The following is a 144,179-nucleotide window of genomic DNA, read 5'->3' on the forward strand; positions in this document are numbered from 1 at the left end:
ATGTAAATGCAGTCTGGCTGAATGCATGACTTTCAGCATAATTTTGTGCAAGAGGATTGTGTAAGGTTGAAGCATCTTAGTCAACTTAGCGCTGCAGTCGAGTTGCTCTCATTTTGATACTTTTCAAGATCAATTTTTAATATGTTTGATGAGTCTTCAAATGAATGTTTGATGAAGATGCATATGTACATATTTGTTGTTTTGTTTTGTTTTGTTTTGCTTTTACCAGGATGCTTAATTTTTACATTATAGAAAGCTAATCCACCAGTAGTTTCATTCAATTAGTTTGTATAGTATATCTCTTAGTTGGAATTGCCCTATTGTTGTTGTTCATCTCCATCCTGTTGCTATGGCAATGAGAGTCACTGCCTGAAAGAAAGATGAAATTTGGACTGTTAGCAATGGTCAGGTAGGTACTTGTATCACATTGACCTCCGCCAATCGTTTATGTCAAATTTATTCCTCAGTCGGAGACGGGCGGCAGGGTCATGTACCGGGTGCCCCGTATGATGCTATACACGTTGGTGCGGCAGCCCCTACATTACCGAAAGCAGTAAGTCTCACATCTCAGCCGTGTTCATGTGTCTGTTTAAGGGTATGTGTGTGTACATGTATATGTGTACATTGTATATTTATGAATGCATGTGTATATGCATATCGATATGTATGTTTGTATGTTCTATGTATGTAGGTATGTAATTATGATAATGTGTAGGTATGTACGTAAGTTTGCATGTGTGTGTGTGTAAATGCATATGTATGCTTATTTATCATTTTCTCTTTAATGGGGACTGGTAAATACCTTAGATTCTCAAAGAAAACAAAAATCCAGGAAAATGTGATTCCTTATTTTGAAAGTGAGCTAATGATAGATACATTTTTGAAGGTTATCAATTAGTTACCAAATACTATTTAAACAAGAAGCTTTCCATTGTGTGGTTGTCATTGAAGTACTGGATTTTAGTGATTAATTTGGTGTTTCGGGTAGTAAAGCTCATCTAGATGACCTCCAAACTATACCAAAAAAAAAAAAAAAAAAATGCAGTTGGCCTCCTGGTCTGAACACTGAATTTTGTGACATATTTGAAAATGTAAGGTAAGATAAAACTGCCTTCAGCATTTGAATTAAGGTGTCAAAGCATTTGTATAAATTTGAATTTTTTGATTGCTTACAAGTGTTCACACATAATATGTGTGAACGATTGTAAGCAATCAAAAAATTCAAATTCATATGAAATTGGTTAGAACAAAAAGGTGTGTGAACATCACTGTCAGTTTGCATGGTGAATTTTACTCTGCAGTTATATAACAAAATAATCAAGGCTTTGCATTTGAAATAGCATTGATGTACCCATCTTGTGTGCCTGAATTGTCTCTGCAGTTAATAGAGCAGCTGAAACCTGGAGGTCGTCTGATCATCCCAGTGGGGCCTCAAGGGGCCAGCCAAAACCTGGAGCAGTATGACAAGAAAGAGGATGGCCAGATCACCAAGAAGACCCTAATGGGTGTGGTCTACGTCCCCCTCACGAGCAAAGACCAGCAGTGGCCGGGGCGATGGAAGTAAGGAGGAGGTGCGTGGTGTTGCAAAATCAGCTGGACATTGCATTATCAAATTTTTTTTCTTTCCTTTTGGTTCTTTATTTTCTCTTTCACTTTTCTTTGTTGATTTCTCATGCCCTGCTGCTGTATCTGGAGGAAAGTTTTGTTTGTTAAGTGCATGAAGGATTGCAGTGCAAGAGTGTTTAAGGTAATCAACAGGAAATATATCTGCTCCGGAAGATCGGTAGTGTGTACAGCATTGGACTTTGTGCGGATGGAGCAAAGATGGTGATGGCATTGGTGTCCACGCAACTTTGCTCTCGTGATTTATCGACCATGTTGGCTCTGTTTTATTACTGCGATTGAGAAGGGACGAGTTGTGTGGAGTTTTAATACCCTCTGGGTTGTACCAACCATCATGTAGTGATTTGTAAAGTCACTGAAGATTGTACTTCAGGAGGTGGGTAGAGAATGTGTTTCAGGGTTTGGAACTCTGGTGTAAGAATGTCAAAATATGTGTGACTGTGGCATTAGATCTTAATGAACCCACTGGATTTTCAGCCAGCGCCAAGGTGTAAGTTCTGTAGGTACAGATTTATTTGCAGATTGAAGTTAAGAAACAGGAGTTGACGCCCAATGCCAAGATTTCTCTACAGGCAACAAATAAAAGCGAGGTGCGTGGGAATCGCCTAAAGAATGGAATCAATCAAGCATACGATACCAGCCGTCAAGATCAATCAGTCGACATAGACAATGACTGTGTGTCTATTGTGAGTGAACAAGAATGTAGCACTCGTCTTTGTGCTAGTAAACATGAATGTGACTATCCATTAGAAGTAAGTTTACATGGGCGTGGCATGCTAAGAGTTAAAGGGATACACCCCTCAGAGAAAGCTATGTGACCCGAGAAACCGTGCAATGGATATACGCAAAGATTTAGTCAACATCGGACACGTATTAAAAGGGTTCTGTCCATCTTCAGGTCAGCACTGCAAGGTCGTCTACCGCAGCAATCTTATGGAAGGAAATCTATTCATCTGGATGATGGAGAACGCTTGTTTTCATGGATTGCCTCGAGGGTGTGGTCCAGGGGTTCCTCCAAACCACCTCAAGGAGCTGGTCTGTCACCATGATAGACTTGAAAGAGCAATCATACGCTACAAAAAATAGGGAGAAAAGCATTTCTCTTAAACAGTTAGAAATGCAGAGACTCCAACTCTCCCATTTTCGACGGGAGATCTCCCGCTGAAAACCCATTTTGGCAAAATCTCCCGTTCTCCCGTTTGAGATTTGATTTCTCCCGCCCTGGCTCTGTGTCTCCCGGTGGAAAGGATTTCTTACTTATTGCTATCGTATGTTGAAAAAATAAGCCTTAGATAGCACCAGAGAACATCTAGAACCCTAGGAACTTCGCGCCACACATCAACTTGGAGTCTCCCGTTCGCTAGGGGTTTCGGGCGGGAGAATCTCCAGATCAGAAGGTGCTTGGGGTTGGAGTCTCTGGAAATGTGGAGATTGATGTTTCCTGCAATAGGAACAGGCTGGCATGGTCCTCCCTGGATGGAGAAATAAAGAAGTGCACAGAAGATTGGAGTGAGGGCATCATTGGAATAAAGAGTTCTGTTGGACTGCCTTTCGTTTGAAGAGCCGTTCCGATATGTTGGTTGGCAGTAAAAAGCAGTAATATACGGCAATGTGACTGAAAATGAGAGGGGACGATTTTTAAAAACTCTGTGAAGAGATGTGCTGATGGCATCGGTCATTTGCTTTTTATCAAGTGTTCCATTGGCATCTCATTATTTTGTGGACGGATGGGAATTTATAGTGTCAGTGGAGCCAGAGTCTAGCAGACTCGTAAGAAGTGAACTTGGGAGAGGACATGAACACAGAGTTTGTAGTACAGATGTATCTGCTGTATGACGTGTAGATCTTGGGGAGAATAATATGACTTGTTGCAACTGATTGACAAGTTGCCCTACGTCGACGTAAATAAATACAGATTATTCAGTGTTTTAGTACTGTAGTGGCCATGCTAAATCTTATCATGGCTGCTACTAAAACACTGAATAATTTGTGTGTATTTACATTGAAGTAGTGCTGTTAATTTTGTCAGTTGCAATAAAAGCAACTTGGTGCAAAATTCATGAATTTGAATAAATCTGACTTTTTGTTTGCAGAATTACATGTCCGGACATTACTGAATGCAATATAAAACAAAAAACAAAAAACAAAAATTTCCCTGAAATCTTGAGATCACTGTGATTTCACACCTGTAGTATGCCTACATTGTCGCTTTCGACCAATGCATTACATACTGCTAGTAGTTGCAGTCAGCAGTGTTCATACGTACTGAGGGTGTTTGGTGAGTAGATTGATATTGCACAAATTCAACATTTTATGATGATTCTGTGAATCTAAATAGAGTGGTTATAATATCATCAAATCCAGAGCATTTGAGGCAGGCATATGATGTCATGGCCTAAGTGACTGGAGCAGTTATGCATTTCTTTGCTCCTGCAAAGTTGTGTCGAACCCTTTGCAGATGAGAGATATTGAGATTTCATTGGGTAATGGCCTGGCACACACTATTCCAGTAAGCAACTGGTTAAGTAACAAGTGACATCAAAAACATATCAGGCATGATATTCTGTAGATTTTAATCTGATTTCAGATTTTCTTTTCTCAAGTCTGTAACACATTCTGCTATTTTCATGTATCAAAATCACCTGAAAATTTTGATTTCCGATTTTTTCAAAAAACCTCAATATCATCCCTGCATATGCAGCGAAAAGCTGATCTCCCCAAAGTCAAAACATTTTTTCTGATCTGTGCATCAAATAAGAGTTGTTAATAGTCAAATGACTTCCACGTAAAGCATTTGTGTAGAATATTGATAGCGTTTGTGAACTGGGAAGTGTATAAAGAATTTTAAGAATTTGCATGATGCGGTTTTTAAGGCTTGAAGCACCTGGGCTAATTTGAGTACCACAAATTGGGGCTTGTGGCTCCTTCACAATATAATGGTAACTTTATCAAAGGCAGCTGTTATGGTGCATACTACGTATTTTGTCGTTATATTCTGTTTGTTTTGGTTTATAAGAAAATAATGTTCCATCAAGGACCTTATAAGCCCTGCAGTTCAAATTATATGTTCTCAGAATGATTCATAATGCAGTCACACATAGTTAATATAGCTTTAATTAAAAAAGTTAAAGTGACTTGTTTGCAACAGATTTGGCTGGTACCTGTATTTCAATCATCCTTCAAATTAAGACTGTTCATTCTGTTCTCCAATTTCCTATGAGTTTTACTGCCTAATATGGTGTGAAACATATTCAAAGAAGTGTGTAATATACCATCTGTAGCCATCAATAATATAGACTGCCAGTATTTACTGTACTTCACTGTGGAACTATGTGTTGCACATGCAGCCATGGCTTTCAGCCCCCTCCTCCCCCCCCCAAAAAAAAGCCATCAACCAACCAAATAACCAAACAAGAAAACCAACAACAAAGAATAACAAAACAAAACAAACAAACATACAAGCAGGCAATGAGCACCTTACAAAGGGCACTTTCCATGTATAGAATTTGCTGATAAACTTTATGAAAGTTCCTGAATTCCACACTCTTTATCTAATTCCTTAAAAAGCAATACTCCTGCATAGGAACCAATCTATTGTGTATGTAGTAGGTTACCTCGTGATTCATTCTTACTCGGAATGTTCATTTAAGATGTATTCCTCACTCCTTATTTAAACAGCTTGTGAAGGAATTGAAGTGATATCTAATCTATTACTGTGCTATGATGCACAACTGACTGATATATATATATATATGTAGTATCAATATACTTGATTATCTAGCAGGATAACCAGTTGAGTGTCTGTAAAGCATTGAATCATACCACATGACCCATCATCATGTCACCCTGATTAAGTCAAATTTTTTGGAGGAAATGTTAAGAAATTACGATGAAAGATATTGAGGTTGGTATTTGTTCAAGAATCAAAATTCACCTCCATTGGTCAGATTATCATTCTTTTAAAGATGTTTCTAAATGCAAAGTTTTTTTATGCCTCCGCCAACGAAGTGGCGGGAGGCATTATGTTTTCGGGTCGTCCGTCCGTCCGTCCGTACGTATGTCCGTCCCGTTTTGTTTTTGTCGATATCTCAAGAACCGTGAGGTGGTTTTGCATCAAACTTGGTATGAGGGTATATCCTGGGGGATGATACTTTCTTGGATTTTAGGGTCAAAGGTCAAAGGTCACAGGTTATTTTGTGAAAAAAGGTTGAAATTTCATGTTTTTCTCCATATCTCGCAAATGGTTCAAGATATCTTCATGGAACTTAGTATATATGCATGTACCGAAGAGCAGTGATTATCTAGGGAAGTTGGGGGTCATGGGTCAAAGGTCAGGGGGTCAAAGGTCAAGGTCAACTCCTCAAAATATCACTACTTTCCTTATATTTATGAAATGCCTGAAGGATTTTTTAAAAACTTGATGTATGCATGTATAACCCAATATATATTCTGTGGGAAGTTTCTTGCCCAAAGGTAAAAGGTCAAAGGTCGAGTGAAAGTGCTAAATTGCACTTCTTCCTCCATATCTCAAAAGTAACTCAAGGTATTATGAAACTTACGTATTTATGCATGTTCTACTTAACAGTGATTCTCTTTGGAACTGTGAGGTCAAAGGTCAAAGGCCAGGTTTAGATAATACTATTTTACCATTTGATACTGAAATTATACTTTTTCTCAATACCTTGAAAATTACTCAATGCATAAACTTATAAAAGGGTCAAAAGTCAAGTAAAAATTATCAGTTCCCCCAATACCTGCACTCTGATGTTTTAATCATTCATCCAGTTGAACCTAGTTCTAGGAAAGTGAACATTCAGCACATTTGTGGCAAACCTGTCATTTTAATATTTTGCCAATTGTGTGAAACGGTCATCACACATTGTCAAGACATTGTACTGTAGACCTATTAGGAGAACCATGCATTATGGCGGAGGCATACACCAGTCGCCGGAGCGACATTTCTAGTTTGTGATATTTTCTAAAATATGTCCTTTTCCCACTTTGTCACACTAGTAATCCTTAAATCAGAAGCTGGAATAAGATACTGAAAACTGTTAAACACTATCTATAGCCATGGTCACACTGGCAGAAGATCGTGAAGTTTACGATTGTGATCTTTAAGATCTCGAAGTTTGCCAGTATAACCGCAAACTTCTTGCAAAACTTCCTGCAACACGTTCCACTCAAACTGGGGATATTTCCCGCACCCCCGCGAATTTCTTCAATCTTTGGGGGCAGTGTGAATGCTGGCAACTTGAACTTTGTGAAGTTCATCACGTGACCAGATGTTTGCAGGTGGTGCCTCCAAAGCGCGCGGTCATTGTGATGTACGTATGTGCATTGTTACGTCACAAGTACTGGCTGTCAGATGGCACGCTCTTTCTTACGCACTTGCACCAATAACCAAAACTTCGAGAACTTAAAGATCAAGAAGTTTAGCTGCCAGTGTGAACGGATGAGCATCACTTCATGATCTTCAAACTTCACAATCTTTTTCCAGTGTGACCGCAGCTTATGTGTTTGCCTAGTCTTCACCGCATCAAATCTCCAAAGACAAGTTTTTCAAAAATTGCATCTATCTTGAAGCAGGCTTCCTTTATTTACTGTTTTTTCTTTTTCTTTTGAACTAAGATCTTGTGGATAAAGTGTGACAAACGATATTTTCCTGGACTACCTAGAGAATCCAGAATTTAAAAAAAAATATATATAAGCTGTTATTTTCGCAAGGGTTTGATTTTCATGAATTTCGCGAATCACAGTAGGACAGTGAATTTAACAACATACGAAAATGTCGCCATGCCCTAGGGTAATAATGCATTTACATTAGTGTTGGCGTCAAATTCGCTAAAACATCTTGTGAAAATATGTGTGACCTCCTCACTCGCGAAAATATCTGTACGCAAAACGGAACAGCTTATACGGTACTATACCGCCAAAATCAGAATATTTGTAATCTGTAGGTCAATATGATGATGGGTCACATATACTCCCTGCTTTCATGTAACAGTGGAGCCCAAGCGTGAGACCATGGGTTTTCCAAAACAATTCAGTACAGCTTTAATACATGTTGCAATCACAACTGCTATTCAAATGACATTCGTACAGCATAAACAAAAGAAAAATGGTCAATGTTTCATCTGTAGCTAGCTGTATATCCATAGTCTCATATGAATGGGTAAATCAATAAGAAAAAATAGTAGACACTTCTGGGTGGTGTAATCATTATAATCAACAGTCAAGTCTGAGAATGCTCTTACCACAGTGCTGTGAGAATGTGGGTATATTCATTAGATCCATTTATAGCAGAAAAATATGCACACTTACTAGAAATAAATACAGTACATGCATTGCTAATGGGAGTGCATATATTTGCTGGATTAGAAAAAAAGAAGAAGAAATGTCTTGTACATATATACATGTATAATATACAGCCATATGTTCAAAGGGTAATGGCTCACCATCAAGACTGGTTATAAATAGCATTGGTTTTGCGTGTAATAAACAACCAATTTTCAGGATAGAATTGCCATCGACACTGTCATATTGTCCTTTTCATTTCTGACCAACAAATACACAAACTTGTAAAAAGAAAGTTTTTGATTTGTTGAGTGCATTATTTGCTAGCCCATGGTGTCATAAAGGAGTGCATTGCCGCATAAACAACAATCAGAAGTTCATGAAATAAAGTTGAAATAATTGCAAAAGTTATTGTCTGTATATGTGTACTTTGTCTTGCTTGTGTGTGTAAGCCATTTTGTTTGATTCTGGATGGAAGCAAAAGTTAATTTATACGGTATCATTACTGAAATATCAATTACAGCAAAAAAATTGTAATATATTGTCCCACTAATTTACATACTTTGCACATGAAATTGAGACAATAAATTATGGTCTCCAGTTTCAGTAGTTCCCTATTAATGGTGTGTATCTTGTACTGTATGAAGTTATATTTACTGCAAATTAAAGCCACAAGAGCAAATTTCTGTCCATTTCTTGTCAATTATTATTATTACTATTATTATTATTATATATATATATATATATGTGTATATACACCCAAGATCTTTAATTTTAGCTACTGTATACACCGAATAGTTTGCAAGGTTTTTATTTTCGCGAATTTTGCGAGTCAGGTGCTGTTCGCAAAATTAAAGACACGCGAAAATATCGACTCTGATCCCGATGTGAATGTGACGTTCGCGTGTACACTTCTCCGTTCAGTACAGGACTCCATGATCGCGAATTTAACTACTCGCGAAATTGTCGGGAGTTCCCGACTCGCGAAAATTTAGGCTCGCGAAATATATGGGGTATACAGTATATTGTTGCTAATATGTCACTATTTTGCATACTATTTAAAAGGCCATTCCTTTTCCAATTTAATGACACCAAGTTCTTTAATTTTGGTTAATGCGTTATGATTTTAGAACCATTTTTATCAACCCTTGCAATTTTCAAAATGTGATCATTTTGCACTCTCACAGATACCAAAACCAGCAAGAATTCAGCTTGCCATAGAACCAGCAGCGTTCACAATGTGCGGAATGTGGGGCGGATGGTGTTATTGTCGTCAGGTCGTCTCATTCACAATGGTAACGGACAATGACAACCACATTCCACACATTGTGAATGCTACTGGTTCTATGGCAAGCCAAATTCACGCTGGTTTCGGTATCTCGAGAGTGCAAAATGATCACATTTTGAAAATTGCAAGGGTTGACAAAAATGGTCCTAAAATCATAACGCATTCACCAAAATTAAAGAATTTGATGTCATTCTATTGGAAAAAGAATGGCCTTTTCAATAGCATGCAAAATAATCTGCCACAATATTGCTGAAATTAAAGATCTTGGGTGTTCCGTTCTCTTTGGGCCACCCTGTGTGTGTATATATATATATATATATATATATATATTTTTTTTTTTTTTTGGGGGGGGGGGGTTGTTTTTCAAGCTGAAACATTAATCTAGAAATATCTTGCAAAAGAAAGGCAAATAATGAACTACAATGTAATAAATATCTTTTTAAATTGTGTGAACAGCATGGTGAAGCTTCAGCAACACAAGGATTTCTTACTTTTAGACCATCCTTTATTCCTGTGTCTATGAATAAATGTTTATGTTTGTGTATGTGCAGGGCTGCACACTAACCCTTTTTTCTACTGGTGCGACGACAGACAGGATGGACCGGTAGGTTCCCAGTTTTTCCACTTTTTATTGGTCCATTCCTGAAAAAGTTACTGGTCCGACAGTGGTTTGTACTATTCGGGGACCGTCGGACGAGTGCCAGTGTGCAGTGTTGGTGTGTGTATGTGTGTTTCTTTAAGTCTGTGTCTTTCTGGAATTAACACACCACACTGGCCAACAGACGATAAAACTACATTTGCTCAGTACACGTGTACAATAGTTGCAGTACTATCACAACCGAATAAAAGAAATGAAAACACTGATATACAATTATACATTCATATTTCTTCTTCTTGTAAGTACAAAATATGAAAGTCATTTTATTACAAGAGAAATTAAAGCAGCAGAATCAGAACTCAGAACTCTTGGAGTCATAAGTTTGCCAATTTTGGGGAGCACTGATAAATCCCAAGGCATAAAATACCACCAGAAATTACACAGAATATCTGAGTTGAATGGGGAACACCTTACATATAAATAAATAAACATAAAATACCTATTAGTATTAAGGAAGAAAAAGTCTCTGACATTTTTTTTCAGAGGTTTTACTGAATGGGATGGGGGTGGCAGTTTAGAAAGAAAAAAGAAAGAAAGGAAGGAAGGAAGGAAGAAAGAAATCCTACTTTGTGGACGGAATAAGACGATAACCACCTTCATCAAGATAAATGTATGTTGAAACATGAACACTAATATTGAAATCAAGATATATGTCTGTTTAAACATAAATACTAAAATTGAAATCAAGACATACTGGTATGTAATAATACTTATGCCATTGAGTATTGCTAGAAAGTGGCAAGCTGAATATGATGAACAAGAATGAAAAAAAACTAAGATCTGGTTTGGCAATCAAGTGCAAAAAGAATACAAAACATGAAGAAAACATAAATACCTTAACACCTTCAGCCACAATGATGCATGATTAGAATCATTTCAACTGAATGCCAGAATTCCAATGCAACAGTTACTTAACTGTATGATCAAAAGCTCCAATTAGCAGTGTTAAATAATGGAGTTATCAAACTGTAAATAACTGATCTCCCATGAAATACAGGTATACAACAGTAGGATAGAAGCCTCTGAAATAAGTTAAATAGAGCATCTACTATTTCAACACTACGATACTGATCATTACTGTTTTTATGCACAATCCTTTCCCCTCAGTTCCTAATTCTTACAAAGTAATAGTCACATGGGTTATTTCTAAACTGATGTACAAATGCTCACTGATGTCATGTGACTTTAATACATCAAAGTAAAGATCAACTGGTCTAAAAATGCCCCCATAACTACCTTTCCACATTTACGTAGACTCAGGAAAGTCCAGGCATTTGAAAAACATAAAAATAAAAACAAGAATGTCACTTACACTAAATTTGACACAGTATCGAGTAAGAACCTCTCTTCTATTTTTCCTTTTCCCTTTTGAGACAGACATGAATACCATTTTTTTTTTAATATTGAAAAGATTTTCTGGGCAACTTGATAGGGAGATCCCTTTTTCTAGACACAATTTCAGTCACAGGATTGGTTCATTCTGCATGACTGGCGTCACTACTGCAGTTAGTGTTGTCCTACATGGGGGAGGGGGGCGTCGGGGTTGGATGATGGGGAGGAAGGACGGGGGAGGGGCGATGAGGACAAGGATCGGTCATGCTTCGGCTTCCGTCTCTGGTCTCTGCCGACTGCCAGAGCCTGAAGTCGTGAACTGGAGGATGTGTCGATGCCGCAACTTTCCGTCCCACCTAGGAGAGAAGTGTCCTGGGTTTGAGGGCAAGAGAAATAGAACAATTCAAACAAATGATGATGATGATGATGATCCACAGCATTTGTATAGCGCCACATATTTGTTTTAGAAACATTCAAAGGCTGAAATACCAGACATGACAAACAGATAAAAATATCCACAGCATAACAATATATCGTAAGTTTTTGACATGACAGTGTACTACAAGTTAATAAACTCACTGACAACTGTATTCAGCAGGCATCATTTTTATAAAAGGGGTAGAATCTATATACATTTGTGAAGTTCTTCCAGATGTGTTCCTACAAATTTTGCAAGAAAGAAGGCATCAATTATGATTGAAAAAATAATAATAAATGTAATATATATCATGCGCCATTTGGTCTTCATTTTTTGTTCATTTGAAAACACTGATATCAATGGGAAGAATTCCCATAAAGAACACCAAGTTAGATCAACTTTTATGAATATGAAGCCATTTATCACATTCCCTACATCTTAGTGCATTGCAAAATGGTGAGAGCACTTCATTTTTACTATGCTATTAGTTAATATCACCATTTGACATAGACAAAGAATTCTGTTATGAAATACTTTGCTTGGCATGATTATATTTATAAGGAACAATAGCATACATCTCATATCATAAGATTCTACCTAAACTTGGGATCTTTTGAAAATCACAGATTTTTGGGGGGGAAGCTCACTTTTCAGGTCATAGATTTCTTCCTCTTCTTGATTTGCGAAATTATCGTGGAGTTCCCAGGATTTGGGCCAGAGCTTCCGGTTGAGGCTGTCGCCATGGTTACGCCTCATCTGGGCCAGCTGGTGGCTGGTGAGGCTGTGTGATGAGGCGTTGGACTGGCTGCTCGTTCGCCCACTGTCGGCTGACAACCTCCCACCACGTGACTTGCTCTTGCTGGGAGAGATCCCACTCTGTGATGGCTTGGGAGATGATAATGACGATGATGGTGCAGGGTTACCATGGAGGGCATCCCCCCTGTCTATCGGCGTCCTCTTGGGATGTACCCCCATGCGGGGCTGGTCCCATTGGGATGGTTGTCGACTGTGCCTCGGCTGCTTCTCACTGGTTTGTTGGTGGGATGGGTGAGCAGCGCGAGGGGGCGGAGGGGTGCAATGGCTGGGTGGGGAAGGAGATCGTCGCGTGTGGTGGGAGTGGTCGACCTTGGAAGCTACAGGAGAGCGCTGTCGCTTTGGACTGGAGCTGCCTGTTTATACATAAATGTATGATAAGGTGTGGTATAGTCAAATCTTACACTATTTGATGTTGCTGATGCACCAACAGTGGTGTTCTAGACACCACTATTACTACACCATAACACAAAGTCAAACTGACACTGGGGGGTTAATTTACCAATTGCAAGTGGTACTCACTTTAACCCGTTGAGGACGAGTCCCAAGATTACTCGGACAGGTGTCTATCGGAAATGTGTGTTATAGCAAAATCAGTCCGTCCTGAACGGGTTAATACTCAACTCGACATCGTACCCGCCATCTAGATGAGATTACCAGTGCGCTAATTCCCTGACATACAGTGAATATGTGCAATGTACATACTTACGTTTTGCATTTGCACTGAGCGTCACGCTGTCGATTTTGATGACCCCCTGCAGCTTAACGGCATTCTTCTTCTCAAGGTACTCCTTATTCTTGCGCTTCAACCAGTCCACATGCCTCTGGGTTCGCTCATCACTACACAGGGGATAGAGAAACAAAAATTAAGCACTCTTAACTCATCCATCCAGTCCTCCTGCTTTACACTTTGTGATTTCCTGGGACTAAAACATTCCATGAAATAGCCTTGTTGCATCTGATGCTCATTTGCAAGTGAATCCCTATTAAGTCTTATCATTATCTAAATTTTGATGAATGACAAAAAATGTACCATGAATATCTGGATTGCAACTGACTGACAAATTGCCCTTCATCAATGTGAATATGCAGCAATTATTCAATGATTTAGTAGTAGCCATGATAAAAAATCATGGGCATAAACATACAGGTAGGACTCGAAACAAATGATCTCCTGATTACTAGACAGGCGTTGTATCCACTAGACTACTAAGCTTCAGTTTGACGAAGTTCATTTACCTTATCATTCTATAACTTTTGATTCACAAGCTCCTCAAACATGAGCATTCAGAACAGATGACACAGTTTCGAAGTCTACATCTAATGAGTCTGGAAGATGCACTGTCACTAGAAACTCACTCATTAACCATTGAAGACCTGGATGTTGATCGCCGTGACGACAGATCACTCTTCTGCTTCCGGAACCTCTTCTCCATCTTGGCAGACTTCTTGTCAATTGCCTCGGTGGCCTGTTTGTGGACAGTCATCTGATGGGATGCCTTGTTGCCTATTTGCTGCACATAAGAAGAAGGCAAAGAGGATATGGTGACATCATATACATTTTTGGACATTCTTGCAAAGTACTGGACCTGTCTTTGAATAATGTTTCCTCTTTTCTGGAGTAAACAGAATTTGCAATCATATACAAATGTGCACAAACTAACACACACACAAGGAAAGATATAAGACGACAGACAGGTAAAAATTCATAATTTTCTATTCTTATTCATTATTTGAAATAGATGATATGGCAAATGGATTCATAATACATAACAATAACACAAAACTAAATGTCTTGTGTATTAATACAGCTTGACCAAATACATGTGTATGAAAATTCACATAAAATAACTGATGCAACTGAAACATCTCATATTCAACCATTCAACTTGACAAGACATGTACTTACAAGATATGAAAAGAAAATGGAGACAGAAAAAAATAGAATTCATTTATTGGAATTCATCACAAGGACTTGCATGTATCAATGCACTAAAATTAAACAAAACCCATTAAACATGCATACTACATTGCCCTACCCTCCCCCCCCCCCCCCCCCCCCCCCACTCCCAAGTCTGATGTACATCTCTAACACACATAAACATGCTCAAAACTCATCTTTATATCATCAATCTGAGATAAAACTGAGCTACAAAAAGGAGTCTGGCCAAATAACTTTCATGGCTGTTTTTCAAATTGCATATATGGTTCATAACATTCCAAAACTCACCAGATATTGCTCCTGGATTTTCTTCCATCGCTCCTCGAATGCCTTCTTGTCCTCCAGCTGCTGTTTCCTCCTCTCCTCCTGGTCAAAGAGGATTTGGAGAAACACGTCATAAAGTGTTTTCTTGGGTATATGGCACTGAAAAGGTCTATCCACTCTCAATGTTTCAGCAAGCATGTTCTTGCCGTTTTCAAAAGAATGGGGCCACATACATACCCAAGAAAGAATATGTGATGGTACAATTAAACCTTCTACCACCCAACGTTCTTTTGCCACAGAAGCCTTCAGAGATTTCACATCATGAAATATGATAATATCTATATAAAATCGGGAAGATTTCAGATATGCATGCACACGTAGGCAGAATTTCACTGCTCCATATATTCTGTCACAATGATGATTGAATTTCATGTGCAAAGTTAGCCATGATGAACGATGAATTACTTTGTATGTTTTCTCAAATGAATTGTTAATTTGTGCCACGTACAAACAATAAATGAAATGAAATGAAATGTCAGTAACCTCTAAAAATGACAAATACAACAACCCCACAAAATAACTGGCATTGTACAGTGTCACATGACTCTTTACTAATACTGGTTGGCAAACAGTGACCCATTTTCCACTTAAAAGATAAATATTGCAACTCTTTTGACAATGTTAACCCGTTGAGGATGGGCTGATTTTGCTACGACACACATTTTCTGTAGTCACTTGCCCGAGTATACTTGGGATTCGTCCTCAATGGGTTAAGAGTGAAAGGATGATTCAAATACAAATGCCAATTTCTCAGAGAGATTAAACAGGGATGGACAGTGGTTACCCTGAGTTTTTCGGCTTCTGATGACTTCTTCTCCATCCTCTGCTCCATCTCCTTGCGGATGTCCTCCAGTCTCTTGACGAGGTTCTCCTTCTCCTGCATGGCGTGGGACTTGATGGACTCCAGGCGCTCATGGTCCACGCTCAGCAAGTCATCGAGGAACTGGACATGGTCTGTGCATTCCAAAAAATCAAACAGGATATGAACCTCTTTGGATTTTGATATAATGATGCCACATAAGTTTGTCTTATTGCAGAATAACTCTTAAAAGACACTTGGCTTTTTGGCTGAAAGTGGCCTGATGAAATTCCTCATTAAAATAAAAAGACAATTTGGCATGTGTCCAACAACATTACAAGAAAGAATGCATATAATCATACAATTCATATAATGATGCTACAAGAGTTTGTGCTATTGCAGAGTAACTCTAACAAGACACTGGTTAATTGGCTGAAAGTGGTCCGATGAAATTCCTCATGTTAAAAAAAAAGAAAGACAATTTGGCACATGTCCAACATTACAAGAGAGAATGCACATTAAATTTTCACAATAAGATATCGGCAGAATGTTCTTTATGACAGCAATTTTTCAGATGAATTCAGTTTAGAGGGATTTGCTTTTGTGCAACGGATAAACCTGGTATCTTTGCACCACTTCAGATGCACCAGTATGTGCTAATTGGTATGTTATGGGTGGTACTTGGTTTTCATTAACCCCCTCATCACCACTGTCTTAAATGCCATTGACTTTGTACACAAAGAAGTTGCTAACAAGATGGAGAGTTAAAGTAAATTTGCAGTCTCTTGTCATATTCCTCCGCTGACATGGCTCTCACCTACTCCCTTTCTGATCCCTTCCTCATGGAAGACAAACAAAGAAACAAACAAATGGTAGTCTACCTTTGACGTAGCCCTCCCAGTCTCCCAGCTTCTTGTCGATGGACATCGAGCGCAGACTCTTCCTCTCATCCGCCTGCTGCTTCTCGTCTTCATTTCGTTGCTGGGCGTGGTCATAGCTGGGGTGGGGTGCCACTGCATAGGGGCGGCCCTTACCCATCCAGGAGCCATCGCTCTTCTGCGATGCATTGTCATCCATGTTCTTGGCACTCTCTGTGAGTTCATCCCTCGATGTGCGGGGGGAGTTGTCTGCTTGTTTGTCGGTCCCGTCAAGATCTCTTCTCCTCTGGGCTCCGACTGAAGCCAAGAAGTCCATGCAGGCCACGGCACCACTATCCCACGCACAGTCCAGCGGGGTCAACATCAGACCCTGCAGATTTTACGAGAACAAGAGGTAGATTGTCTCAACGACATACCTTAATCTTACCAATGCTAATACTACAATCAACTGCTTCAAATTCTAGGCATATCGCCATTTTTTTTTTACAGGATCAAATAAGACTGCAAAATTGGTCACAAAAGGTGGTGTAACTTCAAGATTTTTTGGAATAGCAATTGTAAATTTTCACAATATATTCTAGATAATTGTAACAGAGGGAAATTATAATTCTTTGTGACACATCTTACTGCTTTGCATTTGGACATATATGACAAAATGTCATAGCTCAGAAACAATTTACTTGTACCTTCTTCAAACAATATACCAAAACTAATACTCTATGTATATCACTATACAGTTCTGTTCTAATAATATCATCATAATTAAAGATACAAGGCTATTTATGCAACAGTACATATGGGGGTGACAATGAAAATTAATCAGCTCTTACGTTTTCATGGTGATAGATGGCATCAAGGTCCACCTTGAGATCTACCAGAAATCGACACGATGTCACCTTGGCATTTTCTGCTGCCACATGCAGCGGGGTTCTACCCTTCTCATCCTTGGAGTCTGGCTTGCAACCACTGGCAATTAGGAATTTAAGGATATCTGCAAACAGACAAATGGATAAATGAATGAATGAATAAGTGAATGTATGAATGAATGAATAAATGAATGAATGAATGAATGAATGAATGAATGAACACACAAATGAATGAACAAATGAATGAATAATTGAATGAATGAATGCATGGATGAATGAATGAATGATTAAATATATAAATAATGGATGGATTAACAAATAGATGAATGCATGCATGAATAGACAGAATGTGAGCAATGTCACATATCTTTTATTGTACAGTGCACTTTGACATTTCTTTCACCTACATTTGAGATTCATTCAAAGGAGCGACAAAGTCTAAGACTCCATGCCATTTTCTTCGGAAAAAAGGACTATTTCATTCTTTGCTGTGAAAATCACTTTCAAGTCAGGGACTAAAACTTTCGCTTCTGTAACTTTCACTTCACTTCTGAGGCTAGTTCCTCCCCTTCTGGAATTACTACCTCCACATCTAGGACTATTACCGTGTCATCTGAGACTATTGCCTTCACTTCAGGGATAACCAAGTTTTAACCTTGATTATGATAATAGTTTTCCAGTCTGCATGCCAAGCAAAAAAAAAAAAAAAGAGGGGAAAAAAGTCTCCTACACACCAGAGGATGTGATGTATTGATATAGGAAGTACATTGACAGCAAATATACAGGGTGGCTAAGAAAGAACGGAACACCTAAGATCTTTAACTTCAGCAATATTGTTGCAAATACATCATTATTTTGCATACTGTTGAAAAGGCCATTCTTTTTCCAATGGAATGACACCAAGTTCTTTAATTTTGGTTAATGCGTGATGATTTTAGGACCATTTTTGTCAACACTTGTAATTTTCAAAATGTGATCATTTTGCACTCTCAGAGATACCGAAACCAGCGGCTTGCCATAGATTCAGTAGCGTTCACAATGTGTGGAATGTGGGGCGGACGGTGTGATTGTCATTGTCCATTATCATTGTGAATGAGACGACCTGTTGGGCTCATTGAGATGCTAAATTTAGCTGGAAAATAGTGAGGTTTATTTAAAGGCATGATTGGCAGTGACGTGAGTTCATGAGTGGTTTAGGAATAAAGCCCGTACTTTTGATTAAGTATACATTGATAAATACAGTGAGAACTGAGAATATTGCTGTGTCGGTTTATGATTAAATTAATTTATGATCTTCATTATGCTTGCTTTTCTTTGTAGTTTTCATCCATCTGAACATAATTATACAGGTCAGACAGCTCAGATAGAGAATTTTAAAAATTGGTCAGCCACATTGTTAAATCGTGTCTTTAAATTTTCTTCCGACTGCTCGGAGACACTGTAATTTCACAATAGACGTCTCAGAGTCGTAGGCTAGCGAAGACATCTCTGCAACTAGCAAAGTTTGCAGTCGCGAACTAGTTTCTAGCCCGGTGAGATACCCGTTAATTCGTTCATAAACCGACACACCAATATTCTCAGTTCTCACTGTATTTATCAATGTATACTTGATTAAAAGTATGGGCTTTATTCCTAAACCACTCATGAACTCACGTCACTGCCAATCATGCCTTTGAATAAACCTCGCTATTTTCCAGCTAAATTTAGCATCTCAATGAGCCCATCAGGTCGTCTCATTCACAATGATAACGGACAATGACAATCACACCGTCCGCCCCACATTCCACACATTGTGAACGCTACTGGTTCTATGGCAAGCCGAATTGTCGCTGGTTTCGGTATCTCTGAGAGTGCAAAATGATCACATTCTGAAATTGGAAGGGTTGACAAATATGGTCCTAAAATCATAACGCATTAACCAAATTAAAGGACTTGGTGTCATTCTATTGGAAAAAGAATGGTCTTTCCAATAGTAAGCAAAATAATGACATATTTGCTACAATATTGCTGAAATTAAAGATCTTAGGTGTTCCATTCTTTCTGGGCCACACTGTATATATAAATATATATATATTTTTTTGATAATTCAGTGCTTATTGCAACTGTCCATGTGGCATGATTTGCAAGACCCATTTAACTTCAAATGGTGGTTTTATCATCTATGAAAGGACTCATAGTTAAGCCTTGCATGATTTACACGCAATGATAAAATCTAAATGTGCCATGCACCAAAGGCAATGACCCCCTTTCATGCATGACAAGCATTTGCACAAATCCTCACCGCTAATAGTGCGTGAACAATTTGAGGTGCTCATTTAATGGAAGTAATTCATTGCTTGCAGAGGTCAAGTCTATGTTTGAGCTTGTTGTTAAATGAATTCAAATTGGCCCACTAACTACAATGTTCAACAGGGGGTGCTCTTATTATCAACTTATACAAGCCTAACCCATTTGAAGGATTTTTTGTGGTTCAGAGCTTCCATGCTAACCGTATTCGCCGGCGTATAGGCCGCAGTATTTTTCAGAAAAATAAAAGTGAAAAGTCGAGGTGCGGCCTATCTGGCGGCAAAACCAAAATTGGTCTCTGCAACCCGGCAAATCGGGAGTAAAAACTAGCACATTTATACATGTATGGGACTACACAATAGGCAACCAAGGAGGCAACCATCCCCCGATGATATGAATACCGGTATACAAATCTTACAAGCAAAGCTGCATTCCGTGTTTGTTTCACAACTTGACTTTCCTCATCAGTATGTCCTCTTTGTCTTTTCTATGAAATTTTAAAGAGGCAAAAATAAAACTTAAGCTCAAAGCGTAGCGCTGTGCTAACTAATAATGAGTAATAAAGTGTTTGTCAGAACCTGTCTATTACATGATTACCTGTCTATTACGTGATTACCTGTCTATTACAATGAACCTGTCTATGACAATGTACCGTAGTACCTGTCTATGCATGATTACCTGTCTATTACATGAATACCTGTCTACTATATTACAAGTTAATGTACCTGTCTATAGACTGTACAGACAACCACCTGTCTATTACATGAATACCTGTCTACTACAGGCCTCGAGTTAACCGACGGCCACCGACGGCCATGGCCGTCGGTGCCCCTCTCGTTGGCCGCAATGCCTTTTGTTTTTTGATCAAAGTTACGGCCAAAAAAAATGTGCCCTTTTTCTTGGGGCCGTGGTGCCCTTTTAGAATGAAAGTTATTATTTATGACGTATGATATGCCCTTTCTGAAAGTCTCTTTAATAAGCTTGAACAACTTTCCTGATCTCAAATATCATACCTTCAGTTCACTCGCGTCCCGATATATCTGATTCAAACTCAAAGTATCTTTCCGAGATACGAGACGACGTGTACGTAAATGTACGCTTTTACCGTCCCGACTGCCTCCGCAGCGCAGCGGCCGCGAGTATGTACTAGCTAGGCAGCGCATATCAGATAGAGTAGTGAAGAGTGAACTCCAAGTTCACCAAGAAAAAAGAAAAATCCCATGATGTCAAGGTGTGCCAGACTGGGGAATGGGGAGGGGTGGGTGGAGAGAGAGAGAGAGAGAGAGACCAATCAACAAAAGAAACCGCGCGTACTGGCGCATTCTTGGAGGTCATGAACTGTCTGTCACACACTAATCATAGCAATCTACACGCGCACGCAAATTCCTTTGCCTTGTGGTTTTGCCAGCCAGCTGTCGGAATGTGCTTTGAAGTTTCATGGCAGCCTGGCTGGCCTGAAAGGGTGTCGAGTTTCAATCAATACCTACTGTTGTTTTATTCCTGTTTTAAAAAATGTTGTTTCACCTGATAGAAACGCGGAGATCGGGAATGTGTTACAGCTGTAGGGAAGAGGTTTTTGTTGTGTGTTGCACTTTGTGTGTGTGTGTGTGTGTGTGTTTGTTTGTTTTTCTCGGTTTGTTTTTCTTCTTTCTTTTTTCATAAACACCAAACATGCCCTTTCCAATGTGGCCTTGGTGCCCCTCTGACTGACTTAAGTGCCCTGGCCTCTTGAAAAAGTGCCCTTTTCTAAATGGCCGTGCCCCTCCAAAATCCTATTTCGAGGCCTGCTACTATATTACAATGTGCCTGTCTATAGACTTGCATGTACAGACAACCACCTGTCTATGCTATTACAATGTGACTCGATCGACTAGCAACTCGCACACCTGTGGTGTATGTTCTCTAGCGTTAGATTTCCTCCTGTCCCTTTCCCTCATTTTCTCTCTTTTGCTTTTGTATCATTACACCTTATTTTCAGAGTACAATCGTACTTCTGAGCGTGTTTTGTTCATTTTTGTTAAGTTATTACCTCACTGGCAAAAATTTGGAGGTGAGTTTTTGTTCGAGTGTTTGTTCGAGTTTTTCGATTGAACGATGTACCGGTATCTACGTGTGTGCGAGAACATCGTATTTTGTATTGTACCCATTCGTTTATTTCCGTGTAAATTTAAGTATTTTTGTACCGTAAAGTGTCTTTATCATTCGTCTTCAAGCATCAGGTTTTCACGTTTCTTTTTAGTATTTTTTTTTAATTTTAAATTTTAAATTTTCTTTTTGCGTTGCACAAATCGGGGGTGCGGCTTATACGGCGCTGCGGCCTTTGCGCCGGCGAATACGGTATGTAAAGTCTAGTCAACAACACGATGTGTTTACAAGGTCTCTACATTCAAGTTTTGGATCCTCATGTGGCTACACTTTCACCAAAATTTTAATAGCTTAATTTCAAGTTGATTTAAAAGTTAGGGCAGCTGACAATGTATCATTAAAGTTCCATAGCTAACTTCAAGTTACATGTAGGGCAGCTGGTTGTGTAAACATGACTATGGCCAGATTCATACCTAAGTCTTCCCTCAGAATGGCCTCATGGAAAGGGGAGTGGCCCAAAGGACCGGTGGACTCCAAGGATCCATTGTGCTCTCGAAGGAGCTTCAGTACATCCAGGGAGGCAGATTCCACTGCACAGTGGACAGGGCTATGTGGAAGAGAGACAGACACACATAGAATAGTTACATATATACAGACACTTGCATACACATGATGGTGTGAGCAAAATATACAAATAAGAAATATATATTAACATATAGCACAACGACTACGCTGGGAGTTGGAATAGTATGAATATATTTACCGGTACATCCTTGCTTGTGAAAATACTTCAATGGGGAAATATTCAAAGTGATTAATTGAAATGCATACATCATTCTTGTCAATACATCTTTTTCCTCTTGCATGAAAACTGAAACATGTATCACTCAGACTCTGTATCAAAATACCTAGTAAGGTTCAAGTGACAAAAATACAAATGCAGTCATGCACTCATCTGTGCCACACCAATGTTGTTTTTAATTCAGGCTAGTTCAGGGATTTAAAAAAGGGCAAGATACATTGTATGACCATGATGCATAGATTTCCAGTGACACTAATTTTTTCATAGTCACAATTCATTCCAAATTTATGCAGAAGTCTTCAATGCAAGAATAATCAAATAAGAAAACACACTGTGGGTGTTTTTCACCTCTTGCCATTGGTGTCGGCGTAGTTTGGCGACGCCCCACTTTCCAGGAGCAACTCAACGTTGTCGGCCTGATCCATGGCCGCTGCATAGTAGAGCGGCGTGCAGCCATTCTTATCAGGAACGTCCACTTTGCATTCACACTCCTTGATGATGGTCTCCACACAGCCAGAGTGATTGCATGTCACAGCACAGTGCAGAGCTGCAGAAAGTCATGGAAGACAAAGGTATACATCTCTGACTGTTATATATTACTCATTCACTACAGCATACTATATCACGTCATAACATCGTCTTTTATTTCAGTATACATCATAGCATACACTATCTTGCATTGCCAAATCATCTTATTAACTTACTGCAACAGTATTTGTTACTCAACTGTTTACAAACACTTGACAAAATTAATCTAAAAACCTGAAAAGCTCGCATGTTCTCAAAAGATTCACAGTTTAATACTAATTTACCTATATGCAAAAACTTGACTGAAACTACACAATAAAACAAACAAACTGACCCATTTAATCTTGAAATTTATGGAGATTTAAATCGTACGCTGACCTGGAGCTGATGGCCTTTTATGGACTTATATTTGTATTTCCTTGTAAGTTGTTTCAAGATGGACAATATATTCTCATTAAATCCACTTAATTTTTAAACTAATGGTGGAATGGAAGCTTAATAGTCACAGCTACTTTGTCTTGTTTGAGCTTGCAGTTTCATTGTTTATTTGCAATTCTGGATGTCCAGTGGAGTGTAAATGATGAGTGTGGCAAGAGTTGGGAAATGAGTCCACGACTGCCAACAAACCTGTCAATCCATCAAGGTCAGCCATGTTTGTGTTAGCCCCAGCTTCCTTGAGCAGTCTGCAGGCCTCGCTGCTCCCTGCACTGGCTGCCCACAGCAGTGGAGTCTTGTGACCAACGTCGATCGCATTCACCTTGGCCCCTTGCTTGATTAAGGCCTAGAAGCCAGACATGCAAAGGAAGAGAGAAAAAGGATGATTATAGAATGAATTTGTTTGCGTTAGCATATCTCATATCTGACTGAAACCTACCATCGATTACCTTTTTTTTCCCTCTCTCCAAGTGACATGAGAGCTTTCTGCACTGACAGTGGCACAAACAATGTGTGCTGTCTGGTCCAGTTTAATTACCCACTTGCTCCAAAATCATATTTAGATGTCTCACATCTCACAGGCTGGGCTATAAATACAATAACAGTTGCGGAAGGAAGCAGCATGCTTCTCCCGAACATAAAAAGCAAAGCGCACTATCAACAATGTATGATGGCAATGCACACAGCTCCTTTTGAGAGTGCAAGTACATGTGTGCTCATACAATACCTGGATTGTGTGTGCATTGTTTTATTAGGTCTGTGTATTGATGGAATTACTGCATGCATCAGACATAGCACGATGGGTAAAAGACACATAGGGTAACGGTTGCGGTTTTTGCCAGGAAGTCTTTGGCATGGGCTAATCAAATTTGTTTGAGCGTTGAGAGTGGAGCCCTCAAATCAATAACTGAGAGCAGTGGTGGAGATATTTACTGGCACACAAATTTTGGAAAAAATTAATGCACTCTTTCATATTATCTCTAAGATGCATTGAAAAAGAAAATATCAAAAAGAACTAGAAATGTCGCTACGGAGACTGATGCCTCCGCCATAATGCATGATTCTCCCAATAGGTGTATGGTACAATGTCTTCACAATGTGTGATGACAGTTTCGCATAATTGGCAAAATATTGAAATGACAGGTTTGTCAGAAATATCTTGAATGTTCACTTTCCTTGAACTAGGTTTGCTATAATTGTCTAAGAGTGCAGGTACATGTATTGGGGAATTGATGATTTTTACTTGACTTCTGACCGACCCTTTTATAAGTTTATGCATTGAGTAATTTTCAAGGTATGAAGAAAGAGTGTAATTACAGTATAGAATAGATTTTTTTTTTTGCATTTAAACCTGGCCATTGACCTTTAACCTTTGACCTTTGACCATCTGGCTGGACATTTCCTAGAGAATCTCCATTAGGTAATACATGTATATGTCAAGTTTTAAAAATAATAATGCAAGCACTGCATATACTAGTATATGAGGGAAATAGTAAAATTTTGAGGAGTTGACCTTGACCTTTGATCCCCTGACTATTGACCCATGACCCCTACATTCCCTAGATAATCCCTGCCAGTCAGTACATGCGTATGTACCAATTTCCATGAAGATACATCAAACCATTTGCGAGAAAAGTGAAATTGTAGCATTTTCACCTAACCTTTGACCTTATGACATGAAACTCTCTCTGGAGACTCTTTATGCAGTAGTGCATGTCTACACTAAATTTCAAGAAAATACCTTCAGGCATTGCATGGATATGGGGGAAATAGCAACATTTTTGACATTTGACCTTGACCTTTTGACCTTGACCTTTTGCCAATGTCACTTAAATCTACTCAACTAATTGCCCCATCATACATCATGCTTGGACCAAGTTTGGTGAAAGCTGCTTCATCCAGTTTGGAGTTATCACGTAAACAGATACATTTTAGGATTTGACCTTGACCTTTGACCTTTGGCCAATTTCACCCAAAATCTAATCAAGTAATTACCCCATCAAACTTTATACTTGGACTAAGTTTGGTAAAATTCCAGTCAATATTACTCAAGTTATCGCGTAAACGAATGCTTACACGGACGGACGGACAACCCGAAAATATAATGCCTCCGGCACCACTTCGTGGCGGAAGCATAAAAATGACAGTCAGGTTAAGGTAAAGCCAAAACCAAAAAACTAAAGCACATTATCACTCATAATTGTGGCACATAATGGCACTCTGGGAAATGAGATGAATCTTTAATATACATTCGCCATGCCCTATTCACTCCCTTCCCACCCCCATCCTCACTTTCAAGGATTTTTCATAATTTCTCTAATGACAGAGATCAAAATACCTAGCCAGGATTGTAAACTGGAAATTTAGGTTTTTCTTTTTGTTTCTTTTCTTCTTTTTTTTAAAGTGGAATGCCATCCAATGTGTAAATTGACTTTAACAAAAAGAGCAAAATCATCCAGGCAGAATGGTTTATGTTTCTTTAAAAATGGCAATCTAAAAAAAGAAAAAAAAAAAAAAAAAAGTAATTTGACTTTTATGGATGATTTTAATGAGACATCCACCATCCTATTTGTTTGAATTTACTCTATTTACTATAGCAAACTTCATTAGGGAGAGGAGTTACACTGTACAGGTCTGACACACCTTTGTGGATGATGACAATGGATTTATGGTCTATGAAACTTTCAAATTACCTGTAAGTCCAGAGCTACATGAGATCCAAAATTTACAGAAATGTCAAAGTTGCAGAGACATCATCATTGTTGTTATATGCATGTATCACAAAGACACAAGAAGTCATGAAATAGCTGTCATCTTATCTCATTCAAGTGCAGTTGATGTTGGCACATTGTGACCTTGATATGTTATAAGCAAGTCAATTTTCTTGTGAGAGTTTGAAGTCTTCAAAATCAACTGTGACAGGTGTATATAGCTATAACATAATGTTCTGAGACGAGAAATTAAATGAATGTGATTACATATCATTGCAAAGTTTTAAAGTCTGAAGAATTGAGTAATAAAAAAAAATAAGAAAATGGGCAATTGCAACTTTATCAGACTTCAATACTAAAAACTGATCAAGAGACAATGCAAGCTCATCCAAGTCAAAGAAGCTTCACCTACCTTCAGGCATAGTATGCCAATTCCAGAAACATTTGGGTCTCCGCACATCTGAGCAGCATAGTGCAAAGGCTGTGCGCCGTGGTCGTCGACTAGGGAGGGGTCGCCACCATGGTCGACCAGTAGGTCAATGAGGTCATGAAAGCCGCAAACTATAGGCGAAGAAATACAACAAATTCATTTCACATCATCTGGTCATATATAGGCAAAGATTAAACGTAACATTTCAATTTGGACAAATTACAACCTAAGGATATACGACACAGTGATATCATATCTCTGGACCGAGGAATCAGGGAGGGGGAGGGGGCTGGTGTGGCTGCAGCATCCCCGCCCCACCCAACTTTGTCTCTTAAACACACACACACACACACACACACATACACAAAACATCTCCCCCGTGGAAACTAACAAACTTTACAAAACAAGTAATTTCCCAAGGGGAGCATTCTGGATTCTTTGGAACATTGTCCCTTGGTGCCACCAGAAGTACTGTACGAGCTGAAATTTTCGCATACAGATATTTTCGTGAATTGCTACATGGAGGACATTTTCGCGCATTGTTAATTTCGCATGTTCAAAGGCGATTCGTGAAATTCGCGAAAATAAAACCACCGCGAAAATTTCAGCTCGTACAGTACTACCCCTCCCACCCTCACCCCCACAGTCTTTGGCAACACTTGTAAAGCAATACCATACAGTAAAACAATTGCATACTAATACGTTATGTTGGGCAGTATGCAAAAAAAAAAAAACACACAAACAAACCCCAACCCCCTCCCAAAAAAAAAGAAGAAAAAAAAACAACTAGCATTTGCTTGTGCTAACCTTTTATTTGAATCCGTATGCATAACATATATTGTATATATTATATCTACTGTATCTTCTGTTCACTTATATGTGCATTTTTATATTTGTTTTGTTTTGTTTTGTTTTGATGTGCATGACCAATGTTACTGTGTGTGTATGGATGTATTGTTTCTTGTTACCATATTTAATTGGCACATACTGCTAAATGGACATTGGATTGCCTGGATATTGCCATAATATTGATATTGATATCGTATTCTAAACACTTTTTTTTAAAATTTAGTAGGCATCATTTACAATATGCTTTTATCATAACAGTTAACAAATACTTTCATTCAACATCTAGATGTATTTTAAGTAGATAGGTTATATGTACAGTGTATATGCATATTGTTTACCAAGGGATGTACATGTGCAAGCTGTGCCTTTTAGTGGATCAATCTTTTCGATCCCTTTGTTTACTTCTTAATGTCATTTATGTAAAGTATGCATTGTTTGGTTTATACTATCATACATTCATTTGCACTTACATTTAGTACAACTCTTTATGGTGTGTATACTTCTTTAATTTTTGCTTGTTATACTTTGTACCATATGTCGCCTTTTGTGCATCATGTTCATGTTCACATGAGAGAAACCAGTTGTACAGGAGCAGAATAAATCAAAAGTAATTTATCATAACAGTTAACAAATACTTTCATTCAACACAGATGTATTTTGGATAGATATGTTATATGTACAGTTCTATGCATATTGTTTACCAAGGGATGCACATGTGCAAGCTGTGCCTTTTTAGTGGATCAATCTTTTCTATCGCTTTGATTACTTCTTAATGTCATTTATGTAAAGTATGCATTGTTTGTTTTATACTATCATACATTCATTTGCACTTTGTCCACATTTAGTACTACTCTTTATGGTGTGTATACTTTTTTAATTTTTGCTTGTTATACTTTGTACCATGTGTCGCCTTTTGTGCATCATGTTCATGTTCACATAGGAGAAACCAGTTGTACAGGAGCAGAATAAATCAAAAAGAAATTGCTCCCAAGACATATTGGAAACTATTTTGTTTCAACAAGGAGCATGTTCAATGGTTGGCGGACAGATTCTTACACTCAATGAATGTGATAAGAAATGGTGAGGCTGACACCAGACCAGTAGAGAGCATGGAGACTTTAATCCACTACTGTATACGCCGAATATTTCGCGAGGTTTTTATTTTCGCGAATTTCGCTAGTCAGGTGCTATCCGTGAAATTAAAGACACATGAAAATATTGACTCTGATCCTGATGTGGTTGTGACGTATACGTGTACATTTCTCCAGTCAGTACGGGACTCCACGATCGCAAATTCAACCACTTGGAAATTGTTGGGATTTCCTGATTCGTGAAAATTTAGACTCGCGAAATATATGGCGTATACAGTATTTGGCAAATCTGGGTTACCAAGCAACAGCGGGGGAAGTGATGGGGATCAGGCAGAGCAATGTATCTCGGCATGTTGCACAAAACATTGACCTCATCGCTGCACAACACCCTACCAGAATCAGGTTCCCTGCTTCAAATGCAGAAGTGGCACATGCAGAGGCATGATACGTGGGCCAACAAACTGGGCTTTCCTTCAACCATTGGGGCGATGGACTGTACCCATGTGCGTATTGAAAACTGCGTGGTCAGTACGAGAATGAATTCATCAGTCACACAAACTACAGGCCTCCCTTCAATGTCAAGGCAACCTGTGATGAGAATCATGTCTGCACCAGTGTTGACACTGGTTGGCACACATCAGTTCATGTCCAAGATTTTTCCAATGTTGGAACTACACTCCATCGTTTCATGAAATATATGTGGCTGCTTGCTAGGGGACTCTTGGTTTATATGGTTATTTAATGAAATTGAATGTATAATTTATCATATTTCATGATACTTTTATCATGTATTTTCTAGAAAATGATTATAATTGTGTAATGTATACTTTTTATTTTCTTATGGGTTTCTGTGAACGAATGGAAATAAATCTCAAATGAAATTGAAAACTGAATTGACTACAATTGTATATAGGATAGGCATTTCACCCTACATGATGACACTGTACACTGATCCAAACACTGCAGTCGAGAGATTCTTTGACTGGACTGGTACGAGGTTTGCCTTTAAAAAGGAGACCTCCGGATGATTTTCAGATTTTCACATATGAAAAACTATAAATTAGTTATACTGAGTGCAGAGTTTCAGGATTTATAATGATTACGATGAAGAATAACAATGTTTTCAAAATTTATGACAAATTGCAATGAACAAGGATGATGACATATGGCAGCCTCACCATAAGAATGCATGTGTTGGGGCTCAAGGAAGCAGAACAAAAGGCAGCATGCATAGATTATACACAGGTTAACTTGCAAGCGAGCAATATAATATTGTAATGGGAATTACACTGCTACAATGTGTACATTGCGGCAATCTATTCATGGAGCTGTCAATTTATGTCTTACTTGATGTGAAATTATGAAAATCGTCTTGAATGCCCCTTTAAAAGCTTGAGAATATCCCCAAGTGCATCTTAGCATCACAATGTGTGGCATGTTGCGTGATACTGATGAAGACATTGCTCATGCTCGCAACAATGGCAATCATCGCAGAATTGTCATGCAAGCGCCTCCCAATCTCCAGCAACAAGAGCAACATAACCATAATGGAATCACCAACCATCTGCATGGAAGATGCCATCAGTGATTCACACTGGAATAAAGTGCAACTGAGAAAAACATAGGAAACAAACAACACTGGAACAGTAACTTGGTCTGGGTGTAAAAAGTTTAAGTTTTATTACAACTTACCATGGATTCAGTGCATTTGATAAATACAATGTACATGTTGACAATCTAACTTAACAAAAATAATTCCCCTCACTCTTTGGCCCGAATTCACGAAGGTGGTTTAAACTTAGACCATGGTGCAAATTTAGACCACGGTCTAAAATACGCGTTAAATAGGCGTACCAATACATGCGCGCATCAACGCATGTTTTTTTACTGGATGCCTGTTAGCGAATGCAATCTGTCAATCATATCTACGCAGAAGAAATACACATAAACCATGGTTTATCTTCTAAACTTCTAAACCACAAAGATGTGCCATGTTTGCACCCCAAATTCAGTTGACGGCGTGCCAACTTCGCATATTCTGCTCATATGCACACACCCATCTGCCCAAGCTGTTTGATAAATCTACAAATGCCACAGTACAATGAAACTCCTTCATTGAAGGTGTTTCTCGCGATTCCATTCCTCTTGCACACAGCTTGCATTTTATGTGGTGATTGACCAGCAAGCTGTGTTCCCGACTGGATTTGCATTTGAATTTTAAGTTTCTGCAGGGAGGTGGTTCTCTTCCCACCTCCCTGGTTTCTGTTACTGTTTTGTGTGCAAAAAGTCATGCCTTTAAAATAATGCATCTATTAGTCATTTGAAAGAAAGACATTCATAGGTTTGTTATACAATACATCAAAGCACAGCTTAGCATTTTCTATACTTTTTTCTACAACTTTGATTACTACAATACATGTCCAACATATTACAAATCTATAAAAGTTACATACAAGAATGTATGTAGATTTGAAAAACAGAATGTGTTCCCAAAACATGACTAAGTTGGTATCTCAGAATAGTGTGCCACACAAGGGTTTCTTCCATGGCACATAAAGAGTTAAAAAGCAAAAAAAAAAAACAACAACAAACCAACAAACAAACAAAACAAACAAAACTCTTTTTGCTTCGAATCATTCCATATTTCTCTTTCACCCAGCTTTTAGCATTGTGCAGTTGCTACAGTTTTACTATTTCAAAGTTCTTCAACATGTTCAGTAGGCTGCTGGCTCTCCTCCAGACGTCTTATTTTCATTCGCGTGTACTTGAGCTGCTCCAGAAGAAGCAGTCTCTGCAACTCTGGTGTCGACAGGTTAATCGTCTCTTCCGTTTCCCCTGGCAACACTTTCCTCTTGGCACCTTTGTTAGGAGCAGGCATGGTTGACAGTGTGTTTGCTTCATAGAATGGACCCCGCTTAGGATTTGTTGCATCCTGTGTTAAACAAAAAGTTAAACAACGGTAGTTTACCTTTGTGTTTGTAACATCATATTTATCTATTCATCGGTCTATTCAGCGCTCATGTAACAGCTCATTGTTTGATTTTCTATTAACTGCCATTTGCGATTTAACAGAGTTTGAATGTATACTTATGATGGGTGTACGAAAATGTAAAGATCAATTTTCAGTGTCAAAATCCGAATAAGATGTATACACAAGGTGTGTGTGTGTTTTTTTTTTTCTTTTAATTTTCAGAATAAGTAATTCATCACCTATGTAGGATAAATCAAATGGTTTAATTCTGCCTACCTGATGAAAATGTGCACTGGATGATGCTTGACAAGAGTAGAGTGATGAAGAACTTTTACTGGTGGAAGAGCCGGCAGAAGTTGAGTAGAGCATTTTCATGACTACTGGATTTTCACACCCCTTCATGATGATGAAGAGCTCTTTCTCCCACGGACACAGGATGATATTTTGATTCCCTGTTTGATAAATGTCAGTCTTCTTCTTGACACTCGTCTTCATGTTGGCAAGCTTTTTCAAGATTTGTTTTTCATCCAGATATTTGCCAGTGCGGGTGATGACCATGGCCTTTGCATGCTGTAAAGCAAGGTATTTCTTTTCCTTGGCTTGTGGCAGCTGACACTTCTCCATCAATATGGGAAATTCTTTGATGATCTCCACCAGCAATGTGCTAAGATCTTGCTCAGTTGTAGTGTATTCCTCACTGTCAGTCATTCTCAAAAGTACTCAGTACTGTTCACATTCAGCTGAAACTAAAACAAGCTTAGTACAATGTGTGCACATTGAACATTAAGCATTCATCTGTTAGAAGATCACTGCAGAAGGCTATGTCAGGAGCCCACACACACACACGTCCCATGAAATTCCTCACACACAAAACCTGCCTCTGTTCTCATGCACACAGCGCTCGCACAGGCATGCCAATGCTATTGTTCAATCCGTAAGCAATTGCTTGGTGAATGCAAGCAAACGGCGTGAGCACAAGCACAAGGGTCATGCATATGGATTGAAGCACCTGCTTGAGCTCGATCTTCTGCTAGACAAGCTTGCATGCTTGAGCAGCTTTTATGCATAGGCCCATTGACTAGGCTGGCACTCCCAATGGCATTGTACTGATTCCTTTCATGACGAAGGTTACTGAGTAACAGGCTAGCACTCAGCATTGTACATGTACTCTTCTTTTTTTTTTTTTCATGATGACTAGTTGTAATTACTTTAAAGAGATTTAACACTTATCTTTCAAAGATATATTCTGAAAGTATACAAGTGCAATTAAAAAGAAATGCTGAAACTTTCCCTTAAAGGGATCATATAGTTTTGGTGGAGACCTAACTTCAGGTTTCTGTCATCTTTCGGTGAGATGATGAGAAACCTCTTAATATGAATATGAAAGAGCATGTAATTTCAAGAGGAATTAAATGTTTATTTGATGAAAATCGATTTTGAAGTGGCCGAGATCATATCCAAAAAGAGTAGTCTTGATAAAAGGTGGAACCCACCTTTTATTATACAATGATTAATTTGTTTTACTTTGTTTTTGGACGTTTAGGCCATTCCAAAACTGATTTAAACTTTGAAGTCCTCTTAGAATGGTATGTTCAATACTGTTTCATACGTGGTTTCTTGGTACCCACAAAAAGTTGAAAGCCAAATCCTCATCTCCACCATTGCTATACCATCCCTTTAAACTCTCGGGGAGCAGCCAATATTACAACTCAAACACCAGATCACCAGGAGCATTTAAGAAAATCTGTTCTATACTGTGAAGAAAGACACTTAAAAAAAAGATAATAATAAAATAAATAAATCATCATGATAATATGTTGATACAAGTGTACACTGTACATTACAGTAAAAACTATACAGTATCTGTCACAATAAAGTTTCACCTAACGTTTCACCTAACGTTGGTGTCGTGAAAATTGTCCTCCCCCGCGCGTTTCCGTTTTACACCTTGGCCTAGGCTTTTCTCCGATATATTGCAGTGAACCTGCTGGATTTAACGTCTAGGAGCTAGCGGCGCGCCCTTTATGAAATCGTGCTGTCGGCGATCGCTTGAAGCTTGGTATCCGTGTCGTCTAGCTGGGTTATACCCACCATAACTGTACCAACAACAATAAGTTCGGTCAAAAGTCATACTATATCCTACCGTGAGCTGAGTGGATCAGTTACCTTATGCATCACAGACTATGGCAGAGTCAGGGGAAGATGCCATTCCTTCACCTTTGTTGGTAGGTGATTTTGAGTTGTGATATCTAATTCTCCTTTTGAGACAACCATCCCATGCAATCACACTAACGACTACGTTAGTATTCTACTGTACTAAATCAGTGCAGATCTATTCTGTACAATACTCAATAGCTATAATGTATACCGGTACTTGAGACATACCCTAAATGGGTCATGGCCTAACCATGTGCATTCCATTTCATTTTTCATCATTACAGTAGGGAGGTGAGAGAGAGAGAGAGAGAGAGAGAGAGAGAAGTCACACCTCCCTAATTTAAATTAATACAGTGACTTTTTACATGAGTTATGTAGCCTACTTTGTCTTTGTGCTGATTCATATAGCATATTCTATATGAATTAATGTATTATAAACAATCTATACAGTGTACCTTTTATGACATGTGTTAACTCAAGGAGGTTTTATAGTATAATATTACTATTTATACATGATTTTTTGTTATGGAGTTCCAACTGGCTGTAATTATTCAAACAGTTGTTAGATTTCTATTGATGTCATAACTCAAAAGAATTTCACAGGTGCTCTTGAGCCTTTCATAATCAATGTTTGATGCCGCCATCTTGCTGAGCAATCTGAATATTTATTTTGAGCATTATATGTTGGCCCTATTTTGCCTATTCATTCATTAAATTGAATGAAATATCACTTAACGTTAAGGATAAAGCTTGTAAGACAAAAGTCAATTCCATCCAGAAATTTTCACAAAAGTGTAAATCAGAGCTGTTTCAGGTGAAAAATCAGGTGAAAAATTGTACCAACATGGCAACACAACAGCAACTGTAGCAAGCCCATCCTGAAAAGCTGGTTTTATCACTTTTCGGCTTAATTTCCCCAAAAGTATTATGGAATAATCTTCAAGTATAATTCTTTATTGATAGACCATCAGATTAGTGCCCGCATATGCCCAGTCGGGTAGTTGTCAGCTTTTATATTTCAGCATTTTTTGCTCAATTTCTGTTCGCGCATCCTCATGTCTGTACCGCCTACCTTTTTATTAAGAAGGGGTAGCGAAAAGTAATTACCATCACGTACAAAGGCACAATTAAAAGGTTATCTTCCTTTGAAAGTGGCTGGTGATTTTGCAATGAGACACTAGATCGTCCTCTTATCTGTGAGGCAGCTCCAGTTTAGCACATACTTAAGATATTTCTTGGTGGTGGCATCAAACATGAGATCAAAGGGAATAAAACTGTTGTTACTCCATGTATGAAACCTCCTTGATGTAACTATACACAGCCCAGTCACTGTACAGCGTATTAACAGTGTCTGGTTGGGCTAGTGTTAATATTGTTTTGATTTGTATGTGTTTTTTTATCCTTGTTGAATGATAAATGAAAGGAAACAATATGAGATATGAAACTTAAGATTAAGAAGGCTTTAAGTTTAAGCCCAAGTGCAAGAGTCTAAAAAGCTTAACTTATTGAATTTTTCTAATTCATTATACATAAATTTAGTTTTAATGAATGTACAGTAGATCCAGATCTTGATCTAGTCTTGTCATTTTAAATTTTCTTATTTTTTTTTTAATTATAATGTGTAAAACTCAGTGTGTCTCTGAATCTTATGAAGAAAATATTACTTGTAATCGAGCTGTATATTGATCCCCTTTGATTGATACCTTAAGGGCCTAAAAACCCCAACCCTAAATTTTCCCCCAATTCTGTACTCGGGGACAGGGCCTAGGGTCAAAACAGACCCTGTTCTATTGTCTACTAGATAATACCAAGGCAAAAGGAAACTACAATAGGTCTAGTACTACTATTACTAAGTCTACTTACTAGTAGAGTAACTAAAGGTTTAGTCTATGACAAGGGGCGCAGAAGAAATGTATTCTGCCACCCTTGGTCTATGATGATGCTAGAGTGATGGCGCAAACTGATACTGTTTAATATAATGCTGTAATAGTCAGACTAGTCAAGTACTGTAGTCAACAACATATTGTACTTGTATACCTAAACAGCAATGGAAAAATTTTGGATTTGGAACAATATAAAAGGTTTTATTTTCTACCTTTTTTCATCTTTTATTTTTCAGGAAATTCTACCTGAGAAGTATACCTACTTTGTGTCGGACTACCAAGCACAAGGAACTGGGTTCACAGCATCTGTGAAAGTAGGTGCACAAGACGAAGATGCTGCAAGGCAGTGGCTGGTTGATTTCCAGCAGTCTTCAAAAACTACATGGCGGGTCATGAGAACGTGCCCAATGGCCGGAAAGTATGTGCTTTCTAAGGTAAGATAAGCAAGTTCTATTAAACGAAATCCACTTGGATATGAGTTGTATTGATCACACATCCAAAAATCTTTCTTTGTTTAGAATTAGAAAATGAAATGTTATTTTTTGATGTAAGCACTGTATGCCACACAACTTTGGACCCATCATCATTCAGTGCGCAAACAAGTCTTAGAAAAACCAAGAAAAATGTAACTGGCATTTCTTTTGATGAGGTTTAATGTTTTTATGTGTTTATATTTTCTACAAATATAGAAAATTTACAGATGTCATCATGGCCAGCAGAGAAAGGCCAAAGAAGGGACAACTCGGCACAGCAAGGACACAGGTTGCTGTGCCAAACTCACCATCTCTGTGAGAAGATCAGTGCCATCAAGTGGGAGGAAAAGCAGGTACATTGTGTATGATTTTTAACTTCCAGCCTTGAGTTTTATTCAGTTTTTTTCAATCTCTTTGTCAACAGTACAATTTATCTGGGCATTTATGTACACTGTACTTGATAATAATATGGAAATGTAGTATACTTGCTTGTATACACCTTACTACCTAGTAATATGCTGTACTCAGTTTTTTTACTGTGCTGTTCCCATAAAGCCAAAAGTGCTTTAATAGAGTGTTAACCTTTTTCAAATCAGTTGACGCAAATTCTAAAAGCCTATAGATATTTTTGTATTCTTAACCAATTGTATATTTTAATATAATGAACTACATTGTATGGAAATTTAAAAATTGTCATATTTTTCTTCTTACCCCACCTCATTCTCTCCTTGCAGAAACTCAGATCCCCATTTGGAGTTGCTCCCAACTCTTGTAACCATCAGTTGGGAGCACAACCATGCCATCTCCATCCCTGCAGCCCTGAAATTCAGGGATGTGAGTGCCGACACCTGCCACAAACTGGAGGATTTGTACAGAAGGGGACATTCTCCAGCCAGTGCCCTAAATGTACTCGAATTGGACCTTCAGGATGAATCTCCAGAGGAGTACATCCTGAATTCAGCCGACAGGGCTCTCTGCCCAGATTTAAAGTTTTGTTATAGGTCAGTGACTTCATTGTTACTTTTATGCCTCTGCCACAAAGTGTCACCGGAGGCATTCTGTTGTTGGGTTGTCCGTCCGTCTGTCCGTCCGTAATCAATTTTGTGGACAGTGTATCTAAAAAGCAGTTATAGGTATCCTAATGAAACTTGGCATGTATATGTATGAGGTGGCAAAGTTGTGCCTATCAACTTTTGGGTGCACATGCTCGAGGTCAAAGGTCAAAAGGTCATGGTCAAATGCTCAAAATTTCACTATTTCCCCTGTATCTCTGCAATGTCTGGAGGTATTTTCTTGAAATTTGGTGTGTACATGAACTATCAAAAATAAGGATTCCCCAAAGAGAGTTTTGGGTCATGAGGTCAAAGTTCAAGGGTCAAAGATCAAGTGAAAATGTTAAATTTTGACTTTTTCTCCATATCTCAATTATTACAAGGTATCTTCATGGAACTTAGTGTAAATGCATGTACTGACTGACAGTGATCATGTAGGAAATTTATTTCTAATGGGTCAAAGGTCAGTGGATCAAAAGTCAAGATCAATGCATTAAAGTTGTCATTATATCCCTCTTATCTATGCACTGCTTGCAGGATTTTTTCATCAAACTTAGTGTATGCATGCATTACCCAATACAGATTCTCTTGGGATTTTCTTGTCAAAAGGGTCAAAGGCAAAAAAGGTCAAAGGTCAAGTGAAAGTGATAAATCTTCACTTCTTCTTTAAACTTATAAAAGGGTCAAAAGTTGGGTACAAATCCCCAAATACCTGCACTATTATTAGACATTATAGCCATTCATCCAAATAAACATAGTTCAAGGAAAGTGAACATTCAATGCATTGTCAAAAGCCTGTCATTTCTAATATTTTGCCAGTTATGTGAAACTGTCATCACACATTGTCAAGACACTGTGCTATAGACCCATTCGGAGAACCATGCATTAGTTTATTCATATGTTTATTTCAGTGTTTTGTCCAGGATTGTGTTCTTAAAATCTGTACTTTTTACTATGCATAATAATGTAATCATGACCAGAATCAGATAACTGATGTTTAGCTTCCATTATCCAAGGCAATTTATATTTCTATGGCTGTTTCTGAATTGCACATAGTTTAATATGAATATGATCAGACATGTTATTTCGTTAATTGAAGAATCATAAGAAAAAATAGGAATTGAGTAATGGATAGATTTCAAATTCCACGAAGCACCTTTGTGCAACCTCTATAAATTACTTCGAACTGGAGATAACTTTGATGTCAGAAGAATACATGAAATGATGCAGATATGAGCTTCACAAAATAAAAACCCAATTATTCAAGGGTCGCATAATTGCAATGAATTCAACAGATTTACATTTGACATTTGCAGGACTCCCCCCCCCCCCCCCCCCCCCCCATGATTGGTGAATCATGAATAAGTAGTACATGTAGATGATGTCCTACGAATAGTAGTAGTAGTAGTACTACTACTACTACTACTACTACTATTTCTACTACTACCACTACTACTAGGACTACTACTGTTACTACTACTACTATGACCACTACTTTTACTACTACTTCTACTACTGCTACTACTACCACCACCACCACTACTACTACCACTTCTACTACTACGCTGCTACTACTGCTACCACTTTACTGCTACTACTACTACTGCTACCACTACTGCTGCTGCTGTTACTACTAGTAATACCACTACTACTATACTACTACTACTACTTTTACTATACTAGTACTACTACTACTTCTACTTTTTAAAGTGCTCAGTCTTAGCAACTTGTAAGCTTTTTGCAAGGTACCATATTCTAGCTTCAGAGCTTCAGGTGAATGAAAATTATGATCAATTTATTCCTGATGCATTTTTCAAATCTTGAATTTGACAGGCTCTACTACAAGATATTTCAGAGAGCTTATGGCTCCACAGATGGGGCAGACATGCTTACCTTCCTGGAGGAGCAGGTCATCAACAACTATAACTCTGAGGCTGGGATGATTTGTGCAAAAATCAAGAAGACCAGCAACCAGGAAGTCATCATCGCTATTTGCACACCAATGATGCAACGTGTCCACTCCATGGTGGGTCACAGCAGTGAGCTGGTCTTCATAGATTCGACAGGTATTTTCATTTCATGATATTTGCATAGTTATGATTTGAAAGAAATTATTGTATTGTAGCATTCAAAACCCATTGGATTATGTGCATACTTTGACAATTTGATATTTCAGGACCGTATAGATATAAAATGCTAGAAGTACAAGTGTGTCTAAAAATATTGTCATCTGGTCATAACATACACGTGCCTGTGCTAGTCATTGTATACTGCGAAACTGGATGTTCCATAAATTCATACATTGTATTAGAACTTGAGATGAAGGATTTTTTTTTCTTTTTGTTTTAATGCCTCTCTCCCCCTGAAGAGTGCCAGAGCCAATATATTATCTGGTTGTCCATCCATTGGTACAACCTAGATTTTGTTAATTAACCCTAAAATAGCCATTTTCTTTTTACCATCTCACCACCGAGGGGGGCAGATTATGCCATTATTGACCCGACCATTAACCAGTCTTTGCCTATTTTTAAAGGTGCATGGTCCCGGTGGTTTAGTCAAATGCATACGCTGGCGCATGGCGCAAGTTTCCTATAGAGACCTACGCTATCGACTCCTCCTTAGCGCTTATGCTGTGGCCCACTTCCCCAAGTCCGAAGAAGTCCGATTCACTGCAGTTAGTGGTCCGATCACAGTTCGGTTCATGATTTGGCTGAGGGGGATGACAGCTTTAGCGAACTTCTTTGTGATGTCATTCTAACAAGCACATATGCACGCACCCTGGCATTCCTACAGACTGCGCGATGCGCAGAGAAGACAAAGAAGACAACGTTACTTAGCAACACCTACGCGCTTTACTCTTGATGACAACTCAACTTTGGTAATCTTCGTATCAGTGCTAGCGGTGATCAGCAGTATCATCACCAGCGCCCTCTACACTATCGGGACTATGCACCTTTAATGTTTTTTATCAGTTTATATTGATTGATTATACCAATGGGCCAAGTGTTTGTATGATATTTATTCCCAGGTAATGTTGACCGCCATGGAAGTAGAATCTTCCTGCTTCTGACTCACAGTTCATCAGGTGGCCTTCCATTAGGGGTTATCATCACCTCAAATGAACAAGAGCAGACAATCACAGAAGGCCTGGAACTCCTGAAGACCATTTTGCCAACTGATGCATTTGGAGGAAATGGTACGGTAATGAGGGTCCAGCAGTATTCATTACAGATGATTGCTTTAATATCAGAGAGGAAGGCTCTTCACACGGTTTTTCCGAAGTCTACCCTGCTTCTTTGTACCTTCCACCTTCTACAATCTGTGTGGCGTTGGCTGTGGGACAGCAAGCATGGTATCAACAAAGATCACCGCCAGAGCTTGTTTCTCTATGTGAAGCAAATGATGTACGCAACGGACCCCCCTGCTGTTGAGGCAGCCTACCAACGTGCAAGGAGTGATCCTACTGTTGTTCGGTGAGCATGCCTGTGTTGTCTCTGTACTAGGCTTTCCATTGGGTGTAACATGTATTGGGGGTAACATGTATGCATTTATGGATTCTCTTTATATTAGGTTATCATATGATAGGAATAACATTAAAGGACAAGTTCACCTTCATAAACATAAGGATTGAGAGAATGTAGCAATATTAGTAGAACACATCATTGAAAGTTTGAGGAAAATCAGACAATCCGTTCAAAAGTTATGAATTTTTGAAGTTTTTGTGCAGTACCTGCTGGATGAGAAGACTACCACTGCAGTGTATGAATAACTTAGATGTCACATGCGTACAACAATATGAGGAAAGTATAAAAAGAATTTCACAAAATTCCATCTTTTGAAAAAAGTACACATTCCCCTGACTCATTGCCGACAAATGTTATGGGTAATATTATTCCCCCTGCCTTTAGAAAGAGGCAAGTCAAGTGCTCTTTTATTATGCGAAAAAAAGTGAAAATATGTTGAATTTTCTTTTACATTTTCTTTATACTGTTGTACGCATATGACTCACAAGCTGTAGTAGTCTCCTCATCCAGCGGTTCCAACACAAAAATTTAAAAAATTCATAACTTTTGCATCGATTGTCCAATTTTCCTCAAACTTTTACTGATGTGTTCTACTAATATTGTTGCATTTTCTCAATCCTTATGTTTATGAAGGTGAACTTGTCCTTTAAGGGAGTTTAAGATGAAAGAATGGTTATACATGTGTATTTACATGAAGTTTCTACAAGTTCTAATCTCATTTTCAAAATTCTTATATCTATCACAGAAGATGAGATGCAATTAGTAATTGCATTCAGAACTGGTGGTCTGAAAGAAAAAAAAATCAGAAAAAAGCTGTAAAACTTACAGTGACAAAAACATATATTTAACCTTGCTATTGTGAATATAATCTTGTGTATAAAGAAGATGTGTGGTAATTCTTGTCATTCTTTTAAATTTAGGTACCATGGTTATGGAGCATACCTCGAGTCCCTATATGAGAGACGTCAAGTTTGGGCTCAGGCATTTAGATTGGGACTTCGGATCCGGGCCAACAATACCAATAATTATGCCGAAGCTGCCATGAGAGTCTTGAAGGATTCCATCCTGCAACGATCCAAAGCCTTCAATGTGCCGCAATTGGTAGACTTTATCCTCTGCAGGCTTGAAAGTTTCTACCAAAGGAGACTTCTGGCAGTTGTCAACCAGCGCCCACTGAAGTGGAAAATCCAACCCCATCGTGGATCGACGATCAGCAAAGATGACATTTTCAAAGTAAATATTTTATAAATGTTATAAATTGTTTAAAAAATAAAATTCTGTGTAATCTTCAAAGTGTGATTCATGTTAATCTACAAATGGGCTATGGTACTAGCCACCATGTTTTTAATGTGTCAATCTAACACCCTCACCCCCCCCCTACTAACGGTAATTCGTTCTTCCGTGGCAGTTTATAGCCGTGCAGGAGCATTCCTAGAACAGTCGCTATTCAATCGTACATAGGCCTGTGTAGCGAGGGTCTATTTACGGTAGCGGTAGAGCTAGGTTTTGTAATAACAGTTGTAAATTATTTGTAAAAGATTGTAACGCTAGAAGACTAACCTATAACGTTAAGGGTCTACAACTAAAGCAAGCTTGTTGAGGTAAGTGTTTGTGGTGATGTATGAGAATGTGAACTTTCTAACAATGTAGGGCCTAATCTCTTCTGTCTGCAGTCACTGGTACGTGAGCTGTAGACTACGGACCTGGCCCTGGTCCAGGTGTAGCACTAGTACAGTAGTAGCATAACCTAGAACTACTGGTGTCAAAGAAACTTGCTCAGTTCAGGCGGTGGTAATACTAGTAAGTAGTATAATGGGAAATCCTTTGCCTTCCGGCCCTGTCACGACTGTCTAACATTAACGGGAGTAGCAGGCTCAGTCTTATAGCTTCCAACACATTCACCAGTTTGTTTCTCTCTCAAGCTGCCATACCAGTTACAACAGTTTGGCAAAAACAAATCTGTTGCAATTTCGCAATTCTCGCTTGTAGCGCGTCATTATGCTGTGCATGAAGTGTGATGATACTGCTTAGTGTGCTCTGTACTGTGGTCACGGCGATTGCATTCGTGTGTGTGCAAAGCGTCTCTGTGTATGTTGCGCGCATCATAACAATTGGTTTTTTGATGACGTCACCCCTCCTGACATAACGCCATTTGTTTAACGTAGTCGCACTTATATTCCATGGTTGTACGTAATTTACGTCATGTTATGAAAATATAACGCTTCTCATCCTTCTGACCATGGTCACGTGACTGCATTCTGACCAATCACACATTGATATCTACATAGGTCATATCATATTATTACTATAGCTATCCTTATGAATAACATTGTTGCTCTGTTTTTTTTTTAATCCTTGAATACCTTTATGTATGAATTTAAAGCAGCTTGCATTCATTTGATACAATTGATCAATGATTTTTAGCGTGAATGAAAGTTGTGAAATGGAATGAACAATTACATGTTAGTTTCAAGCTACTCTTACAAGGTAAAAAGAAACTATGCAAGGACACAAGTTCACTTGAAAAGTATATCAATACTAAGAAGAAAAAAAATAAATCTGTTAAAACAGCCATGATATCAAAGTCTAAAACCCAATTATTGCATGTAATTCCTGTTATTATTGCCAGACAGGGGAGAGTACCTACCAGGTCACCAGCCAGAGTGATCGACTGTGTCGCTACACTGTTGACATGGCTGTTGGTGTGTGTTCCTGCCATGAAGGTGTCACTGGGGGTGCCTGCAAACACCAAGAGGCCATTGTGAGGCACTTTGACGTGGCTTCGAGCAACTTCCTGCCTACATCTGCTACCGAAAGGACATTGCTGCTTCAAATTGCGACTGGGTGTAAGAAAAATTGAGCCCTATGGAATTTTACTGTTGGAATTTTAATACACATTCAACTTGCTGTTTTGTTGTTAAATTGATTTTGACCATTGAAAGGCTGTGACTGACACAGAGTTTGACTAGTTCCAAAGTCAACTGTAATTCAGATATAACTGTCATTGGCCAACATTAATGATTCCAATTGTCTGTAAATGACTTCCTTCTGTCTTTAAAGGGGAAATTCAGACATTTTTGAGCTGTCAGTGAATGGAGCAAAACAAGAAGGACTTAACATTGGAAGTTCGCTCAAAATCTAAGAATTGGTTCAAAAGTTGTGCATTTTTAAAGTTTAAGTAAATCCTTATTATGGGGATTCTTGAATTGGCAACACTGCCAGTATCTGTGATGTAATTGTGGAGAACTCTACATTGGTTTTGTACACAAAATTAGATTTTTTTTCTGTTCACAAAACATTAGGTCAGGAATAAACCTGATACTTTCAAAAATGCTTGCAGATTTCATGTAGCTTTCGTTCAGATTTAACTTTTTCTCGCAGATCTCTCAATGTGTACATGTATGTATAAGTGTATTTTATTACTTTTGTTATTTTGGTCATCAGATGTTTTTAATATATGTATATAATATAATTATATAGTTTTTATATTTTGATTGTAGACTGATTGTATGATTATGTATGTTACTATAAAATGAAATATGATATTGTACAAAATTCTGCAATTCAACCATCTTCATGGCTGCGAATGAATTTTTAAATAAACCATTACCATTACAACACGCCATCTTCATACGTAAGCAGAGCAGGAAGTCATCAAAAGTTATAGACCAATTCGGGTTCGTTTAGGGCAGCAGACAATTTGTGGCACTGGGCACAGCCATTAGCTCATTTTGCGGTGTCCCAGCATACCCCCCTTCCCTCACCCCACGGGCAACGTGTTTATCGCGCACTTGTAACAAAGGTTCGCGCACTAAGCAAGCATTCGCGTAACCAGTATGAGATGCCTATTAGCTAAAGCAACCATGCATCAGTTTTTCATTCCATGCGCATGCTAATGTAGTCTTTCTTATTCCACTTAATTCACTTGAAGAAAATTAATGTCTCCATTTATTTCTACATGTACTTTGATATGGGTATGTATAGCCCATGATCTAACTTCACTGAGTTTGTATATAACTACTGTAAAAGTGGAAATTTTCGCAGTGTTGAAATTTTCGCGCATTTCGCTCAACCAGAAACTAGCGCGAAAATAAAAGCCCGCGAATATTTTTGCTTGCCATATGTTCCTGTGTGTGCCGTCTTGATTCCGCGGAATTAAAAACACGCGAAACTCTTCTGACCCGGCCAATCGCGAAAAAATATCCACTTTTACAGTACTACAGACAAGTCTACAGACAAATCTAAAGATTGAAATGAATGCTTATTCATTTGAATTTAAGGTGATGACAATGTTCCGTCAGGTTGGCTGGACCCTCTTCAGACCTCTGAGTCAATGGCAGAAGACGGGCCAGAACCTGAACAGCATGGCACATTGCCAGCCACAGGCCATAGTGAAATACAAGACCCTCAACTTGTTCGAGTCGAAAGTCTCCGTGCTCAAGGTGATTTGCTCAACGCATTTGACAAACGACTCCATGGAAACGTATCAAGCATCTCTGACTCACGATGTAAGTATAGCTTTCTATTCTTTATTACTTGGTTATAACAGCATGTTTGCATTTGGGACCATGAAAATTATGACCTTGTTAACAGGTCTTTTGCTACATCCGTTTAATGAAAAAATAATGACATTAAAATATTAATAAAAACAAGATTTTAAAGACCTTCCATCACCCAAATTACTGTGTAATGATATGATTTTGTTTTATGTGATCTCTCACTGTAATTACGTTTTACTGCATTAATCTCTTAAACATGAGAAGGAATCATGAACACAGGTCTACATTGAATCTTTGCGTTTGCTGAGAGAAGCATTTGATATTGTCTTCATTCCAAGTAGTAGAAGTATTTTATTCCTCATTTTAGCTAAAAAACAAAAAAATCAGATAAACAAAAGGATTTATTTTTACCAATATTATGTATTACAAAAGCATTTAGTATGGAATGATTACTTCCATCTAAAACCTCAAAAATAGAATCATTTGTGACCTGCTGCAACAAAAGGATCAGAAAGTTGGGGGAGGATGATTTTCTTAAAATGACATGACATTATTCCCTTACTCTTCCACTTTAATGTCATACAGTATACAATGACTCATAAAAGGACTCTGTTGAGGAGATATGAATGATTTTATTAGCACATGTGGAGTGGTTTAGGAAATCAGAGTTTCGAGAAAACCGCCTTCAAAGTTTCTTTCCGAAGCTATCATCGTCAATGGGAAGCAAGACAGTTTTCATCGTTTCACAATAGAAGGTACGCTCCTAGCAACCTCCACGATTATCATTCAAGCTTAGCCCCAGTGGTCTATGCACGACCAATCAGTAACCAGGATGCCACACACTGACCAATGAGGTCACTCCCTCGTTGCTAGGGGCGGGGTCTTACAGCTGCAGCTCTAAATCCAAATCTTCGGACATGCTTCTGTTCTGTTGAAAGTTGGAAAATCATGGCCCAGAAAAATGTTATTTTCTTGCCTTTCCTTTGATCATTTACCTTAGATATTTTGGCACATGATAGAAGATACATTAGACTACAAATTTGTATTAAAAACAGAAATCCGAATGTTCTAACGGATTTTGATGATCTGACTTAAATCTCGATTTTCTCAGTTCACTCGTCAGCGACTTTAGGATCCTTTTGTTGTAGCGTGTCACATTTGGTTCCATTTTGTGCTTAAATTAAAAAGAAAAAGAAAAAAATAGTCAAAGATTGAAAAACATGCTTTGCTTTATATTGCCACACAATAGTTCTGTCCTAAAACGTCAACGATTGTGCGATATCATCCGCAAAAACATTTTTGGAAAAGTCACTAAATTTGAAGGAAATTGGAAAAAACTCAAGGAGTGGCAAAGAAATTTATGTTAGGAGGCACATATGCAAGCATGTTTGATGGTATAGCACCAAATATGCTGGCACAGTAGTCTTTGGAGGTGACATTTTTGGCTTTCACTTTTTTGAAGCACTATATGATAACCATCGTGCATATTTTTTTCACAGGTGCATTTTCACACCACAACAGATATTCTGAGAGCACGTACGACCATGCAGCTCAGATTTTTTAAAACTGGAAACTTGTAAATTTTGCCTGTAAGATTTAATAATAATAATGATAATAATAGTAATGATTATAAAAGTTATGATAATAATGATAATGATTATGATATGATAATACAGTTATTAAGGTGAATTACAAGTAATTTCTCTTGGTAATAAGTTGTAGCATGATATTGTTACACCAACGTCATTGAAAATTTTATAATCATGTTCAATTCATGAAATTCATGTACATGTGATTGCCATTCATTCTAACATGTTATTTATACCAGCATGAATTGTTTTTAACCTAGAGGTTGTTACATATGCACGTATGATTCTTCAAAATGGATTTGCATGATACATGTATTTTGTAGTGTCTCATTCATTTGCATGATCTAACTGTTGCCATTACTTGTTTTCATTCTTTGTTTCAATGTGACAACTTAATTATGAGGGAATGCTTGGATATCTTCTGAGCTCATATAAGTAAGTGCCATTTTGAATTTTGCTTTATTTAATAATGAAATTGTTACATTTGTACTGCTAGATTTATTGTAGTTTGAAATGCAGATTTTGTCACATTTTTGAGGTCTTTTAAAGCAGCATGTTTGTCACAAGTGCATCTGCAGCATGGAGGTTAAACACACAAAAGCCCATGTGATAACTGGGGTAAGCAGCATTTGTGTTCTAGTCTTCCATACTGCAAATAGACTTGTGGTGAAATGTGGCTGTAACCCTGCTTTAACTTTTAAGATATGTTTTTAATTTTTAAAAATGTCAGTAAGGAAATATAAAGGACATACTTTTCTCTATAATGTTCTATATAAAAAAATCATTCAGTGGCTGTCTTTGAAGAATTTACTCATCAAATTGAATGTCTCTTCCAATGAAGTGAAATATTTGTTAGAAAGATAAGAAAGTTCCCAAAATGTTGTCAGGCAGATATCAAATTCAAGATTGGGGGTCAGAGGTCTATGAACTTTATAGTCAAAATACTTGTTTTTGTAGCAAGTTACTGCACTAATGATAATATCAAAGATTTTGCAAGACAGGAGATGTTAAAGATTTAAGGTCAGAGTCCAAGGTTGGGTCTAAGAAGGTCAAGTAATTAAGTTTTTAGCCATGAGCTCATAAAGAGTTAACAAGGGCCATGAAATTTAATGTAAACATTTTGAGATTATATCATTTGCAAAGTATAAGAGGATAAATGTTACTTTTCAAGGTGGTCAAAGGTCATCAATCTCTGAGGAACATGCCGATTCCAGCTAGTTGATGGTGTGTGACAATTTGTATTAAATTTTGAATGCTATTCTCATTGCATTATTTAATAGCTGATTGCGAGAGAATGCAGAGGCCATCTCTCATTCTAAGAGGAATTGCTCTAGATTTTATAATGATGATGGTTTGGATCATATCCCTACATAAATGCAATTTCTGTAATAGCCTACAACTGATTAATATACTGTATCTTTTGTATCTATAGAGTGTAATTTGTCAGGTAAAAACACAATTACTTACTCCAAAAGTTGATACACAATGTAGTTTGATTGAATGCAAGCAATTTGGGTAGAGATATCCTTGATACTCCAAGAGAATATTTGAAATCTGTTTCTCTGTTGTGCATTGCCAGCCCCATACAGTAAATTTAACTTATGAGTAATCTTCTGAATAGATCTCTAGGCTCGTCACATAATCAACATGATTATTCTCTTCCATTTCAGCTCAAGAATATGACAACATTGTTGAAGGAGTCCATGAAATGTTCATGGAGATGGAGGAGCAGCTGAGGCAGGATCGGGAGACATTTGCTGAGCCTTTCAGGGCAATGATAAGGTCCTACAAAAGGCTGAAAACCAAAAGTAACCTGGTGTCAGCTGTAAGAATGTTTGGTAGGTATAGTGGTGTCAACCTAGCCAGACGTAAGGTAACCCACAAGACCACAGGAGCAGGGATTCTGAAAGCATCGGGGGCCAGCATAAGTGTGCAGCCAACGGCCATCTCTCGTAGAAAGGTGAAGATTGGGGGAAGGAAACGGCTGACAGGGGGTCGCCCAACCAAACAGGCAGCAGTTGTCGAGCATGGGTATGCAAAAGGCTGCCAGTCATCTCAGCTTCCCCGCAAAAGGCGTGCAGCTGCTCCACATTGTCTCAGCCATGCTGTGACATTGTGCCAGTCGCTGGGAAAAACCCACAGTTCAAAATGAACTTGCTTGTACCAATAGGATGCCTCTTCCCTGTAGGTTGCTGGGAGGCATTATGTTTTCAGGTCAATGTCAATGCACTTTGCCTAAACTATACATTTCTGCATATAACTTGAGATAGGAATGCTTAGTAGTTTGTTTATGTTTTCTAGGCATTATCAAATTGACAAGGACTTTCGGCTTTTACAGACTTCTTTTTTCATTGTCATCTTTAAATGAGTATGCGATGTCTTTGCTATTTGTATACTTGCACTGTTTTCTTGTTATTTATATTGATGGATTGAAATAGATAAATGAACGAACAAAATGCTGTTACTTGCAAGAAAGATTAGAAATAAAACGACAAATATTTCTATGAAGAGGGGTCAAATATCAAAGGTCAAGGTAAAAGGTCAAATGAATTAGTTGAAAATTCTCATTTTTCTCCACATAGATATTTTGTTACCACAATATCTGGAGAAACCTGCAAGTAGATTAGGATCCTTCTTGCTTGCTCCACATGAACCCCATGATTGATCCATTCATTGAATAGAAATTGGATGGGATAAGTTCAAAGGTCCAAGGTCAATTAAGTTTACTTGACATTGGGCTGCACTTTTGAAGAAGGTTAATTCAGGACTATATTTCCATATGTTTTGCTTTCAAGAGTAGCTTGAAATTTTGAAAACCTAGTGTAGCATCAAACATTTCTGTTTGTACAGTGCGTAGAAAAAAAGGGCAGATATTGTTTTTTGCCTATATGTATATACAAATAGAGTGCTTTGGTTAATAGGAGGTGCATGCGAGAAGGCAGAGGCATTCTAGTCTACAGCGCAGCAGTCAAATTCCTCTATTATTCTAATGATATTTGTAACAGTGATAATAATGATAATGATAATAATTATCATTGTAATAACTGTAGTGAGGACAGTAATAATCTTAACAGTGATAAAAGTAATTATCAACAAGAATCAGGGGTGGATGCAGGAATTCTGTAAAGGGCGCGCGTGACTAATATTTCTGGTGCCACTTCCGAGTTTCATTTCATTTTTTTCATTTTTATTTCTTTTGTTTTTTATCAAAAATAAAGGGGGGGGGAGTACGCCGGTTGCGCGCCCCCCCCCCCCCCCCCCCCCCACCCCCCTCTGGATCCGCCACTGAGAATCATCAAAATAGTGATAATTGTATAGCCCTGCAGGTACACACTGCAAAAGGACATTTTGGATTCAGCAGCTTTACACCTTGTCACATTCTCACATGCACTCTGAAGATTGCATTTGGTGTAGAGCACAGTCCTGGTGTACTTTCCACTTCCACACCTGTAAGTTTATCTTTTGATGATGCTGCCACCATTGTTTTATTTTTGTTTCATTTGAATATTCATAAGTTCTGGTCAAGAGATTTTTTCCGAAAATAGATGAAATTACAAAATGTCATGTCTTCCTTATTTCTCACCCATTTTTCATAAGTTTTGCACCATTCTGTAGGGAATAATTTTCTCTTCAGTTTTAAATCATATTTATTGTGGCTTGGAATTTCCCTTTAAGTGACACTAATTTGTGATAATAAAAGAACAATTGTGTGGAGAGAGAGGGAGAAAACTGAACTGATACTATGTCTGGTCCTGAATGCATCTTGGTATCATCTCTGCAATCTGTTAACTCCATTATGGCGCCTGCACCACCCTTCATAACTTATGATACTTCTCCCCATCCCCCTGTTGTCAGTTTCCCACTCCACAAATTCGCAGAAATTATGGTGAAGTACACTTGAGATTTACTCAGTGATGGGTACTCAATTGGTATCAAATATCATGTACTTTTTCTTTTGTAAATTAACAGAGTTTTCCACACAATGTGAGACTTTCAATTGGTTATTTAGTCAAGTGAAAAAACATATTGTAATAATACAGAATATGTTAATGATCCATCAGGACTACTAGGAAGATGGCTGATGATTGACTCACAACAGTACAGATACAAATAGACTATGCTATACAGTTGAAATGCTCAAGTTTAACATTATTTGAGAATTGATTTGATACACGACATTAAAAAACAAATTTCTTTTGTGGATAATATTGGGTACAATCTACACAGGTAAAGATATACCAAATTACAAGTGTCATAACCCAGTCCAATTTGAGATGGGATAAACACATTAATTAGTACTCTGCATGTATGGTTTACTGTCCTCAATTTAGGGAATACATACTTTGCTTGATAAAGGAATACAATTGCATTATATATATATATATATATATATATATATATGTATTGAATATCCATTGTACATTTTTTTTTAATGTCATCTCCATTCTTTTCCACAATCATGTCATGCACCTTGTCCTGGCTTTTGTTACATTAGAGACAACAGATCTGTTTTTGACATATTTATGTAGATACATGTATACTGTAATTGTCTCTAGACGATTAAAGTCATGGGAATAGAAACATCCAGTGAAGGTGCTGTGTGTGTAACAGTTTCAACGCATTACTCTCTATGGGTTCGAATACCTACTGTAACTGCCAATCATTTTGTACGTGGATCATAAAGACTTTTGTGCTTCAGAATACCTTGGATCACCACAGTGTACAACATTTTCAGGCACCTTGGAAATGGAGTAAAGATTAAGGCATCATTGCACTATAAATGTCTGCAAAAATGTCATGTTATCATAATTAAGCAGCCTTCACACTTTGGCAAGTCAACATAGCGAGATATGGCAAGCTGTTGTGAGTCGCCAAAGGGAGGCACTCGCGAGAACTGGCATTAAGCTCTTCATGTTACTCGGGATGACCACGGATGTGCTAGAGAAGGAGAGACAACTACTGTTCTCCTTTGAAGTCATGCGCGGCACCGCCGAGAAGTTATGCGCTTAACTACAGGTGGAAACCAGGTGATTTGACAAAAGAGAGCATCAATAATTGGGACTAGCGCTCTCACATATAGAAATACTTGCCCCTACTGCAATTCGCTCTCTCTTTCAATTTGATGGCAACAATGAATTTGTGTACCTTGAATTGGAGCAGGGAATTAATATGCAGTGTTACACTGACAATTTTAAAAGCAAATAGTTTACAGCACGCTGGAACGGGCTTTAGCGGAGTACTTTATTTGAAAGATGAAAATATCCCAGATTAAAAGATTAAAAAACTAACCTGCGGAAAAGTGCACATTAAAGAAAAATATAAGGTTTTTAAGGGGGCCTGATTTTCATTTCATCTCCATTTGCACATTACATAGAGACTAGAAATACATGTTTATGATATAGAATTATTTCCTAACTATTCCAGATCAATTGGAGTATTTCATTTAAAATTTTACAGTGAAATAAAGCTTGTAATTCAACGAAAGGTCAAATGTGTTCTTCGTCTCCGAACTTCGTCTTGCAAGTAGAGGGGTGCCGAACATGACTTCAAAGCGAATAGGGGAATGCTAGACATCCGATTGTAACGCCTTGAACCCGAACATGTGTTTGCGTGAATTACGAAGAGTTGCCACTCCATCTGTATATCACCTCCCTGGGATAACTCACGACGACTCGGAATTTCTTTGAGGTCGCGAGTAACTGTCTAAGTTAAGAACATGTTCAACATTTAAATGTATTAACTCGTCAAAGCTCATGCTGAACTTGGGTTTGTTTGTTTGTTTTTTTTTTGGGGGGGGGGAGCAAGAATAATATGTTATTATTCTGATCTAGTCACCTGCATGGGTATTATGTTTGTTAGTGCATCGATACCATGTATCTGTCACGAAATGCACTGCATAATAAAGCGAGCAATTATTGATTTCATTCATAATTATTATGATGGCAGAAATTAAAGACATGAGAACATAAGAATAAAAGTCTATTCTTTGTCAATGAATGATGCTGTTGCGAGTGAAACTAATAAGAGTTGTGTTGTGAACATGTGTCTGCAATCATGTAGTGACTTTCTCCCCTGGTATTTGGGTTTTCTATGTGTGTGTGTCTGTGTGTGTGTGTGTGTCTGTGTCTGTGTGTGTATGTCAGTGACTTGTTTTTACGTGCCTACGGCCACATAGTTCATTCCAGGAAGCCAGAATGTTTACCATTTGATGTGGGGTGTGTGTGTGAGCATGTATTCCACCATGATTATGAGCAGTGTTTATTATAAGTTATTGTTCATCTACTCAGGCATACATTTCTGAACAGCATTCTAATGAAATAAAATCCAATCTTGACAAAAAAAACTTACTTCACTTTAGTGAGGACAAGCTAGTTCACAGATTCAGGGCACCTAAATGTGAACCTTCGTTTAAAAAGGTTTTTATTTTATCTGAGACGTCCTGCATGACTTGTAGGGGGAAAAATAGCTTCCTACAGTATACAAGTCTGTGTCTGTGTCTGTGTCTGTGTGTGTGTGTGTGCGTGTGCCCGTGTGTATGGCATGTGGGCATGAATGCACTCACAAGGGGGGTTAAAATGATGGCATAAATCGACATTTTCTTTACTGTATCAGTACATATGTTTATCAATAATAATAATAAGTTAATAACCTAGTACTCTAGTTATCAGACATACTTGTTATAATAATTATATTACTTTATGATGATAATAATTATTCTTACACTGTATTATTATCATTATTATTACTACTACTACTTTCATCATAACTTATTGTTTTACATAACCATTAATATTATTGTTATGCCCTATATTGCTATTGTAACCATCGCTCTCAAATTTTTGAACTTTGAACAGAAATTTTTGACAATTTTGTTGATAATAAAATAAAAATGCAATCCAACTACAAGTATATTCCTTATTTTCCTTCTCATGAAAATCACCGTAATTAACTATTAGGCCTGCATTACATGTATGCATTACAACCATTTGTATATTCTATAAATTCTTTTCATTTTGTTTTGTTGTAGCATGAATTTTGCACGAGTACATGCGGTTTGCCCATATTGATTCATAATGTCACGTTTATTTTAGTAGGCTGATAACGGAGCCTGAGTTGAAAGAGAGAGAAGTGATAAACCGCGTATGAGTGATTGACTTCGACTGCAAGCTGCATTACCCTCCAAGCAGGATAACGCATACCGCGGTAGTTTTTTTCAGGTATTCATGACAGCACCACAGAACCAGGGGACAAGGATATGTATAGACTACGTTCACCAGTCGGTTTGTTGCTATTATTGGCGAAATTGCCTAGACCAAGGTGTAAAACGGAAATGCGCGTCCTGGCTAACGTTAGCTAACGAAAGCTAACGTTAGCGATCGATACCTAACGTTAGCTATCGATACTGTAGCTAACGTTAGCTGCCAAGCTGGCAGCTAACGTTAGATGCCAGCTAACGTTAGCTAGCTGGCAGCTAACTCGTTTGTGTGTTGGTTCGATGGAAACTCGTGCACCGGACTCGAGTACTAACGTTAGAGTTTTCTCGGTTCCGAAAAGCGAATTCGCGATCGTGATTTTTTCTTCTTTGCTTTCGGAACGGAAAACTCGGAAGCGCGGCGGCGGTGCCGCACGCTTCCACCACCTGCAGGTCGCGTCACAGAGGTAACTTCTTCCAGATACTGCACTAGATCTAGGTCTCGTAAAATCTCAGACCTACGTTGCATCATGCATAACTATAAGAAATACAATTAATCTTCGATAAGCTCACTCGATATCTCGGTCCTGAAGTCATCGGGAATTCGTAGTGCTCGCTCGATTGAGCGTAACTTTGCTAGTGGACAGTTTATCATGTAAATTAACGCTCCTGTGGTGCATGGATCGAGCTGCGAGCATGATCGTGCCTCGTATCATTCCTAACGTTACAGGCAATACAGCGTACACTGTTACAGGCAGTCTGATTGATACCTTCTCATTCACGTTCTTACTGTTACTATGTCACTGCATTCGACTGTGTAGCTGTAACTGTTAGTACATTCGGCCTTCCTAACATTAACGTTAGACTTCTTCGTTGGATAGCTGTGTACCGTGCGTTTTATAAAGCGAGCTCGCGAGTTGAGTATGGACACAATACCACGCCACAGCACATTAATGTCTCTGCATACAATAACTGGTAGCGAACACGTATTGATGTCGATCAGTCTGTGAGCTGAGATTTCATTGCGCAATTGAGTAGCACGCGGCGCATGGCACTGCTGGGCCCGCGTGGCAACCTGTAGTGCAGGTGTGTGTACCTTGACCCAGGGAGGTGAGAGCAATAGAGTAAAAAGATAAATAAAATAATAATTATAATAAATGAAAAAAAATAGAAAGAATTAATGGATAAATATAGAAAAGAAGACTCCGGACAGACGGATCTTTTTATTCCTATGATGCAATTACTTGGGCTGACGTTAGCTTTAGTCCTATTCAACTACAGCTTTACAAACGTTATTTGGGTTTTTTTTTATATACATTACATATTTTAACCACGCTCAAACACACACACACACACACATACACACACACATCCATCCACAAATCTCATTTGGTATGCATTGCAGAGAAATATCTTTCCTTTCTCCCGTCCCTACCTTTTGTCAGATAGCAATGAATATTAAATTACTAGCTAACGGCAGAATTGAGGAGACAGTATTGAACAGGACAGACCAACCCTCTCTTTTCAGTCCAATAATTAGTGTCAGTAAACGCATAAGTGATGAAAGCTAGGCCTATATTCAGTCAAAAATATTTTTTTTTAATGAATTCGCAAAGAATTGTGTCTTGTGTAACTACAATGGAGCGTGAGTCGTAACGTTAGCTAACGTTAGCTATCGTTAGTCTGTATAATTCTTTACAGACACGCTCTCTCTCTCTCTCTCACATTATGTACAGCCACCTAAAGCTCATTAGATGTACACTCTGAGAAATTTCTATCCCTCTCCTGCATCTAACGTTAGCTAACGGAAGTTTGTTGGTTACCCTGTGTCAGATATCAGCGAGCTCGCAGAAACGTTTTTTTTTTTTTTTTTTTTTTTTTTTTTAAATGAGTATATTGGACAAAGCACTTCTTTTTATCATCGTTCATTAAGTATTGTCAATAAAACGCTTTAGCGATGAAGACTAGGCCTATATTTAGTCAAAAAGGGGAACTTCTAATATGCATTCGCAAAGAAAAAAATAAGTAAAAAAAAAGGATTTTCCGATTTCACGTTGAATATTCAAGATCATGAATAATCGGAAAGAAAAAAAATCGGCAATATCTCGCTAAATCAGTTCACGATCCTCGGTGTTACACTATCATAAATACTGTAATTATAAATTCACAAACCTATAAATATAACCCTATTATTATGTAACGTAATAATAGTAGCGTAGTACAATCACTCGGGTTAACGTTAGCTCAGACTAGTCCTCAGAATACGTTTGTGTATACAGTGCATCGTTAGCCCTAACAAAATACTTTGAACGAAGTTTTATCCAGCTTGATCTTTGTAGCGTTTGTGTTGTTGTCGGGAAGGTTCTTGGTACTTTGTTACGTGATTCGTTTGCTTCGGTGTGTTTCTCGAGTGATGATGGTGGTCGTGTTTCTGAATGAAAAAAGGCTAAGGATCGAAGTGATGGTGATGATTGTGATGCTGGTGTACAACATACGTGGCATACTTATTTCATTTCTCCCTCTTTTACTCTTCTTTCCCCTCCCATGAATGATTAAAAGAAAATACAAACAACCCAACAAAAAGAAGCACACAAACACAACACAAAGAACCAAAGAATAAGGGGAAAACGCAAAGAGATTGTATGCGGTCTCTTCAGATAGAAGAAACTTGACACCCCTCCCCCAACCCTTGTGAAAATTTTTTTCACAAAAGCAGGTGCCGGACCATCAGGTGCCAGACGAAAGAATGCACGCACTGGAGTTCTGGTACTAGTAATATACAGCGTGTAATTAGCCTGGAAATGTCGATCCAAGAATTAGCTAAGTGAGTTGAGTTAAAAGAATCATTGCAAAAATCACAATTTTAAGCAACATAATGATTTTACTTTTAGAGCCTTTCTTTTGGCTCATAGTCGAAATATCAGTCGATTATTATAGTGTACTTAATCGAGTATGCCATAACCGTGATCTGCCATAACCATGATCGCTAAATGCCACGTTGTATTTATCGATCAGATTTATGGTAGACTTTCTGATTTCAGTGAGGTGGAGGGCGGGGGAGAGAACTGGAATACTTAAAGAAAACGATGTTTAAAATCCATGAAATTGAAAAATGAACAGCCTGAAAATAACGCATGACTATAGCAAACAATTGAAAACAACCCCGCCCCAAAAAGTTTTGCATTCGCTTACACAAAAGCTCTCGTGAAAGATGAAAGCGTACTTTGGCATAAATTATGTCGTAATGTGTTTAGAGCATCTACGCCTTATACGTGGGTGAGTTTACTTTAAGTTTTGAAATGGTAAATATAAAGAAGATTGAAAGTAAGACAGTTAAAAGTAAGTTTCCGCGTCGACAGTAAACCTTTCTAACTTATACAGAATATACCTCAATGTACATGTTGTATACTTTTTTTAAGTGGAGACGTAGCAAATAATCAGATGGTGAATGGATATTTCGTATCTGTTAAATCACGCGAGCGTTGGTAAACGAATTGCAGTTACTTGAGCTAGTATAATTTCTGTCTCTTCATAATCCAGAAATGAGCTATCAAGTCATGTAACTCATGCCTTACTTTCGAAGCAAAATCTAGTTGTCAAAGACCTGTGTGAGGATGTCTCTTTCACTCCGACTTCTGCTGTTTTTTGTCTACGCTGGACCATTGTCCGATGTTGAAGCCATGCGTGAAAATTCTCCTTTGAAATCGGCAGACCTTTTTTGTGCAAGGGCTTTTGTTTTGTTTCTTTTAACGTCCGAACGTAATTAGCTGGCCCAGTTAATGCAGGTAGTTATGACTCTTTCGACTCTGATATGTCTTTTTGGAGCGCAGAAAATTCTTTTTGTTCAGACAATAACTACTTTTGCGGATGTGCATCATCCGTCGTTCGTACGATGATTATTTTTTTTCCACACGTTGCGCCTGTGTAATACTAGTAAACTCAACGAGAAGTGGCCTATAGGCGGAGGATGCAGCTATTATTTGCTGCTACGCTATGTACATCTAATACGGCGAGACTTATCTTTGCTGAGCCACACGTCTGATGCGGCGAGACTACGAAGTACGAACAGTGAAAGTGGATCAGGATGCTTCGCTCGCGTCTACTGTTCGTAGTCTCGCCGCATCAGAATTATTGCTCTGCAAAGACAGTCTCGCCACATCAGCTGGTCAGAGTTATAAACAGCATAGACAATATAGCAGAGGTGGCCATGTCTTTAAAATGTAAAACGTTATATTTTGGGGTAACGTGTAAACAATGTGGACGTGTGAGTGTGTGCGTGTGGGGGGGGGGTGGGTCAATAAATAACAGTGCAATCTTCTTTCTTCATCATGATAGGTATAACAAAAATATGCAGTGTTATGTACATTATGACTGTGATAACGCATTTCTTCGCTTCATCTCCGCAACGCTTGCAACAACACGAGATTGAACCATCAATGTTGTGCGTGTGATAAACGATGAAACTCTAAATCTTTTCGTGATATTCAAGGGGGGGGACGACGCTTTTAGACATGTTCATCAGCGAGAATATAAGGCGCGCGGAATGTCAAAACAGGGAGGTAGTTTCAATATTAGTTTGGCAAAGTTGTATTGTCTTCATGTCTTTTCTTAAATTCATAAACATTTACATGTAGTTTGTCGTGATGTTCAATTACTTTTTAAATGAACAAGCACAGCAGAAATCAAACTTAAATGTACAATGTATTTCCGTATTGCCTTTCTTGTAATTCATTTAATTACTGCATGTAATGGCATGATTTGGCGAGATTCAAAGGTGTCTTTCCTTGTCAATCAACGCTGATATCGCGTACCAAGATCATCCAAAGTCAAAAATCTTAGTTGCGAGCCGTGATAAAGGCCTACCTCCTTGGATTTCCATTAAAAGAAGACGCTAAATCTTGCACATTGATTAAAGGTCTGCCGATTTCAAAAGAGTCACATATAGCTGGTAACTCCCTGCATCAACTGGGCCAGCTAATTACGTTCGGACTTTAACAGAAACAAAACCAAAGTCCTTGTATACAAGAAACAAAAACAACAACAAAAGCCTGCCGGTTTCAAAGGAGAATTTTCTCGCATCGCCCGATCAACGATAATGGTTTAGCATTTTCGACAAAAACACACGACAAAAGACGGATTGAAAGCACATTCCTCACACAGGTCCTTGACAACTATACGAACTAGATTTTGCTTCGAAAGTACAATTGTATAGGTAAATGGGTTACAGGACTTGATACCTCATTTCTGGAAATGAACTATGGACAGACAGAAATTATACTCGTTGTAAATTGTAATCTGTTCGCTCACGCTCGCGTTATTCAACAGATAAAGATGAAAATCCATCTCAGTATATTTTATTAGGCCTACTGTTATCATTAATTCCCATGAAATATCTTAGACTAATCCAATCAAAATTCTACCTACAAACATTATATAACCCTAACCCAAGTCCAAATCATCATATCAAAATTAAATCTAAAGCCCTACAGTCTTAACATAATCCGGCGCAACTGTTGCAGGAGCAAATGTTGTGTCACCAACATCTAGAATAAGCTGAAAAGGTTTACGTGTCGATGCGCCAACTTACTTATGACTGTCTTAATACATTGTAACTTTCTCTTGGTTTTCTAAACTGAAGAGTATTCATATTAGACCACGCAAGATTGATTATGAATATATATATATATATATAAAACATCCGAGTGAAAATATTTGCTCATTATATATATATATATATATATATATATATATATATATATATACTGTTATATATCAACATGACTGTAGTCTCAATGATGTCTATCATTACCGATTACCGATAAAAACGGTAACGTTTCATTCTCTCTATAATGTGTATCTCACTTTGCTATATACTATAAGCATATATACGTTCTAAAAACTTACATCCCATGTTCATCATCCCTGGATCGTAACAGGTGGCATCCATTGTCACACTCTCTTCCTGCCATTGAGAAGCTCTATAGCAAGTCATTTAGACAATCCTTTGTTCGTTGCCCCTCCCGCTTGCCGAGGTTTTTATTGTTCGTCAACAAACGATCGCCGCGATTCAAATTGTCTTCATCGTGCATCTCGAAGTGGCATCATCATTGCGTGATCGGAGACAATGAGGTCTTAATCTTTTACAGGCGGATGGTTTCAAGGGACGCCTTGAATTCTTTCGTGGATAGGAGATTGGTCCTGAATAGAACCTTCTCTATCTCAACGTTTCGGTAAGCATGTCCTTTATAACCTTCTTTTAAATTTGCCGAAACAACCTGTAACCGGGACAGACACTCAGTTCTGTCTCTCTACTTTAACGTGAGCTACAAACGTTATCTATTGTGGTTTTTGTTTTCCATACATGTCATTATGCTTAAGAAAAAAAAAGGCGTAATGAAATGAAAGTGATGCTAATATATAATTCTGTTAGTGTGAATGAACTTTTGAACGTGTCTAAGTTGTTTTTTTTTTAATATGGTATACTCCAGACCAAAAAACCACAATGTTTACTCTTCATCTTCGTAACCAGCATGATACAGCGTATTCACGAGACCTCGCAAAAATTATAACGGCAACAGACCCCGTATTCTCTCATGTCATATCCCTATAACATTGAAGCGTGTCAACTTCTTCTGAGCATGCACAGTAACAAAATGATTTTTACAAGACCTTAGTATCATCGTTGGCATTTTGCGATTTTGTCTACTTTTATGCCTTAAACCAAAACCTCGTAAAGCGAATGTAATTGCAGAATAAAACCAATATAACAACAAGACTCGCTGTATACCCGGTACAGACAATGCAGTTCTGTCTCTTTAACGTTAGCTAACGTTAGCTAATGTTGTTGTTTTTTTTTTATACATGCCATTAACTATAAAAGGCCAAAGGAAATTAAAGTGATGCTAAACGTGTGTTGGTTACATGTGCATACAAAAATCAGACCAAAGTTCACAATCTTTACGCTTCATCTCGTATTCAACACGATATTCACGAAATCTTGTTTTGTCTACTTTTATGCATGATACCAAAATCTTGTGAAGCGAATGTAGTTACAGAATACAGACCATTGATAACACAGAGAAAATTCGCTGGGTACCCGGTAGACGTGCATGCAGTTCTGTCTCACTAATCTAACGTTTATAGCTATAACGTTAGCTATTGTGGTTTTTGTTTATCATACGTTTTTCTATGTTTAGGAGAAAAGGCAATATGAAATTAAAAGGGATGCTGATTATGTGTGTGCAAATATAAGACCAAAGTTCACAATCTTTACGCTTCATTTTCGTGTCCAACACGATATTCATGGAACCTCGCAAAAATAATGGCAACTCACCTCGTATACTCTCTACTCTCAAGCACTAACGTTAGCTAATGTTAACGCTATACTGATGCGTGTCAACTTGTTCGATAACAGCATGCATAAAAGTAAACAAAAATCGCAAAATGCCAATTTTGGTACTTGTAAAAATATTTCATTTTGCGTGCTCTCATAGAACAAGTTGGCACGCTTCAGTATAACGTTAACATTAGCTAACGTTATATGCTTGAGAGTAGAGAATACGGATTGAGTTGCCATAATTTTTGCGAGGTTCCGTGAATATCGTGTTGGACACGAAGATGAAGCGTAAAGATTGTGAACTTTGGTCTTATATTAATTTTGTACACAAATATAAATTACTCACGTTCAAACGTTCATTAAGAGAATATTACGATCCCTTTAATTTCATTTTGCCTTTTCTCTTAAACATAGTTAATTGCATGTATGAAAAACAAACACCACAATGGCTAACGTTAGTTAGCTAACGTTAGATTAGTGGGACCAGAACTGCACGTCTCTACCGGATACCCAGCGAATTTTCTCTTTGGTATCAATGGTCTGTATTCTGCAATTACATTTGCTTCAAAATGTTTTGGTATCATGCATAGAAGTAGACAAAATCGCAAAATGCGAATGTTGATACTTGTAAGAATATTTCATTATGTATATGCTCTAGAACGAATTGACATGCTTCAGTATCAAAATTAACGTTTGGCCTAACGTTAGTGCAGAACTGCCTGAGAGTAGAGAATAACGTTAGCTAACGTTAGCTAACGTTAGTTTTTGCTTTTCTTACATGGCATTGCCATTAACTGAGTTTAAGAGAAGAAGACAAAATGAAATTAAAGTGATGCTATAATGAATCATTATGTCGATGAAGGTTTGAACGTGTGGAGTTATAAGTAAGTATATACTAAGACCAATGTTCACAATCTTTGCACTTCATCCGCGTATCGAACGCGATGTGCACGGAACTTATAGAATCGAAAATAATGGCAACACAACCGTATTCTCCAGTCTCAAGCACGATGAAGCGTTGTCAATTGCATGTAGCATGCATAATGAAATATTTTACAACTATCAACATTTGAATTTTGTTATTTTTCTACTTTAATGTATGATACCAAAACCTCGTAGCGAATGCAATTGCAGAATAAAACCCACTGAATTCGGCCTATACAGAGAAAAACTCGCTGGCTACCCGGTAGACATGTAGTTTTGTCTCTCTAACGTTAGCTGATTTGGTTTTTGTATTTCATACATGCCGTTTACTGTTTAATAGAAAAAGGAAAATGAAAGTTTTTTTTTCTCGGTATAGGTATAAACATAACTATTTGCAATTAAAAGTGAGTCTTTATAATATTCAGTCATTCTACCGTAGCATATAAATAAACTGCAAGATTAACAGCGTATTGAACATGCTAGGCACGTTTACTGTCAAGTTACACCCGGTACCCGCGCGCATAAATAAATGTCATACTGTTATAATTATATTTCTTCGGAAAACCTGCAAATAATGTCCTGTAAATACTCAGTATAAACACTTTTAATAGCTTGGCGATCGTAAAGAGAGAAAAAAATAAAGTGTTGGTGCACATTGAGAGGTATAGAATTCATTTCAAAATTACGGGACCGACGCTCATCCACGCTTCGATATCTTCTCAGCAGAGAGAGAGAAAAAAAAATGCCTTAGCTAAACATAAATGCTTGCCGATCTCACAATGAAGATCGGAAACGACATCGAAATAAAAAAAAGACAGGGAAATGTCCAAAAAAAAAAATTAAATACTCGGATCACCTAATAAAATGGCGATACACTCGATCGGTCTGCCCGGCGAACCGCCGCTTTTCACCCCAAGTATCGGTTAGGCCTCACATTAGTTCTAACATTAGGCCTAACATTGTACTGTCATGCTGAAAGTACAGTTCGATTTGATTTTAACGAAAGTAAGCAAGCAGCGTATGATGTTTTCTTTCTCTGGTGCATTGTACATTCTTTACGAATGTACTGTTTCTGCTGAAAGTACAGCTTGGTTTGATTTCATTATAATTATGTCATGCTAAATCGTGGATTTTGTAATACATGTGATTTGATTTGTTGTGAAATTGTTTTGAATATGGAATCAACAGATTATGGGAAAAAAATTAGTCCTATACAAACGTTGATAATGTTTTTCAGTACACGGAACGCTACTTTATATCACGGAGGTCGCTGGGCTACCGAAATACATTGACATTGTATCAGTATTATTATCGTTGGGGATATTTTCCGTGGGCATCACTGGTACGTCTGGCTTCACGGAACCCCCTCCAAATTACATAATGATACAAACTGAAGGCTAAGTACATTGTACAACAGGTGGGATGCTCTAGCACGGAAACCGATTCGCCCGTAATCAGTTACTAGTTCAGAAGCGCCGCACGTGCGCGTGACTACACAACACACACATGCTGTTGGCAGAGCTAGTACTTGGTACAGGTAGGTGGAAGTATGTGGGAAGGGGATTTCCTGCACTCAACACGTTATACATTATGAACATTTCACTGTCAAGATAGATCGTTGAGTGTACGATTGATTGTACTGTATCTGTATGCATCGTGAGTTTGCAAAGTGTCGACGAGCGCGAGCTGGTAGCTGTGTTTTCCATGAAAACTACACCCAAATCTTCGCTTTTTCGAACAGTCGGTGAGCGTGATTGCCGATGTGTTTATGAGATAATACATACAATGTAATAAGATTAATTTTGCCGATCTATCACGTCCGTATAGTCAGTGTAGGGACAGTGGTGCATCCCGCTACGCAGCGTTGTAAATTATGTCGGCCTTCCGTGTGTCTCGATCTCCGGAGCTCGGAGGAGGACCGTAATACTGAACAGTAAAATAAAACTCCGAACAGACGAAATTCTCCGTCTAACGTTAGCCCTCACTACTCCTACATTATGAGCAAACGTTAGTTGATATCGATAGCTAACGTTAGCTATCGATAGCTAACGTTAGTCAGCTAACGTTAGTTATCGATAGCTAACGGTAGCTGACTTCCCGGCGGCTCCGTTAGCTAACGTTAGCTAACGATAATCTCCGTTAGCTAACGTTAGAAGTGAAACTTTATTGTGACGGATACTGTAAGCATATCTTATTAAACAAATACCAGTGAACAATAAAGTAGCTAAGCTACTTCAACACCTATTGTTTGAAGACTACCTGCCTGTAATGCGATGGAGGAACAATACGGAAATGATTTTGTAGAAGCTTATCTTATTAGAAGCATCCTAATACAAAATGAGAAATGATCACTATAAACAATTTAAAGCAACAAGCATGATTGGCACAGATAGAAAACAATTACAATTTAGATTTACAATTTTGTTCACTAATGTACAATTTTATGATATCTAATTTGTCTATTTGTTGTCTTCTCCATTATTAAAATTTTGAAATTCTGGTAGCAATTCCATTTATCATAAATATTCAATTTTCTTCCTCTATCAACCGTACTGTCCTGACCTGGATCACACAACCACTATTAATAATTTGGGTAAACATTAGTATCCATCCAAGGTGACCGTCCAAATAGATATTTTGTAGCTGCAGGCACTATTCCTTTTGTGCTTTTTGCTTTGTTCTGTATTGAAGCTTCTTCTTTTTTTTTTTTTTTTCCAGCTCGGTCTACTGAAGCTTGAGAACAGTTGCTAGTGGCAACATCAGGATGGATGAAAAATGCATCACACATTGTACATTGTAAGAAATAGAAATACCCCGTGCATGATACGATGCCAGCTAAAATGGGGTTCATGCAGGCAAACTATTGCCATTTGATAAAACATCCTGCCACCAACTACCAAATAAGGATAGACACGCCCTTGGTGCCTGGTGAAACTTTTCAATGTTTCATCGCTTCATGTCTATGGCTCATTACCTGAAACATGTTTGAAACAAACTGGCATGTGTCTACTGTGGCAGCAGCAATCACTCAAACTAATGGTGAACGCTAGACAATAAAGGTGCATACTTGCCCTAGTGTACTTTTCCACTTCATATCAACTGCAGATCTAGAGCATTGCTTTTAATAGCACTGAGCATCCATCATGATAAAATATGCGATGTGTGCAGAAATGCATCCCATTTTATCGCAGCAAATGTGATTCCTATCAGCACTGTTATCATTGTAATTTGGGGTTCATTTCTCATATCTCATATCCCTTTCTTTCTTTGCTGTCGGAGAACGAAATGTATAAATAAAAAAATCACTCCGTACTGAAGTTGACACTGATGTACAATGTATACAGTAAAAAATAAAACAAACAAACAAACAAACAAAAGAACAGTGAAGGTTCCATCACAGCGGAACCAAGACTTAGAATCTTGAATGCTGATAGTCATATAAACTCATAGAACAGCAACATACATCACAAATTATAAGCAATATTATGGCAATATTATGGTGTTACAACTTCAGAAGTCTCCAATTCATTTGCTAATAGCTGTTCAATAAACCTCGTTCCCCATGGTGTAGGAAAAGGATATAATGGGTGTTGCATTATGTATTGTATCTTGGATACATCCACTATGTACAAGTGGTAGTGGTAGCAGGAAATGTCCTTTGTTGAGATGCATTTCCCAGAAAAGAAATCACATCCTTCAAGTCAAATTGTTGTAGAGTAGTGTTGCAACAATTTATCAATGATAACTGAAAAAAGCAAACTAGAAATTTCTATTGTGGCGCAATGCGACTGTATCCCCCGGCACTATAGAGAGGGCACACAAACCATCCACCAACAATTCATTCATTCATTCATTTATTTTTCATTTCCAACAAAAACATATAAATATATTACAAAAATTGAATACAGTGCATAAATTTCATCATACAAAGTAAAGGATAAATTTACAGAAAACTTGTAGGTATAGGAAAATGTTGGAAATGGGGAGGAATGCTAAAAAGCTGAGCTTGTAGGCTGCATTCCCCCCACACGTAATACAAGAAATTATATGATCGATAGACTGATAAGCATTGAAAATGGATGAAACAAAGAAACTAAGACAAAAAGACCTATAACCTAACTTGTCCGAAACAAAAACCCTGAACAAATCCCTACACTACACTAAGTCGCTGTCATGCCGGAAAAGAGAGGAGAGAAACAAAATAGTATGTGTGTGTGTGTGTGTGTGTGTGTGTGTGTGTGAGTGTGTGTGTGTGTGTATGAGAGAGAGGGGGGAGAAAGCAGCTTAATGCGTGGTGTGAAGATAAGAGACAAAACAAAAAATAGAAGGACACGAGAGGTAGTGGATGGATGGAGCCGCTTAGCTGTAATTCCAATAGAATATAAGGTTGGATTTTACACTTCTTTGCAACCAATAAAGAATCAACAATTCTTATAACTGTTCAAAATATTTTTCTTCAGATTACTCTTAAAGGAACTTAAACTTGGAGATGTCCTCAAACTGTTAGAAAGGTTGTTCCAATATTTAGGTCCAGCAAATGTAAATATAGAATGTGTAAACATTGTTCTAGTTAAAGGCAGACAATGTGACCTTTGACCCTATAAAAGATGGAACACTGGGGGCAGCACTTTCAAATTCAGTAGGCTTGTAGATTATATGATAGTAGAGCTTCGTACCGAATTTGAACAAAATCTGTCAAGAAATATAGCCTATAGAGCGTATAGAGCGCACACAAACCATCCATCAACAATATGACTTTTGACCCTACAAGAGACGGAACACTGGGGGCAGCACATCCAAAATCTATAGACTTGTAGCTCATATCATGGTAGACCTTAATGCCAAATTTAAAGAGACGGCAGAGACGGCGGCAGCATAATGCTGCAGAATCCAAAGTATCCTCCCCCCAAAAAAAAAACAACAACAACAACCCCAAAACCAAAAGACATCATTACCTTCGCCAAGAAAGGATGTCATGTTTTTCATCTGTTTTGCATCTTTCTTTTTTTGTGTGTGCAAAATAACTCAAAAAATTGTGAATGGATATGAATGAAACTTGCAGGAAAAGTAGATGACACCCATGGAACAGATGACTGAATTTTGGTAGTGATCCAAGAATTTTTATGAATTTTTGACAGAATTTTCATCTTTTGGCAGATAGGGTCATAGAACTTGAAGGAAATTTTGATAATGACACAAGGAGCAGATGATACAGTTTTGGTAGTGATCCGGGATTTTTTTATGGATCTTTGAAGTATTTTAAAACCTTTTGGAAGATAGAATCAATGAACTTGAGAGTTCAAGCTGAGCATATTTGAAGTTTGCAGACACGCTCTAAAGCACATATGCTCTGCTTGGACGAGGTGCTGTGTAGCTGGAAGCTGATGACATATACAAAAGGCTTCAATACTGGGAAACTGGACGATTTTCAGCATACATGTCCAGTATGCATCACTGATCTCTTTGGAAGAAGTAGTGGAAATGAGCTGCTTGGCAGAGGTCTGTGCTCTTTGGAAGAGTGCTTTTCTAATTTATTACGGTGGATGAAATAAAACAAAAATTTACGAGGGCAAAGTGTGTGTGGAGCATTTCAACTCACCCACTGCCCAGTGTAGAGGAGTGTGTCCCTGGCCATCCTGGCAGTTCACACTGCCGTGTTTCAGCATCTGTACCACCACCTCCTTCTTGCCCTCGATCACAGCCAGATGGAGTGGGCTGCGGCCCTCGGAGTCCTGGGTCCAGGGCAGGCCTGGATCCCGGGCCAGCAGCAGCTCCACACAAGTGGTGTGGCCCTTCTCTGTGGCATAGTGGAGAGCGGTCTTCCCCACCTGATCTTGTACTGATGTTGGTGAATTCTGGAATTTAATATTTGTAATGATATGAATGTAAGTGAATATTTTGGTGGGTTCATTGAAGCATGTTCACACTGCATACAGTGTATACACAATGTTAACACAATGATTAATTACTACATTGTATGTCAGTAGTGGTACAAGCACTCTCTGGTTTATTGCTTCCAGGTCAAAGAGTACACTGAGCAATTCCTTGGAAACATGATGACGCTTTGTAAATGTTGCAAAGTCAGTGTGAAGGAGCAAGGGGGCATTGAAATGTTGAGTTCACAAAACATGGATTGATATGACTCCTATCATCAGAGACTCCAACTCTCCCGTTTTCGACGGGAGATCTCCCGCTGAAAGCCCATTTTTGCAAAATCTCCCGTTCTCCCGTTTGAGATTTGTTTTCTCCCGCCCTGGCTCTGTGTCTCCCGGTGGAAAGGATTTCTTACTTATTGCTATCATATGTTGAAAAAATAAGCCTTAGATGGCACCAGAGAACATCTAGAACCCTAGGAACTTCGCGCTTCGCACGCATCAAGTTGGAGTCTCCCGTTTGCTAGGGGTTTTGGGCGGGAGAATCTCCAGATCAGAAGGTGCTTTGGGTTGGAGTCTCTGTATCATCACTTCTATGGAGGTTGGCATCAGAAAAAAAAAACAACAACAATCCTTTTCAGTTCACATCAGAAACAGGGCTGGTGTGAAATTAGAGTAATTAATGGCATCAAACACTATCAGTCATGGCATCAGAGTAAAGTAAAACTAGAATGTTGCATTTTTTTTTTTGGATGCATTATTGTCATAGAAACATGTGACAGATAATATTAAAGTCAACATACATTTTATCCTACTATTGGTATTGCGACCCTGAAACCATTCAGCAACAAAACAGCACACTGCTACCACTCGCTATCAGAAATAATCATTTTCTGCCCGGTAGACCTCCTTAAAAGTACACAAGAAACGGTACATCAAATTTCATTTGAAGTGTCCAATGCCTTCTTAATCATCCTGCCTTGTCGGCTTAGCAATTGACATTTGCCTTTTGCCAACAAAGCAATTATCTTCTGACTGATAGCGGCCATTGTGCAGAATATGAGTTCGCTGAGTCAATTAAGCATGATGAGTTGTGCCCATCATTCCTTTGTAGTCTAAAGGGAGGAGAGAAATTATGGGGGGGGGGGCACAATATAAATAAGGCATAATATCCATTATGATGTGCATGGTCTGGCCTGTAAATATTTCATCACTTCGAGTGAATGCTCATCAAAACATCGGATACACCTTGTTAAATTGCCGACACCGGTGGAAACTGTTAGTCTTTGCACAACACTCCCTTCGTCCGCTCCTCTCATTATACACGCACTGCTGAGCCTGTTGACATTGAAAGGGCTGTATATTCTACATTGGTTGTTGGTACCTCAATAACTGCTTCTTTGACACCTGCTAAATTTCAAAATTTGATCAGGAAGCCAAGGACATCAATAACATTCAGGTCGTTAGGACTAGATCTCTTATCAACATGAGATGCCCTGACCCACACTACCGATCAGTGGTCTAAACTGCTAATTGCTATGCAATATGTTTGTACAAAGGCCTCTCCTCATTTTTTGTTTTGTTTTGTTTTATCTTGCTCACTTTACCCCAAACTATTATTTTGGAGGATATTTTGAAAGTTTACTGGATGTATTGCTCTGATCTCAGAATTTATTCAAGCAGTACACATTGCTCTCCTGCATGTTCTGTCTCCTTTTTCAATCTCCTTCCCTCCCTCTGCTCTCTCTCCCAGCTGTACTCACGTGATCTAGGAGGAGCTTGACCACTTTCTCATGACCTTGTTGGCTGGCCACCATGAGCGCAGTCAGTCCAGCCTTGTTCCTGCGCTCCACCAGCTCCTTAGTCCCTTTCTTGCAGGCATCCAGGATGACCTCCGTACACCGTGGGTTGCCATGGACACAGGACATGTGGAGGATGGTGTTCCCCTTTGCGTCCTCGGCCTTCAGGTCGGCATTGTATCTGATAATCGTGACAAACAAGATCGTATTCTCAGATAGAAAGAAATTTTCTTGGAAATCAACCCGACAGGTTCCTAATCTTGATGAATATGGCATGCATCAATTCCAATTCACAGAAATGTGAAAGAATGAGAAGGCTACAATGTACATATCACACATAAGGCATAATTAGTGTCACCATGCAACACTGCCATGGCTATTTGGAAATGACTGCCTTTTTTCACTCAAATGCCACCAATAAAAATGATTGCAACCACTGTAGATACGTGGACATCATACATTGTACTGTCAAATTGTATGTATCTTTGCCTACGTACATTAAAGTTATGATGAAAATATCATTAATTTCTTTCCATGGGAAAAGAGCCCTGCAATTTAATAAAACTCTCACCATATTTTATCACTGACTATGAAAACCATGATCGATGAATTCAAATTGTAAATGACCTTCAGACATTTTACAGTGACAAAATATCGTAACAATTCATCTCAAGTTGGAAAAGAACTGTGTAAAAATTTATGTAGGCATATACGAATGTACATTTAATACATATGGTACATACCTCACCCCCCCCCCCCCCCCCCCCCATCAAATCCTTATCATCGCTTATTGCAGGGAAGGTGGCAGGGTAAACAGCTACATGTGTGTGTATAAGAGTTCATGATATTTGACTTGACTCCGTCATCAATAAAGTGTGAATAACTCATGAGCTTGAAACTGTGAACCCAATTCCATGCTTTATTTGGGTTATGTCAACAGTGCCTAATGTGCAACTGTGTTTGTGTGTGTGTGTGTACAATGGATGTATGTTCAATATACTTGCTACAGCATGAACGAATGATGTATGGGGCTTTCATCTGAGTGAACTGGAGTGAAACTCATAACGTGCAAACAGTTGGGCCTGCTGTAGCACAGTCTACTTGTATTATGTATATTGCATTAAGAAACTCTCTGGCTTCTAGTATCTGAACAAGATGGAAATTTATGTTTCTGATCGTTCCCTCCCATTTAATTTGCATTTACTTAGGAATCTATAAAACAAAAATAACTTTTCCTCCTAATTTCCATGAATATTGTCCATCAGAAGATTATGTTTTGTTGATTTTATTTTCCTTCACTTAATAGAATAATAGTGATATGCGTTTGAGAGTGTTACTTATCTACTTAAAAAGTTTCCATCTAGATGAAATTGAAAGAATATGTAATTTGTTGCAAAATACATCATTCATATCACTTGCAGAACCCTTCCCCAAATCCTAACACCTTCCCTAGGTGAACAGAGTACAGAAAGAACTAACATGCATTACAAAGAGATATACAGTTAAGTTAAATGCAATATTTGTTTTCCACCGTCACATCTTGTAAATTATCTAAAATGTCACATACTGAGCTGTACATCTATTCTCTGATTACGGACATTATTATTGTGCAAGGCTTCCCAAGCCAACTTGCCAAAATACACCACTTGTGCTCAAAATTGTGCCATTGGGATCCTCTGTGGAACATCTCCTTTTCCCGACCTTATCCCAGTTCTTTAAACTTCACTGGCTATGCAGGGGCGGATCCAGGGAGGACCGCAACCGGCGCACGCCCCCCCTTTATTTTTTGTTGAAACAAAAGAAATAAAAAGAAAAAAATGGGGGGAAGGGTGCGTGCGCCTCCCTTTAATTTTGTAAACGCGCCCCCTCTTTACGGAATTCCTGGATCCGCCCCTGCTATCAGTATAAAAAAAAAAGAAAAAAAAGAATTAAAAGAAAAAGAGCCTAAAACTCTGCTGCACATGGAAAGTAGCACATTCTTTTGCTCAACAATACATGTACATTCTCAGAAAGTATTCCTGGCAGAAATCTTCGCTCGTGCAATAGTAACACTCTACAGTCCAAAGAACTATCCCAACTCGTATGAAGGAAACGGCATTTATTTCTGCAGTTTCATCTCTCTGGAATGGTCTTACCCAATCAGCAGACTCCATAGAAACACTTCTAAATTTAAAAAGAATCTGAAGTCATACATGATTACATCCTTGGTTTGGTTGAATATATATAGATTTCCCTTTATACACTGTATATCTATTTCTATGGATCTCTCCCTTGTGCTTTTCACTTTAACCCATTTAGGGTTTGGATTCTGATTTTGACGTAACACACATTTCCCATAGACACTAGTCCGAATAAAATTGGGACTAGTCTTCAATGGGTCTATATGTACACGTACAAATGTATAATTGTGCCTAATTCTCTCTATATACTTTGTATGTCCCTCTGTACCTCGGGATACTGTAGGTCACTAGAGCCGGAGGTTGCTGGAAAAATCTACATATATTCCACTCTCACCTCCTAATTCACTCAGAACTCTCCACCTCCCTCAATACACACTTTACATACACTGTACAGTATTCATTTGTTCCTGTCAAAACTTATTTTCTGAGTGAGAATCTACTCCTTTTCTCAAATTCTCACTGATACATCCTCTTTCAAATCCGAACACTCTTCTCCTTTAATGAGTAATTATATACAAATGTACCACATGGTGTCACTGTAAACTCTAATTCACTGATCATTACTGAAAATTCAATTCGGGTCGGTCGTATTCAGAAATAAGATGCTTCATTTTTGTTTCAAATCAATCCCTGTCATCATAGATGGTCTGAAAGGATACACGTGTATGTTTCAAACACACTGCATGGTGTAACATTCACTTAGTGTCAAGGTCTTCCGGTTAATAAGGAAATAATGGAGAGGATTCCAACGACAACCAGCGTGACATTCAAACAGCATTATCTAATAACTCGCTGTACTGATGCTGAAGGCACTGATTAATCAATCCAATGTCAATCTGCTTTAGGCCTAATGGATTTTGTAAAGAGAGATTGCACGGATTCAGCAATCAGGCCTTATTGAATTTCCCTCTCACATGATTTTCACCTAACAATCAACGAACCTGCACGCCAATTTGAATAAATGTAAGAGCGCGTCATTGTCAGTTTCCATGAAAAAAACAAACAAACGAACAAAACTACCCTGTTAACATTTAAAGGTAGTTTTTTTTCTTTTTTTTTTGGCATTTGTTATTATTGTAAAAGTACACATTAACTCTCCAGAGTATCATGACCTTATGTCTACCTCACGAAATCTGGCTTTTAACACTGTACTTTTATTCAGTTCTCTGCTGTTTTCTATACTTTAAAAAAAAATATTTCCACTGATAAATTATATTACTTTCTGGTCAGTTTTCCTCTGTGTTTGTTATATAAGACACTTTAATTTGCTCCCTTTTTTCCTCAAGTGACAGACTAAGTTTGTCTCAGAGTAGAGAGATGATGTTGGTTGAAAATTTCCAGACAAATATGGCAATAATGCTATCTACAGTACTTAAAGTTTAAAGGCAATATACAAGCAGACTGGCAAATTTCCAAAGTTGTAAAGTCAAAGTAATAATACAGATGTACCTCAGCATGCTCTCTTCATTTAGTCTTTTTGACAATGAAACAAATGGGATGAAATCTTTCATTCAAGGATAGAAAATCAATGGAAATGTAAATGTACCTCTTAAATGGCACTCCCTGCGTTGCAAGTTTCCACAAAATTGATACATGTACATGTACATTCAGAAAAACAGAAAACATTCAAAAAGTGCAATCAAAAGGTTACTTTGGAAAGACTTCCTTAGTCCCTCCCCCCCCCCCCAATAATTTTGAAATATCACTCTACACTTGTACATGTATGTATGTATGTACCACAAAACCCAGGCCTTGCTAGCTTTGGTAGACACTGATGCATGCACACATGCACATTTAGCAAGTGGTAGAGTATTACTGTAAAAGTGGAAATTTTAGCGCATTTCGTGCAACCAGAAACTAGCACGAAAATAAAAGCACGCAAATATTTTTGCTTGCAATATATTCCAGTAGTTGATGTCTTCATTCCGTGTAATTAAAAGCACACAAAACTCTTCTCATCTGGCTTAGCGCGAAAATATCCACTTTTACAGTAGTATCTGTGCATGAAAACTTACAAGGGTGGTGTATGGCAAAATTAGCGGGGGGGGGGGGGGGGGGGGGGGGGCAAGGCATAAGGAAGTCTTTCCATTCCTTTCACCCTGCTCTATCTTATGCAAAATTTCTCACATTTTTTTTTTTCTTTAGAAGGCTTTTGCGCACAGCACTTTTACTCACTTGATCAGCATCTCTACAATGTCTGCGTGGTCAAGCTCGGTGGCAACGTGGAGGCAGGTCTTGTCGAAGTACATCTGGTCCTTGACGTCGATGTTGACCCCGGCCCGCAGGAGGATCTCACAGCACTCCTTGTGGCCGAGCTTGGTGGCATAAATGAGTGGGGTGCCTACTGAGGTACTCGGCTTAGCCAGAATCTGTGTGGAAAGTGAAATGCATTGATGAAACATGATCATAAAGAATTCCATAGACGAGTGTGCACTCTTTATGTACATGTGCTTTCTGAATAACTTGCTTGTATGTCTGCATGTATCTCTATGTACTGACTTGTTATCAGATTAAGTTTAGAATATCACATACCTGAAGCCATGAGGATATTCTTTTTAGTCAATGTCAATACATACAAAATATATGTACTACACTACATGTAGTGTAAAGTAACTGAACACATACAATATGCAAAACAGTACACATATGACATGAAACGTTAAAGTGGATTGTAATTTCATTGGAAAAAAACAGTGTTTCAATGATGTGTGCGCTGTGCACAGATATGTGTGTGTAGTGTATTTTTTCCTTGTCTTATTTGAAATTCACAAATTTAAATCAGCAGGTACATGTAATGATTTCACTTTGCCCCAGCCAGATTCTCTATGTAAATGTGTGAAGATTAATAGTTCACTGTGGGTCCGTCTGTGCATACAGCGTAGCATCACTTCAATTTCACTTTCTGATAAAGACAATGACAACACAACCTAACAAAACATTCCATGCCAAATTCTAAATTCCTTCTGTCATTTTATTCATGAAAAATTTACAATTTGCGAATAGTAAAAAAAGAAATTAAGAATTAAGTGAGATACATTGATGTGCAGAAAATCTGTTAAGTTAGAGAAAGTTCTGTACTATTTTACTATTAGTATTAATATTGCTGTATAGGCTTGGCACCCTCTTTATACCTTCAACACAAATACATAATTTTATGTATATTAATTAGCCCATGGTTTTAACATTTGCTTCTGCTCGAATTTGACGCGATATCATAAGAACCAAAACAAGTACCTGGAGACAAAAACGTTTGTTACCTTTCCATTTGATGACACTGGGTCGGATTCACATAGGAGTTTCAAACATTCGACAGCATTCATTCTAACGGCAAACTGAATGACATTCTGTCCCTTCTTGTCTTCTACGGAGACATCAGCCTTTGACTCCAATAAAACGCGAACAAATTCCGTCTTCTTGTAAAAAACGGCCCAGTGGAGGGCAGTTCTGCCAAGTCTGTCCGCCAAATTGGGCTTTGCACCACACCGTAGGAGCAGTTGGCAGCAGGCGACATGATCCGCACCCGGAGCTGTGGGGTCGACGCGAGCCCCCTGCACGCACTGGATGAGTGCAGTAGCTCCATCTCTCGAAAGTCCGTTGACGTTCAACTTCTTGCCAGTTTTCTGGATGTATCCGCTTAACTTCGTTAAAAATCCAGAATGAGCCAGCTGGAATAGGTCTTGTTCACTGGTTTTTGACGGCATCGCGAAGAAAACCGCCGCTGACCGCAACAGAATGTGATATACGTATATCAAGAATCATCCGCTTGACGTCCAACTTCATGAAGTTTTGGTATATCGCCTGACATCATTGAGCAACTCGCTCATAGCGATCCAGTCCTAGTAGTTTGCCTACGCGGCATGCGATTGGTGCTAAGAGGTAACGTACGAAATACGTGGGTATCAATGTAAACACACACAACCACACAAACAGTGCATTGAGGATTGGTGTGTGTGTGTCAGGGGGGCGTTTCATCAACGAGTTCGTCGGAGGTTTTCACCGACGAATTTGCTATCAGCCAATCAGACGCAAGGATTTACACTGACAACTGTTAAAAGCTAATGAAATCCATGGTCTGATTGGCTGATAGCAAATTTGTCGGTGAAAACTCCGACGAACTCGTTGATGAAACGCCCCCCAGGTGGTAGCGGATTCGCACGCCACGGGACAATAGAGTTGCTATGGAAGAGCCGAGTATTGTTTATCGGTCGCTCCGGCCGGTGGATAGTGGCTTCCGTGTATTGCTCAACACAAGTTCAGCTCCTCGCACAGCCAAACCATTCCTCAAAACTTTTCTACTTAGGATTAATGTTTAGAATTTTGACTTTACAGCGATTAAAAGATTTTGTTCTTTCTTGATTTGTCTAGTACCGGTGTCATAAAGAGAAATATTAATGTCCTGTTATTTTCGTTCAATAATTCAATTATGTAATGCACGTTATAAACTTGTCATAAGACATCACAAACCTACCAACATATTATAACATTGTCACCTTACATTATCATTTGGCACATGGTGGATTAGGTATAAGTTTACATCGGAGGCCGATGCACTAATAGCTGATTATGGGGCAAACTTAATAAAAAAATACACTATAGATACATTTCAGAGCATGTAATTATTACTTCAACCTGTCGATTTTCTTTTACATACGGAAATCGCTCGATTCATCTGCCAAAATTAATAATCATTCTAAAGTCTGTATTATAAATTACACAATTTCCTTTCAAATATAACTATCACATATTTTGTGCATATTAAGGTAATGGCAGAAATGCTGATTTTGATCGACGTTCTTAAATTTACCATCCCTTAAGGTGTGCAAACAATATTTCTAAAAATATATGATTGGCTTAATTCATCTTCAGTGTATACGGACCGTCTTGTCATAATTTATGAGCATTAAGTTTTATGTATTCTATTCACTGTTCATCCTTTCAGGTGTCAGCCTTTCTCAATCTTAGCTTCACGGAGTGTGTGCATAAACATGGAGTGCAAGAGTGTCGGAGAGAGATGTGGCCTGCGGATATTAAAGCGATGTGTGTGTGTTTGTGTGTGTGTGTGTGTGTGTGTGTGTGTGTGTGTTTGTGTGTGTGTGTGTGTGTGTGTGTGTGTGTGTGTGTGTATTTTTTTTGGCTGGATAGCTTATAATGTGTAGTGTCGAATAGCAGCTGGTGGATGGGTAAATCGGTGTACACTATTCAGTTATTCATGTTAACCTTACAGCCCAGAATATTGGATTGAATATTGATCTTAATGTGAAAAAAAACAACAACAAAAATACTAGGCTGACGACTAGTATGATGATATATTCCATTTTTAAAAGTTCGCAAAAGGAAAGCTGACAAAGGCATCTGAAAGCACAAATGTTAATGAGACATACATGTGTGCAGGGTGGGAATATGTGCGTGTGTGTGTGTGTGTGTGTGTGTGTGTGACAATACAAGATTCATCTTTAATTCTAATTTGTGTGTGTGAACTAAACCTCAGTCTCTGCTTTCTTATCAGTTGTAGTGAGAAGCTGTGCCAAGGAGTGATAAACAAGGACACACATTTAACTATTGATTGTTGGGGTCTGGTCTTAGATCCATATTTGACCGCAATCGGGTATACACAAACACCGTGAACCTTGATGCACCCATAACACAGCGTGATTTGGAGTCACCTCCTGGATAGCGCAAATTGTTGTAAGAATAGGGAAAATTACAAAAATGAGTATTGTTTGGATCTGTTTATTTGGAATGCCAGGTCGACTAAATCTATGAAAATCAGCATCGTAGTTGTAACAGAAGTGCGATATAGCAATAGAATCAGCTGAAATAGCTTAAACTATTATAGAGATGGACAGTAAAGGACTGAGTGAATGAATTAATCACTCAACCAATGAAAAAGTCGTCGTAGCGAGATACCACCCATGAATTATTTTAGTACATTGTTGTATCGTTGTATAGTATATTGTTTGAAAAATGATTCCTATAGCCAGGGTACACCTGAAATCGTCCCTCTTGTCTAAAAAAGGCAGCTTATTATAAAGATTTGTCCCAAAGCACTTGTTGAAAAACCTTGGTAATAATGAAGACTGCTCTCTCTCCCCCTCTCTCCATAAATAAATAAATGAATGAATAAATAGATAGATGAATAAATAAATGAATGAATAAAGGAATAAGTATGTATGAGCAAACAAGCAAAGTAAGTATCTCTGCTGGACTCGTAATGTATTCTGCTAAGACCTTTGTCTGAACAAAGTGTCTAAAGAAGCAGAATGTGAGAAAAAAGGCAAAAATGACAAAAGTGAGAGTATTAACTTTAGATTCGATTTAATTTTTACATTTTGTTATTAATTACTTTACTGATCAAAATAAGACAAAAATATTTGTAAAAATGTTAGCATACAATTAGCATTATAACATGCTAAAATACCTAGCAGTTTATACAAGCATGTTTATGGACTTGTATACCGACATCAGATTTGATTTTGGTATTTTGGACTTCTTGATTAGATTTCGAAAACTTGATGATGAAAAGACTTTATTTACAGGCAACATTTCAGAGACAAATCTATGGAGAGATGGTGGACAAGAAACTATCTTAAGCCAGCCGTTTTTGACGTCATTACCTGTCAAATATACCTACACCAACTGAGTTCCTAAGGGAGAACAAAATAGACCAGATTACAAAGTAGGACGCCGTTGGGCTTGATATCAGCTGGCTGGTATGATCAATAACCACACACACACACACACACACACATATATATACATATACATATATACGTATTCATATTTATATATGTACATATCTATAATGTATTCAAACTTTATCTAGTATACAGTTACATCTGTGATTACATTTACACATTTTTATGTATAAGACTGTGCAAAAGCAATCTGTATAGCTAATTCCGGTAGTATAGCCCCGGGAGATTTCCACATTAAGTTTATCAAATGGTTCGCTGCTGCTCACAAAGTTATATCCAGAAACAGCATCGCAAAAGACAAAAAACAAAAAACAAAAACCCACAAAAAACAAACACACACACACACACACACACACACACCAAGCGCTACCTTTTAAAACATCTCAAGAAGCAGAAAGTGGAGGAGTGATCGTGGCTGGAAACCCGTGTGAAGAGCGATACGCCTTACCAGACAGAACAAACAAACAAACAAACAAACAAACAAACAAACAAACAAACAAACAAACAAACAAAACAACAGAACCAGGTTTACTGCACTGTTCTCTGGCAGTTTAAGGATCAAATCCAGCCAGCTCATAAATCACAAGTGCTCTAGTAAGCCTGGTTATTAAACGAGTCATTCAGCCACGCGCACCATCCTCCTGAACTAAGGCCAGGTCCTACCAGGGAGGTGGCTTCCCTTCACACCTCCCTGGTCCTACTGTACATGTAGGCCTATGTTTGACTTCACAATGTGCCATTTCTTTGAAGAAATACTTTAAGTGAATTTACCGATCATTATGTTTGTTTTCTCGCTGTTTGAAAGATTTATCACAGACAAATTCGAAAGAAGAAACTATAGTGTCGTCTACTACAATAACGCACTGTGAAGTAGCATCTTAAAAATAGACATTCACTATTCCGCACTGTTGTTGGAAGAGCATCATAAAATTTGATTCCTTTCTTACTTTTCACTGCCACTACACCACTCTTTAGGGCTGACAAATTAAAGCATGGGTCTCTCCACAATGCTGACGTAACTCATGTCGATAACTTAAGACAAGATAGCTTTCATGGCGCCATGACTTTCGGCAAAAAACTGACTTGTCTCTCAGGACAGGTGGAATGTATTTTAATCTCCTAGCAGCAGAGTACATCAGCCACAACGATAAAACTCAGCATGAAAGTTTTGCAAACATGACATACAGTTACAGCTCCATGAACATTATTAACAGTGACCGAACTCTCAACATTTTATCGCTGCTTTTATTAATACAATCTCGAGGGATTTTCAAGGCGTACATCACAGCTTCTAAGATTTATCACGACTATATAAATCATTTCCGTACAAATGATAACGATGCTTGTAAGAACTGTTTGCAATGATTTCCGTCTATTATGACAGCAAGATATACTAGAAACATCGCTATGACGACTTAGGACTCCTGTGTTGAAAAGGGAGTCAATGTGACTGAAATGGAAAGAAAGTAAACAGAAGATTTATGCTCTTTTCTGTTTACACCTTCTATAATACGCGGAGGTGCGCCGTGGAAACGGGAAATTCACGCCACGCTATGGACTCCAACGATATTTTCAGCAGAATTTCGGGATCGATATTTGCAGCGAAGGTCACTTCAAAGCTGCGAATAACATTTCTTATCTCTGAGTCTCGGGCTCAGTCTACGTCTATGACAACGTCTGGCACAATTCAATCATAGTTCATTTCCAATCAACGAAAATCAAAACAGAGTACAAAGTATACATGTCGTGAAATAATATTGTTCAAACATTTGCAAAAGATTCATGTAGTATACGAGATAATAGCAACATATATTTATATATATCAAATAATTAGGAGGAACAATGCATACATACTTCGTGGGCGTGCAGAAAATAAATTCGATTATGGAAAATAGTGATCCACTGAAAAGCAAACCTTGTGGGACGTGGATAATGAGTAAATAATATATTATACGAAGATTTTTTTTTATAGCTATTATATTTGATATAGATTATTAACGTCATTTGTAAAGATATTATGTAGTTGATATGAGATACGCAGGTCGGGAAAAAAAAATAGAATAGAATATCGATGCTAATGCCCGGACACTGTTCACTGAACCACGTGTACCGGGAAAATATGACAAGTCCTACAAGTAGTCATGGTACAGGACCCAGTACTCCTAAGCTCTGTCGCTTCTAGATTCAGTCCTACAGCTGGACTCTCGTCACCACCTATACCTTTCCTATTAACCTAAGCTTCAGCATAAACACTCATCAACAACTTCTCTTTCATAGGTGGCATGCAAGGTCAAGATTTACTACCGGTATCGGAAGTGATCTAGCCCTAACTGCCCTATATGACTTATTCACTTTTTTTTTATTTTTACTAAAGAACTTCAGTCGATCGGTTTCATCTTCCAATGAAGGTGACTGTTACTCATTTACCTTTCCGAAAAAAAGAACGAAATGGTCGCCATTTCTGTGCAAGGAGACAGGACTTGTAAAACATAAGTGGCACTACTCATCTCAGTTTCTCCTCATTAGGTAGTACGTGTATAAAAAAATATGGGCTGCAGGTGAGAGTGCTTAGGGGAGATTCAGCGCCCTCGACGGTAGGGTGCAATGGTGAAACATGCATGAGAGGCAGCCGAGTGCCCGTTGCACGACGTTATGAATACCTAAGAGTGGACTGAGGAAGTGGAGACTATTTTACCCACCCGCTCATTTTCCATGCTCATTTTACCGTCAAAATGTTTATCATACAGGACCGAGCATGTTGCATTGATGATAGATATATATTAAACACGTGTTGAAATTCATGTCCTCCTATTATAGGATAGCTAATCTGAATCACATTGTAATCTCTTTTCCTAGACGATATATCAAGAATAATAAAGGTCAAGGATCACAAGACCGCATGGTCATATGGACAGGATGAAGTATACGTTATATCGATGTACGTCATAATTATTCTTCCATATAACAAGATATAAAGCCCAGAATTTTCATGTTTGAGCATCCTCCATTTATATGTAAACTATTAAATGATATTAAAACCACCCCCCCAAAAAAAACCTATATCGATGGGAGAATCAAGAAATAAAACAAGTATAAATTCTACGTCACAGGAATTAAAGTTGTTGTTTTTTACAGAGATTTCTCCTCAGAAGCAATGTTATGCAGGAATCGCATAAAGATGGCAGTCGAGTTTCCTATCAATGGGAGTACAGAATACTACTAACACTATACTAGATCTACTCATAGATCACTATTTTGTAAATGTTATTACATTAACTTTTGACTCAATATCGAACTATGATATCGTTATGACTAGGCCCAAGCTAGCATTTGTCATTGTTGTCATTGTTTCATTTATTTGCAAGAAACTTTACAAGCTTTCCAAATGTGATAAAAATCATTTTGTTTGATCACTCTCCATTTAAACGTTAACTTTTTGAAAATGATGAAAAAAAACCAAGGTATACACAGAAATGAAAGGTTTTTATTGAGACTTTTTTTTTCCGACGCAAAGTTATGCAAAAATCATTCAAAGATGACAATCAAGCCTCCTATTACTATAGAATTCTATTAACACTATAAATCTAGATTAATAACTAGTAGGATATTAACGCTAATAGTTAATCTAGTTAGTCTAGATTGCGCATGCCAGTAGGACATTAAAGCCTCACTGTGAAAATTAATTCGCACTGTCATCCCTGAGGAAAGGGGGAGGCCCCCGAAAATTCGGATTTTGAATTGAAATCAAGGCAATTGGGATTTAATGCATTCCTCTATTGTGACATTATTATTGCTTGTAGACCTATAGTGTTACAGTGAGTCTTTGCAGGCATACCTTTCCGCCAAACATGATAATCTATGCAAACAATGATGAAAGGAAATCATACCACTAAATATCTCTTCATCTTAAAAGGTCTTTAGACATATTGTTTCACTTATTTTTCAAGTGTCACCCCCAGGTAGACTGGCTTGGATACATGTTGCAGGCGTTTCCCATACCAACTAATCCGTAGTTGACGGCTGGCTTCCCTATTCTTAAGATGAAACACACTGATTTGTGTTTTGTCTGGGTTAGCTCTTAGATGGTTGTTGGCATAGTAGGGAATGAGTAAGTCCAGTGCACTGGAGAGGGAGTCCTCTACTTCTTCGAAGGTGTCCTTTTGAGATGCAATGCAAAGGTCATCAGCATAGAGGAAGCGTCTAGTGTCTGGTTGAGTAGGTTGATCGTTTGTGTAGATGTTAAACAACAAAGGGGCAAGCACACTCCCTTGAGGAAGTCCGTTCTTCTGTGTCCTCCATCTACTCTTTCTACCACCGAGGTCTACGAAGAATCTGCGGTTTGATAGCATGTTGCAGATCAACTTTGTGAGTCTAACATCTGAGGTCATCTCATACAGTTTCTTGGCAAGGATACGGTGATTGACTGTGTCGTATGCTGCAGAAAGATCGACAAAGGCAGCACCAGTGATTTTTCTGTTCTCAAAACCATCCTCGATGTACTGCGTGAGGTTCAGTAGTTGTCCTGTACATGATTTTCCCGGTCTGAATCCCGCCTGCTCCGGGATAAGGTGATCATCAACGAACAATGCTATGCGGTTCAGGAGGAGGCGTTCAAACAGCTTGTACATGTGGCAGAGTAGGGATATCGGCCTATAGCTCTTAGGGATGGCAGGGTCTTTGCCAGGTTTCAGTAGAGCAATGACTTTTGCTTTCCTCCACATCTTTGGGATCTTGTTGGACTTAACACATTCGTTGACCATATCAACAGGTCCCTCACTTTCAAGGATCACATCATTAAGACCAAGGCAAAGGTGGCATCAAGGAATAGTATCCTCCGAAAGCTCACTTATACGAAGTGGGGTGCTGACGGGAAGACGGTACGTACAACAGCACTGGCTTTATGCTACCCTACAGCTGAGTATGCGTCACCTGTCTGGAGTAGATCAGCTCATGCCACTAAGATTGACACTGTTCTAAACTCTTCATGTCGTGCTATTACTGGTTGCCTAAAGCCCACAAAGGTTGAAGACCTCTACCTACTGAGTGGGATTGCTCCTCCAAGCATCCGTAGGACCGTTGCATCCCAGAAGGAAAAGCTGAAGCAAGAAAATGACCCTCGCCATCCTCTCTTCAATCATGATCATTCAAGAAAGGGGCTAAAATCCAGGCGCAGCTTCATGCATTCTGTAAAGGCCCTGAACAAAAGCCCTGACAAGCAGCGTGTATCCATGTGGATTGAACGTCTTACCCATACACCGCATACAGTGTCTACTACCGGCCCTAAGGAAACTACACCATCAGGTGCCAGTGAGGCATGGCCTTTCTGGTCTTGCTGCAATCGCCTAAGAAGTGCTGTCGGCCGCTGCAAATCTAACCTAGCAAAGTGGGGGTATAGTGAGAATGATGACACCACCTGCCTGTGTGGAGAGGAGCAGACTATGCAACATCTCCTGGTCTGTCCACTTCTACCAGAGCCTTGCACAAAGGAGGATCTGGCAGCTCTAACGCCCTGTGCCAGGCAGTGCATCCAACATTGGACTGGACGAATCTAACGTTCCTTTCTGCGTAGTGACTCGAGAAGAAGAAGAAGACTTATTTTTCAACAAACTTTACAATATTTTCAAACGTGATTTTAAAGAAAAATCCTAAGTCAGACTGCAGATTCATCTAATCACTATGCTTATTAATGTCGAAGACATGTATGGTATTGATATCGTACTTATTTCATAGAATTATTGTTTTTCTATTTCTTTTCAATGTCATTAAAACAAAGAGCTCAACATAACAGAATAAGGAAAGTAACAAGCTTTAAGAGTGAATTGTAAAGACTGTTCCTGTTGTTTTTGAGATGCCCACAATAAAAACATATGTTAATTGCTGTGGTTTGTTTTGATGAACAATTTCTAACATTCAGATTTATCTTCTTTTTTTTTTGTATATCCTATAGTGTATATGTGACCGTGCACCTCAAAACAAACAAAAAGTCGCCAGACATGATTTTTTAGTTAAGACCATATTCTGAAAGAGTAGACTTTAAGCTTTAAAATGATGTATAACTCAAATCAAATGGACTCTCCTAACCTATCTAAATATTGGAAAGAAAGCACAAACTCAGGAAAAGTGTGAACTGAGAAAAGAGGCTCTGAAGTACAGTGTCTATTCAAGCACTTAATCTTTACCAAACCGTGCTGGCTGTGCGATGAATAGGACAAGAAACAGGAAGTAAACCACCAGAGTAACAACAATGAAGGGATTATCAGATTAAACTGAAATTAAGCATACCTCATTAACACATTCTGTCCATAATTAATGCCAACTTTCAAAGCAGTAGCACTATCCTTTCAAAAGTTATTAGAGTTGAAAGTGGAGAGTGTGGACAAGGTTTTTCAGAAATGAAAAAGGGATTCAAAAGACACACCTAATCACATTATTCTACCAAAAATGTTCAAGATAAGCTGCTAAAAAACACACTTTCCTGCGCTTTTTATGATACCAAAATTTAGCATAATGTAAAAGAAGACCCGCTCTTTCAGAAAATATGAAAAAGTCAAGTTCGGCTAGGTTGACCCATTTCACTTATTTTCAGTTTTCACGCAAAATCAGTGTGTGCGACTTTATGTTCGTTTTGAGGTGCACGGTCACATATGTGACTTTAAGATTTGAAGACTATTGCATTACTTGTCTTTTAGTTATTCAAAAATGGACGGACAATGGATCTTCAATATCAATATAAATCTGAAACGTATCGCGATATACTCGTACTTAACATAGAACATCTTTAATAAACCATTTTCATATTCACATTATTAATGCAATATAAGACATGGAGCTTCTATCCGCCAAGAGTTAGGCTACTGATCTTCACACGGCCCAGAGTCAGACAGCTGAGTTTCACACAGCCTAGACTGACTCTTGACATACTTGGAGAGCTTAAAATTACATGGCGGAATGGGAGGAAGCACTTTCAAACTTTCAAACTTCTGCTCCAGAGAGCGAATACCTTTGCTATAACACATGTATACACAAGTTAATACCTTATTTGATGGGATAATTGTCTCTACTACCTTGAGGTGGCTCTAGATCAGCTCTAAAGGCAAATCAACGATGACTCTTGACATACTCGGAGAAGTTACATGACGGAATGGTAAATACCCAACAATGAGGTCTGGGTAAAGATCGGAGGGGATAAGAGAGGATGCACTTTCAAACTTTCAAACTCCTGCTCCAGAGAGCGAATGTCTTTGCTAATACATGTACACAAGTTAATACCTTATTGTCTCTCCTACCTTGAGGTGGCTCCAGATCAGCTCTAAAGGCAAATCAACGATGACTCTTGACATACTTGGAGAAGTTACATGACGGAATGGTAAATACCCAGCAATGAGGTCTGGGTAAAGATCGGAGGGGATAAGGGAGGAAGCACTTTCAAACTTTCAAACTTCTGCTCCAGAGAGCGAATGTCTTTGCTAATACATGTACACTAGTTAATACCTTATTTAATGGGATAGATTGTCTCTACTACCTTGAGGTGGCTCTAGATCAGCTCTAAAGGCAAATCAACGATGACTCTTGACATACTTGGAGAAGTTACATGACGGAATGGTAAATACCCAACAATGAGGTCTGGATAAAGATCGGCGGGGATAAGGGAGGATGCACTTTCAAACTTTCAAACTCCTGCTCCAGGGACCAAATGCCTTTGCTATAATACATGTATACACAAGTTAATACCTTATTTGACGGGACAGACTGTCTCTACAATCTTGAGGTGGCTCTAGATCAGCTCCGAAGGCAAATCAACGATGTCACATCTATGTGACGGTAGGCAGCAACCTGCCACCTACACAGAAATGGAATATTTTCCTTGCAATCTGTCGTAACAATTATTTCACTTTCAAGTTAAATGTATCTATGTATGCTGACAAATCATTACCATTCGTATCAATTACAGTATGCAACTCGATAAAATGCAAACTGGCAGGGCACCACCTTTTGTTGGACTGTGCGCAGCCTCCCTTGTGGTCAATAAACTTTTGTTAACGTCCCTTTTAGAAGAATCGGCAACCGTCTATTTACAGAAAAATGTTTTTCTACTCTTAACCAATAGGTATTGAGTGTGGAAAAACCTTGAGCGACATTGAATCCTGGCGAAAAAGTATATATACAGGGCAACAATGCTGACGTTTCAATTAGAAACCTCTAATCTGATACAATATGCACACATTTCTAGATATATTTATTGCTTGTTATTATTTTTCGTCTCATTCCTAATTATATATAGATTTATGGCGACTTCAGGAAATGTCATGTTCACATAATTCTTTATGCGCTTGTGATCGCAGATCTGAGACTATGAAGAGCATTCATATGGTCCAGACAGTCGTCGGGCACGACTACTTTAAAGGCAACGCTGAACTAAACACTCAACAACGATTGCAATCAAGCTGCGGCAGTTGGTTGAGCGCAATTTTGGTGTGACGCAACTCCGCTGAAAAATGCCTCAACTAGAAGAAAACTAGGCTGGCTAAAGGATGGTACATACGATTATGCCACCTTTCCTTCAGAGAGCTTAGTTGCCACTGCGGCGTTGCTTAAAAATTAATTTGCAAACTGTGTAAATTGTATTACATTGTCGTCTTTGAAGTCTATGTATACACGGACTTGCACGTACAACCGCTAAAATTCGGTGCTGAAATCATGTGAAACTGCCACAACCACATGTGAGTGGCTGTAATTGAAAGTGTCTAGCAAGCTGAGGCTATATACTGCATGATGTAAATTGCAATATGCGGGGTCGCCAAAGACAGAAGTATGTTCTGGCAATATAGGAAGTTCATGAAGGGTGCATTCCACTCCATTGCAATGCACTTTCGTAATACATTGCATTTACTTCCGGGTAAGCCTTTCTGGAAGAATTAAGTTTTGCATCACACAAGACGACGCGACGGTTGTGTAGATATATCCTTATGTTGACGATTATTATTTATGTACTTGAATTATTACAAATTCGATCGTCTAAAGGGAACGAGATATCACGAGTATATCTTAAGATTAACATCTCTAATCTAACAATTAATTAGAACCATTTCGAATCAATTTGGATTATTTTGCAGAAAGCTTAATACAAATTACGCAAAATTGTAACTCCAGGATGGTATCTTGCCACCAGGTCACAAGGCTTTGCACGGAAAGTAATCTGCAATTTCTCGACATGAAAGTCGATCACATACAGCAAACTGGCTGATCAGCTTAACGACGATTTTGGCCTAATGAGAGCGCGGAAAATTCACTTGTAGAACTTTGAATATGGAGGCGTCACAAAGATGGATCACCATAAGAGTATAGGCAGGTTATTAGAGATCTCACAAGTCTTGCATATCCCGAACTTTGAAGTAATGCGGGGGAGACTCGCGAGAGGCCATTTCTCAGAGGCCATACACCGGAAGAAAACAAAATCCGAAGTGGGATTTTTTTTCGAGCTCATGCTATTATCTTGGATGATGCCATTCAAGCTGTACTCGCCATTGAGTCATTCATGAAATCTGAGAAGGCGAGGCGAGGATCAATAGCCAGTATATTACAGCCATGCAGTATAAAACGGTTTTCAATACAAGGCATGCAAGTGAATGCAACAATTAATAAAGGAATTAGATATATCATGTGCGACAGGAGACAGGAGTGGTCATTGACCAAGTCAATTGCCAAATGAAAACATATTCCGATATCTCATTGGCAAGGGCAAGAGCGTGATTCCAATAAGAGTATGCGACATCACGGCTTGCTGCATTCTACACAACATTTCAAAGAGGCTGAGAGAGCTAGCTTGCACATGAGGACGTTGACAATCAGGAACAAGAAGAACCAGAATCAACAGATCATGCTAACGACGACCATTGATCAACCAAATGAAGAGGAAGAACGTTTACGAGGGAAAGTGGCTGGACAGAGAGTCATGAGAGATTTCTTAATTTGAGTAATTGAATTATGAGCCAGGGTATTAGGGTTGTTAATTTACTTTCCAAAAATATGACATGATGCCATACTGCGGAAGATATCACAATACGCCTGTTTGTCAGTATATTGTACCTGTAATTTTATATTTTGATATTTGACAGCCAGTATAAAACCGTTTTCATTACAAGGCATGCAAGTGACGCAACAAAGGAATTATCTATCATGTGCAACAGGAGTGGTCATCGAACAAGTGAACGGGCAGCTTAAAAATAAGTTCAGATGTCTCATTGGCCAGGACAGGAACGTGAATCCAATAAGAGTATGTGATAATATTATCACCGCTGGATGCAGGTTGCACAACATTTCCAAAGAGGCTGAGAGAACTTGTCGATGAGGACGTTGACGATCGGGAACAAGAAGAAGCAGAATCAACAGATCATGCTAACGACGACCATTGATCAACCAAATGAAGAGGAAGAACGTCGGCGAGGGAAGGTGGCTAGACATATAGAGTCATGAGCGATTTCTTCGTTTGAGTAATTGAATTATTAGCCAGGGTGTTTGTTAATTTACCTTGTCAAAATATACATGACATACTGAAGGAAATATCACATAATTTCTAATCAATACTTTCAAATTTCCATTAATAATTTCAAGGCATGCTAGTGACGCCATAAATCTTAAAGGAATAATCTATCGTGTATAATTCATAGTTCAAATGTCTCTAAAGTGAAATGAGTACATGGATTATCATTCAGCATCCATTATTTGGACAAAATAAGCACAAAAAATTGTTTATCGCAGGAACTATTATGCAACAGGAGTTTGGCATCAAGCAAGTCAATGGACAAATTAAGAACAAGTTTCGATATCTCATTGGACAGGACAGGAGTACCGGTATTATTCAAAAAGAGTTGCATGCAGTATGTTGCATAACATTTTAAAGAGGCTGAGAGAGCTATAGACAATTAGGATGTTGAGAATCAGGAACAAGAGAACCTAAAATCTGATCATGTTAACGACAACCATTAACCAAATGAAGAGGAAGAACGTTTACAAGGGAAAGTGGCGTGACAGAGTATTAAGCGATTTCTTCGTTTGAGATGTAGGCCTAATTGAATTATGAGCCAAGGTGTTCAGTTTGTTAAGCTGCTTTATAAAAATTGGACATGATTATCATACGGTGACATGCGGTGGAAGATATCACATTATGACTATTTGTCAGTACCTGTGATTTCAAAGTTCAATATAATACAGCCATCATAAAACAGTTTTCATTACAAGGCATGCAAGTGACGCAAAAAATTATAAATCAATTATCCATCACGTGCGACAGGAGTGGTCATCGAACAAGTCAATGGCCAACTAAAGAATAAGTTCAGGTGATTGGCCAGGACAGGAGCGTGATTCCAATAAGAGTATGTGACATCATTGTAACTTGCTGCATTCTACACAACAGTAATTCAAAGAGGCTGAGAGAGCTTGCCTAGGAGGATATTGAGGATCAGGAACAAGAGGAGCCGGAATCGGCAGATCATGCTATCTAATGACAACCATTTACCCAATGAAGAGGAAGAACGTATATGAGGAAAAGTGGCTAGACTGAGAGTCATGAGCGGTTTCTTCGTTTGAGTACTTGAATTATGAGCCAGGGTATTAGGGTTGTTAATTTACTTTCCAAAAATATGACATGATGCCATACTGCGGAAGATATCACAATACGCCTGTTTGTCAGTATATTGTACCTGTAATTTCATATTTTGATATTTGACAGCCAGTATAAAACCGTTTTCATTACAAGGCATGCAAGTGACGCAACAAAGGAATTATCTATCATGTGCAACAGGAGTGGTCATCGAACAAGTGAACGGGCAGCTTAAAAATAAGTTCAGATGTCTCATTGGCCAGGACAGGAACGTGAATCCAATAAGAGTATGTGATAATATTATCACCGCTGGATGCAGGCTGCGCAACATTTTCAAAGAGGCTGAGAGAACTTGCCGATGAGAAGTTGAGTATTAGGAACAAGAGGGACCAGAATCAGAAGATCATGCTAACGACGACCGTCAACCTAAAGAAGAGGAAGATCGTTTACGAGGAAAGGTGGCTAGACAGAGAGTCATGAGCGATTTCTTCGTTTGAGACGAGTGTTATAATGAACCAGGGTGCTCAGTTAGTTAAGTTACTTTATAAAGATATGACATCATACATATAGGACCTACTACGGAAGATATCACCTTACTATTGTTATCAATGCCTATACAAATGTTTCATGTTGTGAAATGAGTACGGGGATTACCCTTCAGTATGCCTAATTTGGCCGATCGTCACCTAGCAAGCTCGCCAAGAATCGGGCAAGGGCCATAAAGGAAGACATTTTGCCGCAGTACTTTGACGAGTTGCTGGAAATTATTACACAGTACGAGCTTCTCGACAAACCAAGTTTCATATTCAATCCGTCCCCTCATCGGCTGTTGCGAGTTCAAAGACCAACTCGATCACACCGCACAGAATTGCCATATCTTTGCTGCTTGCTGCAGGCCAAGCTATGCCTCCTTACTATACATGTCTTCAAATGGAAACGCAGTATTAAACAATATTGTTTGAAGGGACGCTTCCTGAGTCCAAAATGTCAATAATGTTGAACTCCGGATAGAACAACGCAGAGGTGTTTCAAACCTTCACTGGGGACCATTTCCTGTAAGTGAGAGGATGAGCTGAGCACGTCTTATACTTATAATTATGATGGACATATTTCCAACGTTTCCATCCCCGTAATCGAGTTTGCTCACAAACATCAAATCTTTCTATTTGTACTGGCCGCCCATATCACACATGCTTCAGCCACTGTATATCGCATGCGTTTCATCCATTGAAAGGGCATATTTCACTGAGTGTGGAAAATTCATGCAGCAACATCCTGGGCAACTCATCACCAGGGCCCCGTGTTATAGAGCGACAGCGTCAAGTCCCCTATCCAGCGTCAACTGAGGGTGTTTAGCGATAGACTAAATCCATTAGATTGCTACGATGACATAGACATGTTCAAAAAGTATCGTTTTAACCGTGGGGGAATTATGTACATAATTGACAACCTGGCAGGCCAGCTGGAACACCCTACCAACAGAAATCATGCTGTGCCTGCAAGCCTCCAAGTCTGTATAGCACTGAGGTTTTATGCAACATGGCCCAGGTATGATGTCGGTAGACTATCCTCCGTCGCTTATCTCCATGGCATGAAGACGGAAAACCTGAAGTCGGTATTCTGTAAGACAAGAGTGTATCATTTCAACCGGGATGCAGTTGACGTCCATGAGGCAACAAGACCAAGTGTCTTTGGTCACACAATGCAATAAATCTGCCAACTTCTGCCAACGAAATCAAATAATTAAATGATTTCGGAGCATATACTTAATAACTCATAGGATCTACTTACTGCTTTAAACCCCCTTACTTGTCAAACCCTCACCTTCCACATTGTTTTTTATATCACTATAATATCGTAATATCTGCGTAGAAATTAATATGTAGCTTTAGGAGTGACCACTGTAGGTTAGGCATACTGCTTATGCAATAATTTGTTGTTAGGGATTCAAATATCACATTAGACCTGTACTTTTTCATTAGATCTGATGAGTTTTAAGGTCAACTAAATAATCTACATGTATATATTCATGCAGGATCATTCTAACCAATTTTTGTTAAAGGTTTATGTTCTAAGCGAAGACATAAAATCCGTTTGTTATATGGTTATCATTTTCAATACATATCTAAAATTCATAAATTCCCGATCACCCACAAAAACAAGTTGCTATAATTATTTCAGTCATAATATTTTCAGTGGTAGACATAAATCTTACGATCTATGAAAAACTGACTTGCAAAATGATGTGAAATCTATAGTGCGAGCATCCGTTTCGCATCGCAGTGATGACGAAGCCATGCCAGCTTATGATTTAGATCCTTTGTACGTAAAAGTTACCATAATTTTGACGTTTTTAGTCATTACCAGAGATATTTACCTTGCAATATGTTTCTGGTCATCTGTTAAATGATTGAGATTCAATCACCTTACAGATTTTATACTCCGGAAAGTAATACATTTCAACTTTTACAGGATTAAGACGTCTAATTAGCACGAGGTCTACGGAGAGTACAAGTTCAGCGCTAAGCGCATGTGTAGGCTTGTATACTCGCGTATAAGTGTCCCCCCCCCCCCCCGCCAGGCGTCCCTAATATTGTCTATTAATAAGTATCAGAATTGACATGAGACGACTCTAAGGGTTCTCTCCGACAACAAGCAAACTCCTTCAGCTCACTCCTTAACATACGGCTCTCTATGAGAACTTAACCTCTCCCCATATATCCCCATGTACAGTATATCACCCAATCTTATACTTTTCAACTTTTAGTAAACTTCTACCCTACCAGAATTAAGGAACATGATCTACACAGGCTTCAGGAAACTTAAGTGAATTTGTCGAGATATCATCAGAGTTTTAAGTACAGAGGAACAAACCAGTCATAAGCATGTCTTAGTTTAAGAATTGTATCGTTGTGGTATTTGGAATGTGTATAATAACTGTGAGTATAACGGTGATTGTGGAAGTTTCAAGGTTTTACAGAGAAAAATTTCTAAGGTTCCTATGTGCAATCATGGAATACTATTGTTGATCAGCCTTACACATGAGTAAATAAGCGGTTAGAGGGGGTGGTAAGTCTTACCAGGAGTGCTCTTCTCATACCCCATTTCCCCCCAAATACAGATATCACAGTTTTTCATGGAAATCACATTGCCTTACACCCCGCAACACTCCATTCCTCGTTTTTGTTATTGTTTGTTTTTAGCAGGATACACAGTCAAGATAACCAAGAAGCATTTGAAATGTGAAGAGTGTGTTGCTGCCCTTATAACAGGTGAAGTTACGGAAGGTAGTTTCCTCGAAAAGAAACGAGGAGGGCTAGAAGACCTCAATATGAGATGTTGGTATGGGATGGGCATGGGATGCCTGCAGCGACTTATACAGGCAACTTAATTGCGGTAATCTTCCACAATCACAACACCTACATGTTTTTCTTTGCACTGCAGTTCTTCAAGAAGTCGGTAATGGCTGTATCTTTTATTCATTGTCTGACCACATGTTCAATTCACCAGCAGACTGTAATCGCTTCTTCTCCAGCTGAAGATCTTTAGAAATTAATGTAACAATATGATATTAAGTGATAAGTTTAGGGACAGAGTAGAACTGATATATGAAACAGAGACAACAATGCAAAAACTTTGGATGAGCATGCTTACCTTGCAAGTTGTGTCTAATTATAAAGATAATACCAAGAAGGCCCAATTAAGCTAAACAAGTTGATCAAGAAAGACGAGCAATGCATACCAAAGGAGCAGCTTCTATACTAGTAGGATCCAGTTAGATTTTTTTTTTTTAGATCGTCTTGTTGTAACATTTGGTAGGCACAGAGTCTGCATACACAATACTGTAAACATTTATTGAGATCAATAATTATGTATATCTATTTATGCATATCTATATCACGGCTCTGGGAAAATTAGGTAAGTTTGAAATAGTCTGTACTGTTGAGGAAAGAATGCCTAACTATTGGTTGAAGTCTATATCAAGCATCGTATGTAAAATGATATCAAATTAGCCTATTAACGAGATATAATTATTTTATCGTTCGTTAGGAATGGCCTTGATAATATAGATTCATAGCGGTTTAAGTCTTCGATAAAACTATTTGTCCTTTTACAGAATTTGTAGTCTTATCATAAGAAACGGTGAATGTTGTACCAATTACAGGGTTTTCAAAACGGATTTGTGTTTAGATGCATACTTGTTTAAAATTCCTAGCGTATTCAGACGAACTCTTGCAAAATTGCGTTGTGCCAACTATAGATCACCCATTGTGACTGGCAGATTATCTGCCCGTATCAAAACCAGGGATGACAGGGATGACAGTGCGCACTGTCATCCCTGAAGAAGAGGAAGGATCCTCGAAAATTCGGATTATTCAGTAAATCAAGATTGGCTATTAATGCATTCCCTGCATTCCTCTGTTGTGACTTTATTATTGCTATTTCTAGTACTGCCAATACGCGGAACAACTATATATAAATATATATATATATATATATATATATATATATATATATATATCAAAACGAAACTGCTTAACCATCCGACAGAGTACCTCATGTAACAACGTATCATGCCTTCACAAAAACGTTGATGAATGAAATCAACAAGGAGTGGAAATACCTATCTCTGGACAAATCTCTCCCAGCAACGTTCTCGGACCACCCCATCAACGCTCAAAAACAACCGAAAAACCTACGAGACTTGTTGGGAAAGAGCTCAATCTCAAAGATACAAAAAACAGAAGGCTAACCGCCCATGTGGAAAAAGCCATTGCCAAATCTGTGCCCATATGCTCACATCTGAAAAAGTAGAACGAACTCCTGGCTTCTCTGTCTCTACCCCTCATGCCACATGTGACACCCAAAATGTGGTTTACTGCATATCATGCTCCAAATGCCCTAACGCGAAGTACATCGGGGAAACAGGTACTAAGTCCAGACTTCGTTTCAACAATCACAGAAATTCAATTCAGCACAACTCATCACTACCAACTGCCGAACATTTCAACTCAGGCAATCACTCAATTCGGGATCTGCAATTCTTTATCATCGGCACTAATTTCAAAGACAGAGAAGCCAGAAAATTAGCTGAAATGAAATTCATCATCCAAACCAGGTCTTTTGAAACAGGACTCAAGAAGGACCTTAGATGGCTAAGCAATTTCACTATCTACAAGAAATGAAGCTCTAAGAATCGGAGACTGGGCCTATATATGAATTTTTTTTTTAATTATTTATGATAGATAATGTTAGGATTTCATTATGATTAATTTGCATTGACTACTTACTATTTATGCTAAATATGTCTTGATCACCCGCAAATTTGTCATTTTCTTTATCATAACAAGACAGATGCTCTGATATTTGGTTATATCATTAGCTCATTAATTTTTTTCAATCTTTTCTACGTTTGCAATTAATGCTAGATATGCGTCATTACATGCTTTTCTTCAATGTTTACCTACAAAAAAAAAATGGAGTCGCTAAAGTTTAATATTACATGGACGTATAACAATGTATTTACATATAGTATATATAGCATAATATAATATGCACTTTATACACTTGGAACTTTTAGTTTGAGTTGAGTCTTCATTGAGATTTTAATGGAGTTAATGTTGAGATTTCATTATATTTACATTTACTACTTATTTTTTCATGCTAAATATGATGTCTTGATTATCCGCTAATTTGTCATAACCTTTATCATCACAGTAAACAGATGCTCTGATAATTTGTTGTACTAGCTCATCTCTTCTCCATTTGTTATTAATGCTTGATATGCGTCGTTAAATGCTTTTCTTCGATGTTTATCTTTAAAAAAAATTGGAGTCGCTAAAGTTTAAAATTACATGGATGTATATAGCAATGTACTTATACATGATACATATAGCATATATATAATATACTCATACACTCAGAACTTTTGTTGAGTTTTAGTTGAGTCTTCATTGAGATTCTAATTATTGCACATCACTTTCTACCACACCCCTATTCTCAACAAGTGTTGCTTAAGCTGCATAATATGTATCAGCGCTATCCTTGACAACTACGAGAAGAACAACTAATCCATCGCCTCGGCTGCCTTCAACCCATTAATGGACTGAATGTTGGGTTTTTTTTCCCGTTCTTTCCAAGTTAGGGAATAATCCTTCCTTTTTATCTTCGTTTCCTCCCCCCCCCCCTCTCTCTCTCATCTGCAATTTTCTACCTCCTTGCTCTGTGACGTGTTTTTTCTTTGTTCTTTGTGACGTCCTATTTTGAACGCTTCTTGTATTTTACTTACCTTCCTAGTTTTCTTTGTGACGTCCTACCTTGTGCGCTATTTGTGTATGTGCGCATTTTGTTATGGACGCGCTACCACTGAAAGTGCGAATGATTTACAAGATGCTCTTAGCAGTTCTCTCTTTCTGATTATTGCCAATTGTGGCATTTACTGTTAATACCACAAAGACGAAGGTTATTTTTTCTAGAGGAAAAGTTAGAAATATTCCGAAGTTTTATTTTGCCAATGAACCTTTAAGTGTAATTGATGAGTATGTGTATTTAGATACATACAACTATAACAATAGCTTCAAAAAAGCTATAAATAAACAAGTAACTCAAGCACAAAGAGCTATGTACTCCATGAAGAGCAAAATCGCATCTCTTTGTCTACCTGTTGATATTCAACTTGAGCTATTTAATCAATTGATATTACCAATTCTGTTATATGGATGTGAGGTTTAGGGTTTTGAAAATGTAATTCAAATTGAAACGTTTTATTTGAAGTTCTGTAAAGAATTGCTTGGTCTGAACAAGAGAACTCCCAATTGATGACTTACGGTGAACTTGGGCACTACAAATTAGAAAAAAAAAACTGTCACTAGTCGAATGCTAATGTTCTGGTATCGTCTCGTAAATGGAAAATCAGCTAAATTATCAAGCATCATTTCTAGCTTTGAATTTTTTTCCTTTTTGAAGGGGAAAAATCAGATGGGTTGGATTCTCAAAGTAAAGAATACTCTTGATAGCTTAGGCCTTTCTGACGTGTGGAAGAGTCAAGCAAGTAATCTATCTTTATCTTCAATCAAAAGAATAATAGATACAAAAATTAAAGATATGAGTCAACAGGAGTGGCACAGTGATGTTGAGCTAAACAATCAGTGCACTGTTTATAGAATTTTTAAGCAGCAATTATGCTTTGAAAAGTATCTGATTCGTCTTATTGAAAATAATAGGAAATCTTTAACACGTTTTCGTTGCCTTAATCATAAGCTTCCAATAGTGTCTGGGCGTTACAAAGACATTCCAAGAATTGAACGTTTGGGTACCTATTGTTCTAAAAATGATATTGGTGATGAATTTCATTATTTTTGTTTGTATGTCCCTTCTTTAAGACAGAACGTAAAAGATTTCTCGAAAAATATTATAGGAAGTATCGTAACACATTTCTGATCAATTGTTCAATTCCACTAAGAAAAAGACTTTGTCAAACATTTCGAGGTTTTGTAAGGTAATAATGTCCTTTTTTAGTTAGTTACTACACTTTATTATTTCGTTTGATTTAGTTTATTTTATATACCCTTTGCGTGATTATTTGCATCAGGCAGCGCCTGCATTGTTCGTAATTCATGTGATAGATTTACATTTGTATAGTATAATATCATTTATAACATACTTTTATGCAAATTGTATTTGAAAAGTATGTTGATATCTTGTATATATTTGTATTATACTTTTATATATGTTAATTATTATTTGAAATTTTTCTGATTTTGTGTATTTTCAATTGACATTGTACTCCCATACCCCATGAGGGTCGTTGAGTAATAAATCAAACTTCAAACTTCAATCTGACGACGCATCTTTTATTTTGATTTATATCTGCTTCAAAATAGAGTGACAAATGTATTGACTTGACAAAGCCTTATGGGCAAATATTCGTTAAATTTACGTCTCTAACGGAGTTTTTTATGTTGACGTACTGTTTTGACTATACATATATATAATATATCACGGCTCTGGGAAAATAAGTTAAGTTTGAAATACTAGTAGTCTGTACCGTTAAAGAACGCTTAACTTTTGGTTGAAGTCTATATCAACCATTGTATGTAAAATGATATCAAATCAAGCTAACAAGAAATATTTTACGCTTGTTCATTACATAGGAATGGCTTTGACAAAAAAGAGTCTTAGCGGTTGAAGTCTTCGATAAAACTACTCGTCCTTCTACAGAATCTGCAGTCTTATCATTAGAAGCAGTGGATGTTGTACCAATCACAGGTTTTTCAAAACGGATTTGTGTTAAGATGCATACTTGTTTAAGATTCCTAGCGTATTCAATCATAATTCGGACGAACTCTCGCAAAATTGCGTTGTGCCAACCACAGATTGCCAATTGTGATTGGCAGATAATAGTACCTGGGAATTGAGCATTGTGATCGAGTTTGTAATTTACTGATTTCAATAGACTTGGTGATGAATTGCATTATTTAAGAGCCATGAAAATGATTAAGGCCAGAAATGAATTCATTAAGCCCCTATGATATAATAAGGTCGAACACTTTTAAAGATGTTACATTTATTCAATTCTGGAAATATATAGTCAGTTGATTAAACTAGAACTATCACTCATTGTGATTAATATAACCCCACCCACAACTGAGGAAATTAGCTCAACCAGGATTTTTTTTTTAACTTTTTAATGAAAAAAAAAAATACCATGGCAATGCGCTGTCCAACAGTAAATAAATGTATTGCTCACTGTTAGTCAAATGTCCCACATCTCAAGTCAAGTGCTCAAAAACTGAGTGAGCAAGACAAATTGATGATTTCTATGGTTTTTATTAAAAACCATACATGTCACATGTGCCAAATTTCAAGCCAAATGCTACAAGTAATAGGACGAGGGACTTAGTTGAATTCACAATATTAGTGTATCATTATCATTTAAAATGCACTGTTACCATGGCAACACATTGTTCAACAATGATGAAATACAAAGTTTGCATATCTCTGTACTACAATGGTTGCATACATGTGCCAAATTTCAAGCCAAATGCTCAAAGACTGAGGGAGTTACCTGAATCCGCAATATTTTTATACGATTTTCATTCAAACTATGCTGCTACCATGGCAACACAATGATCAACCATGATGAAAGGTTAAGTTTGCACATCTATGTACCGTTGTGGTCAGGTGTGCCAAATTTCAAGCTAAATGCTCAAAGACTGAGGGAGTTGGCGGAATCCACATGCTTTTTGGTGAAAAAATGTTGTTACCATGGCAACGCATTGTTCAACAATAATGACAGATTAAGTTTGAACATCTATATGCTATAGTGGTCACATGTGCCAAATTTCAAGCCAAATGCTCAAAGACTGGGGGAGTTAACTGAATCCACAATATTTTTGAATGATATTCATTCAAAATATACTGTTACCATGGCAACACATTGATCAACAATGACCAAAGACTATGTATGCTCATCTACATACTATAGTGGTCAGATGTGCCAAGTTTCAAGCTAAATGCTCAAAGACTGAGGTAGTTACCTGGGGCCGTATTCTGAGAGCTAATTAAGTGTCTGATTAGCACTTAATTACCGAATTGGTATTCTGAGAGCATGATTAAGTAGGGGGTATATTAACTACCATAGCAACAAGCGTTTTGGCGGGAAGGACTTACGCGTTTGCGCGTATCAATGCGCGTGCACCTCTGAGAGGACTTAATCACAGAGTTAATTACGAATCGGTATTCTGAGGGTGTAATTAATATGAAAGTTAATGGAAAACTTAATGATACTAAAGAGTGTCATTAACTACTCCGATATCACGCAATACATTGTGTTTTCTCTGCCACAACGATGCTTACCGTCTTCGGTAACCGAGGAGCGGTTGAATGTTGTTATCGTGGTATCCGTAGAATTCAGAGAAAAAAAGAAATATAGCCGATCTTCGAGGAATTTTGTCATTTTATGTGAGCAAAGAGGTTGAGATCTTCGCGTGCGTAGGTGAGGGGTTGTAATCAAATACCGGAGTGTGCGCACGGAGCTCTTGGGTTGTAATTACAGGGGGCGTGGAGGAGCGCGCATTGAGGGCATATTTGCGCGTGTAATCATCATTTTGGCTTCTAACAACGCGTCTGATTGGATGGAATAACAATTAGATGGGAGGGACCTAAGATAATCACAGGGGACTTAATCATACCTTAATTACGTCCTCAGAATACCGATTTTGCCCATGATTAAGGGGTAATTAACTTCACGACTTAATCACGAAGTTAATTACAGACTTAATTACGACCTCAGAATACCACCCCTGAATCCACAATATTTTTGTATGCATTTTAGTGAAAAGCTGCTGTTACCATGGCAACCCATTGTTCACCACTGACGAAAGATTAAGTTTGCACATCTATATGCTATTGTGGTTGCATATCTGCCAAATTTCAAGCCAGATGCTCAAAGACTGAGGGAGCTAACTGAATCCACAATATTTTTGTATGATTTTCATTCAAAATATGCCGTTACCATGGCAACGCATTGATCACCACTGACGAAAGATTACCTCTGCACATCTACGTAACACAGTGGTCATGTGTGCCAAATATCTAGCTAAATGCTCGAAGACTAAAGGAAGTTAGCAGAATCCACAATATTTTTGTATTTTTTTGGTAAACAAAAGCTGTTACCATGGCAACGCATTGCTCACCACTCACGAAAGATTAAGTTTGCACATCTATATACTATAGTGGTCATGTGTGCCAAATTTCAAGTCAAATGCTCTAAGACTGAGGGAGTTAACTGAATCCACAATATTTTCGTATGATTTTCATTCAAACTATGCCGTTACCATGGCAACACATTGATCAACAATGACGAAAGAGTAAGTATGCACATCTACATACAATAGTGGTCACATGTGCCAATTTTTAAGCCAAATGCTTGAAAACTGAAGGCTAATCAACACATTTTTGTATGATTGGTTTAAAAAAAATACTGTTGCCATGGCAACAGATTCATTACCACAGATATCAAATGTGTTTTGCACAAATATACATTACATTGATCACATAACCCAAATTAAAATTGAATTGCTACAAAATTAAGAGAGTAGAACAATCCACAATATTTTGCAAGATTTTTATGAAAATCTTCTGTTGCCATGGCAACGCATTATGAAATATTCATGAAAAAGGTATCTTGCACATCTGCCTGTGATAGCGGTCACACATGCCAAATTTGAAGTTAATTGCTCAAAAAATGACAAAGTTGTTCGATCCACAAGTTTTTATGAAAATATGCCGTTGCCATGGCAACGCATTATGCGATACTAATGAAAAAGGTGTCTTGCACATCTACCTTTGATAGCAGTCACACACGCCAAATTTGGGGTCAATTGCTCAAAAAATGAGAGAGGAGTTCGATCCACAACATTTTGTTAGATTTTTTAAAAATTTGCCGTTGCCACGGCAACTCATTATGCAATACTAACGAAAAAGGTGTCTTGCACATCTCTCTTTGATAGCAGTCACACATGTTTAATTTGGGAATAATTGCTCAAAAAATGAGAGAGTAGTTCGATCCACAAGTTTTTACGAAAATATGCCGTTGCCATGGCAACGCATTATGCAATACTAACGAAAAAGGTGTCTTGCACATCTACCTTTGATAGCGGCCACACATGCCAAATTTGGGGTCAAATGCTCAAAAATTGAGAGAGGAGTTCGACCCACAAGATTTTGCAACGGACCGACCGCCCGACCGCCCGACCGACCGACCGACCGACCGGCCAACCGACCGGCCGCCCGACCTCAGGGTGATTCCTATACCCCCCCCCCTACACACTATGTGTGGGTGGGGGTATAATTAGCCAAATTTTGTGATGAATTGAAGGCTCACAAGAAGTTAGTGCCTACACTATTTGATTTTTTTCTTGATGTTAATGTTATATTTTAAGCATTTTGCTTTACATGATTGAAATCGGTTTTATCTGCGTGATTGTCGACCTGCTATTTTAACACCGTTTTGTTTGCATGATTTTTTTCACTTTCTCTCTCTCTGTTGGCTCTTGCACCATTTTGTATATTTTTGTAAATAATATGAAAGTCTCTGTATAGTATACATTGTATACATAATTCATGACTAATAACTAATTTTGTTTACTTTTAGATGAATTTGGGGTTCGATTTATTATGTGCATATAGAGTTTTGATGATTTTAGACATGTTTGTATCTTTATTTATAACATTAGCAAACTTTTTTTTTGAGAGTTAAGATTTTATGTTTAGGCCTTTATAAAGGAAGAAAGAGGATTCGGCATTTAGTTTACTGTGAATATACTATGATGTATAAGATCTGGTGTTATATTATTTGGTATGGTTAATGGATTGTTATGTTCTATTTAAAAAAATAATAAGGTGATAAATGAATTAAAAATGAAGAAATTTGAGGTAGAGACACCGTCATAATTAACTAGGTTGGAGATTGGGAAGACCGAGAGAGTACATAAGGGGCCTGCTCAGAGCAAGGTTATGGATGTGGATAAGAATGTGACGGAAAGATGGCAAAAAAAAAAAAGAAAAGAAAAGAAAAAAAGGATTGTTAAATCTTGAATACTTGTCTATTAAATGGAAGGATAGTTACTGCTAATAATAGGCCTATAGTTGAATAGCATCATCCACGGTGAGTCGAAAAGTATCGCATATATTCTACGTAAAACATGGTACAAAATCAGATCATGGTTTAAACGTGAATACTCAAAGCATGGGTCTAAAATTGTTCTATGAATTGTACGGTATTTGTACCATGGAGAAAACACTGAAGTAAGCATGCTCAGTACAATTCATCATACTCTCACAAGTGTACTATAAGCAGATATAAAACAAATCACAGATTTAATAACACACATTGCTAGGAATAACAACGTGAATTTAAAAATGGCCGGTGTAAGAGTGAGAGGGAATTCTCAAGCAGTTAAAAGAAACTACATGTATACTTACTCGAGTTGAAAGCGAAAATAATAGACATATTGCAGAACAAAATCAGACGTTTAGAACAATGTCTGAGGAAAAGAAGAAAGAATGGGAAGAAATCTTTGTTTCAAACAATGTTTCGGATGGAGCAAGCTGGAACACCTCCCAAATCTTGGACCGGTGAAAACACCTAAGAATCCACGCGAAAATCAGAAGTAGGCCCTACTCCACATACCAACGAGAGAGAGCAATGGAATTGGAGCGGAGGGGGCCACTTCCACTGCCGCTAAGTCTCATCACTGGCACTGACACAATGATAAGGGACAGGTGATTGTCATTGTGTCCCTAGGACTTTCTCCTGTCGAGAAACTCGCCGAGATGGGTCTTGTAACAATGGCGCCGTAACAGTGCTAGAATTTCTTTTACGAGGCGGTCGCTACTTTCGTCTACTAACTTAAAATTAATCTATAAATTAATCGACCTCTTGTTATCTTCGACATCGTTCTTGTGAAGTGTACCCTGTTGCTCCGCCGCGGCGGAGCAACAGGGTACGCGGAGCAACAGGGTACACTTCACAAGAACGATGTCGAAGATAACAAGAGGGCGATTAATTTATAGATTAATTTTAAGTTAGTAGACGAAAGTAGCGACTAAAGAATGCGCCCAAGTTGCACTCGAAGAAAGTAAGCATTTTTTTAAATAATTTTTTTAATAAAGTGCTGCTCCACGTTGTATCCCTTTCGCACGGAGTGACATCGCATTGCACCTTACGGAAACATACCTGTAGATCTAATCATAAAGCCTGCAATTTTATCGGCAACTAAGTCTAGATTCTACAAACAGCCAAATGCTTTCTTGTCTTAAATGAATTTCGACAATGAATCACAGTATGCAAACTGTACATGTACTACTCGTGCCGGGTGCACAATTAGGCCTACAACGCAAGCACGAACGTGTGCGTCACGTCCATCTGACTAATACATTACAATGTACTAGTACTGTAGTATACAGCCTAGACTTTTAACCAGGTTTAATGGAAACATGTTTGCAAGAAACAAAAACGCAAATAAAATTTTCTGACATCATTTATGTCATTGAATGTCTAGAGTAGATGTGAACTTCATTCTTTGTACGTCTCGATCTCTGGTGGCGTACCGAGGTACCTTAAATTGATAGACAGGGGGGGGGGGGACAATTATTATTTCTTCTTCCCTGCGGTATGTGTCTAGTAGCCCCCCTTTTTTATACAGAAGGAAAAGAAAATGATAGTTTGACCGACGGTGTCCTTGATTGCATTTCAGCTCACTCGAATGAAACAAACGGAAGTTTCTGTCATAGGCTAAATTAATGTTAATTCTACGCTAAATTCTATATCACTGGATCACTTCAAAGCCTCACTAAAAACTCACATTTTTCACCTGACATTCAATTGCTAACTCTCTTGGATATATGGCGCCATTTTAAATGCTGTGGATGACGATGATGATGATCATCATCATCATTTAAATATATAATATAAAGGCCGACGCAATAGAACCCCTCATGACAACAGCGTATACACTTGTACAAATCCTCTGACCCGGCGGTATGATTTCGGGACCAAAGAGGCGATCACAATGTGCTGGCCTCAGGTAACACTACATGTACTATTAAAGTAGATCCTATCCAGTCAGCGAACAGTCGAGTCGGGTCTCCTCCTTGCTGTGTATGCGCGAGTGTCCAAGTGCTTGTGTCCATGTGTGTGTGTGTGTGTGCTTTCTGTAAAACAGTAAGCGAAACAATGCATGATAGATCACGTCTACACTGTATGAACATATCGAACATAAATTTCAGAGATCACAGTAGGTAGAACAAAAATCGGTACAGTTCTCCATTAACAAAAATGTTTGTTTCTTCACCTGAACAAATAATAATTAATACTACTTGTAATAGTATGTAGGACTCTATCATTATACATAAACATGTTGTATCTATATATTCACTAAGCATCATAATAAAATGACAGCTCTGTAATGCCATTACCAATTTAATGTTGTACTGTAATGTCAATTTCTTATTGTAACGTCAGAAAACATTCAAAGTTTATACAGTGGTATTACACTTCCAGGCCGTAAGATAGGCCTAGGCCTATGTGTAGTAAACATACTTACAGACTTGTTCTCTTCCAAGCTTAGAAGCTATACCCTTCTGGCGCATTCAGACGGTAGATCTTGTCCCATGCTGTGAAAATGAAGCAATGATTGAAAAAAAAAAGTTTCTTGGGGAAAATCCAAAGTAAATAAGTTATGCACATAACTTCGTTTCAACAAGGTAAATTGATATTTTCCTTAAAGGGAAGCAGTCCTGAGATTTTCACTGTACTGATAATTAAGAAGAGTAAAAAATATAAACTTTCACCAATTTATACGCTTTGACATCAAAAATTGTCTCCGTACGCGATTTTTGAAAAATAATTCCTGCAAGCGATCGTGAAAGAGCCGGCAAAAAGATGCTACGTAGTGCATGCCCTACTCACCAAGTTGACAGCCGTGCCTCTAAAACCAATTTAAGTGTTCAAATGATTAGTTGCAATTTCATCAAATAATGTGAAAGTTTGTGGTTTTATAATTTCAAACAAAATATTTCAAGCGTAGATATATATAATTTACGAAAAATTAATATTGTAAACATAAATTTATATGTATTTTTAAACCAAATATACCATGAACTTGACATCAAATAGGCACGGTCGTTTTCTAGCTTCCGTCCGTGTTGCATACTTCGTAGCGTAGAAACCACTCTCGCGCGCAAATCCTTACCATACCAATACACAGTAGGCCTACACTCGATCGACTCCGTCCAGTCGATTTTGGCATTCAAACCGAAGATAACCTGTGCATGAGAGAGTCGAATTCTTCAAAGAAAATATTGTTTGTATCTCAATATTTCTGTAAGTAGTCAGATAATCGCCTTTCCTCGAAAAAAAAAAAAATATGACGTGAGCCGGGAAGGGTAAACACAGGGGGTCGTAGGGATATGATTTCGCTCCACTTCTTTGCCGTGCATGTCCAGTCGGCACTGGCAGCAGCTAGCTCAGTGGCACTGTACTGCAGTCCAACCCCGGCTGCAGGCCCACGGTAAATTAAACATAGCTAGCCACTTTCCTTACCTCTCTACGCTTTTTTCCCTCGGTTTTCTTCGAAGTCGATGCTCGAGGTATTTCTGTTTTATAACTCATGTGAGCAAATGGTCAGGATTGCATCTGGTTTCAGGAGTTTTCTCGGTTTATAACCGAGGGCCACAGCCTGCCGGTCCACGTAAAAACATCGCTTCACAAATTGTCCACGCACAGGTAGGTCACAACACGATTTCGAGATTTTGTAGGCCCTAAGTTTCTTATGTTCGGCATCGTTGTACCGATATTTCCCAGCCACACAGCTCACCTTTCACGATACTTTTGTTGGTCTGGGACGGAAAAAAGGATTTTCCTGGGAAATTTTCTGCACGATTCGAGCAAAACTACTGATGTAAGATAGCCTGACCAGACGACGCTGAATGCGGTCGCCCCTGTAGTGTACTAGCAGGCCTGTGTAGAATCGTTTCTACCTACAAATATGTACACTCTGTACGTACTATATATAGAACATGCATGAGCGGCGACAGGTAGGGCTGCAGCTGCGCTTGAGACTGGAAAAGTGCGAAGGGCAAACCGCGTACGGGGTGCGTACGCGTATCTACCGTAGATCTATTAAGTTGTACCGTCCACACGTGCGAATATAATACACAATACATACACACACACACAAACACACACACACACACACAACGTAGAAACAATGTCAAATACGAGTCGGAGTAGCCACCGACGTCTTCATGCATCCGGGTAAACTAGGGAGCGTACGGATAACGAGCAGAACACGGCTGGGAAGAGTTGTGCATCGACGACGTATGACTCTCCGCCAAGACTTGCTCATTAGCATATTCACCATGCAGAGTCACACTTTTTCAACCAAAATGTACGAGCTTATTTGGTGATTTTGAAGTTTGTTTTTGGTGAAAGTAGTTCATTGGAGGTACCAACAACAACATATTTTTTTAAATTTCGTGAGGACTGTGTCCCTTTAAGTAGCGATGCCAAACTGACCGCCCTCTGCGCGTGTCCTATTCCGACACTACACAATGAATGCTTCTTCAAGTCCCTCAATTTACAGTTGATATCTCACGTAACTAATTTAAGGAGAATGTAATAACTCACATTTTTTTCGTCAAAAATATCCATACGCTTATTTTCCTTCGTGGTTATTTTGAGATGAATACAACAAAAAACAAAATATCGTTTTCTGTGTGGCTTATTTGCGTGCCGTACTGGGTTTTGTGCATCATCGCTGATCGCAGGCAGTGGAGCTGAAGACACTTCCGGGTTGCAGGGGTCTCGTGGGTGAAATCACGTGTCCCGCGAGATTTCGAATGTTTCCAGTAGTGCAAGATGGCTTCCACGGAAGGTAAGATTATTCGCTTTCGATTTCTAGCCAAATTACATTTTTCGAACACATTTTGACACAAGTTGAATATCGTTTAAAATGGCGAAAATTGATATTTTGGCCGCGTTTCAAAGGTATTTAGCTAACAAACTACGAGTAGTGACCAAAAAGTACCGGTAAGCGTCTTAATTTGTGTTCAGTGAACTCTTAGCTTCTCAATGCCATTATACAACTTGTGGCCAATTACCACTGCGGTATTTTGAGACCTTGTTATCATATTTGAAACTTTTGCGTGGCCGCTGATGTTCTAGCGCCACCAACGGTGGGAACAACATGAAGTAGTGTAGTCCCATCCATATAAATTGATGTGTTCACTGTAGAGATTTTCCATTTTTGGTCTGGTTTAAACACAGGTGTGTTGGTTGTTGACATACTATATCTAATATATGATGAAAGCTTTTCTAAGCTAAAGAATGATGAGTGTCACAGTCAGTATCATAAGGCAGACGGTGTGACTGATCCATTGGCCTAAAATTTATAAAAATAAATTAAAACTTCGGAAGTTCAGTTTGGCTTTTCTCTAGATTCTCTAGATTAGTCTATACTTTCTAACTTGGTCTCGCTCTCAGAGTTGGCCAACACACAGTCTTGACTTGAATATTATATATATAAATATATATATATATACATACATATATGATTACATTTACAGTAACTTTTCTGTTGGAGTGAGAGAATGAGTATGTATTTTGATGGGTTAAAATGTCTAGTTTAGAGTGGAACGAGCTTGCAGTTAATTTTTTAGTGTTTTTGGGACGAAAGTCGGATGAAAACTCTCCAAATCATTCCATTCAGAGGTTCCAGGTTTAACATCTTGTTTTTCAACGCCGGATTTGTCTATTTCCTGAAAGACCAAATGATCACTTTTCTACAGAAATTTGATGCCACAAAGAAGCATCTGAAATGTGTTCAAGCTGACTTGGAGGAACCATTTTATCTGGCAGGATGCAAGGCCCTTGGTCTGGTGAGCAAGATAATCACATCACCCTTGTGGAATGTCTGGAGGATAAGACCATTCATATCCTCGACCTCTCCGAGGTCTATGACAACATCCAAGTTGCTCTTCAAAGAGGATTCCAGAATCCGCATGAGTTCATGGATGGCACTATCAATCCATTCGATGTAAACTTCCAGGACGATGTCGCCTTCAGAGCACTGACAGAGCCTGCAGACTATGATGGACAAACAGAGGCTGTCTTGCAGAATGTTCTCCCATCACTAGCAAAGGTGATGACCGCTCATTCTCAACACCTCCTCGATACTGCCGAATGTGCACGTGAAACAAGCAAGAGTGTTGCCAAACACAACAAATTCGGTGAAAGGGTGTTCGCCTACATGGATCAATTGATAAAATGCAGGCCCAATTCCACAACTCTTGTTTATGAGGCAACAATCATGTTTTCACTAAACAATACAGATGAGTGGCTTGGGGGAATGTCAGAAGAGCAAACAAGAAACATCCCAGAGGCGAGGAAGAAGGCAAGGATAGTTCACCAGAACTTCAAACAGAGAGCATACCTCATACTGAAACAAAAACAGGAAGCCCTGCGGAAAAAGAAGAAAAAGAAAGAGCAGACAAAAAATTACATGAGTTTGAAAAGTACACTGAAGACATTCACTTCCACGGGCTTTTGCAGAGCATTAGGGAAGTTGATGAGATGCTGACATCAATTCCATCCAGTTCTGGAAAAGTAAACGCTTTAAAAGCTCAACTGAGATTCAGACAGCATGCACTAAGACAGACTCATTCAAATGGTGACATCTATGCCTTCAGTGCAAAGGACTCTCCACATTCATGGGAACATCTCGCAGAAAATGTGAAGTCCCTAATTGCACACTCATTCTCCCTCCCTTTAACCTCAATGCCTGAGTATGCACCTCTTCTGGTTGGCAAAAGGGTGAGACTGGCATATAATTTCTGTGCTGTATTTCAAATGAACAATTGATTTCAAATACATGTATCAGGGTGGTTGAAAAGGATTGTGCAACTACAAGTTTATAAAAGTTAAACTAAAGAAACACTAGATGAAGAATATCAGTTATACATGTATATCTTCTTTGATATATGAACCTTTGTCATGAGTGGACGATCAAAATGTTAGTTAACTACTTTCTGTTCTTTCCATACCTTTAGACTCCAATCATTGTCGATGAAATGTCTCATTTGTACAGTTTTGTTGCACTACAGAGGAATAAATAATCGAGAAGTATATGGATCTGCTTGCTGTTTTTCATTTGTGTTTATCAAGGCTGCCGAGTTTGTTTTTTTTTAAGTTCTGATTTCAGGTATGTAAACTATGATTTTTTAATGTTTTCATATTAATTCCTCTTCACATGCACTGCTGTATTCAGACTATCAAATTCAATTGAGTATAACAGTATTTAGATTTACATTTATCATTTTGTATATTAGTTTTTTTCTATTTGTAAGTTGTATTATTATTTCATTTCTTCACCCGAAATGGTGATATATACATTTTTATAAGTAGCTGTTTTTTACTTATCTATGAGTTAATGCATGGTCTACCATTTTGCCAAGTACTCTAAAGCTTTTTTTGTTTGTTGGTACTTTTCAGGTGTGAAAAATGTATTTGCAAATTATTTTGTATTTCACATTATTTTCATTTCTGCAGCCTTGATAAGGATAAATTTCAATCTTGTACTTGCAGAAACAAGGTGCATTATCGACTGCTCTTAACAGTCTCACTTCTCTATACCCCATCAGATACAGCATCGCTTTGAAGCTGCTGAATTCCACGGCCGTGTTGTATCCCAAGTCCTAGGATACCCAGAATGGTTTGATGTGAAATATGACAATGACCAGGTTAAATATTCGTACAAGCTGCTCGCGGATTATACGCAGGGAGACTTAAAAATTATTTGCTAAGGTGAAACACTAAAAATGCACTAATTCAATGTTTGCTTATTCCGATATCCTTTATCAAGTATATTTTACATGTTATTTTCAAATACTGTAGACTATGACTTTTTTCATTTTGTTTCTTTTTTTAAAAAGAGTTTATAAAGACATTTTCTGTCTTTCAACTTGCAGATCTGTACAGAATCAATCCTGGTGCAAGTCTCAATGCCATAGCTGATTAACAACATCACTTCCCTTTCTTGTTCCGCTACGGTCTTGCTGCTGTTACTTCTACTCCTGTTTATACCAACTTATCATCACTATTGGAAGCCAGCTATGAGAACAAGTTGATAAATGACAATCAGTAACCAAAACAGTGATATCTTATGGATTCTTCATGAAGATTAAAAGCATTCATTGTGTAGTGTTCGTCATCAGGACCCTCTGCTGTCACTGGGACGTCAGTTTAGCATTACCACCTTTTTCACCCGAGGCTGTGGGGGAAAAATATGAAAAGGTAATATATGCATATTCATTAATGCATAAAGCAGGTTTACTACATGCATTACATGCTTTACAATCTGTATAAGTTGGCAGGATTTAGCTCTTAAAAACAGTAGTTTCCAAGTACACAAAAATTTGCAAGTTACATCGTGTACATGTATACTGTATACATTTATTGATGCCGATGTAATATTAATTATGCAAATTTGTTCAGATTTATTATCCAAGTTCTTGGTGTCTAGATATACTTTTTGTAGGCATAGTTGATTCACACAGGTAATAATAATAATAAAAAAAAAAAAACTTTACCGAATTTTTTCCAACATCCTCTTTTCTGGGACAGGCCGGTGGAAAATATGCAAATTTGCATCTCATTAATTATGCGCTAATTTGCATATGGGTCCTCAATGCTAAAAAAATATGAAAAGGTAATAAACAAATATTTATTACTGCATAAAGCAGGTTCATTACATGCATTACATGTTTTACAATCTGTACAAGTTTGCCGAGAATTTAGCTCTTAGAAACAGCAATTTTCAAGTAATGAACAAGCGTTGTGGGACCGAACGCGTATTGTAAGTGCGTCTGTAATGAAAATGAGGCACCCAGGAATAAAACCAACCCTGGGAATGGAATTCTCATGGACAGATCTAAAAGATGCGACGCAAAAATGTAAGTAACTGTCTCATAATTTCATAAAATATGATAATTCTTTCATTTTCTCACCTAAAAAACGTATTTTCTTGCTAATGTATGTAATTTATATCTCCCGCTGGCTGCGATTCGTGTCGTTCTCGCTGAGTGAAAGTCTCAAATGGTGTTACGAGTTGTACACAAATATCATTAGGCCAGTTCGATCGAATGTTCGATAGCGTCGATGGTACAGCGAGAATGAGGCAAGAGAAAACACTAAAGTGATAACTAATTAGATGTGTTCTTGTCATCCTCGTCATCGATCAAATTATAATTTTGTGAGTGTGTGTGTGTGTGTGTGTGTGTCATTATTAGCGTTCCGTTTGTGCATATGTATGAGTTTGTGTTTTTAAGAGTATGTTTGTGTGTGTTCGTGGACCTTTTTTTTTTAATGATTAGTTTTTCCTGGCCGAACAAATCCCTTCTATCTTCAGGCTTATGAATTGAATTGTCTTATTGGTATTTTATGATTGTTCTTTAAGTTCTTTTCATGTAATTCAAAGCACTGCTATCAACCCCCCCCCCCCCAAAAAAAAGACCTAATTATCAATTATTGCACAACCTTATTTACTTTCTCAAAATAGAAAAACCCCACAAAGATTCTTAACGAGCACGTCGAGATACGATGCCGCCCAACACCTGGTCGAACATGATGATTGATTCGGTCCGAAAGGCGGCTCGAAAGTGTGGACTAACCAAGTCAACTCTGCATGACTTCTTGAGAAAGAAGTACAAGAAGGTCGGCAAGGGTCCTACACCTCTCCTTAAGATGAAAGAGGAAGAAGAACTGGTGAAGCACATACTCTTCATGGCTGAGAGGGGATATGGACTCTCACGCCTTGAGGTAAATTCAAGGAACATAAATCCCAGTTCAAAATAATGCGGGCGGGGGGTTTAGGTAATTGTAATATCAACGATAACACAGAACGTGAAGCACAAACACATGATACATGAACCCACATTTTAGATAGGAAGCACTCTCATTCCAAATAAATATTTCATAATAATATATTAAAATCAATAATAACGTTTGTTGATCACTTGAAATAATGAATACATGTATATTGCTGTAAATTTCCTCATTTTTTTAAAACAAAGAACAAGACTAATTTATATAGAATTGATTATATTTTCTTTCTGTACAGGTGATTTCTCTCGTGACTAGCCTTTGTCAGAAGCTGGGACGTCTGGATGACAGGGCACCAGAAAAACAATTCCTGACAGAGAACTGGTTCCGTGGTTTCCTGAGAAGATGGCCCAACATTCGCCTGGTGAAACCAAGGGGGCTGACAATGACGTGGGCACGATCATCGGTGAAAAGCAAAGTCGACTCCTACTTTGATGAGGTCTCAAAGATGATCGAGAAGTATGGGCTGGAAGGCAGAAGCGACCTGATGTACAATGTGGACGAGTCAGGTTTCAACTGTGAGCATCAGCCCATCAAGATAGTGGCAAAAAGACGTCGACATCGTCCACAAGTTATCAAATCGCCAAGATCAGCGACTACCACGTTGATTGCTTGTGGGAATGCCAACGGCGATAGCCTTCCCCTTTCATCGTCTTCAAGGGCAAGCGTTAGAACGCAGATCTGAAAAAGGGGTCGACCTTTGGCACCGTCACTGAAATGTCTGAGACAGGATGGAGCAACTCAGACATATTCTACAAGTTCTCCACTCACTTCATCCCTTTCGTCAATGAGCACAGGAAGAAAGGAGAGCATGTCCTCCTGATATGTGATGAAAACATACCATGTAACAACAGAGGTCATCGACTACGCTTGGGCCAACGACGTAGTCATATTGGTCCTTCCATCACATACGAGTCACATTCTCCAACCTCTGGATATAGGGCTATTTAGCCCAATGAAGTCAGCCTACAACGCGGAATGTAGTCGCTTCTTGAAAGAGCATATTAGGGCCATTCTCCGAAAAGGGGCACCAAAGGGCATTTTTGTGTCTCCAACCTTCTCTAGGCCATAAAACACGATTTTTTCATCAGGAAACCAATTTTTTTACTTTTATTTATACTAGAGAATATAATGAGTAAAATCAAAATCAACTGAGGTCACAGCACCTCATGAAAAAATTATATACGACAACATGAAATATATATTTGTTGATTTTACCCATGTCTCCAGCCTACTCTGTGATTATATTTCACGCTCTCGCTCTTTACCGTAATATCAGAAATCTATGTTTTGTTCACTAATTTATAGTGCCTTCGGTGCCTAAATAAAAAAGCATAATGCTTAGCGAAAAAAGGTTTGTATATTTTTTTCTGCGATCTTAGCGATGGTGTCTCCAAATCTCCATAAGATACGTTACTTTTTGTATGACGCCCTAAAAAATATGAAGACAATAAAGCAGTGATCTGTATGTCGGTCTAGTGAATGAAGTCCATTTCAACATTATATAAATACAAATAGTGTATTCTGAAACTCTATAATGATAAATATATTCAGATATAAAGTTTGCAATTGTGTATGTTACGATAAGCTGAAATAAGATACTTTACTGAAACTTTGCTCTATTACAGAAAAAGTACTTTGTTGATAGAGTTATAATGCATTTTTCTTTAAAGCACTTTACATTGCTTGTATTCATACATGGGAGTTACGAAAGAAAAAGTTGTTATTTTGTGAAAACACAATGTTGAACATTAAGGCCGTCAAATACGTTACCGTCAAATACGTTACCGTCAAATACGTTACCGCATAACGTGCATAAAATAGGCGCATCGCACTTTGCGCTAATTCTCTAATTTTGCATAACCTAATGGTTCTCTGCTCTTCAAAGCATGGCGGCCACTTTGAGCGTGATGTTGCATTGCGTTTAGTACCGAGAGTTTGAGGGAGATGTAAGGCTTCTCGCCGTTTGTTATTCGTCCCGGCTACGTGGTTGGTAAGAATTTCATTTTTGAATATCGGCAGAGTATAGTTCATTTATTTATATGACTAGTATGACACATTTGAGAGTTATTTAATGTTGATGGAACAGTTATACGGCTTAAAGACATCTTGTGTACGCATGATATTGTTTCGTGTGTGTGATAGCTCGCATGTACGTTAGAATATTACCCTGCATTGGCACGGTAACGTATCTTACCCGACTGGTAAGGAACCTTATTGGATGATAATATCCTGTTCTTACGTACACGATGACTATATATATTATATTTATGTGTTATTTTTTATTAAATAATATGCATATAAAACTCCCATGCTGATATTTCCCCTCTCTGTTTGTCTCTCGTGTATTTTAGAAAGAAAAAAAACATGGGTAAAATGCTTGCTGAGATACAAAAGGCCTACAGTGGATGCAGAGAGAGAAAGAAAAAGAGTGACCCCACGTTTCTAGCGAAGGAGCGGAAAAGACAAATCCATTATCGCGTTCCTGTTTCTGATCAAGACATGTCGACTCTTGAAAAAGGAAAATAATGACGTGTTTATATTTTATTTTTTTTTTCGGAAAACATTTCTTTTTTTGAAATGGGCAAATTAATGATGTAATCCCCTCACAATTTTCTACACATTTTATTTTCAGACATCCTCAAAATTTAATATATCATATATGATTTAGTATAAAGCTTTCCCTCTATTAATCCAGAATGAATGACAGATAAAAATTTGTTCTGACATATCTTAATATCAGGGTATGTTTTTTGCCTGTACAGGTATTCTGCAAAAAAAGAATTTCAATAACATAATGACAAATTATGAGCGGATGACATCAACGACTTGCTCATTAGAATCTTCATAAAGACTGGTCAAGAAATGTTTTCTGAAGATGTGAAATTTAGAAATGTATTATCTTCCTTACTTGGTATACTCGGATTGTATTTTTTGCTTCTCTTCCTTCTTAATTTTATTAATTTCGACCCGGATTTTCCCTTTAAAACTTGCCACATTATGTACAGGGGCAACGTAATGTTTATTGTCAACTGATATGTGGAAGGAAAATATTTATGATTCCTTAATCTAGTTTTTTTTTTTGTCTTGGCTCTCTATGAATGTAAAAAAAAAAATATGAAGATGTGGAATACGTCAATATAGTGTAAGTTTTAAGATACCGAAATGTTTGAGTGGATGATGAATCAGATGTGTTAATGCAAAGAAGTTTTAGTTACTTGAGGGTTGTGTCGGTTACGTTATTTCCACCATTATCTAACGTATTACTCCGTGGCTTTTTTAAAACAAATTTCATGACAGGACATGTGGAAATATATTGATACATTATGCAAAGCTTCTGACACCTATATGCAACGTGACTACTTGCTGGGAATGAAATCTTTTATACTATTTTAGAAGGTTCTTTTGGGTCTTTTTGTTAGGAGCAGAGCCGAAACACATGTAGCCCAAGTGAACATTGTCTTTATAAGATTAAACTGTCAGCAGTCAAATACGTTACCTTTAATATACGTTGGAAGTGAAATATTTGTCTGTTCACTCGGAGCTATTCAACTTCATCATGTTGTTCCAAACTGAATAATGTTGCATATCTATATGCGTTAACAGAGGGACAGAACTACATAATAGGCTGTACATTGTCCATTAGATATCAAAAGTTTCAGTCATTATATTTGAAACAGAATTATAGTTACGTCTCGGGTTAACTTTTTTGTGTATGTTATCGATTAATAATTTTACTAACTGAAATATGTCAAATCGATTATCCGAGGTTATGATATGTTCTAGGTGGCTATAACATTTTGATGTAGACAATATGCAAGGGCGAGTCTATCGTCATGTTACTTTATAATTCACAGTAACAACATTTTGTAGTATAGATGTCTGTCAGATACGTTACCGTATCGACATGACCGTATATCTTCCTTGCACTCGTATAGGTAATATAGATTTGATTTTTATTGTTGATATTGTTCCACCTTAATAATGCCAGATATCTAATCAATAAGATAACAGAAGAAAATGGACTATATTGTACATTTTAAATCAAGTTTCAGTCATGCATTTCAAACAGAACATAATTATGTTATTGCGTAAAGTTTGTTAATGCATGCACATAATGATATCATGATGAATGTATGACTTTGTATTACTGAGCAGTGTCAAGGCGATTAAGTAGGGCTATAAATATGAATGTTTATGGTTGGTAATTCATTTGGATGTAAGATATAAAGCAAGATTGACTTTATCGTCATCTTGAGATACAAATCTAGGTAACGAAATTTTGTGAAAGAAGTATGTCAGATACGTTACCGTTTTTTTCTTTCCTTGTAACTCGAAATGTATGAAATCTGTTGTAAAGTGCGCTTGCAATTAGCTTTCTTTGATAATTTCAGTACTTATGTATGACTTTTATTACTATGTCAAAGCAATATAAGATCAAAGTGTATTAGAGATAATAATTGCAATATAGGGTTGTGTATCTTATACGAAAATATATAATTTTGGCGCTGATTTTAACTTACAGGCTTCAAACGTCAAACCTTTTTTTTTTTACATCTGGACCGATCAAAGTTCGAGAATTACTATTTAGTCATGTGCGCATATAGTTACGTTTACATTGAAATAGATATTTACATTAATGGTCCACAAATGATACATCCACTGCCATTTTCTTGTCTAAAGCCTAATGGTAACGTATCTGACAGGTGGTAAAAACTTTGAAAAAATGTGTTCAAGTTCAATGCTATTTCTTGAAAAATGTGTTTGTGTCAAAAATCACCCGTTGGTTGTTATGTGTTCTCAAAGTATTAAAGTTTCTGAATTCAAATGAGTTTCGTGACTTTTTTAATGTCGAAATTTTATAGTTTGTCTGTTGGTGCCCTTTTGTGGAGAATGGCCCATTAGCCAAGTAATCACCAGACTCAATATGTGTCAGCTGATATGTTCAGCTTATAGCAGGGCAATGACATCGGCGAATCTGAGGTCGGCATTCCGCGCAACGGGCCTTTTCCCTTTCAAGCCTGGGGAAGTAGACATCTCACATGCGTGTCTCACCTCAGAACTGGTCAACAAGAGCAACAGCAACAAAAACAATGTCAACATGAATGACGATGACGACCATGGTGATGACGATGTCGCATTCAACATTGCAAGGCATCTGTCTCAGTTACGTCCGCACCTCCTATCACCGAAAGTGACCGGCAGTAAACGCAAGTCAGCCTGTACCAGCCTTCTGGGCTAGCAGTGACTGAGAAGAAAATCTATCTGAAGATTTTGCGACAGAATGGTTCACTTCATGTTTGCAGATCATCGGATAGCACCAATGAGACGACCAAGAATGACAGAGAAGACTTCGATGACGGGCAACCAATCCAGTCTGAAAACCAGCTTCCCTCGACCATCACAGCAGTGAATGACTACAAAAGCACTGCAGGCCCTTCAGGGATCAGAAAGAGACTCACTTTAAATCGTTGCACCGACACCAAAGACGAGATGGACGAAGATGACTACAGTAGTAACAACTCTGTTGTGTTTGCCATCTCCGTGTTCCCCCTGAAGTTGATGGGAAGTCCTCATACTACCTCACGTGGGCCCAGTGCAATCATTGCGGACATTGGGTGCATCTGAAATATTACACACCCCAATTTTGTGTCAAATTCTTACGCATTCTCCTACCCATGTTGTGCTCAGTAAATATTATTTCTTGTTCATTATAAAATTATATACACTGTAGTTGAAGGCGTTGCACGCACACACAGACACAAACCCACACATAAAAACACACCAAATACACTCAAACCAATGTGCTTCTCAAATGGTTCAAATCTGAAAGATTGTCACAGTATATACTTTGTATATATCTGTCATATACGTTCAAAACAAAATGTTTGAAACTACATGTATATTGTCATCTCGACTTTGAAGAATACGATGATGTTAAAAATATGACTAGCTACTCTTAAAAGAAGCCACATTAAACAGAACTGAAAAATGATTAATCATGATTATTGTGTTTTAGTACTTTTTCTTTGTATGTCTGAGATGTTTGCCAATACCATGCGGATAAAAATTAGAGAAAGGCACAGAATGCGTGCGTACATGAGTGAAAGAAATAAAGAATGAATGAAATAAGTGAATGAGTTGATAAATTAATTTCCAAAGCGAATGAACATAATACACGTAATACGTAACAGAACACGTAATGCTTGTATAAAACGTAGAATCTCGAAGTAAAAAAACAAACAAAAAAACTATTTTGATGATCCACGGATACAGTCGCAGAGACTCCAACTCTCCCGCTTTCGACGGGAGATTTCCCGCCGAAAACCCATTTTTGCACAATCTCCCGGCCGTTCTCCCGCCCTGGCTCTGTGTCTCCCGCTTGAAATGATTTCTTACCTAGAGTCATCGTATGTTCAAAAATATCAGCTTGAGCTAGCTCGAGAGAGCACCTAACGTTAGCCCTTAGAACCCTAGGCTAAAGCTTCCATGGCCCTTACTATTAGCGGGCCCTGGACCACGGCAGCAAGGAACTTATCTTTTGGTTTGTTGACTATCTTTATCACTAAGTTGTAGGCCCACTGTTAATGTACATATTATGCTTATGATGGAATTCCTGATTTACCTTGTGTAATGTTTGTGGTTGGAAGAAAATGAGAATGAAATTAATGAATTGAACTTCGCGCACATCAAGTTGGAGTCTGCTGTTTGCTAAGGGTTTCAGGCGGGAGAGTCTCCAGATCAGAATGTTCTTGGGGTTGTGGGAGTCTCTGCGGATGAGTAAAGTACCCTTCTATCTAATTCTAACGTTAATACTAATAGTAGGCCTTCTTCTACTAGATTCTAGTTATACAAGTAACGTTAGTCTACGCAACCCAAAAATGCGTAGCTGTCAGACCTAGGCTAGGCTATGCTACGGGTGCGTTCGAGCGCTCTAAAGCGAACCAAAGCGAACTGAACTAAAGCGTACCGTACCGTACTGTGCCAGTTTGGGAGCGTTCGAATGCTCTGTGGAGAAAGCGTACCTCTCGAGTTATTTTTAGAAAAGTTCACGCTTGTTTGTAGCAAGAAGGTCATTCACCTTGCGCTTGACCTACTTACAGCTGTCCCGAACAAAGAGAATGATGTTTTTGCATTGTGACGTATGCGCATGATACGCGCATGGTTTACAACGAACTTTTGGTACGCTTTGGTACGCTTTTGGAGCACATCGGGAAGTGGTCCACTTTTGGCTCGGTACAGTACGGTACGGTACACTTTAGGAGCGTTCGAACGCTCCTGTAGCGCGGTACGGTACGGTACAGTTCACTTTAGGAGAGCGCTCGAACGCACCTCTAGGTTTACGCTAGCGTGTATACCACAGAACAATACATGTACACTTTTGTACCAACGGCTATACGCTAGACACTCAAGAGACAAGACAGTCAAGGAAAATCTGAACAGACGAAAGGTGACTAAATTCTCTTCTACAGAAAATTGTGAACAAAATGATAGTCCTAAACTTACACAGAGCCAACAGATGTAAGACTCCCATCCTGAAGTTTGTGATTATCGTAAGATGATCTTACATAGGCCTATTTGCTGGATGGTTGCTTGAAGAAGCTGAATTGATTCGTGCGCCATTTTCCTGCCCAATTATGGAAGGCCGAATATCGCATTATTTAATTACCACAGAACTCTCGTTACGCGCATCTCTATTGACCGATTCGGGTTCGTTGAGGGCAGCAGACAATTTGTGGCAGAGCAACCCGGGCGCGTTTTTTTTTTTTTTTTTTAGACGGCACAGATTGGGGTATTAGTTCGGTGGTAATGGCACGTATTAAACCTATGGGAAACACACTGTATTTCACAAGGCCATTTGTATGGGAAGCCAAAATTGTTATGATAATTCAGCGCGGTCACCACACAAAAGCCAGTACTGATCGGAGTTGCCCAGGTCCGGCCGAATGACCTTTCTGTTTTGTTTTGTTTTTTCTCAGTCGGTTAGGGGCACTTCACTCGTTTTAGAGAGACATAATCAAGCAGCATAAGGATTACATGTATAAGCATTACATCACAGATGCTTATTCCAGTGAATTTAAAAACCAAGATGCCTGTTGGTACGAATGACCTTCTTCTTCTTCTTCTGATTAAGTCTGCCTCCTTCAATAGACTGAAGATTCTTGCAGACTGGTGCTATTTACATTATAATACAATTTATTTACAGATATTTACAAGCACATAGAAAATTTGACGAAAATACTAGCCACTGTGATCAACCGTTCAGACGGTTTCGAAATGATCCCACAGATGGCGCTGAAACAATTTCTGACGACAGGGAATTCCAGTTCCTTACAGTTCTTGGGAAGAACGAATGGCGATGCGATTCAGTTCTCGAATATGGTACCTGATAGGAGTGTGGTTGCGAGGCTCTCTGTTTGATGATATAGTTTGATGATATAGTCCTGTGCTGAAAGAGGAGTGAGATTATTGTGTATTTTGTACCTCACAATTAGCCTGTCATTTTCTCTGCGCTGTTCCAGAGTGGTCCAATTAAGTTCTTGTAGCATTTTGGTGACACTCGAGAGATGTTATGGTAGCGATTTCAAGTGAATCGCGCAGCTCTTCTCTGGACCATTTCCACTTGGTGGATTAGGTTCTTGGTAGATGGGTCCCAAACTGTGGAAGCATACTCAACAATTGGTCGAACCAATGTTTTGTAAGCTGTGGCTTTAACATCAGAAGATTTTATGCGAAGATTGCGTTTTAGAAATGCAAGCACGTTATTGGCTTTATTGACAGTACTGTTGATGTGTTGGGTCCACTTCAAATCAGAAGTGATGGTTACACCCAAGTACTTCACGGATTCAACAGATTCAAGAGGGGCGTTATTTACATGATACACGTGTTGCACCTTACTTCTTTTCCTGGATATTGTCAAAACCTTACACTTATCTGTATTCAAATCCATCATCCATTTTTTCGCCAAGTCACCAATTTTGTTTAGGTCCTCTTGAAGATTTTGCGTATGATGTTGATTGTCGATGGTCATGTAAGAAATTGCATCATCGGCAAAAAGGCGAACCTTTGACGCGAGACCATCAGGCAAGTCATTGATGTAAAGTAGAAAGAGGCAAGGCCCAAGAACCGACCCCTGAGGCACTCCAGATCCTACCGCTAACAAACTGAAGAAGATTTAATACCATCCAAAACGACCCTCTGACTTCTTCCATTGAGAAAACTTTGAATCCATTTCATATTTTCCCCCCTGATACCGTAGTAGTCCAGTTTACGTAAAAGCTGCTCATGCCCAACCTTGTCAAAAGCTTTGGAAAAATCCATGACTATAACATCCGTTTGACGTCCTGCATCCAAGTTCCTATGTAAATCGCCTGTGAAACCAAGTAATTGTTGTTCACATGACATGTTCTAACGGAAGCCATATTGCAGGGGAAAAATGATGTTATTTTCGTCCCCGTGCTTCATAATTTTGCTGGCTAAAACGTGCTCATGAGCAAAGTGGAACTGCGAACTGCACACACACACACACACACACACACATGGGCATACGTAGGCCTATGTATTAAAAGGGGCCACATTTTGTCCCTACTATCATTTGCCACTCATATAAATCATGCTTTTACCCGATTTCGACCAAATGATAATAATTATGGCGATCCTTAGATTTTATTGCATTTTGGGATGCATATAGGCCTAATTTAGCTATGTCTAATATTGATGCTTGCCATGGCAACCGTAAACTGACAACCATGACTGTCAGATTTTGCATGTTTTTTTTCTTCCAATTTCAGTTAAGATAATGATAAAGGACAAAACTGAGTTTTCTTGGCTGTGATTTGCTGAAGGACCAATATGTGGAGTAATGATATGGTCTTACGCTAAAATGGTCCTCTTTTTATACTTTATTCTTACGTGACATAGGCAACAAACAATAGATGTAATAGAAATAAAAGAATACAGCATTTTCCAAAGATTATCATTTAATTTTGTGTCATTCTCACATCAGCTTTGTCTATCATATCTGCAAACTCAAAAGTCAAATATTAGATATGGAATTATGAAATTTGATAGGACCTACCAATAGTATCCCAAGCAATGTATCATAGGTCTCATATATCTCTTTTTATTGAAATAAATAGTGCCCCATGTGCTGACCTTGAAAATTTCAACCATAAAAAAATTCATTCTGATAAAGGTTAATTTGCTTTTCCTTTGTGGAAAATGTAAAAATGATTGGTATATAGACTAAAAACATAATATACTGGGGATAAAGAAATATGAAGGAAAGAGACGTGGTTTTAGCATATTTCCTATGTATCTTTATATTTTGGTAAATAACTCCGTCAATGGGTGACCTAAAAAAATAGATATTGGGTGATGTAAAGTAAGTTGCTCTGCCCATGTGCCAACACGTCACACGTTAAAAGTGATACGTCATGTGATAAAGAAGTTATATCGGGCACAAAGTGCCCCCTCCCCCTTGAGCCTATTTAAGGGGTCAAAATAGATTTGGCTTTATAGGGTTAAAAGTAAAAGTGGCAGTCCAGTTCCAGGCGGGGGAGAGAGAAAATATATTCAGTATTTTGTGGGGAACATTCAAGCTAAGGAGCGTAAAGACCGAGCGGGGGAGGGTCTGAGAAGAATCCTCATTCCCGGACTAGGGGGATTTTTCATTTTTTTAGCACTGAAATTCAATGATGTGGTGCACATTTTGTGTTAAAGATGGAAATTTTTTAATGGACAAATAGGAAAAAAATAATGTTTCGGGACATGGCTAGGTTTTATCTGCAATCTGTGTGTGTGTCTTCATTTCAAGTCTGGATAAGTGGACTAAAGGGAAGAGTGTGGAGCTTTTGTATTTTTAGAACTAAAATTCAACGATTTGGTAAGCATGAGGGGGGGGGGTATAGGTGTGGAAATATTGTCTTGATCAAAGAGTTAGAAAAATGAACATCTATAAGGCAACGTGAATGACTGATGTGGTTGTTGCATCCTTTTCGGCGTCCACAATACCTATTGTCTTCATGTGCATGTATAACTCATTAGCCAATATATGGAACGGTATGGGGAGGGTATAATATGGGAGGGTTATACTCCCCTCCCACACGATGGTGAGCTTTCGTATTCTATAGATCTATGGGAAATTTAACGATCCGGTTCACACTTTTTTTTTGGGGGGGGGGGATATTTGGAAAAAATTTTATCAAAAAGAAGAAAAAAGGGTAATATTCAAGGACATTACGAATGTCTAAATTGGGGTATCTGTTACCTCTTTTATATTTCAGGGTGTGTGTTTCATTGTGTTTTAAGTTTATAGGGATCGAACAAAGGGATGATGTGAAACTTTTGGATTTTTAAAACTGATATTCAACGATACGGGGCAACAACGGAGCTTTTAAAGAATATATTGAACTGAATTAAAAATTCAATGATCGGGAACATACTTTTGGAGAAATATAAAAAAAAATAGTCAAAAGCCTATTTAGTGATATAGTGATTTAGTGACGAGCCCTTCAATGACAAAGGCGCTCGCTCAATACTATGTACTATATGGGATATATAGTTCCAAGATTACAAGACAGGTAGTAATACAGGTTTTGACGATTACAATAACACTCTACCAGTGAGATTAATTATTGTATAATATTGACTGGCCTTGAGGGAGATACCAAAAATATTCTTTCAGTGCGGGCAATATCTAATTATTTGGTATCTCCCTCAAGGCCAGTCAATATCATAATTATTACCAACAAAATACCAACTACAATTGCCCCACAAAACTACTTAATATAGGTAATAATATAATAATATAATAATATGGACTGGCCTTGAGGGGGATACGACATTTATTGCCTGAACTACAATTGTTTTGCCCGAGTCGAAGACGAGGGCAATGCGTACAATTCTAGTGAAGGCAATTAATGTCTTATCCCCCGAAAGTAGACAGTCCATATCATTATATTGTTACCCATTTCAGGCATCTTGAGCAGTAAAATGAATCATTATGATGTTATTTTTTAAATTATCTTCCTAATTCACGGTAACATTTTTCCACTTGGTGCCAGCTCGAGCTCTAGTTCACCACACTGCGCAATGTATCCCTGTTATAAACACACAGCTCAGGTACGCGACGCGCGTATAACAACAGCCAACTCACACAGGCGCAGGGATCGTCCCCTATTTTTACGTGTTAACCCATGGGAATTTGCCCTGTGGCGCGAAACTCGGGTATGCGGCGCGCGTATAAAACAGCAAGGCTCACAGAGTAACAGCGATCGTCCTTTAGTTTCACGTGTTAGCCTATGGGAATTTGCCCTTCGTCGCGAAACTACTCCTCGAGAAACTGTCATCAACAGCAAATTTTCCTCACTGGGAGCTCAAGTGCCCGGATGTTATATTCCCCTCATTTTCAACACGCAAATCCCATAAGCGTTTGCACTTGCCAAACCGGGGAATATGGAAAATTTGCTCTTCTTTTCCCTCTGGCGCGTAATTGCTCGCGTAAAGACGAGGGGAATACAATTCGAAGAACCACAGCTCAGATGCCTGATACGGGTAATAATTCACTATATTTTATTTTACTCCATCCCCGTCATAGGTCTCTTGTAATATGAGACCGTCGTATATCATAGGCAGAAGAATACTGTTTTTAAGGGAATAGAATTATGAGAATAAAGAAGAGTTGACAATTGCGACGAAAACGATAAGGCCATGATGCTGACTACAATAATTGAGAATGTTGATAATAATAATAATAATAATAATGATAAGAAGAAGAAGAAGAAGAAGTGTAATAATCAAAATAACGATAGGCGGGTCCTAAACATAATTCCACCAATGAAAAAAAAATTCCCCACGAAATCGGAGAGGGATGATTATACGTGTCATCCCCCATCTTCCAAGCTGGGGATGCATAATACCCCCATTCCGCATCCCCCCCCCCCCCTCTACTCCCCGGAGTTAAACCGCCCACATCCATCTGCAATTAACAGATGGAGCTCTTAATTGAGACACAAGCCAAGGTGCACATTGCTGTGATAACCGATATTTTATGATCACTTATTAGTTGAAACTCTCGTAAAGACCTGATTAATAGCTCTGCTTCTCACACGACCTTTGCCCGAATAGTTTATTACAACAAAAACCCCGGGGTAATTGCGCTGCTCAAGGCACATCGAAACCGCGAGTCAGTGTAACACGACCAGTGTCACGTTCACTGAAGTCCATCAAAGATTTCCGGGCAAAAATAATTAACTGGTTATTGTACTGATTTATTAACGCCAGATGAAGAGTCAAACCCACTTCCGCACTAGTGTCCCTATACCGTGCTATGGGTATAGACACCGGTAAATATTCCGTTGCGAAGCAGATAACTTTAAAATAACAAGGAAGAAAGGTTTGACTATCACTGGTAGGTAGGCCTACATACACGAGTAACCGGCTAGTTGCACTGTAGCCCTACTGCGATGACTGAATGAGTCTTCAAGTTATTCACTGGCCTGACGAGTAAATAGAACTACGTCCTGTGAGTCAACAAGGCAGCCAAAGAAAAGAACCCAAATGCGCTCAGCAGCCAAGCTTAAGTGCAAGATTCGACTGAGTGGTGGGAATGGCAGAAAGAATGAAGCCCTATTCTGTAAGACCTTTACCAACGGCATAATCCTTTCCGAGCTATGTAGGCCTATGCAGGGAAGAAGTTCATGTTATCGACTGTGACAGACCTACTGAATAGCGGCGTGGAAAAGGACAGTGAAGTTCCGATTGCACTCCCACCTGTATACTGTACATCCTGTACTACAACTCTTCAGAATATAGGCTCCTATAGATATACACCAAGATGGACTTGAACTGCACATACACACCGCTGTCGTACGAAATGTTGGCAGGTAAGCCTCACTATTAGATATTGTCTTCCACGCATATATCACTGTCATAACATGAGACCTATCAATCGTGTGTATGATGTTGCATTATACTTTCTGGGTCTTCAATACTTGGCTCGCTCTCAAGGCCCGGCAGCCTATCTAGTCATAGCACTTTTACTTTACATGTATCATAACTGAATATTTTTTTCTTTTGTGTGTGTGTGTGGGGGGGGGGGGGGGGGGAGGGGGTTAACGTATCTTAATACCCTCACCTCCCCTTAGACGCATTACCCATCACATACTGCACAAAAAGGGTTCGTTGCCATAATTATGCTTGTAATAAATGGCTATAAAAACTTCAGCGTAGAACGAAATATGATCCATTCCGTAAAATAAGAACATCAATATTCCCAGCAAATTGAGAGAAGCAAACCCAAGTGTGTTATGTGCTTGCTTAATGCATTTGTAAATGTCAGTTATAAAAGTGACGGCACTGGTGAAAAGGAACATAATTCCTGTCTCCAGAAATTGCCCATTGTTCTTGTATAGTCTTTTTTTTCTCATATAGCTTTGCACAAGGGGGTCGTGCAAGGTCAAGGCTTTAGCCTCTACCACGAAAACAGAAAGTATAATATTATGTTTCCTTCAAGGGTCAAATTTGTAAAACTATAATATTTTTTTTTTCGCAAACAACAGCATACAATCACATTTTCTCCACACAATCTTCCTCGTGATACTCTTCTATGTATATCTACACCCACCTGTCTCTAATTTCAGTTACTGAATTTCCTTGATTGTCGAAATTCTGCAAATCTAGGATAAAAATTGCACCCAGTTTTGCCCAAGCTAAGAAATTCAACATAAAAAATCCCAACAACAACAGCAATCTAGAGGTTCGTTTTGTCTGCACCGTAAGAGCTAACGTATAAACACTAGATATATATATATATATATATGTATATATATATATATATATATATATATATATATATATATATATCATATTGGGCATATACCTTTATTCTTGATTTATTATACTCTTTGAACAGTAATGAATTCAACTTTTCCCTCAAAAGGTCGACAGGTTCATCTATTTCTTCGTATTAATAATAATTGTGAAGTGCGATAAATTATTACCACCAGAAATACTCGGGTCAGCAATATCGTACAAAAGATCACCCCATCTCTCTTATTTTGTGACCGTAGGCCTATTACATGTACAGTGTATATGGTGATTTCCTCTCCGTATGTGATTCCACCGGCACGTTCGTAAACCACTCATCCGTTTGACTTCGCACCAAAAATAGAAATATTGTTAGCTTACAAAGGATATCGTTGAAGGAAAAACAAATAGAGAAGACTGGCTTATATTCATATCGCCTTCAAACGTAACCATGAAATTGCTCCTCGAAATACCGCGTAATCTATCAGAGCGTTACATGAGCTTCAGATTGTCTTGAGCAATTTCAACTCTTCGAAACAAAAGACACAAATCATTTGCCATTATTATAATCTTGACCGACGATGGCATACTTTACGAATATTCAAAGGAAGCTTATATTGCAATAGCTGTGCATGTGCTGCAGACTCCTGCTTCCTCTCAAATGGTCCTTCCTCAGTTCCTTCTTCTTCTCTCACACTACCCCTTCCCATTGTCTCTCGTTGTTTCTCCTGTCTACGTCTTTGTGTCCCCAAACGTCTGTGTGCCTGTGTGTCTGCTTCCGTTAGTTTACTTTTTTTTTCATGTGCAAGTTCAATTTCTTGAATGTCATAATGTGGTATACAGTATCTCTACAAGCTTGTCTTTTACGTGGACCTATATCTTTCCCAATACCACATTCATTTTGAACAAATTCTATAGTTCCATATAATTGTATGTTTATATATTTTTGCATAACATTGCTTATTTGCGTAATTGCATAAAGAAGTGATATTGGAAATTGAATCATATTCTCTTGATTTGAATTTGAATTGAATTAAATAGATGTTTTGCTGGCTTAAAGAGATTAGAGACAATACCATGACAAACACTTTATACCGATAAGAAACAACCACTTAAGCTGTACAACATCACCCTTCTAAATATATGTTACCATCGTCTCTAACACTTTCATCACCATAAACAGAGCCTACTACTGCAGTAGCCACCGACTTTATAATGTTATTACCACCACAGCTGTGTATAGTATTCACATGAGATAGATACATACCACCATCGCCATATTTTCGAACACTGTCATGACCATAATCACCTTTATCACTACCACATCTAGACCGCCATTCCAAAAATACTATACCATCCTCTCCAATACCAAAACCAACATCATTACCATCACAACTACCACCATCAATATGCACCAACACCGTGGCATCACCACCACCAACACTCTGCATCTCCGATGAGGTAAACATGTGACATTTACACCTATTTACTGTCTCTGTGACATAAGTTTTGGTTTATTTGTTAGTAGTACCTTATACATGTATGAATATATTTCTTCTCCATCTCACCAGATCTGGAGAGCAACCCCATGATGCTACCAATCCTCATCACCTGCTCCATCATCACATCCGTGGAGGTGGCTCTGTTCTTCGAGGCTTGGTACTGGGTCACTCAAAACATCCCTTACAGCGACAGGCGAACTTGCATCATCTGGATCCTGGGCATATATCCTGTGAGTTACCAATAATTGATCAATCGATTAGTTGATTGATTATTGATTTATATGTGGATGAATTGGAGTCTTTCTACATAAGAGGTAGGTTAGATAATGTGTTGCTTGAAGGTTTGAATGGTGAAGTAAATGAGGGAGAAAGATTTGCGCGGACACCATGTGTATGTATAGTCCTTAATCGGATCGTTGTTTGGCAGAAGAAGAGCCTAGAAAGAGGAGAATTGAGGAGTAACATAGTATGGGGATTGTAAGGAGGGCAAAAAGTGAAGAGTGGGGGACAGTAATGGGCTGGAAGTCTAAGTTGCACTAGTAGAGACAGTGCAGAAAGGAACAGAGGGAGTGGTAAGGAAGAATAGAGTGAGAATCAAGTAAGATGTTCGGACATCGTTAGGAGGAGAAAGATGAAATGGCAAGGAAGAGGAAGAGGGAGGAGTTGGAAGGTCATGGAGATAGGAGAGAGAAGTGAAGATTTATGAAACCAAGAGAAGAACGAATTAAGTCGGCGAACAAGTGGACTATGGAATGCGGAATCAATGGAGAAAGGATGAATAATCCCGCGATGAACGGTATGTCGACGAGAGATGAGACTATGTTGAGAGAATGGAAAGAGAGAGAGAGGGGGGGGGGGGAGAATAAAGAGAAGAAAAAGAAGAGAGAAAAAAAAGAATGAAATTCAAGAAAGTTAAGGAGAGGGGGCTTGGGTGGATCCTAATAAATGCCGCAGAGGAGAGACAAAAAAAAAAATGTGGAGAGGAAAATTAATGACAGTTAAATCCTAGAAAGGTTCCTGTGAGAGAAATGCAAAATGAGAGATTACGATAAAGTTAAAGTGTATAGTCCTGAGGGGAGAAGGCAAGAGAAATAACCTGTGGAGGAAACTGTAAATAAACTAAATTTACAAATTGTTCGCCGACTTCGTTCATGTTTCATGAATCTTCACTTCTCTCTCCTTTCTCCATGATTTTCCAACCTTCAACTCGTGATGACGAGGCGGCTAAAAATGTACTTGAAATGAAGTTTATGCATCGCACTCATCGTAATGTAAAAAAAAAAGAAGATGTTCTTTTGAGAGTTGAAACCGATGTTGGCAATAATATTTGGCAAGGAATGACATACCTAATACAACCTTTACATTTAACCAGCATAGTTTTGTCTTCCTCAGCTCCTATACATGTACTACAATTGTTATTGTTAATTATCCTCTGTGTTATTTTTTTAAAATCAATATCAATGTTATCATCATCATTACTTTACTCTCAATCATCATCAAAAATTAAATTTCTTTCATCTTCTCACAAGGTTTACTGCGCGGCATCCCTCCTCGGCCTCTATATACCTCGAGCCTCGGGCTTGTGTACGCTGACTGCTACTGCGTAAGTGAGACAGATTTGTAGTGTCATGCCATGCATGATGTCAGCTTTTGTGTAACTTGGCTATAGATCCATATGCACATACTCATCGCTGTTGATAGATCTCTTCTGATAATTTTCGCATCAACACCATATCAATTAACGCACTAATATATACGACCTTTGCCACGGCTTGTCAATGTTTCTGTATAAACACGGGGGTGGGATTTTTAACTTCAGGAAATTGACACGGAATTGACATGCTATATACCTCTCAGAATATAAAGAGAACAATGAGACCACGTTTCAAGTGTGTTTGTTTTCAGTCAAAAGGTTATTACGAGTCAGAATATACAATACAAGCCTGTTGTTTACAACGGAATACTAATTTCTAGTTGCATTGTCACGATTAGATGCATAACACGTTATATGCCAAAATATTTGTGGACTATCAGTCTTTTGGTGTCGAATGAAAATAGTCGTTATGACTCTCTATCATCAAATGTGTGGGAGTGCTATTGTGTGCTACCTGGCTTCATTTATCATGTTACTTGTGAAGAAGACAAATGCACTTGATCTCTTGAATATGAATTCAAGAGTGATCGATAAATACGCCGAACGGCCGAAGGACATTCAACTATACATTGTTGCCGTTTAAATGGAAACCCTGAGTCCAGCGTAGAACGCCGGTGTTGCTAATTACACACTCTCAAGATCTAATACAAACAAAACGATGATATTTGAGATAACGTCTATAAACATTGATCTTTCGTTAATCCAACTTGAACAGACCGGGCAAAGTTCAAGAATAAGCTGGCGGTATACCGTAAATACATATACCTGCATAGCACAGACACGACCACTTGATCCATTATATGACAGCACTGAATGTCATTTAGCGTCAAAATAATTTTTCTCCTATTCTTGTGAGTTGTGTTTCGGCAAGTGCTACAAGGCCGCACTTAATCGCCGATTATCACGCTGAAATAGATCTGTCGTCATCGCAATTCACTATGTCATGTCAATATCGCTTTGTATGCGTGAGTGTTTGTAATGTGCGTGTGTTGCGCCTGTGTATTGATAATTCACTGTTTCATAATTATTGCACACTTCATACGATTTTATATTCCATGTGATGTCAAGGAGACGTTTAACACAAGACAGTCAAATTGAGATGAAAATAAAGAAATGTATAAACAAATACAAATAATGGTAATATGAGGAACCTACATAAAAGTAGAAGCTTGTACAATGTATATAGGCTAGATTAACGGTTTGATATACAGTGTCTCAGTGACAAAAATGACAAAACGTACGAGAGGACAAGATGTCGACAATGTAAAGCTACGTGACAAACAAAATATACAGCGTTCATGAATAAATAGATGAAGGCAACAAAGCTCAGTAACAATTTAGTTAAACAAATCTGGGAAAAGTATGTCTTAGCGGTGAATGATAAGTAAGAAATCTAGAAAACCTCATCAGCAATGTCTTCGTTATATGCCCATCATATTTTGTTTCATTTGGAGAAGAATTGAATACGAGCTTTCATAAAAGCATAAGAAGGATTGTGTTCTTGAAAACGAGAAGTGCTAAAAATTTTGTACATAATCAATGTACTAACAGGGGAGTATGAACAAAACAGCATATATAGGTATTTCGTAATGAAGACAGTTGAGGGAACCAGTTTTCATAGTTAATTGCTAATCATTGTGAATTTGATGATGATCAAATTTGAATCACACTGTATCACTGATGATTCTGATATTGCTGCTGATACTGTAACATTATTATTATTATTATTATACTCTTTATTCGCTTCTTACAAAGCACATATAGTATATACAATAAAATATTCCTAAAAACATGCAGATACAATGTATATACACGGATACAGAAATAATGTATTAAACAATATTAGACATTGATAGGGTTAACAAGGATGGCTGTGGCGGATCCAGAGGGGGGCGCAACTGGCGCACGCCCCCCCCTTTATTTTTCGTTAAAAACAAAAGAAATAAAAAGAAAAAAATGAAATGAAACCCGGAAGTGGCACCAGAAATATTAGTCACGCCCCCCCCCCCCCTTTACAGAATTCCTGGATCCGCCCCTGGATGGTAAGTTTTGCAATATACAGTCAAACCTGTCTTAGCGGCCACCTGTCTATAGCGGTCACCTGCTTACAGCGGCCACTGAAAAATCCCCTCACGAAATTACTGCATTATAGACCCTTTATATAGCGGCCACCTGCCTAACGCGGCCAGCGGCCACTGATTTTGTATTCCGTGGTGAATATCTACCTGCGTATAGCGGCAACAAAAAAAAAAAAAAATTGGCTGAACCGCTAAATCAGCCCAGAATACGTTGGCTTTTACATTCATTGCGTGAATTCTACCGAGTCCTATAGCTCAGTCACAATCACACAGACATGATTGGCAAAACTAATGCAGCTCTTCACAATGAAAAGCCGTCTTATACCGCTAAGTTGACTAGATTAGAACTAAGCTTCAGTACTGCCGCCCTGAATAGATACTACAAAGGCAAAGACAATTTCTAATAACATCTTAGAATTTTACCAAAATGCCAACTAATTTAGTGTTTAAATCCCTTTTGAATGAGGACAATAGGGTACTTGTCTGGGTATTGTTTGTTGTTGAGTCAGCTTCACACATTATCAATCCCCTCGAACTCACTCGTGAACCCCATTTATGCAAACCGGTACGAACCAGAACAGTTCCTCAGGCCCGAAATGTTATCTTTAAAATGAAAAGAACAGAAGTAGGCAAAAAAATATAAAAATGAAGTAAAAATTGTACAACAAAAATTCCCATGATAGCTGCACATGCAAAGTTATTTGCTGGTTGTTGTTTTTAAAGAATTACATGCGGTATTTTCTGCTATTTTAAAATGCAAGTATTGAAATTCAAAATGGCCACCAACCTGTCTATAGCGGCCACCTGTCTATAATGGCCACTTCTCTTGTTTCCCTTGGGTGGCCGCTATCAGACAGGTTTGACTGTATATCTTTATTTCTTTCTTTTTTTTTTTGCTCTTTAGAATATGAAGACAATTTTATTGTAAGACAGATATGCTTGTTTTGTACATCTTAACAATGGTTACCATTAACCAATGACATCACAGATCAATATAATATTTTGAGGTCATTGACCTCCAAAGGTCATCAAAGGTCAAAGGTTAAAACCTGTCAATGCTCTGTGGAATCAGAAAATGGTTTCCCTGAAGTATAGATGCATGTTTAGTGAATCATAACCACATATATCATTCACAAATGTCTAAAAAGATCGATATTTTGATATTTAAATTTCATTGACCTCTGGAGGTCAGACTGTATATCTTTATCGTAAATACTACCTCAACTGGTTTCAGATTACATTGCTCTATCTCTACTTCTGGGTTACAGTCATAATTACCATCGCAACTGAAAGTATGCCTATTATCATCACGATCGTCCTCGCTATCATTATCAAATCAGTAAATGGTGGCACCTTTCAACTTTGTCATCATCAGGTTCTTCGCCGTCTGCCTGTACGAATTCGTCATCCTCATCGTCGACTACTTCGGCGGCCTGGACGCCATGGTACTGCGGATGACGGGAACCAAGTTCTCGCTGGCCCGTCCTCCGGTGATGTGCATCCTCTTCTGTTTGCCGAAAGTCAAGATGACGAGGTAAAGATTCTCCACTCGACTGCGACAAATAATATAAAAGGGCTCTTTTTATGTCGCCGTGTTTCTATTCTTCAGATTCATTAATATATTGATTTATCTACTCTTAAATCTTCGCCTTCATTTCTTCCTGTATTTTTTTAGATGTTTTCATTCATATGTTTGTTTGGATATCTATATTTTCATTATTCATCTATCTTCTCTTCTCCTCTAGTTTTGTATTTATCATAGCTATGCAGTTTCGTATTTTTTTAAATAATGGAAAGTTTTCTGGACATATCTTGATATAATAATGGCGCGACAATGATACTAACATAAACAATGTTTAATAATAAGAGATAATGACGATTCTTATGTCATTTATTGTAGAGAATACAGTTTTGATAGAAATGATGCAAGTAGCAGTTAATATTTTCATTTGCGTCATCATCATCGCCATCACTATTCTTCTCATCTTTTTTCACCCCTTCCACTGTCTGTACGTACCTAGCCAATCACATATCAAGGCAGTTAAACAAACAGCAACAACAACCCTGACAACTACAACCATTGTTTCTGAAAAAAAAAAACCAGCAACGGGGAAATCTAATCTTTCTTTGCGTTTTTAATCATTCTCTTCCTTAGAAAGAATTTCCGAATTCTGGAAGCGTCTGCGCTGCAAGCAGCTATTATTCGCCCAGTGATGCTCTTTATAACGGAGGTTCTAAACGTGGACGGGTCCATAAACGAAGATTCGGTGAGTATATTGTTTAACTCTGTCGGGAAGCATGCGGTCATGTGGCTTGCTTAGCTTAGATGGTACTGACGGTTCAATTGACATTTGGAATGACTGGACATTATTACAAACTGTATATTAATGATAACCCCGTAAATATCAGAAATGATTTTCTGTGGTGTCTGTGGTTAGTATAAATGAGAACATTATTGAAGTCATCGATGTAAGTTGAGAGTATGAATGTATCATATTTTAGGAGATGAACAATGATAGAAAAAGTGATTTTAGCAGCCCAACGTTGTTGAAAAACTAAACGTAAAAATAATTATTAAAACTAAATCATGGACGTGAGAAGAATGTATGCGTACGACTGCGTAGTTACACTCTGTGAGGGTGAGCAAGAAAGAAAATCAACTCCGTGACATTAAAGGAGCATTACCTTGCCCACACAAGTGATGTCATGCGCATGCTCTTTCCTCTTGGCCAATCAGCACACGTCCCTGGTCATCACCTTGACGCTGAATAGCATCACTTTGGTATCCGCCCTTATCGCCGTCTCCGCCCTCGTCGTCTTCTTCTCGGCCAGCAAGAACTTCCTCAAGGAGTACAAGATCCGCTTCAAGTTCCTCTGCGTGCAGACGGCCCTCGTTCTCAGCAACGTGCAGTCGGTGCTTCTCGTCATCCTCGCTCGCTTCGACGTCATCGCGTGCAACCAGCCCTTCGCCACGCCCGTTCGCGGATATCGTGAGTTGTGATCAGTTTGATTTACTTCGGTACTAAATTTGTACGGAAAAATCGAGAAATGAAAGAGAGAGAGAAAAAACAAAATAAGACATAGGTATAAACTTTTAAAAGTTATCCAGATGGTTCTCTGTGAATGGAGTGTGATGATCTTTACAGCGTCTTACCACCTTTTATGTCTGTTCAGAGTACATGAATTGAGAACCGTATAGTCTCATTCATGACGTAGATGCATAGTGTAATAATAATGATAATAATGATTATGGTAATGGCAATGCTTATAATAACAAAAATAATAATAACTACAGCAGTAATGATGATTACAACAATAGCAATTATCTTAAAAATGTAGTTGAAACATTCGAACGTAAAATAATCTGTCGATTGCGCAAGTTATTTTACTGGGCATTCGTTTAGATACCATGAAACAAACAGAGCGCAGAGAAAAGAAAACGAACGATCACATGAGTGGCTGTTAGAGTGAAAGTGCAATATGACAACACAGGTTAATATTAGATCGATACAGCCACCAGCAGAAAGAGTTATGGCAGAAGCGATGATGAAATTGATTAATATGACATGCATGATACTTGGCGAGCAAAACTTGGCATTCATATTCCCCACAAAGTTGGTGTGTCACTTGTAAAAGAAAAGGACACACAGTCATTGTTGTTTAACATTTAAATGCGTGTGTGATGGATGGGCATGCAGTATTTGGATTATGACGAATAATTCATCAAATGAAGAAACTGACTAATGATTCCGATACCTACAAATAAATCATGTGGCGTGATATGAGATGAAATGATATGTCGTAAATCAACCAATCGAGCAATAAACGATTCGACCTAATTTTTATACATGACGCTATGTGGGAGTGGTGGAAAGTTGAACGCAGTTTTGATATGTGAAATGATCACATGGTAACGTCGGCTTAAAGGGAAACCAAGAAGGGATCTCGTCCACTTCCTCCTTGGGAAACACGAGCTATGACCTTTATGGTGAATACATTCATGATTAAAGTTGAAACAGGCGGATTTTTTTTTTCTTTCATGAAAAGTCTTCTCAAGAGCATAAAAAGATAATTGATAATTTCATTCGAACACAATATCTGCCTACATTATTAAGTTTGTTTTGTTTGTTGTTTTGTTTTGTTTTGTTTTTTGATCTTCATTGCAAAGTTTCTATGCAGGGAAGTATAGTCCTCCTCCCTGATTTATCTCAAATTAAGATAACATACATACATACACACACACACATACACACACACAGACACATATAGACGTCAAACACCTTAATTACAACAGATACCCCCAAACACAGGCAAACAGACAAAGAAACGACGTTTTTTTTTAAAGAGATTGTATGGTATTGGTGGAGATGAGAATTGGGCTTTTAACTTTTCGTGAGATACCAAGAAACTACATATTATGATATAGTACAGAGCATACCATTTTTAAGAGGAATTCAAAGTTTATTAGATGGAAACGGTCTTAGAATTGCTGAGACATCCAAAGACAAAGTAAAACAAAATGATCCTAATAAAAGGTGGGTCCCGCTTTTTATTAGGAATGCTCTTTTTTGTTGTTGATATCTCAGCTATTTTAAAACCAATTTTCATCAAATTAACGTTGAATCTCTCATGGAATAACATGCTCTTTCATATTTCATGAGAGGTTTGTCATTATCTCCCCCCAAAGTATTAGAAACCTGAAGTTAGGTTTCAACCAAAACTACAGCTCCCTTTAAACACGCATGGCGGTCTTGTATGTCAATTTTGACAGTGACAGCTGCCATTCATTCCATCTTCTTTCATCGCCCATCTTTTACACAGAGTGGCACTGCTTTCTTCTAACTCTGGAGTCGGCGCTCATGTTCATTCCCACACTCTACTTCTTCCGCACGACCAAAGGCAACGTCGTCCGCATCAACAAGCGGGTACGGGCGAGCACCTTTGCGGGCATGGTGTCCAGCGACGGACTGGCCCAGCCCACGACGGAGAAGACGCCGCTGCTGTCGGACCGAGGTCGAAGCGCCTCGCAACACTCCTTCGGTGCCGTCAAGGAGGTATGACAGCGGGGCGCGGACGGACGAAGTCGTCGTCCAAAGCAAGAGCGGGTAGTCTCTCTATACGGAGATGTCTGACTGAAATCGCATCTTTACGGAAGTTGCTGGGGAGAACGATGAATTCATGAGGGAGCTTCATACAAGTGATAATTTCACAGGACGATAATCATAATGATATCGCAACGATGCTTCCAAGGATGACGATGACCACTGACTGGAATATACGCCCTCCTGGGGGTGTTTCATCAACGTTTGTCGGCGCTGACAACTTGAATCACCATAGTAACAGTCAGTGACCAGAGCATCTCAGCCAATCAAAACCAAGGATTTTGCTAAATTTGGTAAGCGTTGATGAAACACCCCCTGGAGCTGGAAACCACAGCTGTGGTTAATTTGCGTGACCAAACTTTAGAAATAGAATGGAGAACTGCTGGTCGACTTTTATTGAGTCTCCTTTTTTAAGGGTATTTTACTGACATTGTGCCAGAGTCCATCAGAGCTATCATATTCATTAGAAATTATTTTATCTTGCAGCTTTGTTCGGTATACAGTGTGGTGTCATGACTAGTAAGCAAGAAAAAAAAAAGACTTGGATGATACTCGTTGTCTCGAGGAAATGACGGATGGAACAAATATAAATCATCACATCATCATTAATCATTCGTATGCACCTACTCGTTAGCATGTTGCAACAGTTAGAGTTTTACGACCTTGCGTTATAGATATAATCGTGAATATGACTTTAACAGGGTCCTTCTCTCAGTGTAGCACACTATACATTGTACTCACAAACTCACGTCCTCCATACGCGCATTTGTTCCTGTCACTGTTTAGACGAGAATAAAAGAACTAATGAAGTCATATTCCATAATGTAAAATGGACAATCAGATCATTTTAAACTCAAAAAGTTTTGACGAATGAAATTGCTGGGATCTTGGCAACTAAAAAAAAAAGAAATGTTGGTGCTTGAAATGCCTTATATTTCACTTTATGTATACTTGCACTTAACACTGGTGTGATTTTTGTCTCCAAGAAAAGTAATAAGCAAAACTGTTCATCCACTCGATACGATGCTGCATTTGTTAATAGAATATAAGCTGTTCCATATCAATGGATGCAGATTATTTTTTGTGACATCTAATATAATATGCTACTTGACTACGGGAGGAACCGATCACTAAGTATTTCGTCAATCACATACAAATTTTCACACATTTGTATTTTATGTAAATACAACTGTATACGTGACTCTTTTTTTTTTTTTTTTTTGGTCTGTAAGACTTACAAACACTTGAAAGAATGTAAAGAGAGAGTGAGACAGACAGACAGAAAAACGGACAGACAATAAAAATGTACAAGAAGAGTAAGAGGGTGTGCATATGAGACGTCAGGAAAAAAGTGAAAGATATCAAAGAGAAAATTGGGGGGAAAATGGACACCTTTGCACGTTTCTATTGTGTGGGGATTGCACTGTACGGTCGAGTCCTCCTACAGGAGAGTCGAGCGAACTTTCCGAACTTTCTACTCTGAGCAATCATCAATCACGTGCATCGGTTTTTCCCATGTTAGGTTCACTTCCTTAACTCATATACATGTATATTCAACACCTGATGCAAGGCCGTCCTGTTGTCTGACGCAGCGTAATGTGATCATTGCTTCCTTAAATTAAGGTTACAGTATTATGTTCTGATAATGCGTTGAATGCAATTTTGTTTTATCAAGGTTTGAGAAACATCTAAAAACATCACAGAAGGTGATTGATTTAATTCCCCGGCCTAAGAATTCTGTACTTTTTATTGCCGAAATTGACAGCAGCAACTAATGTGCTGTTACCATGGCGACATACTTTCCGCTACTCTTGAAAAATAATCTTGCACAACCTTTGTACGAAATTTGACAGGAACCGCTTAAATACTGGATACGAATTTCAGTCGGCAAAGGCGTTTTCCCGACTTGGGGGCCCATTACGTGTTGTTACCATGGCAACACACTTGACCCTACTGTTAAAAATGTGTCTTGCACAACTTTATATTGAGTTCAACAAGTGCCAAATTTGGTTTGAATCGCTGAAAATTGCAGAATTGGTTCGATCCGAAAGTTCGCAAGACCATGATGTGCTGTTACCATGGCAAAGCACTTTCCGGTCCTGTTGAAAATGTGTTTTGCATAATAATTGTACATTAACTGCGACATTGTGTGTCAACATTAATTTTTGTCTGAATCGCTTGAACATTGGTGAGGTAGTTTGATCAGCAAGTTTTTAAACAGATCGTCTGACAACACGCGGATTTCTGCAAACTTTCTTCAAACTTCGTTTGGCAGGGTATTTAGAATACACAAAACAAACAAATAAACAAACGTTGAATTCATTGTTAATCTATAGCAGACTTCATTATAGTGTTCCTATCTAAGGAGGGTCGTTTTGACATATTCTCATGCAAAGTGACACACAAGAGGACATACACACAAACAACAGCAACTGAAAAAAAAAATTCCCATCACTGCAAACTTGTGAGATGTACACTTCTTTTTCATTCCTTTTTCTGCTCATTTGAAACCACTCTGCCTCATACAAAATATGCAATAAAATGTCACTCATATTCCATGATCAATGACATGGAATATGAGTGACTTTGAAATAACTTTTCTTATTTGGCACCATTAACTCGCCTGGTCTTATCTTCTATCCGTTCTCCGTTTCTTTTTCACAAACACTGATTACTCGGGGCTTAGTAAACAAGCTTGCTTTCATGTAGGTCCCGTCATACATCTCTTTGTTCAACCCCATTTCGATTTCGACCAGTTATCATTACAATTGATGTGTTATTACCATGTATATTGTTTGTTTTTGCACATTGTTTACAAGGTAAAAGAACTTATATTATTATTTCTGATGTAATATTCATATACGAGAAGTATGAAAAAAATAAATGAATTGAAATGAATTGAATTGACTTGACAAGAAATTGCCTAAAATACTTTCCCCAGAACTATAAAGCAATTACAATACCGATGTTCAGAGTACAAATGTTTACTCCGTAATTACTCCACCGTGATTAATACTCCCGCTTCCGCAGCCCAGATTCTAGTCTTGTTCTGGACCCTTTTTATAGCTGTTTTTTTTTTCCGCCGACTATATGCGTTACGCGGAGTGATGGCGCGATCCCGAGAACTGACTAGATTCCTGCGAAAAAGAAACCAGGGTTTGATAAAAGTTACGTGTGTGTGCATGTGTGTGTGTGTGTGTGTATGTGTATGTGTATGTATGTGTGTGTGTATGTGTGTGTGTGTGTGAGTGTGTGTCTGTGTGTATGTGTGTAGTACCTTGTGAGTACCTTGTGAGCTTGACTGCTTCACACTTGCGGAAGTAATTCACTCCACAAGATTTTCAAGAAAATATGCAGTTACCATGGCAGGTACAAACACAAAGAGTATCTTGCATAACTACACCTATAAATCCTTATAGGCCCTACATATCAAATTTGAAATAAATTACTTTAACACTGTGAACGTAGTTCGCTCCGCAAAGTTTTGGGGACATTGTGGTTACCATGGCAACTTTTTCTCCGACAAACATAGAAAGCATGTCGTGCATATCTACGCCTCAATGTCACTATGTACACTAAATTTGAGTTCAATTGCTACAAAAAAGTGGAAGTAGTTCACCCACAAGATTTTCAAGAAAATATACCGTTACCATGGCAACGCCTTGTCGGGTACAAACAAAAAGTGTGTCTTGCATAACTACACCTATTGATAATTGTACATACCAAATTTGAAATAACTTGCTTATACTTATTAACTGTGGAAGTAGTTCACTCCTTAAGATTTTGGGGAAATTGTGGTTGCCATGTCAACGCTTTCTCCGACAAACATAAAAAGCATGTCTTGCACATTTACACCTCAATGTCATTATGTACACTAAATTTGAGTTCAATTGCTTTAGAATTGTGGTAGAAGTTCACTCCACAAGATTTTCAAAAAAATATGTTGTTACCATGGCAACGCCGTGTTGGGTATAAACAAAAAGTGTGTCTTGCATAACTACACCTATTGATCATTATACATACCAAATTTGAAATAAATTGCTTAAAAACTGTGGAAGTAATTCACTCCAAAAGTTTTGGAAAAATTGTGGTTACAATGGCAACGCTTTCTCTGACAAACACACACACACACACACACACACACACACAATGTCTTGTACATCTACATCCAAATGTCATTATGTACATTATGTATGTAAGTTTCATCAAAATTGCTTCAAAACTGCAGGAATTTGCGACGCAAGATTTGCAACCGACCGCCCGACCGACCACACGCTGATTCATTTGCCCCCTTTACACTTCGTGTACGCGGGGGTATGAAAGATAAATGGCAATCAATCTGAATACAAAGAAATAGCATGGTAAGAAGATGAAATCATTTTTATGCTCAAACTTAGAGAATAATATGCACAATAGTCTCGCGCTCATCAGGTCATGTGTATCGCAAATTCACCTTCCAATGGATTCTTGGAGATTATTACCCTACAAGACAGCAACTTGGGGGGGGGGGGGGCATGAAGTTCGCATATATGCTACATCACAAATATATCATATACCTGCCGAGTGCGTGAAAGACTGACCACGTATTTTCAAAAAGAGGATCAAACTGGCTCCTACAGTACTTCGGTACCAGCCCTTACGGGGCAATCCCTGGATCTACCACAAATTACCGTGAAAGAACATTCAATTATGTATTTTGGGTGCTGGCCTTGGAACTCCCACACCAGAGATTCTCTAAGAATCTTTCATGAAACTAAAGAAATGATAGACGAAAGATTATATTTTCACATTTTTTAGATTGTTTTTATTTATATAGCTATATTATTTTATCCCTGGGACACAATGCCAAGGTCTCCAAATTAAAAATTTGTTCAAATCTTCTCGAGAACCAGAAGTGATAGAGCTAAGTTCATATTCAATAGTAAGTGTCATAGTATAGATAAATAAAGTTTCATTCTTCTTTAAAACTAAGCAATGATAGATGAGAGATTGTATTTTCATATTATTACAATTATTCTTATACCCAAGGGGCACGATGCCAAAGCCCCTAAAAGAAAAAAAAAATCTTTACAAATCTTCTATAGAATCATAAGTGATAGAGTCAAGTTTATGTCACTAGGATGTATGTAGATTGTCAGCAGTAAAAGCAGAATGGTAGATTAGCAAGTATATTACACCTATTTACGATGTTAATAAAAAGGAAATGAAAGAATGAATGTATAATTATGTTTAATTTTTATATACATATACGAAACAACGGACACACATATATGTTTACATGACTAAGGTCTGTACACGTGGTCTATTCTTCATTGACATCCACATGGCTCGTATACCTCTTGACTTTCGCAGGTGATGCTGTGCAGTGTTCTAAAGGATAATGGTCTTTCGCGGAGATAACGTCATGTCATACATGCAAAGGTGTAAGATGGCTGGGTTGATGTTGAACAGGGATTGGCAAGCCGCCAAGATTCTGCAACTTCTTGTTTGTTTGTTTGTTTTTTTTCTGTTCATTCCTGTATCTTGTGAATTATTGAAGTAGAGATTTATTGAAGATGAATAAGAACTATTTTACCAACTTAAAATAGATAGGATAACGGACAGGCAGAACATGAGAACGCCGCTATTTATGCATAAAGTATCCTATGGTGTTGTCCCGCAATATCTCAGTCGAAAATTTATCTACAAAAACAAACAAAAAAAGTATTGAACACCTGTCAATTTCCAAATAAATTTGCCAAAAACAAATCAAAAGGTTCCATTTCAAACTATCGTTCTGGAAAACAATTTGGATTTTATTTGAAAGGGGTCTTAGATTACACATAATCATAACAGCAATAACAATGTTCTACTATTTCATTCTTCAGTATAAAAAAAGTTTTCACATGTTTATATGGGGGGGGGGGGGCAAAAGTGAAGAAGGGCATTTCTTTTATGTGTACCGATTCGTATTCTCGGGATATCATTTGCATTTTCATTTGAATTTAGATTTATGCAGTAAATTACATGCATGTTATGTTGATGTTATACAATGTATTTATTGTTTATGTCAAAATATTTCATCTGCCAAACGTAGTGTTACAGCTCCTTTGAAAAAAACCCCACAGCTTTCTCTAAGCTGAATGGGCTTTTAAACTCTGGAAACATTAAAATCAAACAATGAAATTAAATGAAATGCAGGGTGATATTGTTGAAACTTTTGAGCAGGAAATACACTGTACTGTATTTTGTCAATTATGATGTGATTGATATTCTAGTTGTTTAGGGGTAGGGCTTTGAGGGTGCATTAAAAAAATGAATAACAAAAAAAAAATTTAAAAATCCACGAAACATAACTGTATTTGATTACATAGTGCTAGAATTCACAATTCGAATACCCTTCATTTTAGA

The 144,179-nt window shown here is 38.2% G+C and overlaps 4 protein-coding genes and 1 pseudogene across 4 annotated transcripts in view; 3 read left to right on the forward strand and 2 right to left on the reverse strand.

The window, feature by feature from the left end:
• Window positions 1-2,702, forward strand: part of LOC139724530 (protein-L-isoaspartate(D-aspartate) O-methyltransferase-like) — an 18,664-nt gene extending 15,962 nt beyond the window's left edge. Inside the window, exons 6-7 of the mRNA XM_071635664.1 lie at window positions 468-553; window positions 1,382-2,702. Coding sequence (XP_071491765.1) covers window positions 468-553; window positions 1,382-1,564 — 269 coding nt within the window. The 3' untranslated portion in view covers window positions 1,565-2,702. The remainder of the gene's footprint in view (window positions 1-467; window positions 554-1,381) is intronic.
• An 8,758-nt stretch (window positions 2,703-11,460) lies between these two features.
• On the reverse strand, window positions 11,461-75,644 carry LOC139724550 (uncharacterized). The gene is made up of 16 exons (XM_071635683.1): window positions 75,165-75,644; window positions 74,083-74,276; window positions 69,692-69,908; window positions 67,655-67,910; window positions 26,498-26,646; window positions 23,567-23,720; window positions 22,760-22,958; window positions 22,083-22,216; window positions 17,203-17,363; window positions 16,376-16,742; window positions 15,480-15,649; window positions 14,660-14,737; window positions 13,789-13,943; window positions 13,139-13,269; window positions 12,264-12,785; window positions 11,461-11,570 (listed from the first exon to the last, which is right to left on the reverse strand). The coding sequence occupies exons 1-16, from the start codon at window positions 75,606-75,608 to the stop codon at window positions 11,461-11,463; spliced, it is 3,441 nt and encodes a 1,146-aa protein (XP_071491784.1). The 5' UTR covers window positions 75,609-75,644.
• LOC139724548 (uncharacterized) lies at window positions 30,713-32,207 on the reverse strand. Its single transcript, XM_071635681.1, has 2 exons — window positions 31,703-32,207; window positions 30,713-31,387 (listed from the first exon to the last, which is right to left on the reverse strand). Exons 1-2 carry the CDS (start codon window positions 32,132-32,134, stop codon window positions 31,151-31,153), a joined length of 669 nt encoding a protein of 222 aa, XP_071491782.1. The 5' UTR covers window positions 32,135-32,207; the 3' UTR covers window positions 30,713-31,150.
• Window positions 33,570-46,231, forward strand: LOC139724547 (uncharacterized; annotated as a pseudogene).
• A 50,353-nt stretch (window positions 75,645-125,997) lies between the features above and the next one.
• LOC139724531 (organic solute transporter subunit alpha-like) lies at window positions 125,998-140,602 on the forward strand. The gene is made up of 7 exons (XM_071635665.1): window positions 125,998-126,531; window positions 129,025-129,185; window positions 130,485-130,558; window positions 134,063-134,221; window positions 134,843-134,954; window positions 135,425-135,677; window positions 137,509-140,602. Exons 1-7 carry the CDS (start codon window positions 126,483-126,485, stop codon window positions 137,745-137,747), a joined length of 1,047 nt encoding a protein of 348 aa, XP_071491766.1. The 5' UTR covers window positions 125,998-126,482; the 3' UTR covers window positions 137,748-140,602.
• Window positions 140,603-144,179: the final 3,577 nt, after the last annotated feature.

The sequence above is a fragment of the Diadema antillarum genome, unplaced genomic scaffold (assembly GCF_040938485.1).
Source record: "Diadema antillarum isolate AM-2024a unplaced genomic scaffold, OU_Dant_1.0 scf00000220, whole genome shotgun sequence".
Classification (NCBI taxonomy): domain Eukaryota; kingdom Metazoa; phylum Echinodermata; class Echinoidea; order Diadematoida; family Diadematidae; genus Diadema; species Diadema antillarum.

What these genes read in the sequence shown, in the direction of transcription:
- LOC139724548 (XM_071635681.1), bottom strand. Translation starts at nt 32,134, where the DNA reads ATGACTGACAGTGAGGAATACACTACAACTGAGCAAGATCTTAGCACA. An exon ending in CCAGTGCACATTTTCATCAG is followed by an intron (nt 31,388 to 31,702) that starts GTAGGCAGAATT and finishes TGTTTAACACAG; the next exon opens with GATGCAACAAATCCTAAGCG.
- LOC139724531 (XM_071635665.1), top strand. Translation starts at nt 126,483, where the DNA reads ATGGACTTGAACTGCACATACACACCGCTGTCGTACGAAATGTTGGCA. An exon ending in CCGAAAGTCAAGATGACGAG is followed by an intron (nt 134,222 to 134,842) that starts GTAAAGATTCTC and finishes TCTCTTCCTTAG; the next exon opens with AAAGAATTTCCGAATTCTGG. An exon ending in GGTCCATAAACGAAGATTCG is followed by an intron (nt 134,955 to 135,424) that starts GTGAGTATATTG and finishes TTGGCCAATCAG; the next exon opens with CACACGTCCCTGGTCATCAC.
- LOC139724550 (XM_071635683.1), bottom strand. Translation starts at nt 75,608, where the DNA reads ATGCCGTCAAAAACCAGTGAACAAGACCTATTCCAGCTGGCTCATTCT. An exon ending in GCCGACACCAATGGCAAGAG is followed by an intron (nt 22,217 to 22,759) that starts GTGAAAAACACC and finishes TCTTCCACATAG; the next exon opens with CCCTGTCCACTGTGCAGTGG. An exon ending in CAGAAGCCGAAAAACTCAGG is followed by an intron (nt 14,738 to 15,479) that starts GTAACCACTGTC and finishes CTCTTTGACCAG; the next exon opens with GAGGAGAGGAGGAAACAGCA.